The 121,896-nt window shown below is 39.8% G+C and overlaps 8 protein-coding genes across 49 annotated transcripts; 4 read left to right on the top strand and 4 right to left on the bottom strand.

The window, feature by feature from the left end:
- Positions 1–1,542: 1,542 nt before the first annotated feature.
- muc15 (mucin 15, cell surface associated) lies at positions 1,543–9,525 on the bottom strand. Its single transcript, XM_062471815.1, has 4 exons — positions 9,213–9,525; positions 7,251–8,056; positions 4,097–4,267; positions 1,543–3,769 (listed from the first exon to the last, which is right to left on the bottom strand). The coding sequence occupies exons 2-4, from the start codon at positions 8,050–8,052 to the stop codon at positions 3,648–3,650; spliced, it is 1,095 nt and encodes a 364-aa protein (XP_062327799.1). The 5' UTR covers positions 8,053–8,056; positions 9,213–9,525; the 3' UTR covers positions 1,543–3,647.
- A 12,997-nt stretch (positions 9,526–22,522) lies between these two features.
- fibinb (fin bud initiation factor b) lies at positions 22,523–24,812 on the top strand. The gene has a single exon (XM_062471527.1). It carries the CDS (start codon positions 22,873–22,875, stop codon positions 23,491–23,493), a length of 621 nt encoding a protein of 206 aa, XP_062327511.1. The 5' UTR covers positions 22,523–22,872; the 3' UTR covers positions 23,494–24,812.
- Positions 24,813–25,702: 890 nt separating this feature from the next.
- On the top strand, positions 25,703–37,650 carry bbox1 (butyrobetaine (gamma), 2-oxoglutarate dioxygenase (gamma-butyrobetaine hydroxylase) 1). Its single transcript, XM_062471028.1, has 8 exons — positions 25,703–25,817; positions 26,821–27,276; positions 27,894–28,008; positions 35,057–35,255; positions 35,587–35,692; positions 36,092–36,288; positions 36,677–36,843; positions 37,007–37,650. Exons 1-8 carry the CDS (start codon positions 25,728–25,730, stop codon positions 37,165–37,167), a joined length of 1,491 nt encoding a protein of 496 aa, XP_062327012.1. The 5' UTR covers positions 25,703–25,727; the 3' UTR covers positions 37,168–37,650.
- Positions 37,651–40,061: 2,411 nt separating this feature from the next.
- madd (MAP-kinase activating death domain) lies at positions 40,062–75,930 on the bottom strand. Of its 38 annotated transcripts, XM_062470989.1 has the most exons (38): positions 75,636–75,928; positions 70,299–70,519; positions 69,468–70,112; positions 67,504–67,807; positions 65,844–65,975; positions 65,472–65,585; positions 64,957–65,037; positions 62,807–62,863; positions 61,920–62,092; positions 61,486–61,721; positions 61,174–61,333; positions 60,338–60,438; positions 59,884–60,092; positions 59,518–59,771; positions 59,281–59,411; positions 57,887–57,988; positions 57,120–57,158; positions 56,809–56,829; positions 54,242–54,350; positions 53,703–53,889; positions 53,442–53,592; positions 52,920–53,123; positions 51,442–51,489; positions 49,994–50,097; positions 49,716–49,799; positions 49,188–49,340; positions 48,812–48,932; positions 48,196–48,258; positions 47,755–47,875; positions 47,478–47,583; positions 47,262–47,372; positions 47,034–47,141; positions 46,637–46,801; positions 46,325–46,397; positions 45,979–46,085; positions 43,439–43,508; positions 41,216–41,262; positions 40,062–40,780 (listed from the first exon to the last, which is right to left on the bottom strand). In XM_062470989.1, exons 2-38 carry the CDS (start codon positions 70,355–70,357, stop codon positions 40,667–40,669), a joined length of 5,064 nt encoding a protein of 1,687 aa, XP_062326973.1. In that variant the 5' UTR covers positions 70,358–70,519; positions 75,636–75,928; the 3' UTR covers positions 40,062–40,666. The 38 variants fall into 38 exon arrangements, with proteins under 38 accessions (XP_062326973.1, XP_062326974.1, XP_062326972.1 ...); XM_062470990.1 differs by lacking the exons at positions 56,809–56,829; positions 57,120–57,158 and adding an exon at positions 55,781–55,840 and having other exon boundaries at positions 49,719–49,799; XM_062470988.1 differs by lacking the exons at positions 56,809–56,829; positions 57,120–57,158 and adding an exon at positions 55,781–55,840.
- An 857-nt stretch (positions 75,931–76,787) lies between these two features.
- Positions 76,788–89,110, bottom strand: nr1h3 (nuclear receptor subfamily 1, group H, member 3). Of its 5 annotated transcripts, none has more exons than XM_062470793.1 (11): positions 89,011–89,110; positions 85,773–85,980; positions 84,438–84,520; positions 83,299–83,511; positions 82,779–83,045; positions 82,262–82,467; positions 81,795–81,974; positions 81,149–81,248; positions 80,491–80,604; positions 80,199–80,293; positions 76,788–79,924 (listed from the first exon to the last, which is right to left on the bottom strand). In XM_062470793.1, exons 3-11 carry the CDS (start codon positions 84,478–84,480, stop codon positions 79,778–79,780), a joined length of 1,365 nt encoding a protein of 454 aa, XP_062326777.1. In that variant the 5' UTR covers positions 84,481–84,520; positions 85,773–85,980; positions 89,011–89,110; the 3' UTR covers positions 76,788–79,777. The 5 variants fall into 5 exon arrangements, with proteins under 5 accessions (XP_062326777.1, XP_062326775.1, XP_062326776.1 ...); XM_062470791.1 differs by lacking the exon at positions 89,011–89,110 and adding an exon at positions 88,337–88,498; XM_062470792.1 differs by lacking the exon at positions 89,011–89,110 and adding an exon at positions 86,215–86,503.
- Positions 89,111–89,405: 295 nt separating this feature from the next.
- Positions 89,406–92,341, top strand: arl14ep (ADP-ribosylation factor-like 14 effector protein). Its single transcript, XM_062471621.1, has 5 exons — positions 89,406–89,575; positions 89,986–90,181; positions 90,572–90,691; positions 91,395–91,456; positions 91,784–92,341. The coding sequence occupies exons 1-5, from the start codon at positions 89,505–89,507 to the stop codon at positions 92,010–92,012; spliced, it is 678 nt and encodes a 225-aa protein (XP_062327605.1). The 5' UTR covers positions 89,406–89,504; the 3' UTR covers positions 92,013–92,341.
- A 500-nt stretch (positions 92,342–92,841) lies between these two features.
- Positions 92,842–93,676, bottom strand: fshb (follicle stimulating hormone subunit beta). The gene is made up of 2 exons (XM_062471622.1): positions 93,395–93,676; positions 92,842–93,184 (listed from the first exon to the last, which is right to left on the bottom strand). Exons 1-2 carry the CDS (start codon positions 93,566–93,568, stop codon positions 92,966–92,968), a joined length of 393 nt encoding a protein of 130 aa, XP_062327606.1. The 5' UTR covers positions 93,569–93,676; the 3' UTR covers positions 92,842–92,965.
- A 5,475-nt stretch (positions 93,677–99,151) lies between these two features.
- Positions 99,152–121,468, top strand: kcna4 (potassium voltage-gated channel, shaker-related subfamily, member 4). Its single transcript, XM_062471293.1, has 3 exons — positions 99,152–99,638; positions 99,962–103,591; positions 118,212–121,468. The coding sequence occupies exon 2, from the start codon at positions 100,502–100,504 to the stop codon at positions 102,467–102,469; it is 1,968 nt and encodes a 655-aa protein (XP_062327277.1). The 5' UTR covers positions 99,152–99,638; positions 99,962–100,501; the 3' UTR covers positions 102,470–103,591; positions 118,212–121,468.
- The last annotated feature ends 428 nt before the right edge of the window (positions 121,469–121,896 follow it).

The following is a 121,896-nucleotide window of genomic DNA, read 5'->3' on the forward strand; positions in this document are numbered from 1 at the left end:
CCCTCATTTTTCATTGAGCTGTTCCAATAGGTGCTGAGGTGGGCTCCTTGCACACATCACATTTGGTTAGGGCCAAAATAAAATTACAATTATCCTCAAGCTTGTGTTATTCTTCTTTCAACTAAATTCATATTTTATGACAACTATGTTTTGTAGGTCTGTGCGTCTTTACTTCCTTTCATAGTAGAAGTAGTTTTCAACAACTTGATGTGTAACTTTTCCTGTTACTAAAAAGCTAATCACATGCATATCTCAGGTAATCATCTTGGGTCTAGCAATGCTGTTTGTAGAAGTCTGGGTTGCCTCATGGTATGAAACTTACCTCAAGCCACCTGCTGTATTGATGTGAAGAACAAGGGCAATGCCTTATTGTTGGTGCTCTACGTTCCACAAATCTCTGCACTCAGCAAGTCAAAACATCTTTGATTCAAAGAATCACAGTCAATCCATAGGTAAGATGTTTTTGTACGTGCTAAAACTATAAAGATATTTCGTTTCTGTCCATTTGAGAAAAAAAGTCAAGACACTGATAATGGGCTAAATGGTGATGCTGAGAAAAGGGCACAGGAGGTGAGGAACAATGCTGGTGATTTTGCCTGCCTTGCAGATCCGTGCAATGTGGAGAAATGTCGAGTGCAGAATCGGAGAGGCAGAGGACAGGGTATTGCATCATGTGAGTGGGTGAGGGGGGTAGGGAGATGCTTTGGACACTGGGCCCATCTGTTGTTATTTACATGTACTTGCCCTCTGTTGTGTTCGACCAAAATACATGAAATAGCTTTCAGGTAGGGCAAAAGGACTCTCATGTAACAAGGGCAAGAGGATGTGGAGACAATCAAGAAACACAAATAGGTGTGTTATTCTTAAGGAACCTGCAGGGTAGTGTAATTTTGTTTGCCAATGTGCATGACCAAGTCAGCGTTGTCTGGATCATGATGTGTTCCTGATAAGCTGCCAGACAGGCAGTGAATAGAACATAATTTCTTGGCACCTAAATACTTTCTCCAATAAGTGTGTTTCGGTGTGTGTTTTTTACTTGTGTGTATGTGCGTGTAGCCCACTATCAGAAAGAAGTGTAAGGAATTTGCCTGGAGTGTTGACATAAATGGGAATACATTTAGTTAAATACAGATGCCATTTCCGTAATGTATGTTGACAGTTTGTAGTAGTATGGATAATAAAGAAGACAAAATGGTGTAAAAAACTGTTGGTGGTGAAAGCCATAGACCTAAGCCAATATGTATTGGCTTATGTGTTGATAATCAACAAAAAGCAAACATGTACAGTCAGAATGGTGTCAGAATATTATATTAATTAAGGATAATATGTTGCATTGTGTGAATGTGTATATGAATGTTTATGTGCATACTGTGTGCCATCACAGAGGTAATAGAAGACAATAACTGTTGTTGTAGTGGATGTGGTCTAACTGTGTGTTTATACATATGGGAAAAATATTTCTACAAAACTACTAGAACGTTCAAACTGTAAAAACTGTGATGGTCAGTTTTATAACTTCACAGTAATTAAACAACTAAACATGCTGGGTGCCAGTTTACTGCAGCATGTATCTGTACTGGCCATAATAACAGCTAACATTTTTCCACAGGAAAATGATTGTTCTTTTCTGCCCTGCCTGTTTTGTTTTAATTTGTTCATATATTTATTTATTTTATGGCATTTCATTTCTTGACGGCTGGTTGGCTCTTACATGTGGGAATTACCTGACCTCATCAGTAACAACGTGTTTTTGTTTCCTGGGCTGTCTGACCTGCAAGTGTGAACTAGGTAAGCATGCCTATCATCTGTCCAAAGAGCCAGTAGCCCATACTCACTCAAGCGTTACCGATAAAGTGTGTTGCCTATGCTAACAGCACCCCCCTCTGTGAAGGAGGTGTGCTACAGCACCAGGGTGCTTCTTTGAAATCCAGTCAACAGATTGGTGAGAATGTCTGAGGGTGGGGTGAGGGAAGTAGGTTTCCAAACACCCTCTGTGATAGCAGCTGCACTTCACCCACCATATGCCACATTTTGCCACAGTTGTCTCTATCAGGGAGAGAGACAGGGGAATTTGAGTGTCTTGTAGGATTAACCAAAATTGTGTTTTGAATAATGGCGTGTGTTTTCAAAAAATCCTTCTGTCTTTGAAACAAGTATATCAATGTGGATCTGGAACCCAATTTCAGACTCCCCTTTTCTCACCTAGTTTGATAGTTAATGTTAAAATCATAGATTTCCCAACTAATTGAGCATGTTATAAATACTACCAATTAGACACAATCATCCTTGTGAGAAGATGTGAAGGCTCACAGTTCAGACTTCCATTTAGGAAACATAATATGTCTATTGAGAAAAAGTAAAAGTAAGCTTAAATAAGAACATAAAAATAAGAACAATTTAAATAATGAAAGCATTTTTTGTTCAGAGGCTCCAAATGACACTGCTCTCTCACTAATGTTAACTATTCAGCGGCATTTGGATGGGAAAACTGCACTTGAACAAAATTGATCAAGACCCAATCCTAGGACTCACACCCACACCAAGACCTTCAAGATCCAGACGCAGCAGGTCCAGACCATGACATAACTAAAACAAACACATATTTACTCAGTATACTTTGATGCCTTATTATTCAACTAGTTCGAGGCTTGAGTCTCTTGAGTCTCTGAAAATAAAGATAAACATTAATCAAACTGTATTTTATAAAACAACTATGGTCTTGTCTGAGACCAATGCAAAATACCCAGACCAAGTCTTTGACGTCAGCCCAGACTAAGAACATGGTTAAGTGGTCTTCAGTATGTGCTATTTCATATGATACAACACTACAACTGTTATATGTCAATGCAGCCGCATGCATATACAATATGTACTGTATCAAGCGTTTCAGTCAACATTCAGTGTTTAAATTATCCTCCTCTGAACGATAAATGGTGGCTGTTATAGAACCGTTTGTTAAAATCTTTTAATGGCTGGAATTATCCTTGAGGGATGTCTCAATCTTTGTGCTACTTGGTAAAATGTGCCTAAATTGATTCACATACACTATCCAGTTAACTTGGAGTAGAAGAAGTTGTGTTTTTGAAACTACAGTTCAGAAGAGGGCATGGTGTATCATTCATATATACAGTATGTACATGTGGGAAAAACCTGACCTTTACAGATATTACAGAACTATTCAGAACTAATAAGACAGAACTCTTCAGAATTTGATTTAAAGAGAGCAGAAATTGTGTAGCTGAAGAAAGAAACACAAAATAATTTCATTTATATCAATAAGGAGATATTTAGATTATGGACTAATTATCAAGATGTCAAGATATCAAAAGGATAAACTATCTACCTTGAATGGAAGACATCATATTCTAGGATCTTAATTTAGACATGGCAGTTACTTTGGCAAGTCTCCATTACTTTTTGGCTATTACTAGAGAATGGTCTGCTTTGTCAATACACAAATATGCCAACAATACATACAGTATATTAACCACTTAGTAAGTCGTGAATTTAGATGGTTCAGCTCTCTCAGTAGTTTTTAAACTGTGCTGTACTCTAATAACAGCAGACTTGAGTCGATATTACTGGCATACAGCATCAGCAGATTTGAGGGGCAACCTTGGCTGGTCCAAATTGATCTTTAAGTTATTTTAATTTCTAAGTCCCTGTGGAAAGTTGGTCATTTGGATGTTGTCCATTTGGAGTCCAGGATTGTAGTAAGCTGAACCATCATATTTCAGGTCCAAAGGTTCACTGTTGTCAAGCCGAAGTACTGGAAGTAAGAGAAAGACAAACACCTATTGAACAAAGTCTTACTAAAAGTTGTATTATTATGTCAAAATAGGGTGTAAATACAAAACTACTTTTCCACCAATACCCCAAATGTTTTCCAATCATAACACCATAGTACTACCATAGCCACAGTGTATAGAGCTTTTTGGCTTGTTGCTTTGTTTACATTGTTCAATTAATGTACTTGCATTTGTGGTACTATGTTCAGGGTTAATGGTTTTAGGACATGTCCTATCAGATAACTAGCCTCTTTTAGAGACACAGCAAAGAATAGGTAAAGGAAGTACAGGAAGAATAGCAGGTGTACCTGGGTCTGGGGGGAACTCTTCAACCAGCTTTCTGTGTGTGAATTCTCGCTGCCGCCTCTTTTTGAGGATGACATAGACAACCAGTCCTACAAATGCCACAGCTGCTGCTGTACCAAGGATGGCACCCCATGCCTCACTCTTTTTATTTTTCTTTATATCTGCAGCAAATCCTTTGGAAAGAAAACACATTTATTTTCTTGAAAAGATTATAATAACACATGCTGTTTTCAATGTTCATTGTTATGAATTGGGAATACGTGTGCCATTTATCTTAATACCATGTATTACTATTATCCATCTATTCAATATATTCAATTTATATTTTAATACTTTTTCACTTAATTACAATTTAAATAGTGCCAAATTACTTGCATGATGACACAATATATCAAAATTTGGAATCTGCCAAATACATAGAAATGGTCAATAAGCTTACTGCGGTTAAATCACCAGGGGTAACATGCTTTCTACATATAGAAATATATCAATAATTAATTATCATCTATCTTCATTTGGGAAGTTACAAAGCAACTGGGAGGCCTCTGATTGATATGCAAAATGCTTGACCATGATGATTTATTCAGGGATACTCTGTCTGAAAGCTTGATTGGATTATGTTTACCCTGTGAGAGAAAAGAGCATTGCAGCTGTAATGCAGATCAAGGGTATACATATCAATTCTGCCTGTTCTGACAAAGTCATGCTTTGGTTCTTGAGCCAAGCACAAGAAGGTTGCAAACAGCAGGTTGTGTTTATTCAGACGTTCGACATGCACTGATGAAGAAGCAAGTGTAAGAACCAAATGAAGCAAAGCATAGAAGGACAAACATTGTGTGCTTGCAACCAATTTTTTCTTCCTCTTGGAGATTTGTCTTATAAAGTATTCAAAGAATAGATTCATTTTACATATACTGTATGGATACTTAATTGAAAAATCTAGAAACTGATTTTACAATTAAATATGCTATTTAGGATGTAACTTCCCAACAACTTATTGTTTTGCACAATCTACAGGACTGACACAGAAAAACAAGGTCTTAAACACAACTGTTGTGGCCAATTTAGACTTGTATAGCGTGTGTGTTAGGTCTGTGTGGTTGTTGACTTACGTCACTTGCGCACCTGTGGGTATGTGTTAATTAGTGCATGTATGGGGGTTATAAGAGGGGGAATCACAGGTGAGCGTGGTGTTGGAATTCGGTTTGGGAAGCCACATCGTTTTTCAACCGTAGTTGTGTGTTGCCGGATCATATTAATCGTAACCCTTGGAAACAGTCCTTTCTGTAAAGAGTGTTTTTAAAGTGTTTATTAATAAAGTGTCGAACTTGGACGTGATGGCGGACTTCATCATTTGCACCAGCGCGAGTTGGAAATGACTCCCAATTCCTTCCACCATGGCAATCCTTTAGTTGTTGGAGTGCCATTACAACAACATTAACAACATAAAGGTGTGGTGTTGCCATAATGGAAAATGTGAGCAAGATCCCAGACTCTGTATTGTCAGCCTTTGTGTGACAAGGTTGATGACGCATGACACCATATCTATGTCATCTTTTGTGACCTCTAAATATTTTGTGAGAGAGAAGGTGTAACTTTTATATTATAATCTGACAACACTAACATGCTACACTGGGATATCATATATCGGAAAACACCCAAAAGACACTTTATGTTGTCTGTTAGGTAATTCTGAAGTATATAGGAATAGCAACCAGATACACTTATCACTGCAAACTGTATTGGTCAGTTATGAGGTTGGATAGGACGAATGACCCAGTATAGTTAAAATTTGCCTTTGGTTACGAATGATTTCTTGCGAGTTAATTCAACTTTTCCTGACTACTTTAGTGTCACAGCCACAGCCCTGCCCCCCTGTTTTTGGTTTTTCCCTGCCCTAGTATTTTCCTGTGTCTGTCATTGTCTTCACCTCTGTCTCGTTCAGTGGTTTCAGTTCTCGTTAGTATCATTGTGTCCACCTGTATCTTGTTTGGTTCTGTGTATTTAGATTCCTGTTTTGTGTCCAGTCTTACCATGAGTACCCTGTCTGTTGCTGTTTCATGAAGAAACCCTTTTTTGTTACTATGACTGGCTACCTCTCCCACGTTTGGGTCCTACCCCCCACACACCGTGACATTTACTTTCTTTTTGGGACTTTAACCCTAACCCCTAAGCAACTTTCCCCTGAAGGTTATCACACTAATTGTAATCCTAACAATTTTGTAAAATGTCTAAAGTTAACCTGGTTTACATGCTAAAAGATTTTGAAAACATGGTAGTAGTGTTGTGACCAGGTTATTTTGTAAAACAACATTTGCCTATGTTAGAATAAGTTCAAACAAACCACCAAAAACTGAATTTGGCCATGAAACATGGCACCTTAGTTGTCTAAACTGACTAAACGGTGTTCATCATTGCCTAACTGGCTTGTGTTAACCCAGTTACCCTGGGATTATGTTTACAAGGTAAAATACTCTGAAATCCCTATTATAAATTAAGACCAAGAGCAGTATCATAGAATGTCATTGACCACTCTGAACAAAAAACATGGCTTCTTAAGTTAAAAACAGGAGAAACTCTCACGCCCCTGTACGTGGGACTGGTCTGGCTCTGACCTTCGTTGTTGACCCGCTCTTTCCTGTAGCAAGTCTAACACAGGGGTTGATTGTCCTTTTGAGGAGGTGTTTGTAATGGACCCCTCTGCTTACTGTGGGCACACAGGCACTGTCTGAAACTCAAGCCCTGAAAGAAGGGGAGTTTGTGTTGCGCTAATACCAAAAAAGATCTGACAAAATGTGGATAAGGGAGAAACCTCAGAGAACACAATTTGATCAAAAAGAAATTATAATATAACAGTTACCTTGGAGCAATGTGTATAAGATTTCTTTAAAACTAGGTCTTCCAGTTTTGTAATGTGATACTCATTCAGTAAATGGTTTTCCCTTAACTGATACTTCTTTGTTTAGTTCTTTACTACTTCATGAATGACTAAAAAGTCCTAAAAAAATACACCAGGTTTTACACCTCTCAAAAAATCGATGTAATGTTCATGTCTACGACATTTGAAAGGTTAACGGTGTACAAACTATTTTACTCAACGCAAAGAATGTACCGGTACCAGATTTGGTGTCACTTGAAACTGTGTACATACTGTACCTTTCTCTGAATTGCTCCCTGACGCTGAGTAAAACGTTGTGGAGTTAAAAGAATCAATTGTGCTGGGAGCCATAATTGTTGTACTTCCTGTGGTCTTTTTTAATGTTGTTGTCCCAGAGGTGAGCTCTGTGACTGGGGGAGCTGTTGAGGGCTTTTTCTCAGGTTCGTTGGTGGTAGGGGTGCTTGTGGCGGTAGTTATAACTGTATCGTTGTCTCCTTTAACATTATCTTCTGTGCTATTGGTTGTGCCATTGGTGCCTGTTTCTGTAGTGGTTTCTTTTGTGACATTGAAGTCTAATGCTGTAGTGGTCTCGATTAAATCTGTGATGTTGGACGTTGACATGTTTAAAAGCATTGTGATTGGTTGAGTGGTGGTATCAGGAAGAGTTGTTGTTGAATTGTTGTATCCAATCTGTTCTGCTGTGGCATCTGTGCTTTGGTTAGCATTTATAGATACATTGTTCGCAGAAGAGACAGGGTCCTCCATTTCTTCTGATGACACATTAGGTGACATAGTGACAAAAGTCACACCATCTAAAGTCTGGATATCCCCGTCATCCACGTCCCCACTAGAGATCAACAAAGAGCCAGCTAAAATACTATTTTTTTGGCCATTGGTTGACTCCACATCTTCATTTTTCAATTGAGATTTGATAGGTTGACGAAGCCAGCTTTGGTCAATAATGCGACCTGGAGAGTCAGTTGGATCTTGAAGCAAGGCCACATGAAAAACTTGAAGCAGCAATAGCAAACCAGCAGTGATTCTAAGAGACTGGTCCATTTCTGTCCTCTTATTCCACATATTCCTATTTTAAACAACAACCACAAACAAAGGCACAAGACAAACAGTAGTAAACAACACATTCTGTTACATACAAGATTTGACAGGAATTAAAAATTCTTATTTAACTCTATTCACCTAAGTCTTGCTAAAATACAAATGAGCTGTGTAATGTGTATGAATGCCATAATAAGGAAACTATTAAATTCCTATTTTATGATCTGTGACTAATGTTAGGCCTAGGTCATAAAAAAGAGTCTGTGGGGGATGGCCTGATTTGCATCTTTCGTTATCTCTTAATAGAAATAATCTATTTTTTTTTATCAATGCAGAGATAAATTTGGATGTTATCTATTCAGCTTTGACCTCAATTTTGATAAGGCTGACTCAGACTTAGGCGGACAATTAATTTAACTGAATTGTGGGAAAGGATTTGTTTTTTAAACAAGCCCCTTCAAAACATGTCAGGGGCAAATGGAGTGAGCAAACTTTGTAATCAGTTTTAAATATCTTTTTTGTAGCCTGAACAAATGCACTAACTACAGAGTGGGCTCCACTGATATTTTTGAAATAATTTTTTTAAATAAACTGTGATTTTGCTTCTTGGTAGTCAAAATACACATTGCTATTTTGCTACAACTTACTGGAATTAACAGTGCAAAGTATTTTCCAATATATAAATATATTCAAAGCTAAAGCTAAAAGTCAAATTACTTTTCATAGACCTATTAACTATAGCTACAACATGTTGTATGTTATTGGAATCATTCCTATTATGTTTCAGGGCAGTAAATATTATTTGTTTTATTATAAGGCTGGAACGCATTCTCTTATGATCCTTTCACACAGAGAATCTAGGAAATGTAAATACCAGTTAATAACATATTAGAAAGTTGAGAGAAGGGATTTAACTATTCTATTGAACACTAGTACTTCATAGAATAGGCTTGGTCAATAAAAGCTTTGTGTAGTATTATTTTCAATTTGATTGGTTATTTGGACTGTCCAAAGCTTAGATACTGTAGACCTCCGTTACATGCTAGAGACCGAGATTGCACAACATATTCGTAACACGTAAATAACCACAATTATGATATTTTATCATCAACGACACACTAGGAGAATACAGTTCATACCCTACATAATCTGTCAAAACTAAAACTACATTCTCAGACACTTACCTTAATTCTCAAGCTCGGTCAAGTGATAACAAGTTTACAGCTTGTTCAGAAGGCAAGAAGGGCTCTCTCTAAGGAGCTACCAATGTATGAGAGCGAATGAACAATAAGCCCAGAAAGAAGGAGGGCAGTATGCAGTCTTTAGAGGACTACCAGGAACCTGCTCTACCTGCTCATACACCTGTTCGCACTAGCTAAACGCCCTGACATCCAACCAACCATCCCGGAAATGCAACTTTGCACTGGGTAATGATGAAAAAGTTTGACATTATGAGATTACGATATGGTGTTTGAAAAGCTTTGGTATTCCTGAATAGAACATTTGTAGGTTTGAGTTGATATTGAGTTGTCAGGATTCTAGGGTTTCAGGTTGTGCTGGAATTCCCCAGGTGAGAGAATCCTGTGCTACCGGTTCCTCGGAGTGCTCCTTCCCCTGTGATCATCATCATGGCAACAAAGAGGTTGTGTTGAGCCAATCATCTGTCCCTGAAGCTCTGCATCATGGCATGTTGTTACTTTTTTCACTCAAAATCATTTGTACGTGTTCTTGTTTTTTTCCTGACTGACCTAAACCTCCTCACCTGTCAATGTTGAATACAACAGAAAAGCAAAGTGCACGTAGAGTACAATGCAATGGTGTAGGAGGCCATGCCTTGCTCTGACATATTATTCTGCAGACCCTATTGTCAAGGACTGAAAAGACTGTGAGATGGCAATAACCCTAACCCTAACCCTAATTTCTCATCTTAATTTGTAAAAACAGAAAAGTAACATGGCTTAAATAAAGTACTTTGGATACTAGTGTTGGAAATACTGCAATCTGAAAAGTGGCACAGTGGCAGCCATTTTAGAACCACTCTATGGACAGCTCAGATTACTTCAAATGACATAACTACTTTACTTTCTAAGTGAACAGTATAAAATAAAAAATAAACTAGTTTAGGTAATTCCCTATGGAGATTTTTTCCCCATTCTTGTCAGCATTAAATGCTTTTAAATTACTCTTTAAAATTACTTAAAAATTTCCCTTGGTGTCACGTACCCCACTAACTTTTAAGGTGCAACCAAAAAGCCATACTTTCATACTAAATAGCATGCCCGAAAAAAATATTTAGAATGTCCCAATACATTGTTTGTCATATACAGTATGCCGAAAATATCATGTCTTACTGCATCCGGTCGCATTTTGCAAGCCAGCATGCTTTTCTGTCTATTCTTATCCACAATCCTCTGCACAGTGGAAGATACATCACATTGACTGAACTACTTACATTACAAAGTAACAACAGCAGAGCTCTCCTGGATGCCCTCCAACAGTATGCTCATCTCTGGTCAGCTCCACATTTTTCAGTATTTGGTTTCTCCAAGAAAATAAATGTTGCACTAACCATTTTAAAAAATATATAAAAAGCAAATGCACTGTGAACTGTAATGGTTGTATGAGCAAGAGGGTTAACGTTCAAGGTGCAATGTTTTGATGAAGAATTATGTCCTGCCTGTCCATACTGCATACAGTAGTACGTATAAAGGGCAGTGCATACTAAAAGTAAAAAGATAAAGAATGCTATTTGAGATGCAGGGTTAGTTACTTTCATCTTGTGTTTGTTCTCATGCCATGATAATAACTCTCCTGTCATTTCAGATTCTGCCCTTACAGTAGGCCTGACAAAAACTGTTGCCTGAAGTCAAAGAAGGGAGGTAGAAATCTCATAATCCTAAAATATGAAGTTACAATGAGTTCACAACATCCAAATGGGTAAAGTTAAGTCAAATTAATATTTGAAATCACAGTTTGTAAAAATACCTATATTAATCGACATAATTTGTATTACTAGATATTAATACAAGTGAAATATAATTCCAGTACTCAACCCCATCCTGACTTTGAGACTTCTCCTATGAACAATGCACTTGGATGAAAATGAGGGACTTCCAAGACCTCTCTGGTATGTCGGACCATTTATTGTGAGACTCACCCAGAGACTGATCAGAGCAAACGTATAAAGAGAAACAAACTAGTCAACACTGTGTTCCTTATCCTTAGTGCCTTTGTGTAAAGCCAGACCATGACACTTATAAAACTGGACCTAAGAACAAATCATGAATCCTATATTTGATAAATAAATAATTATGAGTTATTTTATCAATGAATATGTATAATTTATCTGTTCTTTGCCCGGTCACTTTGTTATGGAAAGTATTACCTGCCACTAGGTGTCAGCACAAACCAATTTACAAAGTGGCAAACTTAAACAATATGTGACATGAAAAACATGGAAAAATGTTAAATAGTTAACATGTGTAAATCAATTAATATTGTTGTGTGCACGTGATTTATTATTCCTTGTTCACACCAGAATACTTGAATATACTAAAACTGATTAGATACTGTGGTACATCACAAACCCCTACGCCATTACACACACATTAGCTTTAAAAGATTACTGTATTGCTTCACTAAGGATTTTCTAGCGATTTGTCGAAGCTGAATTGATGTGTAATTATTTTGTATTGCATTCATATTGAAATGTTGTAATTTGTCTACTAAAATCTTAAAGGCAAACACAAGTCAAAGTCAAGTCAAACAGTAAATCTGTTGTTAATTACATTATGATGCACAGAATTTATGAGTGCTACTAACAATTACTGATGATAGGGAAAAACCTTTGCTAAAATAATCCATCTTGTCTACATCTAAATGTGATTCATGTAGATACTTCTCTATGCAATGTTTTTCTGACTGACTTCATGCGCTTTTTTTTCTCACAATGAATGCTTGGTGATCCTCCAGAAACTGAGAGTGAGAACTTTTCAGAAGGACTTAAGAAGGCTAACACATTTACATTTTACATTTAGTCATTTAGCAGACGCTCTTATCCAGAGCGACTTACAGTAGATTCAGATTCAGTTCAGACAGTTCAGATTACTAGCCCGACTCCCTCACCGCTCAGCCACCTGACTCTCCCCTACACATGGCAGGGCCTATCAACATTCCTGATGACTACATGTGAGAGCAGTCTGCTGTGGATGATCAACAAGGTGGTAGTGAGGCCTGGAGGGAGGGGGATAGGGGGAGAGAAAGAGAGAGCATGGTAGAAGAGAGACAGAGAAAAGCCTTCTACAGCGATGACATCACCACCACACCATTCTCTGATCCTTCAAACAGGGTTATATAGAGGGAAGGATGAGGGAGTTTTTGCTCCTGGATGTGTGTGATGATATCTTGAACCATGTTGCAGTCATTCTAATGTGGAACCTGGTCACTGGGAACACCGATCAGAAGTTTTCTTTCAGAGATTTTAGGATGGAAGAATGGTTGTGAGCTCAATATGTATTTTGTAGGCAATTTGCCAATGTTCTGGATGTTGTTTCTCAGTTTAGTTGTACATATATTGTGTGTTGGATGCTGTTTGGGCAGTAAGACCTTGCAAAACAATTGGAATCTTAAATAAGATTGTTGCAGATTTGACATGAAACTGTAAAATAAGTAGACATAGCATTATTTAATTAAATGGTTTTTGATGAAACTAACAACATTATGCATTTCAAATTACAGATCTAGTTTAAACTATTCTAGAAAACTATCACATCTAATACTGTGGATGCATGTGTTCGTACGTGTGACTTAACATCAATGTTTTAGCAACTTATGGAAAGAGTTGGGTAGACTCCTCCTCTTATCTACTGTGGGCAAACTGGGCTAGGAAAAGCTTTTGTCGTGATGCTTTCAGAATAGGAGAGCCCAACCAAAACCAATGGAAAGTCATGGCTACTCCTCCCACCAGATTTTTCCCCAATGAGCTATTTTGGGAGTGTGCTATGATCCTTGGGTGTACACGAACATTAAATGTCTCAATAAATATTGTCACATATCATCAAAGTTAATAAGTAGGTATCCTTGAAGGTGCCAGGATTGGGAACAATTGGGGCATTAATTGGACGTTAGACTTTAGTAAGACCGTTCCTGTGTGTTGGTATCTTGGCAGAAGGAAAGGATTTTTGAACTGCACCCGCAATTCACCAAGCAGCCAGATCCAACAATTACCGCACCGGTTATGCTGTCTTGCCAGCTACCACACAAAATGCTTACTGCATATGGAAAGCATGTGTGCTGCACTGTGCTAAAATAACCGGCCACGTGGCTGTGTTTCAAAAAGCTCTCAACAACTTAATTGTGTGTCTGAATTACATTTTAAAGGACAAGGTGTGGGGGACAGCATTACAGCACAATCCATTTGCAGGTTTTGGGAGTAAACTAAACATTATTGGCACAGGGTTTGACGTCCAATTGTCAACACAAAGGGGAAATTGAAATATAAAATGTTTTAGTTTGACCTGACTACACGTTGCTAACTGTAAGCTACCTTTCAGGAAGCATATGTTGCACTAAGAATGAACCACATAATTCCCTGCACTTATCCAGTGGTGTAGTTTGGAAGAAAATATACTTACACTAAATACCTACTTAGTTTCCTCAGGAAATATTGTATCAGAATCCGAATCAGAATCGTGTCTAATTGCTAAGTGGTCACAAACAAGGAATTTACTTTGGTGGGCAGGTGCATACAGTGAACATTTAAACATAATTAACCCTCGTGCTGCCTTCGGGTCACATGACCCAAAGGTTCATAACGAACCATCGTTGTGTTTACCCAATTTTACCCAATACAAAAACAAATTAAAATAATTTTCTTTTAACCTTTGCAATGTGGGGGGTCTGAGACAGCCTAGCTGTTAAAAGAAAATGCTTCACTTTGTCTTTGTATGCGGTAAATCTGTCGCAATACGAAGGTGGGTCACAATGACTGATGGGTCAGAATGACCCGAAGATAACACAAGGGTTAACAAAATAAAAATGTAGAAAATGTAAAAAAAAAAAAAATCCTAGGGCTATACAATATAATATAAAATACAAAATACGATAAATAAAATAATATAGAATAAAAATTATACTGAATGTGTTAAAGTGAAAGAGTAAGAGTGTATGAGGTAAAGTAACAGAGTGTCAGTGTCAGTTTGGGGCCTTGTTAATAGGGCTAGTAGCGGAAGGAAAGAAACTGTTCTTTTGGCATGAGGTTTTGGTCCTGATGGACCGCAGCCTTCTGCCGGAGTGGGTTGGTTGAAACAGAGTGTGTCCAGGGTGGGAGAAATCGGCCACAATCTTCCTTGCTCGCCTCAGGGACCTTGAGGTGTGCAGGTCTTCAAGGGTTAGGCAGATTGCAGCCGATCACCTTCTCAGCAGTGCAGAAGATATGCTGAAGTCTGCTCTTGTCCTTGGCAGTGGCAGCAGCGTACCAGATGGTGATGGAGGAGGTGAGGATGGACTCAATGATGGCTGTGTAAAAGTGCACCCTCATTGTTCTTGGCAGGCTGAATTTCTTCACCTGCCGCAGGAAGTACATCCTCTGTTGTGCTTTCTTGGTGAGGGAGCTGATGTTCAGTTCCCACTTGAGGTCCTGGGATAGGATAGTACCCAGGAAGCAGAAGGACTCCACAGTGTTGACTGGAGTCGCAGAGGGTGATGGGGGTGAGTGGGGCTGTATTCTTTCTAAAGTCCACAACCATCTCCACTGTCTTAAGAGCATTGAGCTCTAGGTTGTTCTGGCTACACCGGGTCACCAGGTTGTCAGCTTCCAACCTGTAGTCCAACTCATCTCCACCAGAGATGAGCCCAATAAGGTGGTGTCGTTCGCAAACTTAAGGAGTTTGACGGACGGATGACTGGAGGTGCAGCTGTTGGTGTACAGGGAGAAGAGCAGAGGGGAAAGGATGCAGCCCTGAGGGGATCCGGTGCTTATGGACCGGGAGTCAGAGACTTGTGTTCCCAGCTTAACACACTGCTTCCTGTCAGACAGGAAGTCTGTGATCCACCTGCAGGTGGAGTCGGGCACGTTCAGCTGGGAGAGCTTGTCCTGAAGCAGGGCGGGGATGATGGTGTTGAAGGCAGAGCTGAAATCCACAAACAGGATCCTGGCGTAGGATGCTGGGGAGTCCAGGTGCTGTAGGGTGAAGTGGAGGGCCATGTTAACTGCGTCGTCCACATACCTGTTGGCTCTGTAGGCAAACTGCAGGCTTCAAAAGACTTCATTACCACAGAGGTCAGGGCGAGAGGTCTGTAGTCATTATGTCCTGTTGGCCTTGGCTTTTTGGGCACAGGGATGATGGTGGAGGACTTGAGAAAGGCTGGCACGTGGCATGTCTCCAGGGAGGTGTTGAAGATGTTGGTGAACACCGGAGACAGCTCGTCAGCGCACTGCTTGAGGGTGGCAGGAGAGACAGAGTCTGGCCCAACTGCTTTACCATATACACATGTATTAATAACCAATGATGTGTACTATACTAAAAAACGTTTGAGACTGTCTCAGTGTCTCACTCCTTTATTAGATATGATAAATTAGATTTAAGTCATGGACTGTGATGGCATTTTCTAAACCAGAGGTTTACCACAGTTTGGTTTGTTTATTAGACTTTGAAATCAGTAAAGGCCTGCACTTATTGTTGCTGTTGTGAATGGCAAGATACCCACTCCTTTTCCTACTGGGAAAAACTATACAATTCATTTTGAGGTGCAGACAGCAGGTTAACTGCAATATTCTAAGGTCAGGTTTCAAGTTCAATCAGTTCAGTTTGGAACACAAGGTAGTGGGAGGAAATAACCAAATCATTTGTACCCCTTTCCCGATTCGGAGGGTACAATAACACTTTCAGGACCTCTGGGGGTCACAGTCAAGTCAAGACCTCTTTCAACACTCTTCAACTCAGACTTTCTTTGCTTCAGTACATGTAAGTCATCTTTGAAATAAGTGGTGTGCTTCTGCCATCCATTAAATCATGCACCACACACTTTCTACTGAGTAATCCCCTATGTGAAATATATAATACTTACACATTTAATATTGTTTATATTTACACACCTGTCTCACTGAGAATGCTTTATTCGCCGCCTTCAACCTCTCCAAGAGTTTAGGATGATAATTACTGGCAACACTTACTGGAAAAACAATCTGCAAAAAAGTTAAAGTGAATCTGTCGTCAAACGTGAAATTTAAAAAGTGACAAATAATTCTCAGCATAAATTGAATATGCACAGATGTTAAGGAGTTCATTTTGTACTTGTTTTTGGCCAGCCACTTCAGTTAGGCTTAGTGCAACAAAAAAAATATGGATGCCCTGTTTTTCAGGTACTTCTTTTTCCATTATCTATTGGTTTGCCTTAACTCTGCTGAGCGCATTGGCGTTATAAACAGCAATCCTCATCTTTCTCTCTCTTTCTCTCTCTCTCTCTCTCTCTCTCTCTCTCTCTCTCTCTCTCTCTCTCTCTCTCTCTCTCTCTCTCTCTCTCTCTCTCTCTCTCTCTCTCTCTCTCTCTCTTTCACACACACACACACACACACATCCTATTAAACTCTAATAATTAAATTCTTTATCAAGCACACTGAGGAGCTGTGTTGATGTCTTCAACTAAAACAAATCTTCAATGTCAAAGGATATACCGATCTTTTCCAAAGTTCAATAACTGAGAGAGAAAGAGAGAGAGAGAGAAATTGAGAAAGAGAGAAGAGATATGCCCACTAAACTTGAATTGGAATAGAAGGTTGAAAGTACATGATGGGTGTGTACTACGTAACCCCCAAGGCTAATAAAACACCAGCAAGCCATTAAAGAGAGCTCTTAAAAGTATGTGGACATTTCTTGGAGGGGTATCAATAGGCAACATTAACTTGTGTGACCTATTCATCCAGATGGCTTATATAATACATATGATCACGTTTTCTCCATTACTGATAGACAAGGATGAGACCTTGCAATCACACCAATTGAAATGTGTATACATGTACTCAATGGGCTTATAACCAGTTTGAGAGTCAAAAAAGCAGAAAAGTAAACAGAAACAAAAAATATATATGTTTACAGATCGAAAATTAAAAGGAGCCTAACCTTAAAAAAAAGAAAATAATGTTAGCGCTGTTGTGCACTCAGGTTAAGTATAAGTCACATAGGCCTAGTGGATATTTTAGCATATACAGAGACCACTAAATGAAAATATGTGTGTCACAATATATTGTTGTCATCTTCAGTAGGCAAAAAGTTTAGGTCTTGGACAGAAAAGCAGCTTCGTAATTTATCCCTTGTCCTTCATAAAGTCACTGTCTGGTATGCATGCTATAATACTGCATTGCAATCACATAGTGGGCAAACTGGATGTACACTAAGCTATACAGTATATTTAAGTCAAGACATAAAAGGTAAAGCATCACAGAAAATATGACATCAGGCAACTAATGAGAAAAGCACATCACAGAATAATGTCATCATGACAACATATGCAAAGCATTATTATTTTATGGGCATGGTTCTCTTGTACCTTGTGGGTTCTATTACAGAGTAAAGAAGAATTCTTACCCCTATGACATCATCCTCTAGGGACAATGGGTAACTGTCTCTCGTTATATCTCAAAATGTCTCTCTCCACTTTACTGTAAAGCTTGCAAAGTTTTTCCATCATTTTCCATCATGCAGTGTAATGGTCACACAATTAGTTCAGGGTTTCTTTGAAAGCCATGGCCTGTGGAAGAACACTTCCTTATGTTTCCTTCTGTTCGTGTTACGACAGTGAGTCATTTGGCCCAAAGATCATTTGTTAGCTTACACATCTTCTACATATCCTACAAAATTGTATTGCTACAGTATGTCTTTATAGAAGGCTTTTGTGGTGATTAAGTGCATTACAAATAATTAAATAAATTCATAATCTATTTCCATTAGCATTATTGATTACTGAACGTACACTATATTACCAAAAGTATTTGCCTGTTTGCCTTCACACGCATATGAACATGAGTGACATCCCATTCTTAAACCATAGGATTGAATATGATGTCGGCCCACCCTTTGCAACTATAACAGCTTCAACTATTCTAGGAAGGCTTTCCACAAGGTTTAGGAGTGTGTTTATGGGAATTTTTTACCATTCTTCCAGAAGTGCATTTGTGAGGTATCATCAACGATGAAAACGTTTTTAACCTAAAAAAGGTTTTAATACGTTGTGGTTCCCCAGTTCAATCAATCACATTCACACACATGCTAAAATGATCAGTATACATACACACACACGCTAACATGATCAGTATACATACACAGGGTTGTATTTATTGTACTGACATGTAATGTACAGCCCAAATAAACGTCACACATTGCATGGATATTGTCAAAACCTATTTTTGAAATCACTGACCTTACTGAAAATTCATAATCTTCCTGAGAGGACCATAAATGCTGTTCATACCTACAGTACAGTGATACCCCATGATTCATATACAAGAGCAGGACTGTCAATCACTGCTGTGATTGTAACAGAGGACAGGTGCTTTTTTCACATCTGTGTATTCCTGGAGGAAAGATAAAGATACCATAAATGGACAAAGGACAAACTCCATACATGTTTTGCTGTAGTAAACACACCTCAAAGTTTAATTATTATCTTGTCCTTTTATCTACATTTTTATAATTAGAATGTAGTCTTTTACCTGTATTTTTGTACCTAAACAACTAAATATGTCTAGAGTGACAGCTGTTGATGGGCAAGTGCTAAACAATATGGTTAACAATGAGTGCTGCATATTTGCCTGTGTTTGCCACAAACTTTTATCAAAAAAATATGTTATGCAGTTATTTCAAAACAATCAATCCAATCAACTCCCAAGGTCAGTCCATCTTCCAACAACGGTGTGACAGTAAAAGTCCAATTGATCACATCATTGTTTTGGTTTAGCCGTGGTTGTATTTTATAATAGAGATTGCTGAGGTAACCTCTGGGCATTGCAAAAGGTTCATTTCGTTGTGATAATTCTGAGCAAGAGAGCAGGGATGACGCACAACTAATGTGACTTCTGCCAGGCTTTTAAAACTTCTCGTAAAGAGACTGAGGGACTCTTGCTTGCAGTCAGAACTGTTTTTCTGTACTGTGGATCAATTTATGTAAGAAATTTGGCCTTTTAAAAAATATGTCTTATTAAATGTATATCTTGGCATGCAGTATTGGACAGTTTTGATAGCCAAATGCTACCAATATAATCACCAAGCTTCCATTTTCCATTCAAGTCCCCAATGAAAGGATATTTTATTACGTTGCAATAAATATGCTCTCTTGTTAGGCATGGGCTAATTCTTTCTCCGCACCTGTCACCATTGTTATGCGCATACGCTTGCATTGTATGAGGCTGGTGGTACAGGTTTGGTAATAAAGTGGTGAAATAACTTGCACATATTGATCTAAAGACATTCTATACTGATAACTGCTTCTCTTTGCTAACTAATGATTACCAAATTTAACAAGTAAACAAACAAAGACTCATATTTTTTGTTCTTCTGCAACTCTTGTTTATGTATCCACCTCCAAATTACTACGCTTTCAAAATCAAAGTAATGATGTGGTTAAAAAAAGAATTGTGTAGTCTGTGTGAGTGTATGGTCACAGATTTGGGTGCATGCTTTGGCATGTTCAGTCTGAGATCATTATCTAGTAAATGCAGAGTAAATAAAACCCACAGACGTCATGCTGTGTTTCATTACCCTTTTATTTGGAGTGGAAGTGCGTCTCTGTCATGTAAAGACTTCACTGCCGTCTAATGCCTGTAGTGCTTAAAATTGAGTTTTAATTATAGAAACTTTCCATGAAAACTCTGCAAGCTCAAAACTACAGCATTTTTATTGCTTTGAATTGTATTGTATTGGAAAAGGAACAAGGTTCATGTGAGGTTCATGGTTTAGTGAATTAATGCCTACTTCTTCTATGATTGTAGTGGACAAAGATCAAGGAGGAAAAAGTGATTACTCAATAGGTTTTCCTGCAGTGAACAGAGGTGGTAAGAACAGTATGTGGATGTGGTGGGGTGGGGTGGGCTGCTCATTAAGCCTAAAGTAGAGCCCCTACTCTTACTGGAGGAAGGGTGGGGGCAGAAACAACTAGGAAACTGAAGCACCACACCCTAGCTAAGACAAAATGTGCCTGTGAAGCTCAAGTTATAGCTGATCTTCCACAGTGCAGCAGTATTGCCTGGTTGCGGTTGTGTAACCCATAGCTAATACACCTTTTGTTTTGCTTGCCGTGTAAACACGAAAGAGTGAGAGCAAAGGTTCAAATAAGCTTTGAATATTAACTAGTGTCAGTGTAATTATAAAGTTGCTGCAAATATCCTGGAATTTCAAATGTCTTAAGAACCTTGACTTCGTACAACTGGATGGACATCCTAGGAGGAGGGACCAAAGGAGAAGCAGGGGGGCAAGAGGTATTTTGTCTCAATAGCCAAAGCACCATGAAAGATCAAAGATACACTTGATGAAGCCACACAGGCAAGCTGTTTGAGCAATTCAGCACAACTGATTCCTCTAGGGCAGGGGTGTCAAATCCTGGTAATTAGGGGCCGCTGTCCTGTATGTTTTAGATGTTTCCCTGCTCCAACACACCTGATTCAAATGAATGGTCGTTATCAGGCTTACACAGAGCTTGATAACCATAGACATAATAAAGAGTAGACGCCGCTGGCTTTGGCTGCTGGGCGCAAGAAATGAGGCCGCCATCTTGGACCGGGCATACTCCTAGTTGCGTAGCAGCAGAATAAACAAGATGCCAGCACTGTGCAGCATATTCCTGCTCAAATCGGCGGACCATCGCAAACAGGGCTCGGGGATTACTTTTCACAAGTAAGATTTAACATTACCGTACTATTGGTTGTATTTTGTGAATAGAATAACCATGTCCTGTATCATAACTACATGTATGACATTTGCAGCAAAAAAACCTGCGTGAAAATCAGTTAGGTATTTAGTGAGGTATGACTAATTAAATGCGCTGACAGCTCATTGCCCCTGCCAAACATATTACACTGAGTGGAGTGGGTGACCGGTCCAAGATGGCGGCCCCACGGCTCGTCAGCGCCAGTAGGCAGTAGTGGCCGATGCGGCGTCTACTCTTTATTATGTCTATGTTGATAACAACCCATTCATTTGAATCAGGTGTATTGGAGCAAGGAAACATCTAAAACATACAGGACAGCGGCCCCTGAGGACCAGGATTTGACACCCCTTCTCTAGGGCCTGTATTGTGCTACGTTTACAGAGTAATGACAGGGAGGTCACCAACCCTGCTCTGTCTTTATAAGAATCTTAATCTACTGTTAAAATGTGTCTGTTGGGAGTGGGTGTTCCATAATGGTATGTAAAATGTTAGCTGTCATTGACAATGTTAGAGTTTTGTGGTATGACTTCATTTTTGTTATTTTCTTGTAACCTTTTTGACACACACCAGACTGAAATTCCTTTGCCAAAGTAAACCAGAAAATAAAGCATTCTAACACAGACTGCTGTGTTGACGATTTAGAGAATAACCATCCATGGTTAGCATTGGTGCACAGCTTTTCATCTCACTACATGCCAAGTTATGTTTGTTTTACAGATAGTCTCGTAAAACTCACCAATACTTCATAACAGCACATACAACAACACAAGGTCATAAGACAAGGTTAATCACATTAAGTTTAAAGATCCTTTGGCCAGTAAGAGTAAGAATTTTTTCCTCTGTAGAGCGACTGTGATTACAAATTCTAGAGTTACTTTTACTTGTGATGATGCAACACAGGCATCATGTAAAGATTAATATGGTGAGGAAAAATTAGTTGTCTGGTTTTAATAGTGTTCTATCAAATTCTACACTTTTCTAAAAAATACTTTTATATCTGAACAATTACAGTGTGACATTTTGCCTTGATTATACTGAGATAGTTTGCCCCATGCACCTTTCAAACTCCACAGGAAATATTGGTCATGAGACAAATTTCACACTAAACAATGTTTGTGCTGGAACATGACTTCACGTTGTTGGCATCCTTCTCATTTCAGCTATTGCGTTATAGGCCCTTTATTCATGTGCACTGATGGAAAATCCAACTCCTATGACAGCTTGACGTAAACACAGTATGAGGTCTGTTCAATATCAATTAATGCAGGTCATGGCCCTCAGTCATCACTCACAAGTTCAACTTAGGATATCATCAGGTATAACACGCTAGCCCCACGCTAGCAAAAGTTTTTTTTAAATTGGCTATAATTGCAAAAGGTATATAGGTCTGTTTGCTTGTCAAGTTTCCTTGCTGCCTACCAGTGCCCAAATTGCGCTGGTGTTACGTTTTTTTGTGTGCCGTTTGGTTTTCAAGGGCACTTTGTTAGCTCTAATGACAAGGTCCTCCTTCAGTCAGCCCTCCCAAAAATGCGCTGTCTTTTAAGTGACGAAGCGTAGCTGTAATTTGAGAGTCGGGAAAGGGTATCATCAGCCAAAACCAAAAGCGGTGCTTGAGAAAAAAAAGTCCAGATGTTGAAATTGAGGCACAAAGTTAAGTTGGGCACATTTCTTCTTGTCGTGAAAGACGTCTACTCTGCTAAGCAAAATTTACTGAATTTAGTGTTTGAAACTGAAATAACGTAACTTCATTTGTGTCACATTTAAGTGAACATTGCATTACAACTACTACAAGCAACGGGATACTCGTTAATTTCCGCAACTATTTTTAGCTGTGAAATGTTCATTTCGAGGACAAGTGAATAATAGGCTACCGCTCATCTAAGGAAGGACAATTTAGTAGCCTTTTTCTCAGCAAAACAAACGAGAATGGCTTTTTTCCATATACTACTTGCTGGGATGTTATCGTTGTCGCTGTGCGGTGCGTTTTTTAATGGACCTCTGTATCCGGAGATGTCAAATGGCACTTTTCATCATTACTTTGTACCAGATGGCGACTATGAGGACAACGACGACCCAGAAAAATGCCAAATGCTATTTAAAATGACAGATGACCGTAAATGCCGTCTTGACGAGGACCAGGATTCAGTCATCCGGGATGATTTCACGATAATCAAGAGGCACATCGAAGACTCGGCCAGAGTGCTTGAGGGAATTGGGAAAAGCATCTCGTATGATTTGGATGGAGAAGACAGCTATGGTAAATATTTGAGACGGGAGACAACTCAGATAAGTGAGGCATTTACAAATTCCGAAAAATCTCTGTTAGAACTGGAAGTGAAATTCAAACAGAGTCAGGAGAATGAGTTGAAGGAGGAGCATCGCATAAATGACGACTTTCTGAACATGATTGTCCACACGAGAGACGTGCTAAAAGGGACAGTGGATATTTCCATGGGATTAAAAGACAAGCACGAGCTGCTGTCCCTTATTGTTCGAAGTCACGGCACCCGACTGAGTCGACTGAAAAATGAATACATGAAAGTGTAAAAAAGTGCTCCTTTGTGTTTTTACAACAACCACAAAAAAGTTTGCCTTCGATTTTGCAAGTGTTGTGACGTCAATGGGGAAAAAAGTATTATTTATGATATGCCTCTCTATATTGCCTATATCTAGCAGGTCTGATCATGCCAATTTGATAAACCTCTCTATAAATCCATTGCTTAATTTTATGGACAATCCTTTGCAAATTGTTCCTTTACACTCTACATATAATTTAGAAATCGAATGTTTTCCCAAGAACAAATGTTTGACGTAAATCGTGATTATGTATGGGAAACATACATAACATACGTGTTGTTTGGCATGCACAAGCGGAATGTTACCACAAAAAACACAACTATGGCAGCATACATTTCTGATTTATATCTGTGTGAGTTTTACAGCCTACAGTATTGAACGTGTCTGGATTTGGAAATATGTTTATGTCTTCTGATCAAGATGTTAACTATAACAATTCGAGCTATACTGTACAAGCTAATGATTTGCAAAACTCATTGATAAGGGTTGTGACTAGGGTTAGGTAAAGGCATTAACACTTTGGTAATTGTACTGTACAGTGCATAATGAGAATACTGTGAGTGTCAATATTTTGTAGAAAACCCTACATAACTATTTACTCAGTATAAAATATTTTGTTTTGATGTATATCTATATTCCTTTTATCCACTCAATGTGTATATAAATGGCAAAAGGTATGAGAAATACTTAAAGACTGCAGGCAGCACTCATGGACTTCAGACACCTGTGTGTGGTGACATTCCTGGGAGATTATGTCTGACATTATATGAATATTTGTTTTGGGATTGAAGTTCTATGCGACACTTTCCTATAAATGTATATTTGTGCTGGCATAGATATTGATGTGCACAGCTTTCTAGGTGAATGGTTATTCATACAGCATGGGGCTTCCAGGGAAGACTTCAGTGTCTTTGTACATTCGCCTAAAGAGTTTTACTGCAAGGCTTTGTAATAAAACTTTTGTGAGTAAACCGCTGTGAGGGTGTGAATGTACTGTGAACATTTTGTACACACACACACACGCACACACACACACACACACACACACACACACACACACACACACACACACACACACAGGCACATGCTGTGTCAACTGTGGTAAATTATTCATGCAAGGGAGAATGCATACAACGTGAACAGAAATGTTAGGATTTAGGGTAGATAAACAGGCATTGAATGTTTATGTAATGGTCCCTCAAGTAATGGTCCTGTGATGTAATGTTAAGCCTTGTGTTTACTTCCCAACCATTAAAGCAGCATAAACTCTAAACTTCTTCTGTGTCACAAAGAAGTATACTCAACTAATGTTAGATAATTTGTCAATGATGATGACAAGGTCTTCATCTTGTACACTGATCATGTTTCATAACTGTACTGTGTCAAGGCAAAGTGCAATCAACAAAGTTATAAACCAGTTCTTAGGAAAAACTGGATACAGCCTATAATAATATAATAAAATACAACCCATGAGGAGATAAATACACAATTATACACACCTAAGTTTATACACCTCAGATGCACGTGACAGGTTCTAAGATGGAACGTTTCAACTTGAACTTTTCAAAAAACTTTTCTATCTTAGTGGTAATTCTATATTGTAGGTGACACATTGAATCTTGGAGATAAACTTGGTAAAAGACAATCCTTCCATCATCTGTAAACTTTGAAGGCTATCGGCCAATTTTGTCCAATTTGCCCTCTGTGATATTGCTTGTAAAAAGGGTTATACAAATAAATTGCCTTATGCATGTAAGGGATAAAATAATCTTACAAAGGCAATTCTTGTTTGCTGTTTGTTTCTTCTGTGATCAATATCAAAATTATACCTAATTGTTCAGTAAGCCTAAATGTAGGCTACACACACTCTTAGGTTTTTGTCTCATGTGTACATACAAATACATGAGACAAAAACCTGATAACGTCATGTGGCTACTGTATTCTGTTCTAGGCCATGTAAAACAAAACAAAGCATTTGGATGAAGTAATCTGCCTTGAACATACGTCTTTGAGTAACTGCATGTTTTTCACACTATTTTACACATTTAAAATATTTTTCTGTGATATCACTCAAACCTACCAGTCAAACAGTAGGCTACACAAGCAACACTTTGGCCCATTGGATCATTTTATTATGATCTGTCACTGAAAAGTGGATCAAAGTTCGCAGACTGAGTCTGTGACAGTAGCCGAGTGATTATGTCATGGTCCTCAAGCTCGCTGTAACCTCTCACCTACTTTCTGACACAGTTGGGTTTGCGTTTCAACACTTTCGTAGTCCCTCAGTATCTCAAGTAAGTATGTTTTTTATATAATTGTATATTTCACGAACTGAGATAAAAGGCATTCATTTGAAACGTGAATCTATTAGCCCAGTATAATACCGGGGAAACTGAACCAAAAATAACAATTCGAGCTATACTGTACAAGCTAGCTCGCAAGTTGCATTAAAGTGAATAGAATTGCTACTTGGCAACTAGAAACCATTATCATAATTGTTTTACTATGCTTTATTCAGTGCGTTAAACTAGTAACAGAACATTGTCATTGTTTACCTTGATATTAGAAATGAGCAAGCATATAGAGGAACATCTGCAGGTGTACACATGTGTAACGTTACTGTAGAGTAGCTAGCTAGTTAGCTTAGCTGGAAAAAAAGAATGCTACTTGCAGTAGACTTACTAAATAAAGGAAATAGATCAGTAAAAGAAAATCTACATTAACGTCATGTTCTGAACAGGTCACATGACACATTTGTTTTGTTGTGCACTACTACTAATCTGGGTTGGCTTGTCCAGTGCGATCGACCTTTCATCTAGTGCTTTTTTACAAAGCAGAAACACATTCGTTTTATGTTTACTGTGTACCTTTGGATTTATTATGAGTCACGCACTGCAAATTTTATTGTGGTTACATAGAAGATGGTTTATTGCCTAAAGACGATAATGTTTGTTGCAAACGAACTTGTACGTGACGAAACCGAAAAGGGGGTTTAAAGTATTTTTTTATTTGATCTTTACTGCATACTACAAAGGTGGGTTTATTATATTAATTGTGAAACAACCACAATGTAAAACATATTTCACTAAATAAAAAGATTAATTCTGCAGTCTTACTAGTTGCAGTTAGACATCGATAGCAGTAAAGTTGAATCATTTTATTTATTAAAATCTGTTTTTACACAGTTTTATGGGTTATGGGAATTCCATAACCCACCTGTGTAGTACGCAGTAAAGATCATATAAACGGTGTTATTTAAACCCTTATGTCAATGTTTCTTTATTATTCTTCCTCCAGATTTGCCTACCTGTCAGTGCCTCAGTGTCTGACACTTGGAAGTACCGCTTCAAGATGTGGACAACCATGCTATCTCGATGCACCTTTCCAGCAGTTTTGAAAAGAAGCAGCTCTGTTTTGGCTTGCCAGGCCATTAGAGCTGCTGGCAGGCCATTGCAGGCAATAGCCACCAAAACATCTCGCTCAACACTGAGGCAAGTTCGTGGACAGCAGACGCAGGCCACCCCTATCCCCACAGCTCAGGTAGTCAGGCAGGTCAAAACTTTGGAAGAAGAGAGGTTAGTAGAAATAGAGTGGGAAGATGGGGGGCAAAGCTTCTACCCATTCACCTGGATGCGGGACAATTGCCAGTGTCCACTTTGCACCCTGCAGTCTGCACAGGCCCGTAGTCTGCTGCTCTCCAAACTGGACATTCACACTGGAGTGGACAGTGTCCAGGTCTCTGATACCAATAAGGTAGGAATCTGGGATTTAAACTGTAATATTGAAAGGTTTCACACTGTATGCAATGTTGAATAGGAATCAGTGTCATGCACACAGAATAAGCCCATGTGTTTTTAGTCTAGGATTAGTCTGCTTCTTAATATGTGTCTAGAAAACCAACACTGTAATGCGCTACAGTACATGATCAGGTTTCTATTATATAATACCACCTTATTGCACTTGTTGAATTGACCTGTACTGTAAATGATATGCTGGTGAAAGTGCTTCCCTCGGCTGAAACACAAATAAACCGTCCTCAAGATTGAAAAATGTCACTGCAGCTCAATCAGTGCTCAGCACGATAATGTGACAAACATGCTTAATCAACATGCTAAGTTAAGACAAACAGACACACAGTGAAGGTCTGGCAATGTAATACTTAGATAAGACTTCACAATAGTGTTTTTGTAGCTTACTAAGCAAGTACTGTATAGTAGACAATTTAACAAATTGAGCAACACATACTTAATATGTAAATGCATTGTGGCTGTTGTGGTGTTACATTTTCTAGTACACAGTACTTTCTGTAATTACACTAATGTTAAGTGTTAGCAATCTTTGTCTAACCTCATCATCATTCTCGTCATCAGGTGTGCATAGTATGGCCCGACCAGCACACCAGCGAGTTTGATCCAGAGTGGCTGAAGAAGAGGTGCTTCTCTCCTGCTATCAGACAAGTAATGCAGGAAGAGCTCTTCCTCAATGGTGAGACCACATATACATATGGGTGGCTGTGGTTCAGGGAGTTGAGAGGGTTGTCTGTTAATCACAAGGTTGGCGGTTCGATCCCCGACTCCTCCCCGGCCATGTGCCCAAGTATCCTTGAGCAAGATTCTGAACCCCAAGTTGCTCCCGATGGGCATGCCGGCGCCTTGCATGGCAGCGCCGCCACCGTCGGTGAGTGTGAGTAAATGTGAAGTGCTTTGAGTGCCGCTAAGGTAGAAAACACGCTATATAAATGCAGTCCATATAAGTAGCTTTGACTTTCTTTGACTTATGCTTTTTGGGTAAACAGTGTTGAAGAAGAACTCAAGCCTCACTATGATTACCTGCATTCTGCTTTTATTACTCAGTAATCCTTAAGATAAATCTTTCCTTGAGGTAGCACAGATCTTTTCAGATTTTCAGGGTTGTGGTCATCTATTGCAATTTCCTCCTCTGTGTGATACGATACGTCTAGGAATGTTTCTGTGCATACTGTATACGGTATTATAAGCGATCACCTTGTGCCTCTGTCCCAGAACTGTGCACACACGGGCACACATCACATCAGGTATTTTGTTTTATTATTCAACTTTAGTTTCTTGAGGGGGGGAAAATACTTGAAAACATCTAAAACATAAGTGTTGTATGAAAGGGACTTCTTCCCTGAAACATTGTGTCAGGGTTAACAAAACAGTCACTCTGGATCTAAACAGATCTCCTTAAGAGTGTTTGTAGGATTACAGGATTTGTGTGCATGCTTGCTCTGAACACAAGCAAATCAAACGTATCTTTTTAAAGTACATTTACAACCCAACTTACATCTCAAGACTCTATCAGAAACATTTGAAGAAGGAGAATTTCAGCTGTGGTTCAGTGAAGGAAAAGCTCCACAGTTTGTGTCCCCACGTGGTCCTGAAGGACCCGCAGGGCTGAGCGGCTCCTGCTTTGTCTCTGTTCCAGAGCGATTAGAGGCTGTGTGTGTGCGGTTTTGTGTGGATAGTGAAATCAGCCCCCTTTAGGGATCACCCCCAGCCACTCTTTGTTAGTGTTTGGGTTTCTGTTCTCCAACTACAGCACTGCCAAGTCAGAACTAGAACTGGTCTGTGCAGACAGACCTGAGCTCATGCTCTGTCTGATCCTGTTCTTTCACACACACAACCCTGTATCTGGGTTTAATTATATCTTCCTGAGGTCTGGTCTGAAATTCCTTCCACTGAAAAATCCTGGAAAGGCTTGCATTTTTTGATGAAAGGTGAATAATGTTCTCTTCTACTGGTTTTGTCTGTATCCTCAGTGTTTCAAGTTAACTTTTTCTATCTCTTTCTTCTCATCTCTATGTCTTTATTTAACTTTTTTGTCTCCTGTGAATGGGCCTGGAAGTTCTCTGTATATTGTAATGGAGAACAATTTTATTAGCCCTGGTTAGCCTGTTAAAGTGTTGCAGATTGTAAAAGTGTAGCCCACAGGGAACACAGCAAGGTCAAAATGATCATATGAGCTGGTTTGTAATTAAAAAGGAATCATCCCTTTTATTTAATCCTCTCACATTAGAATATATACCACTTATCTATTGTTGAGGTCAGTCTCACTTATTTTACTGCAGAAGTAAGAAACATCTTATAAATGTAAATGGACAGATCATCCATTGCTAACCTTATGCTTAGTTGATGGGGGCAGTAGCCAGTTAAAGGCAGGGTAGGTAATGTTTTTGAGAAGCACTTTTTTACATATTTGCAGACATCATGATAGCAACCAATAAATGTAAAGGTTTGACAGTAAAATGAAACCAATCCGATATCTGTGGGCGTTGCAGGACTGTAATAAACACAACCAATCATTAAGGTTGGACTGACACTAATGACTGGAAGACATTCGGACCGAACGCCATTATTGGAGGGGCTACTTGTCCATCTACCTACCTCCTGGCAGTACTCAAGCAGAGCGTTCATGTGTTTTGGGGGACTGTATTTGAAGGAAGAGGTGGGATATTTTGGTTTGAATCCTTTCAAACTTGAGCTAAAATTGCTAGGTTTGAAAACTTACCTATCCTATCCTTAAAATAAATAAATTACCATACTTGTTCATTGGTTGTGAGTTTAGGTAAAATTATAACCATCAATGATTATTTGACCATCAATAAAATTATCATTGGACCGAGGTGAATAAACCTAATGTGTATTCTCACAATCCTTGCGATTTAAATTTTAAAACCAAGCCTTGAGCTCAAGCTTGTCCGTACATTGTTAGATGCACATGTAGTTAGGACATTAGTTAGTTTATGTTTCAACACAAAATGAATATTTCAGAGAATATCAGCAAAACTATTTGCTGATATTCAGGCAGCATGAATATATTGTGTGTGTATTGCCCTAGAACAGACTACACAGCTGAGGTATGCGCCATGGCCCATATGTGAAAGAGCTTAATTTCTGAGACAGGAGACCTTCAACAATGTTTAGTGTGCCTGCATGCACTCACTTTTCAAGCCCCTTCCTCTCACTCTACCATATGGAATACTGATTTGTACTTAGCTTAGGAAGTGCTGACTGACTTTTACTAGGGTTTTCACAAGACTAGGCCTGAAGTTATGCACGTGATTAAATAAAAAATGGAGAGTAATGGAAGAAAATGATTGACAATATTATAATGCCATTTTACCAGCTTAGTAGACATGATCCCACCTCCTCCCTCTGACTGTATTGCTAAAAATAGGCTGCACTACACATGGCTTGGATGTCTGTTTCAATGTGCGGATAACCTTATGCAGCAGTATGGTGCTAGGATGCAAATTAAGCTCTACGCTCACATTCTTTTGACTGAGCAGTTTTTTCCATCTCAATCAAAGTTCAGGTCTCTCCAAAGATTGCCACTAAAACATATTTTCTTGAAGCTACTCCAGCTGTTTTGGTTGTGTGCTTTGGGGGTTGTTATTCTGAAAAGTGAATTGTTGGCCAAGCTAAAAGTGTGTTCTGTAGCAGTTTTTTTAAGGTTATAAGGTATAATTATTTGGCTCAGCATTCTTTCAATCCTGGTCAGTCTATGAATGGTTACCAGTGACGAGCATAACCATACCTAGTTTACACCAGATGTAGTGCTCGCTCTAGGTCAGTGAATTCAATTTGTGTCTTGTCAAACCTACAAATATTTTTCCTTTAAAACGTGCTGGGTTGTATGTCTTTTACTGTACTCAGGAGAGGCTTTTGTTTAGCCTTTTTGCCATAAAGGACTGAATAATGGAGTACTACAGAGACAGTTGTCCTTCAGGCAGATGCTCCCATTTCTGCAGAGGAACTTCTTGGCCACCTCACTTGGAAAAGGCTTTCAGGATTGCTTCGTTTTTGCCAGATGGACAGCTCTAGTCTGTGGACTCTAATCGAGCTCTGGTGACATCTCAATGATGATGAAGAAATAAGGATGATAGGGAAAGGATGTAACAAAATGTGGTGAAAGTAAAGGTCGCTGAATGCAACAGACCTTGGTTGAGCTTCAGACCGATATTTTGTTGGGATCATGCATTTATATATACATTTAGTCATTTAGCAGACGCTCTTATCCAGAGCGACTTACAGTAAGTACAGGGACATTCCCCCCGAAGCAAGTAGGGTGAAGTGCCTTGCCCAAGGACACAATGTAATTTGGCATCGCCGAGAATCGAACCGGCAACCTTCTGATTACTAGCCCGACTCCTTAACCGCTCAGCCATTTGACCATGAAGCCAGAGATTTGTTTTAAATTTGGTACATGGGTCCTTGACTCTCCTAGTAGAAACAATATTCTCTCTGTCTCCTCAAAGCTCCTACAAAGTTGCTAGTTTCTCTGTGGTTGGTGCAACAGGTCTCTAAGTTGTGGTCTGTTTCAAACATAGGTACTTTGTAAACATAAGCACAAAGATACAATACAGAACAGTTTGCGAGAATGTGTGTGTTGTTATCAATTACATGATTGGACTCCAATTCCTCTCAGATTCAGAATTCAGCATAATAAATAATTTGGGGCGTAACTGTGCTTGGCAGGCAACATGCCTGACAACTTTAAATCACATTTACATCCATCAATCATGGTGTTCATTTGGAACAACAGTAATTGCTTTTTGTACACAAAGTTGTATTCGTCTTGTACCATGTGAAAAAGGAAAAAAACAGATAATTGAACACAGTGATGCTCTGAAGTTATAGGAAAAGAAAATGGTGTGGATAATATCATGGAGGATTGCCATTACTTGATCATTCTAAAGAAGCACAGTTGCAATTAGCCCGTTCTGACATGCTGGCATCAGCATTCCCTGTGACCCTTTGCAATGGCAGCTTTGAGAGTTAGTTAATTAGTCTTTAAATTTATTTAGACATATGTACTAACTGCTGAAATGTAACCCCTGCCAAATGCAACTTTGAGGGAACCTCACTCTGCATGTGACCCTGTGAGGAAGTTAATTAGCCTGATTAAAGCTCTGTGAAAGAACTACTCAAATAACTTATCAAGCCAAAGAGTGTTCTGAAAGAGCTCACAGCTCCGTGAGGAAAGCAGTAGCACAGTACCCAGCTTGAACAGAGCTCTTGGAAAGAGAGTGAGAGAGAACCAGACTGCCATCAGCTGCCTGCCAGCCACGGGAGCCAGGGCTTCGAGTTTCCTCGTCTGGAAAAGCCACAGCAGCCAACCAAGAGAGAGGGAAAGGGATTACACATGCATGCTCGCAGACATAAAGATACACAGACTTACACAGGCTCCCATCAGACAAGTAGGAATAATAGTAATAAATAAGGATCCAAGTAAGTGTCAGATAGAAATATATAATGTTCAGGAAATTTGCCCCAGGTATGGAGACAGGTACAGAAAAACACAGACTACACAAACTCAAAGCCTGACATTGTACCTCAGTTCACCCTTCACCAAACTTTGCAAGAGTGAGACACATTTCAGAAGAGGTCTGTGGCAACACAAGTTGTTCCAGAAAATCACAGCAGCATATTTGTGTTCGGTGAGAACGAGTGTTGAGCATTTCACGCCAATAAGAGCGGAAAGTTCTCCCCCCCCCCTCCCCCCTGAATACACCCCGATCGGGCTTAGGAATGCACTGTTTTCATAGAGCATATCTTCATATATTCTCTTGTTTAACTATTCCATTGTCTATCTATCTTATGCAGCTTTCTCACACAAAGCCCCTAAATATCCTACGAATATAACCCTGCTGGTGCTTTACTCACATACTTGGGACACTTATTCACAGACTGATTGGACATAATGATAATGTGTATAAGTGAAGAGAGATCTGTTTCTTGTGTCTCTACTATACTATAATACTTTTTGTAATTATCTGTGAACCTGGCAGCCTTACAGCATTTTAGGCTTGAAAGATGTTTGAAGAATGATTTTTAACTTTGTATATTCTTGGTTAGCCAATGGAATGTTAGCCAATATGACCAAACAAGGAAGATGATCCGTTTACAAGGGGGACCCAGTCCACACTGCTCATATGATCCATCTCTTGCTTCACCTTCTCTGTTATGGCTTTCTCTGCCATGTGTGACATCTGAAACCCAATGGCTCTGTCCTGAGACAGTCCTCCCCCAGACAAACCAGCTAAGTGAAGCACTGCATTTCCCTGTTGTGTCCGGATACATGCCAGCTGGTCTGATTTAATGGGAGCAATTGTAACTTGTAATTTGAAGAAGGCCTTAGTTCTAGAGCCTCATTATTAGAACTTCTTTTGGGTGATCTTTAAGAACAGCTGGTCTTTACAGCATCAGTTTTGTGTTATCCAACCCTCTAAACAAGGTTTCATGGGGGGGGGACATAACCTCTTGACTTGTTATGATGGAGTTAATGTTTGCAATGAAACTTTGGAGGGACATTTGAAGACCTTGCCACGGCTGAAGTCATGGTGTGTCTGACTCATGTTACGGCTCAGACATCTGTGTCTTTATCTCATAGTTTAGCCATAGAATCCTACTATATTCTCACTGACATTCCACTTGAATACTGTTGCAGAGTCATTCAACAGTACGAACTTGTGAAGCATCAAGCATTTACAATAGTGGTAATAAAATTACTTTCACATCTGACTTCAGGTGTCCTACTCCATATTCTGATAATCTCACCGTTAAAGCAGTGTACTCAGTGCTTTTTTCCCTTCTGTTTGGACCGCTTGCTCAAACGGACAAAATTGGTGGGTGTGGAAGTGAGAGGCGATGAAGATCCACAAACATCAGACAGTTCCACAGTGTTCAGAGCCCCCTCCCCCCAGACCCCCCTCACACACACACACATTGAATGTGCTCAGCAGCTGTGTCTGCAGGAGCCACACGATAGTCTAGATGGAAAAAGGACCTGAGCCAGCTCGGTGCGGAGCCACAGGAGGGTTTTTCCACTGCTGTCTGTTGAGAAATGCCGACGCTAAGCTCCCCCCCCCCCCCCCCCTCTTCCTCCTCCCCCACTCCACACCAAGTGTTCCAACCATAGCGTGCTGGCCTTCCTCCCTCAAACGTTCTGGACAGATATAGTACATTATGTGCAGATAGTGGAGGGACTGTATATTTGGGATCATAAAACAAAGTATCCTGTCTTTTCACAAGACCCATTTCCATTGCTGTATATTGTTCATTGACAGGCAGACAGGCAGAGGTGACTACCTGTGTGTGCTTGTACGGATTGTGCCAACTGGAAATATTAGAGACAACAATGCTGGCCATTCTATTCCATTTTGCTACTTTTCAGTGGCAGACAGTTTTTTGATCATGTTGTGCAGGTTCTGCGTCTTAAAGAATTTATGAATGTGATTTGTGAAGCCGATAATTATGTGATTCGACCACGGTCGTTGTCAAAGCTAGCTATGCTAGTTGTCGACCTTTTAGTGTGTTTGCATTGTATCGACATGGTAATCATTGTACTTAGTTGAAATACCAGTTTCCCTTCTAACCTTCCTATGTGCTCTATAACTAACTACTATAGAAGACAAGACACATCTATCCTGAATTAAATCACATACTGCATGTCAGCTTTATAACAATCCAATTGCCCTGACAATTACTGGATTACCGTTTCCTTCTTTTAGAGCGTGTTTACTGGGACTCCAAGCTGCAGATCCCCACAGCCAATTTTGAGGAGGTTCTCCATGATGACAAAGCGGCTCTGGCTTGGCTGATAGCACTACGCAAAGTTGGCATAGTCTACATGAAGGGGGCGCCAGTGAAGCAAGGCCAGGTTGCCAGACTGAGTGAAAGGATTGGCTATCTCAGACTGACTTTCTATGGGTGAGTAACAACTACTCCCCACACCACCAGACAGACAGATAAACCAGTCTAAGACCCTTCAGAGAGCATTAAACCAGAGAAAATACCTGATGCGCTCAATCAGGACTGAGGTTGGAACCCATAGCCAATAGATTAGCTCATTCTAGTGGAAGCTATAGGCTGCAACCCAAAATGTAAGACTTATCATTAAAAAGGCTAGAGTATATACTGTATATAGTCAATATTTGATTCTACAGTATTTAGGTAACTCCCATAGATTAATTTGACTGATCAAATGAGTGCATAATACATTTATATTATTCCCAGTGATTCATCCCTTCACATCCTACAGGCACACGTGGCAGGTCAAGGACAAACCTATGGCCAACAACGTTGCCTACACCTCTGGGAAACTCAGTCTCCACACAGATTACCCAGCACTGCATAACCCACCTGGGGTGCGTACTATACATGCACAAGTTCATATGCATTATACTTTTAGAAAGGAACAAAATGGATATCTTACATCGTTTTTTAAAAATAAATATCATAACTGAGATGTTTGAACAAAATTACCTACTGTTCTCATCTTACAGTACTCCAAATACTTTCAAAGAGGATTGGTGACATTTCTCATAACAATCTAAGAGAGACTGGTACTCATGAACACACTCTTGAAGTAAATGGTGCAGAGCAGCATGACAAGTTTTTTAATTCATTGCATTGTCTGATTTATTTTGAGAAAAAATGACTCCTTTTACTTTATTGTATTTTTCCCTTGGGGAATAATTTCAACAAGTAAACTGAATTGTAATATTGCATGAAACATGGTATTGTACACTATGGTCTTTCTTCAGGTGCAGTTCCTGCACTGCCTGAACCAGGCTTGCAAAGGAGGGGAAAGTGAAGTGGTAGATGGTTTCCACATGGCTGAACTTCTGCGGAGAGAAGACCCAGAAGCCTTTAGTACCCTCACTTCCCACAGAGTGGACTTCACAGACACAGGGGCTGACTACTGTGACTTCAAGGTGCAGTCCAAGAACCGCATCATTGAGTGAGTAAAACGTTGTTTTGTACATTTAGCTCACAAAGTGTTATGGCATTTTATAAAGGAGAGTAATGCATCAAGTACAAGATTTCCCAACATGGTATTCAGGAGAGTGACTGGCATTTGGATGGTGTGATTTAGGAAAAGTGTAAGACATCACCATCTGCTGTTCAGATTGGGGATTGCAAAGTCTGTCATGAACATGCATCTTAATAAATTATGTTAACATATTGTCCATTTCTGTATAGCCAGCATATTAAACAAAGACTATACTTACTGGTTTTCATTATACATTCTTATTGCATACTTTCTAAAATAGTAAATTTAGGTAAAATATATGATACATACATTATTATAAATGGGTTTTCTGTCTACCTCCTTGTTTTCTGAGCAGTGTGGACAATGAGGAACGGGTCGTAAGGATTAACTACAACAATGCCACAAGAGACTCTGTGTTGGATCTCCCCTTGCATCAGGTCCAGCCCTTCTACCGTGCTCTCAAGGCCTATGTGGAACTCATGATCCGACCTGATAACCTAGTTACCTACATGATGGAACCTGGTGAGTACAAGTCATTGCCTAAAAACTAATATTATCTAAATATGAGTAAACTTGATTTTGAGGTTATTTCAAATACATTTTTTTCCATCTCCTACTGTACAAATTTAGTTCCACTTTATTGTGTTTGGTGTAAAGTTGTAGTCTCTGTGTCTTGCTCCGACAGGGGACTTGGTCACCTTTGATAACTGGCGCCTTCTACATGGGCGAAGAAGCTACATAAGCCATACAGACGCATTGAGACACTTGGAGGGAGCCTACCTGGACTGGGATGAGGTCATGTCACGCTTACGGATACTTCGCAAGTCTGTCCACGGAAACTATTAGATCCACAAGACTTTAGAAAGTCAATTGTCTCCTACATTCACACTGTGACCAAAGGTATGCGGACACCTGCTTTCTGAACCACTCATTCCAATATCATGAGCACTTTTTTGGTCCCCGCTTTTTCTATAACTGCATCCACTCCTCTGGCAAGACTTTCCAATAAACGTTGGAACATTAATGTGGGATTTGCTCTTATTGGTAGTTAATGGAAGGGGTGTCCACATACTTTTGGCCATGACAATGAGCAAAGAAAGAATTCTCTTTAGAAAAGGTGATCATTTAAATGAAACCTTTTCTATTGAAGACCTTACAAAGGAAAGTAAACCCCGTAAGAACAAAAATCGATAACGGGTTTTGGACTCTTAGCCAGTTGTTTTACAAAGCTATGGAAGCTGTGGTTGAACTGCTATGTATTTGTATCTGTGTATTGCCTTTAACGTCTGCACATTATTTGTCCCCTCTTTTAATGTTGAAATTCTGTGATATTCTGTTGACCTGTCCTCTTGTTCAGAGTGGAATGGCATTGGGGGTGGGGGGGCTCAGGTAAACTTTGTCCGAAGTGAGGCAGGCAGAGACATTCAACTCATGTCAAGGTTAAGAAATGGGATGATCCACTTCAGGGGAGTCTTAAAAAGATTCAGGCATGAATATTGCAAATATATTGTAATATTTACAATTACAGATAAGGAAATACAAATTATTTGACCTCCCCCCCAGTGTTTGTATCTCTTTTGTTTGCGGGGGGGGGGGGGGTCACAGTCTTAATTAGGGGGTCAGACCCCCCCAATCCACCACCATAATCAAACCCTGCTCTTGTTCACAGTGGAAATTTTGTGAGGCTGGATTTGAACCTTTTGCTTAATGCATACCTTAATGAGTCACAGGAGAATATACCAGTTTGGGTACAGGTGCAGTCCAGCTACCTCTTTTTATTATTGTAGGCTAAATCATGACAAAACCATGGGGGAGTCAGATGGCTGAGCGGTGAGGGGGACTAGTAATCTGAAGGTTGCCAGTTCAATTCCCCGCCGTGCCAAAATGACATTGTGTCCTTGGGCAAGGCACTTCACCCTACTTGCTTCAGGGGGAATGTCCCTGTACTTACTGTAAGTCGCTCTGGATAAGAGCGTCTGCTAAATAATTATAATTATAATAAATTAAATTAATAACTATGAAATATATTGGGGGGGGGGAGGTTTTATGCAAGAAAACTATATAACGCCATGTCTTTCCAGTCTAACTGCATCAATCCTTGCCACTTATGTTTCCTGTTGAGGATCCCTTGTTTCCAGACAACCACTCCAAGAGTTTTAGGAAAGCACTTTTTAAAAGTTATCCATCTGTGGCCCTATACAGATTGTCAAACTTCTGAGAATTACAGTTGCATTTAGTACAATGTCCTTAAGCTTGCCAGTAACATGCACTCCGTGTACAGTAGCTACTTTCTAAAAGTTTCATATTTGTGATTAACTATTCATCCCATGTGACCCATGAACCACTAACCATGAACATTCCCAATACATGATTAAAGAATACAATTTATTAGGCTACATTACAGATTTGAACTCCTTGGTTGCCATTTGCACATGACGGTTAAATAAGTGAATTAGTCAATTTCTGGCTGAGAGCTCATACTGCAATATTTTATCTGGTGAGATAACCAGTTTCCCCACTGTAGTGAATTACTGTACAGGAGTTTATTGATACCAGTGATGATTATACAATAAAATAGAGGGTCTTCAGGTTGGACAACTTTTATTTGACATTGCCAAACCTGTACATGTTCTATAAATACTTTGTTCAACACTGAAATATATACACCCAATGTCTCATTTAAATTATTCACTCCATCTCTGTAAGCAGCAAGCTAGCAATGACAGGGTTTGTCTCAAATCATACTCTCTTGAATTCCAGTCTGATGAACACCAATTATTGGTCCTTATTTCAAAACTGTTTAGGAGACGTTTCATTTAGGCCGGTACTCTCTTATATACACTTGTGTGTGTTTTTACAACAATGGAATGCCTAAAATAATTGTCTCTCACGAAAGTTTAAACAACATATTTCTTACACACATTTCATCTCTAAAAACAAAAGCCACAACATAAAAATGACCTCCCAATTATATAGCTGTGTTACTCATATATTGCTGATCTGGAGAAACAAAACACTGCATGAACAAACTGCACACGCAGATACACACTCACACTGTTGAAATTACACAGAGTTGCAGTCCGGCCAGACTGAATTCTTCACCTCCTATTACAATACAGACACAACATAACGACCGTAAACCCCTTCCCCTGACGGACACCACCACAACATCAGAGACTGCCGGCGGCAGGTTCACACCTGAAGACAACAGAATCTCCAAACACAATCGTTTCGCACTTAAACACGTCATCATATTACTCCAATCAATATGTAGGACAATGAAGTTCTTTATTTCATTCCTTGCTCTGGTAACACCCAAACTGGAACATATTTTCAATTGAAACAATGATATGAATCCAGTACTGGCTAACTACATCAAGTATTGCACATCTAGTGAATCAACCACAGTTTGTAACATGTTCTTATGGGAAGTGTACAGCATTTCTATTATTTTTAAATATTTTTTTTGTCTTCATAGTAACATGCAATTCAATATAGCCTAGCTGACTACAGACAAGAAATGTTACAGTAGAACTAGTACAGTAGTTTAGCCTTACAGGGCAAGCTTAAGAGATAACACGCATCTTGGACCACTCACAGTATTTAGGATTCAAATAATGAAACCTTTAAAAACCGCTTACATGCGATGTTCTGGTGCACTAAACGGTAGCATTTAACAAACGTGACACCCAGCGCTACAAGATGCTTTTGAAATGTTTCACTCGTTTAGACTTGGACAGACACAAGTATCACACAGCACATAGAATTATTTTTGCACAGTCAGAGTGGAGAGGGGGTAGAGGACATTGCTCTCTATTTATTGACTGGCAGGGCTCTGCATGTGACCAGCATGCTAGCTACAGCCTCTTAACCTCCCCACACACACACAAACAAAGTATCCTTCCCAACTAAAAACGAATATATTGGCAGCAGGGACAAGAGTGAATGACTACAGTCACAAATAAGAACATAGAGGGTAAAAGTCTGTCACCCCACCAAAGAGTGAGCAAATATGGCCAGTCTTTAAGATTGCCATAAGGAAGGACTGCGGGTGTGTGTGTGGGGGGTGGGGGACAACAACAGCATTGGGCAAGGTTCATAAATACAGATTTACACACAGGAGAGTGGGATGGTGTTTCCATAGGAAGGATTCACGTGGGCAAGGAGAAGCGATGGATGTGTGCTTAATTGTAGGTTGAGGGATTATCAAGGGTCATTTATCGATGAATATGAATGGACTGAAATACACAGTAATTGCTGGGGACTCAGAGGCACGCAAGAAGGGGGTGTTGAGGAAGTCTAGGGGTGGGGTAGAGTATACCCGGGCATATTTAGAGGATGTCTACTAGCTAGGCAGGGGTCTTGGGGATAGGAGCTTGGCCTTGCCGTCCCCCTCTTTCCCTTTCACTGCAGCCACATAGGAGAAAAGGCAGAGGACAGAGTAACAGATCTGGTGCGCCTGGTGAGAAAAGAGAAAAGAAAGATTTTCAAAATGTGAGCGGAAGAGCCCAAGAGTGATCTCGTTTTTCATTTGAAGGTGCTTATACATCATGTCCCACTGTTTGCTCAACCACATACAGATCTGAAACAAAGCTAATTATATCTATTATATCCATAAAGTGGATTGCCTTGTCATCAATGATTCCTGATGATTACTGATAATACTACTTGAACTTGAACTAATACGAATTCAGATGGAGACAGACTTTTTTATTCAAAGACTTGTAACGTGCAAAACTCAAACCCTCGAAAACATGCATTTCAAACTGCATCGCTGATCTGTTGAAACGATAAAACGGAAAAATGAAGTGCAATACTGGCACACAGACCTGGTAGCCTTTGCATGCCCAGACGTAGCATTTGCCATTAGCATTAAAAGAAACAAACTACTCACCATTGGTGTCTTGTACTTGTGGATCACCACTTCTTTAGTTTCAGGAACTACAATAGCCGATGCAAGAGACAAAACAAAGAATTCAACAGGAGTGGGATACCCCCGTAGATCAAATTTGAGAGGGGTGTGAGGGGGTTGCATGTGATAATTGTTATAAACTATGAGAGGGTGCAAAAAGAGGCTGTGGGCCAAGAGAGTCCACTTGAGCTTCAAGTCTCCTCAGAAGATGCTACAAGGCAGGCATTGGGATAGACTTGAGTGGATAATGTCTTTATAGCTCAGTTAGCAGAGCATGGTGCTTCAAACTCTGGGGTTAAGATATTTGTTTACCACAAGGGATACCCATATTAAAAACACATTTACTGAGGATTGCTTAGGATAATATAAGTATGTATAGGTATGCATGTATTCGTGCAAATCGCCTTTTGTCTATCTACTGTACGTAACCATGTCCCAAAACTAAATTTTTGGTTGGTGAATGGATTCAAGTGTTTGCGTCAGGCAAAACATTTGAATCATGACATCAGGTGATCATGTTAGAAAGGAGGACATTCGTGGCCCACGAAAAACACAAAGCTAGACAGCATGGAGCACAGAGGCCAGAGCCACAGAGGCCAGAGCCACAGGGTGGGAGGACATATGCCCAGGAGCAACCACAACATACATATGGGGAAAAGACGCTGGGTTAAATGGTGTGTTGATCAAGAAACTGAAAGCAAAAAAGTAATCACAGAAAAGCTTTTACAAAGGCCCAAATCCCTACACCAAGGGCAAGGCCACTGTCAAGTGGACAGATAGGCTAGACTTTTCATTAGTAACTGTGAACCTATGAAAGAGGGGCAGATGGTGTATATGATAGCGAAGGGTTCATGACGGATTGAAACCCTCTACTCCCCACACAGTCCACAAGTCCACTTTCCCCTTTACTGGGTCAAACTCTCCAGCATTGATAAACATTCAATCATCACTTGAAGTGACAGGTCAGTTTTTCAGAACTAAATCAGTTGTTACAAAGGGAGAAGAGGATCAGTTTAAAGGTGAAAGAGAGGGATGGTGAGTAGGAAACTCAGCTGGGAGGGGACTACAGTAAAGAAGGAAGAGAGAGGAATGAAGAAAGGGAGGAAGGATCTGCAAAAACAATGGAAGGAATGAAAGGTGTGTCTTTCTATAAAGAGGAAGAATAATAAGAAGAGGGGAAAGGTGACAGCACTTTACCTGCTGGAGAATGAAGGTTTTCATAGCGGCAAAGATGAGGGTTACATATTACAAAGCAGCACAGAGACACGGCAGTAACCCAGTTCAGAGCTCAGATGGGCTAAACTATCACTTGTACTACAGTAACTCTCACCAGATCCAGAAATCTTACTAGCCATCAGAAGCACCTACAACAATCTGACATGGTAAGTGTTTAATCATCAGCTGACCTTCCTGGTGGCCTCCAAGGGAACAACAGTAACTGTCTTCCCTGCGCCTTATCTTGAATGAGAACCTTTCCTAAAAAACCTCATAGCATTACAAAAGAATCCAAATGGACTATGTTCAGTAGGTTTACAATAAATACTTAATGTTTTTGAGACAATCGCACAAATATTTTTTCTACCTTAATACTGTATCTTGCTGTGGCCTTGCTAAAAAGTTATAAACCATCATGGGGGCATAAGATAAGCAAATCTATCAGCTAGGATACATTATTTTGGTTTAAACTTCCTATCCTAGAGACAAAATCCAAAAGATTAATTCAGCCAAAAACTAAAACTCCTTTAGAAACACTTCAAACTTGCTGTCAAGATTACCACTCCTGCCTTGTTTTGTTCAAAGCTTAAAAGTAAGTTTGCTAGCCAAAGGAACTTAAATGGGTTTTGTTGGAGTGCTGATCCCACATTTAGTAGAGATAATCTCACATGGCATTGCAACACAGTATCTGTTGCTCACACAATCTTTTTCAAGCACACTTAATAGATTCTCCTAAGAACAAGTACTAAACTTCCAATCTCACAAGTTGAAGATTCCTACCCAATAACTACATCAAAGCAGTTGACCACATCTCAGAAGTACATCTCGGGAACAGTATCACTATGAAAATGTATTTCTGCCGTGAAAACCCATAATATGAATCCAATGTCAAGTTCCTCAGACCCTGTGATTAGCTATCTTGTCAAAGCATTTGTTCTGAGTTACTGCCGTGTCGAGTACAGGCCTAGAATCAGTAGATGGGGTAATTACCAAATTCCTCCAGGACAAAGACTCCTTTCACAGTATTGCACTTTTTTATGTGACTCAGCTCTATGAAAACCTAAAAACAAAAAAACAAACAAAAACAAGACAGTACATTAGCAACTCAATGACACCAACTGAAATTAATCATGTCAAATATAAATAAACATTGTTAAATATCCTCCATCAAATACAAAGTAAGGGAAAAGGACAGAAGAAATGCAAGCTTTTAAAAACAACAAAAAGAAAAAGGACAGAACCGTACAGAAGTTTCCATGTTTTAACACATACATGGGCAGGGGATAAGTAAAAAATAATTGCATAGGAAAGAAGCTTTTGACAAAACAATACACTGTAAACTGCAATTTGGCAGCAGCAATTTTTTACGTTTGATATTGATGGTTTTGTTTAGCAAACTTGTTATGGCTAAATGTTTATTGTGAGTAAAGTATTTGTGATCTGCCACAATGTTTTCCCCCAGCAAATGCTAATGTGCTGCAGCCCATGTATCGCATACATGAAAATTCCATATTGAAACAGAAGAGGACAGAAAATTAGGTTTGCCACACAGCAGGAAAGAAATTGTGAACATAAAGAAGAAAAATAAACCCAAATTAATGTAACCGCTAACAAGCAAACACAGCAGAGGTTGTGTACCTTCCGCTCCTTGCAGGGGGAGAGAGCATGGGAGAGAAACGGTTTGGATTATTATCGGACAGAAGAGCACAAACACTCGACAGCAATCCAAGAGGGAGCTGCTCTAGTTCACATAACCCCCTAATGGACTGGATTAAACTGCCAACTAAATGTCTAAATTCAAAATGTATGTGAATATATATACATATACCTATAAATCTTATGTACCTACATACTGATTGCAGATAATTCAACAATAAAATGACAACAATTCCTAAATTTCAAAATAAGGAAAATGGATTAGAAATTGGACTACAGTTCAGCTTAACACCTAGATTCAGGGGGGGGGGCCCTCCATGCCTCATCCTCCAGCAACGAGGGCTGGCACCAACAACATTTCCCCACATTACATTATAGCACAAATACCAGAGGGCAACTGCTGATATGACTTCCCCTGCACGACAGTTTGCCACCAACATGGATATGAATATTCTTGAACAAACTTATTTAAGTAAGCAATCTATGGCTGAACATTGAATGGTTCAATGCATCAGTCTCATAATTAAGCTGTTCTGGAGAAGTAGTTAAAATATTAGTGCCCAAATAAAAGTAAAATAATAAAAGGAAGCAGTCTATATCGGAACAAAGTATGTAGTTCAAGCAAAAATAGTAAAGGAGGCTCAGTTTCAAGAAATGTAAATCCAAAGTAGCATAAAAGTCAAGCAAAAAAGAAAGTAAGATGGCAGTAAATAGCAAATATTCCTAATAAGCTTGCAGTGATCTTAAATAGTCAATAAATCAGTTCACACGGTTGTAGTATATTTAATGTTGAGCACAGTGTTTAAAACTTTGAGGATGAAATAACTCTCTCCTTGCAAGACTTACGCTTTTACTGTCTTGTGCTGATATTTTCCCCCCTAAATTGTCTTCAGATGTTGGGTTAAAGTAGGCAACATTGAACAGTTGATATTGATTGATTTAAATGTATTTCTATATTCAAGTTTATGTTCTGCATCCGTCACTATACAGTAATCGGCACCATGTTATTATCACGGATCTAAAGGCAACCTTTCAGCAAGATTATGGATTTTTACAATTTGCTTTCTGATCTGTGCTGTTACCATCGGTATAATGTGTGCTAATTATGTTTTTTGTTTTTTTTGCCTCAAATACATTTCACTTGGCTGATTAACTCAATGGTTTCAAACCTGAATAGTTGTGAAGACATGTCCCTGTACACGTTTATTGTCCAAAGGTGTTCAAATAAAAGGGTCAAACTGCGGATATTATGGTTAAGTGAAAATGCCAATTATTAATGAAAAGTCTTTGCTCAAGGTCATTTCCTGCATCTTACCACGGATGCATAAATATTTTTCACACAGTAAAAATTCTGTTTGCTTCCCCTTCACACAAAAACAAACATCTAGGTTTGGGCACCACAATCAAAACGTTTGTGAAACAAACGTTTTACAGACACATATTAATCTTGTTGATAAACTAAACACAACTGAACATCTAGGCAACCAAAGGCAGCCAAAGCACAACAATGATATCTTCCTCTAAAGTCCCTTTAAAAGATAGAATCGGATTTCAGAGGGCAATATAAAAGTATAATATTCATCGTAAGATTACTTTTAAATAGTTTTGGTCTTGTAATACTTTTACTTTGACTCACAACTTTCAGACGGACGTTAGAGGAAGTTAATGCCACACTTATGATAGAGAAAGAGGAGGAAAAGAAATAGTAGAAAAAAGAGGTGGGGTTGAAGGGAGCAGAGGGAATGACCTGGTGCTTGAAGAACAACCAGTAGTCTGCAAGGTTCTGCACATGCGTATGTGCGTGCAATGCATGTGTGTGCATTTGAATGTACTGCAAGTACTCCTCTGGCTCTATGATAGTGCAAGCCTCCTACCTGGCTGTGCATGAATTTGAGGTTGATGCCCTCCAAAGTGACTTGCAGCAGACCTCCTTCGCCTGTCTTCATGTCCTGCACAGGGAACTCACCGCCCAGTTCTGGACCTGACAAAGCACATTGTTTCCCCAATAGATGAATAACCTTGGACGTTTGCAGTTCACCATAATGGTTGTTAGTGCACACATTCAAGTATATGGCATAGACTTAAGTTTTTGTTATCCAGGTCAAAACTATTTAATAAATGATTGCAAAAAGGTCAAAAGAAAATTTCAGAAGCCCTGCTATAGCATTTTTAGAGGCAACTCAATGTCTTTGTGAGTATTGTTCACATACACCAACACACCTGGTTTAATGCTCTGCTGTCTTGCTGCCGCTCTCTCCATACTGTCTTTGACACAGTAGTATAGTTCACGACACTTGAAAGAAAACACAACAGTTAAGTATGGAATCTGCAGCTCAGGCCAAGAATAGGCAACATTTCAGTATTCAAATAACTTATTTTATACTATTTATCATTTCCACTCGTATTGTCTATTCTGCCCACCCAAACTGAAGGCATTCATAAGGATAAAAAAAATACAAATAGAATCTAGATTTTTTTTAAGTTATAGTTAATAAGATTTTAACAATCTAAAGGTGTGGAAATGCAGCATACCTTCTTGGTATAAAACTTGTTTAGTTGCGTCTCCTGGCCGTTGCGTCTCCACAGACAGAGCACCTTGGTCTTGGGGCAGTAGGTCATGTTGATGAGCTTTTCGTACCACCAGCGCTCGTACACTGTGCCGATATTGCTGCGCAGGACTATGCAATCATCACAAACCTGATAAAGAAAACACCATTGATCCCCTGTTCAATAACTGATTACTGTATAATTTTCACTGTACTGCGATAGTAACCCTGTTGTAAAACATTTGCCTTCAGTTTTAAACCTGTCTGTAGTTTTAAAAACTACAGACAGATGGTCATCAACCACTACAAAAAGAGCAACGTCTACAAGTTTTTTGGAAAGACGATAAATCATAATGATGTTTGCCATGTGCAGTGCAGAATACCTCCATGAAAAAGATGTCCCCGGTGGTATCTGTCCCAGCATGCACCACAAACGTCTGCTTCTTGATATGTCGGCTTCCACTGGGCCTGATAGATAGCTCACGACCATCCTGAAAACAGATGGACACATTTTACAGACACTTACAAACATTGAAGTGCATCCACAATACATATACAAAACCATAATTTGTTTAAAATGTTGTTGCTTGGTAAAGTAGGTAGGGTCTTACTGTTTGAGCCAGTTTATCCAGTGACTCGTTGATCTCCTGGCTGTGGGAGAGGCCAATGTGGGACTTCCCCATCAGACGCCTAACCTTCTTCTTTATGTCATTTTTGGACACCTAGACAGACAGAAAACCTAAATTTTTATGTGGGATATTTGACATGTTTTATGACTTAAAAAAGGTTGGATACTTTGTTTTGTTGAGACACACACGAAAGTTTACCTTCATCATTAGCATGTAGGCAATCATGTTGTGCAGTAGAGTAGCCAATAACCTGTCTTCATCATCCTCAAGACGCTTGCGATCATGCTCCCCTAGTGACAGATACCTGTGTGGAAACATTTTAAGCTCACAATTGTAAAATGGACCAAGCATTAAAGTCTAGGTTGACCAAATCTGACATTTTCACTCCATCACAACATTTGACTATCACAGTGTGAAATGCTTTGAGCACCTACAAAACAATAATAGAGGCCATTTTTGCAGTGGGATAGTCTACCTGTCAATCATCTCCTGAGGTCCTTGATCCATTCCCATTCCTTCCCTCTCCAGCATGACAGCATCCAAGTAAGCGTCTTCCCAGAACTGAACCTGGTCCCACAGAGTGGAGCGTTCCTTACCTATATAGACATAGCAAACACACTGTCAATGTGCTCCAAATACCCATACACTTCAATGGTACAGTACACATCAGGTACTGTCTGCATGTTTTCGTGTGCAAGTCGTGTGCATGTTTTCTAAAATGTCTGGGCTTTTCCAAGTCAGAAACATAACTCCCTGTTTCGGTAAACACTTGCAACATTGTACATTTGATTTGGGGAGTGTCAGGAAAGAGCCAATCAGCATGTCAAAGCCCAAATCCCAACAACACACGGAAGCAATGCATTTATCCCAAAAACACAACCAAACATAAACGTCAAAGCTGAAGACTCAGCCCTACTCAAAGAGAAGGTTTCCATGGCAGCATCTTCAAGTTGGTCCCACATGGAGCTCTTGTCCCGCCCTGAGAGGCATTCCCAGGAGGAGCAGCAGGGAGGAAGAGGAGTGGTAGAGCAAAGAGGGTTAGGAGGATGTGAGTGGGTTGGATGACGAAGTAGAGACAGACACAGAAAGAAAGACCACAAGATGGAAAGGCAATTTTCCCACATACCATTCAGAGCAGTTTTTCAGACCTATCCCAATGTTTTGCTGTGCATGCATTAGGTTAGTCACAGCCATGATTAGATAGTAAGCATTAACGTATGGTGAGGCTGTACATATTTTTGATGACAGCACAATACAACAGAATGCAGAATATACAAAGCCCACACAAGAGTTTAAAGCAGTTATTGCACAAAGCATAACAGAAAGACAACAGTTTAAGTCATGAATCAGCAGAACAGACCGATTGAATTTATTGGCCACCAAGTAGTTTTGGACCCCAAATGTTGGCCGGCCTCACAGATTGCATAGATGGAATGTAGTCAATGGAGACCAGGGAACAAGACCAATGGCACGATGCAGCGGTTGACTTGCATCAGTAACGGTCTTGACAAGAGAAAAGGAGTACAGCATACCCAGAAGGCCTTCACACAAGTAGATCCTCATGCTGATATCCTCCATTGGTTGGGCAGGGGGTCCCTTAGCTACCACAGGTATAGGTTTTTTCATCCCAGGCTTTAATTTCTGGGTTTTACCCTGGTGGGGGGAAAAAACTATTAATTTCGTAATTAGCATTTTACTTGGCACATCTAACATAGGCCAATGATGTAATTAACTGATGTCATTTCTATTTTATATGGAGAGAACTGGAGGATCTATTAATGTCTGGTTAATAAAGATAGGAAAAAGATACATTAACATATTCGGTATCAATAGTGGTACAACATGAGAGTCTGAACTGTCCCGCATGCTCAACACATCTCAAGCAATTTGCTTTGAAGTTATACTCACAAACACAGAGCTTGTAGCCGGGTTGGTCTCAATCTCGCTATCAGAGAGAGTCCCTCTGGAGAGAGCAAGATGGGGAGCAGGCCTTCCCCCTTCCCCTGCAGTACTGCTAAGGTCACTGTCTGCTCCCAGCGTCTCCCCCGAGCTGTTACTTATCTGGAGGGGTGACAAAGAGAATTGTCACAAGGCATAATAGCGACGCATGGACGTCACATTCTAATTATATATCATTATAAGATCACATGTGATTACTAATTGTTCCCATTTGCCACTTTCTATGTCGATAGTACTTTATATTGTACAATGCAGATTCATTAAACACAGCATGAAAACCTGTAGTCATTGAGACAAGAAAACTGTAAAAGGCTCAAAACATCTGATCTAACAAAAGAGAACACCAAACGGTTATTATAACATTCAAAAGAAAGGGTATGAGTCATGGCTAGGAGATTACTGGATCTAAACCAAAACAGATATAAAATCGAGCAGATCTTGGAGCGATTCAGTGTCTCTGTGTTGGCCGTGCCCTACCACTGTGCTGGCTTCTGAATCCTGGCTGGTGCTTCTGGTCAGCACTGCTGGTTCAGAGCTGGTCACTGACTCTGTGTCACTCTTCTGCAAAACAGAACAGAGAAAGATACAGCAGAAGCACACATCACATCTGTACGGATAAAAGGACATTTTCATAACAGTGACCATCCTCAGTATGACACAGCAGCAACACAAAATGAACAACCACAGTAAAGGAAACGGCTAAAGTCTGAATATTGTGAATAAGTAGTCATCAGTAAACAGTAGGAGGAGCCTACCTGAGACCCTGAGTGGACACTGACGCCACTATCTGCACTGATCTGAGACTTCTTTTCCTCAGTGTCTGTCACCTCTGGACGCTGCTGTTTAGCTCCCTCCACTCCTGCAGAACAGAATGGTCAGCATGGTCGCCGTGTGTACATCCCCCACCCGCATACGGTTTTTCACAACACTTAAGAAGGGCAATTCTGCTGTAGTCACAATCTAATTAGTGAATGTAACACATGTTTGGCTAATGTTACATTAGCCAAAAAGCTCAAATAGGTACAATGGCCCAATGAGGAATATTCAAAACACCAAATCTATTCATCTGAAAAAGCATAATGCTAACTGTAACTATTAGAAAACATATAAAAAACTAAAAAACTGAGGTACAGTATAGGTATTTGACTTTAAATTACTGTAGATTGCAGGTTATAAAAATGACAAAGTTGTGACTCAAAGACCAAGTGGCGCAAACAAATCAGAATTTTTAAAGATGGTTCAAGATCACACTGTAAGAGAACAGCAGTAATTCATTAGAGTCAAAGTTACAAGGTTCAAGTACAAATATAGACACACACAGGCAGTTACAGTACATGCAGACAAACTGATGGACAGTCGAGATAGCTGGGAGACTTACTTCTGAATACATTTCATCTGTGTCTCGCAACAGATTGATAAGAATTTGCATATAAAATATTTCAGTTAGAAAACCTTTGCTTCATTTTCTTTGAAAACTGTATGAATAAATTCTGATGCGATTATATTCCTATTCATTCCCTTTGTCTTGAATATCAATTCAGGATAACTCAAATGTCTCTCTAGGTCACCAAAGGATTTGACTGAACAAGGTTTTATGATTGACATGACTTCATAAAGTTTCACCATACTTCCGTTTACATGACTTTTATTAAATCCTTTTTGAACTACATTGAAGATGTTAGATAAGATACCAATTCATGAGACCTTGGTTTCAACCACTCACACAGGCATCCCACACTGTCCCAGACCTGCTGTCTAAAGAGATAAGGGAAGTAGGTAACCAGTCTCATACTTGGAAAGCATGAAACAGAAAATTGTAAATAGTTAAATTCATAGTCACTACAATTTATTAGGGACCAAACTACATTCTATCATTATTCTATCAAAACGCTTGTTTTAGATACTTGTGCCTGACTTGTTGATTTTACAACCTTCTATGCCATCCTCGCTTCAGTTTTGCATAAAATACATTTGCATTTTACCAATGGAGACTTTTGTCTCACAACATACCGTTTTGGTGTTTTTTTTTCTCCATTTAAATCCTTTCTGACAAACTTTGTGGCTGTAGTAAGTGCTTTTATATATCTACTGAAACTACAAAAACAGGTCAAATTTGGAAAAGGAAGGAAGGAGGGCTGCAAAAGTTAACAGGTGGTATTTATGTAACACCCCAATCGTTTTTGGTGTGCAGAAAATGTCTTACTCTGTTTTTCCATAGATTTTTGCTTATCCTGGTGCTTGCTCCACAATTCTACCCAAGATGCATTGCAAGCAAGGAGAGAAAGACAGAGAGAGAGTCAGAGAGCTTGTTTGAGTAGGCAGGTATGGAGGATGAGCATTAAAAGAGAAAAACATAAAACAAAATTAACCATTCAAATCCAGAGTCAAATTTATCAACGGAGGATGTTTTGTAATGTCTGTATGTAGCATCATTTTGGTATGAGAACACAAAAGACTATGATCAATACGACAGTAAAATGGCAAGTAACTGCTATGGAATTAACATTACAACACATCCAATCCTCTGTAGACCATGATCCTGGAGAACCACACAAAAGAGAAGATCATGATTTCCTCCAAAAGTGGGCTTGAGTCAAGGGGGTGGTGTGGGGGTGATCATGCTTCAGAGTGTGCGGCTCTCTAAAACCAGGGTGTGCAAGGGAGGGTTTTTATGAAGGGGGCATGGAATGAAAGTGACAGGCTGGCCAGCAAGCCAGCAGGTGGAATGGAGCTGTTGCAAAAGCAGGGGTGCAAGTCTCAAAAGACATTCCGTAGAATTGAAGGTGCATCTTTCCAGAGAGAAAAAAGGGGAGGAAGGGTATTGTGAAGGTGGTCGGGTAAATCTTTCCCCTGTACACAGACCCAAAGTAACACTTGAGAAATAATAGAACCCAAAAGGAGAACCAAGTATCTCCCTCTACCCTACTTTGGGTAACTTGGGTTTACAAAACAGGCAAGTAGGTGGAATTTGTGTCTTTCTTGGGACTGTTTACTGGGGAGTGATATTGTCACCCTCCATGCTTGGAGCAAAGGGTGCTGCCTTGCCTACAGCAGGCCTTACAGAAACCTGCAGTAAAGATGCCGACGGGCACAGACTCTACCTATGCACAAGCCTTCTACTGTATCTCCCCAGCACAGTACTGCAGATTTGGGTTCCACAACACAAAACAAAGACATGCAATCAAGGTGCTAGAAAGCAAACAATGAGAATCCACACGAGGAGCTGGAAATTGAGGGCTTGTGGTTTCAACATTCAGTAGGAAGGAGGGGGGGCACAAACACATTATCCAGGCTGGGGGTTCTGGGAATATTCCACTCACGCCTACACCTCTCAAGGCAAATTTGATACCACACATGGAATACAAACAATAATTTTCTGGTAATTCAGAATTGCTGGTAGAGATTTGGTCTGAAAATATGCGGTGTGCATTGTGTGGTTTGACAAGCACTTTTTGATGTTTTATACTCTACCGACTCAGCAAATTACGCTGTGTAGGTCCAAGTTAATGGACATTCACGTATGCAATACCCTTTTTTGAGAGGGTAGAGGCTTTCCCCAGGATGCCTAGTTGAACAGAGAGGTGGGCGAGAGGAAAAGGGTTTAGGGTGTTGAGCTGGGGAGGGCAGGGCAGGAGGGGTCCTCTGGAGCGCATGCAAGGGGTGTCAGAGAGTAGTACACACCAATAGAAGCAATAAAATTCTCTTCGTTCAGACTCCGGGTGTCAAAGTGCCGGGCACCTTTGCCCGGGGTGGGATGTGTCAGCTGGAGGCGAGGCACAAGAAGCAGACCCTGAGGCCTGGCACCCTCTATACGAGCCGATGGACTCTCCTTGCTGCCTGGGCTGCCAGCACTGTCTGTGGGGCTCCGCTTGCGCTTCTCTGGGTCTACCAGGCCACCCAAAAGAAGGGGCCAAAATGAAATAATCCACCAATAAGAGGAGAGAGTAATGAGGGGGAAAGGGGAAAATAGAGTAGTGGAAAGAGTACAAAAAATATTGAGTTTTTCCCGCTGACACCACAATTACAGCGGTGTAAGATTTGAAGATTAGAAAAGAGTTTTTGATATGAACCACTCACAGATCAATAATTACAGCACTAATGATACAAGCGCATTTTGTACCAGAACATATTTCTTATACTTTTCTAAAAGTAGTTGACAGTAGTTGAAAGTTTTTTTTATGAGGTGGACTTCTTCAATATTACCTTTGGTTTGGTAGTGTGTGCGTGCTATTTCCAGTACACTAAAGACGCTGGCCATGCCTCCAAGCCCCGCATTGGTGTAAGAGTGTTCCAGGCTGGAAACTGTGCACTTCAGGATGTCCAACATGCCCTTATACACCTTTCTGCTTACCTCCTAATGAGAGGAACACAGCCAATACACACATAGTAAAAAGAACAAACTAAAACCCAATATATCCCAAAATGTAACATGGACTGAATTTTTGCCCGTAGAAATGTTCTCACCACATCACGGATAACCTCATGTCTGGCATCCTCCTCCGACTGCACGGCTCTGTTTAGCTTACTCAGCACAAAAACACGCAGCTGCTCGTTTTCCAGCAGACGACGCACCTTCTTCATGTTGAGCCAGCCTACTCCCTGGCCCTCTAGAACACTCTGGACCACTTCCTTCAAAAACTGCTGGTTCTCACTGGGGTTGGGTAAAGAATATTTTTAATCAATCTTTGCCTCCGTGCATACAGTTGGAGAAAGAACTGAATGCAAACATCCATTATAAAACCTTCATCCGCAACCTCACATACCGCTTTAAAACATCATTATTTCTCTGTAAATGTATTACCACATAATATTAATTACATTGATTGACAGGAATACCCACTGTTATGAGCCTGATTACATTTGTAAATACAAACAGTCCCTTCAGAAAGTATTCAGACCCCTTCACCTTCTCCAGTTTTGAGTTTTTAATAATTCATTGTCAAGAAACAGAGTAGTACGTTGGACATATTCATTTGACAGTTATACATAAATAGGCTCTCTACCTGGTGTTGTTGGCGCGGCCTTGGGGGGAAGGCGACTCTCTCTTGACTGTGGGACTGTGCTTGATGACAGAGGACTTCTGGTCTACAAGGGCCCTGGGAGCCCGAGCGCCTTGGGAAGGGGGTGGAGGAAACATTTTATAAATACATGAGGTCTACATGCAAATGTGATATGTATATTAACTTTGATTGAGTAAAACACCTGCCAAAAGTTCACTGCTCCAAAAGAACTCAAGGGGACACACTACTGCAACTACAGTTCATCAAAACTGGATTTACTGCTCATGGCTCTATAGCCAAGGACGCTACACACAAGTACAACAAAGATAAAGACGAGGAACACTCTGCACACCAAGTAAGGACGCACACGCACACACAGCTCATGGATATCTAAATGTTAAAGCTAACTAACTACAGGTGAAGGACACATCCAACAGGACATCACACACAGGAGTCAAAATGGCGCTGTGTTGGTAAAATCACACATTGGCAGAGAACAGAGAGGACAGGTCAGATAGAGGAAGGGTCTGCGAGGCAACAAGACCAGTTATGTGTCATGCGGAAGAGACAGCCAAGCAACTAAAAACTTGAGGATAGAAAAACACATTACACTGGTGTTTCCAAACACCTTTTTGAACGGCTGGATCACAATCACATGATTTAACCATACTATGGCCAAAAAAACAAGGGCGCCATTTCGGGGTTGGGCCCCAGTTAAGCCTCAGTTCAATGACTAATAATAGTAGAGTTAAAACCGACAACAGTGGATACTGTAGATACCAGGTGTACAAAGTATGTTTTAGTTTCACAAAAATTATGATGACCATTACAAACAACATTTCTTGATTAAGTAACCTGTGATCTAAAGATATGGTGCCCAGCATGCATCCCAGACTCCTTACGTTCAATAACAAAAAAAGGTATGTTTATTGAGCTATAATGTACATTATAATAAACAAATCAACGCATTACTTTCCACTAAACCGGATATGCTGTTATATCATATTCTTTACAGCATTGTATGAATAATGTCATACCTTCCTCCGAAAGTAGTTTCTATCGCACAAAGTTGCAAGGCCTGCTTTCGCTGACATGGTGAGAGAAGACCTACTTATATTTGTGTGTTAAATAACAGTGTCAAACATATTGGCATCCTGGAACACATCAGAGCTATTGATGCAAGGATTCAGCAAATCGTTTGGCTGCAAAGCCGAAAACGCAAAAACGACACAGTATTATCTTGGCACAAATTGCACATATTATCGTACAAAAACATTATCTTAAATCGAAATTGTAAAAAGGGCCCAACCCCAACTGTAAGATGGATGGATGACTTGATGAAGTTAGTGGTTGGGGCAACAGTCACCGTGAATAATGAAAGACAACAGGATGACTGGAATGTGGTGCTGTTATAATTCTTCTATGGTAGGCTACATGACAGGTGACTCAAGAGGGTGGGGGCGTGAGAGAGGAGAGTGCTGGAAGACGTGGTTGACTGGCTTGGAGAAGCATGCAGCTCACGCAGTCAAGGGGGGAACCCACCTTCTCCACTCCCCGGGCCGGCCTCTGTTATTATGTCCATTAGAGAATTTAGCCCAAATACTGGACACAAAACCCAGAATTAGTTGCAGCGGAAAGAGATACAGAGAGGGACACCGGCCGAGACAAAACCAGTCCAAAGATCAACCCACAACAAAAAAAGACACATGCTTACTGACTGGGTGTGATAGAAGGGTTGAGTTTAGAGTGGGACAGGTAGAACAAAGGAAAGACATTAGAAATGAAAGAGTGGAATACGCGCAACATTATTTGGAGACATTAGATCTTCAAGTGTTAGGACCAGTTCTCATATTGCCTTTCAGGTCTTCTTTTCAATTCCTTGGGACTGCTAAGCATGGTTTTAAGTAAAACCATTTAGCTAAAGGGGATTTGTAGTGCATCATATATAAGATGCTTTGTCATCTCTCCAAGACCAAGCTGTGTGGGAAGTAGATTCAGACAGCTTAACTTAAACCTATGACGGTGTGAGAATTCCTTCTTTTCAATGTGTACTCTTGCTTTCAACAAGAGGCCTTTAAAGTTCTGCATCACTACCAAAAAACTTGTCTTAATAAAAGAAGAGGGAATTTTGACAGAGACAAGGGAGCGTCACCAAGAAGACTAGCAAGGGAACAGACGTCATGGGGAAGGAAGGCAGGTTGAACCTGAATTTCCATTCTATCTCAGATATATACGTCCTATAATCCTAAAGTTCAGTGGAATTGAACAGGACCCCAACCGTTCTGAAAAACACCACATTCCAGTAACTGACCTCAGTGCGAAGAGTCATTTGTATGACAATTAAAAGATCTGTAGTCTATAAATGTGTGCATCATAGCGCATCAAAAGGACTCCAATCAGTCACACAGAGAGGAATGATAAGGGGACAGAAGAAAGGGTATAGATATACTGTACAGGAATAAACATACAGGTATATCTACTTCTTCACCCACTGGGATAGGGGGTGCTAATATCAGGGTCAAATTAGGGTCTAGTCAAACAACAAACTACCACACCAGACAATAACATACCCGGGCTTTCAGGGCTTTCATCTGAACAAAGACAAAACACATGACCATCAAAGAAACAAAAAGTTGCTATGGCAGCTATTCCACACAGGATGGAGCTATTGAGTTATGAACACATGCATTCATTTTTTCTCTCAAAACTGAAACGTAAACATTTACAAAAGAGACCATGGAACATTATAAGTCTAAATATTTGAGAGAAAGATCTAACTTTGTCAGGTGCTCAATACACTCCTTGAAAATAGTGCCATATTATTCACTTTGCAATCCAGAGGGGGGACATATTCAAGCTGAAAAGAAACATTGCTACAAACCTTGCTCCGTTTCTCCCTCAACATCAAAATTAAAATATTCTTTTGGAGTATCAAATATAAATATATAAATCAAATTGAAAGTGAACAGAATGAGGAAAAAGACAAAAAAGAAAGAAAGTGAAGATACACGTTGAAGGCTAAGTATGCTAAAAACACTGTCAAAGATCGCTAATGTATTCCATCTAAATCTGAATTGAAACATGAACAAAAGGGAAACAAAGCCATGTCTGAATGCCAGTCTCTCTTTTCAACACCTGGCAGGTTTACTATCGCAGCTGAACATACAAGTAGCCAACTGCATTGCTCTGTAAACTATATATTTGAGATTTAGAGCAAAAGTATATGTTTTTTTCTTATTTTGAAGGATTGTCTGATGATGATAAACAAAATAATTTTGTTACTACCCTTTGAGCCTTGAAAATGTATTGCTTTTAATGGATGTTTTAATCTATTGTTGTGATAAACCTTTAGGATACATCAGCTGGAGGGCATATATACAAAACGTAACTAAAAACTGATAATGGAGATTGTAGCTGGAAAATTCACTCAAATTGGAAATCTGAATACAGCCGGAATACCTGAATTTTAACACCTTCCCTAAAGTGTGCACATACATTAATCCACAAAAGAAGGTGAACAAATGCACACTAAGGGAAGGAAGGATAGACACTAACAGGATATTCCACAATAAATAAATAAAAGAAAAGGAAAAAAGTGAGTGGAGATCACATGAGAGACAGCAGATCCAATTGACTGGGTCACTGTACCTTTGAGACTGGGGAAGGGTGTGGCTTTCTCTCTTGCAGCCTTGTTGGGGATAGCTAGGTTGGAGAGACTGAAACTGGTGCCATGGTTCTTGTACAGATTACCTACAGCAACAGGGAGAGTATCAAGACGAGTTAGAGAATAGAAAATTACGATGGACCATACCAATGAAAACTCATTTTGAGACTTAAAGGTGACATGACATGAAAACTTCACTTTAGGAGGTTATTTAACATTAATATGAGTTCCCCTAGCCTGCCTTTGGTCCCCCAGTGGCTAGAATTTTCGATAGGTGTAAACCAAGCCCTGGGTGTTGTTCTCCGCCTTTGAGAAAATGAAGGCTCAATTGCTCTGTTTGAAAATCTCCTCTTTGTGACGTCACAAGGAGGAAGGCTACCTCCCCTCTCTCTGCTTTGCCAGCCCAGAGAATCTGGCCCGCCCATAAGAAACTGAGCTGCGACCGTGCAAGTGTTTTTATCCTCGAGAGACATCATGGCTTGCAAACGAACGAAGCATTACATTTGCTCAGTTTGGATGTACAAGGAAAACAAAAATATTTTTACAGTTCCTTCATCCGAGCCTCTGAAGACCCAGTGTCTTAATTTTATTTTCTCTGGAAATGCGCCTACACAACTTCTGTTGTAGGCGCATTTGTTTTGTATGTCTGCGCCAGACACTTCAGCCACGACTGTTTCCTCAACTTGAGCTAATACAAAACTGGCCTTGCTGAAATTAAATTCTGGATCAGTACTAACTCTCCTTCGTCCAGCTACTAACCTCGAACAAGTAAGTTAACTAACGCTATATCATTTTGTAGCTTTACTGTATATGGTTACCTAGCTTGCTACCCTTAGAATGTGGCTGTAACATTAGCTCTGCAGCTAACAGCTGAGTTACTGTCGCTAATGGAAAGATAGATAGCATCAAGTATGTGTGTGAATACACATGCTGTAACGTGAGTGTTGTACACTTCTTTGTTATTTGGATAACCGTTCTGCTGTTGGTGTTATGGTGCGCGCGATATCCGCCTTTCCCCTCATTGAAATGACTGAGTGTGTACCTCTGCAAACCAGGGTTATCAGATGAGAATGGGCAAATTCAAGGCATCTTACAGCAACGGGGCTACAGCCATTGCGATACATCCATTGTAAACATTAGCGCATGGTGCCGCCCCTCCGCTCCTCATTAGCATTTAAAGCTACAGACACCAAAACAGCGCGTTCTGAGGAAAGCTCCTTGTGGGACTTCTGGTAGTGGCTGTAATTCTGCACCAAGGCTGAATTTCGGGAAAGAGACTTCTGATACAGTATTAGGGGACCACTAAGGCCTATATAAAAGCATCCAAAAACAGCATGTCATGTCACCTTTAAATTACAACCAGTAAAAGGACACTCACTGGCAAAGGACATGAGACCCCCAAAACCATCACCGCTGTTGTTTGAGATAGGGGAGCTGTTACGAGAGTCACCTTCTCCATCAGACTCTCCTGGAAGCCTTAGACTGCTTGGGCGAAGTGGACGCTGGGCCCTGTAAAACAGACAGGTTTGTCACGGTAGCCTCTAACCTTTTTCTCTCTCTCAAATATGCAGTTTTTTTATGGGCAGAAAGGAAAGTGTAGGTGTGTTGAACGCACTTGTTTCCGTTAAGGTTTTGGTTGAATCGAGGTGTGTATGACTCTTCTTGCTCCTCTGATTCAGGGTCTTCTTCAGCAGGGAAACCGTATTGGGGCTCAAAGTAGGGATTGTCATATTCTCGCTTCTTTGTGACTGAGTCCACAGCTGTAGAGTCGGGGGTAGGTCGGGAGAAGGGTGGACCACCCAATACCGGGACAGGGTTCTGAAGAGCAGCACTTGCAGACGCTTCCATTTCCGCTTGTTCCGTTTGCTCCTGTTAATCAAGACAGATGGTAGTCAATTATTCAGAAACAAAAAAAAGAAAATGTCCTCGTATTTACAATCTATCATCTTTTTTTATGCTTGGTTGGATGATTGTCACTAACATGGTTGACTCCCTGAATGATTGTGCTGGGGCTTGAGCTGGCTGTGGTACTGGAGCTGGAACGGAGAGGTTGTCCATCAGATGGCTCGGATGGTCCATCGCAGACCTCTGAAGGACGATCTGGACCCTCTCCTTCCTTGAATTCCTGGAAGTCCTGAAACTCTACCTCGCTGGCATCACCCAGAGCCGCATGAGTTGGGGGATGTACGCCTAAAATCCCGGAGAAAGAGATTTATTTCCATTCACAGAAAAAAGATGACAAGATTATTAAAAGGTTAGAAATCCAAACAAATGTGCACATTGAACATTTATAATTTACACATCAAATACATGTATTTCATCTTTTCAAATGTTACTTTCTTCATTGATGTAGTCACAAGAGGATCTGTGGTCTATGTGGTGGCTCTTGTGATGGCTCAAAGGTCAAAGACAGCTAATGGCTGAAATATACTCACTTGGTGTGTCTCCCTGGATGTCACACTTGATCATCTCACTCACTAAATCTCCAAGGGAGGAGTAGGAAGAGCTGGAGTCATCGTAAGCTTCACTGTCGCTACTACCAAGACAAAAACCTTGTTAAACCCAATGTGCTTAAAAACAACAAATAATGAAAGACAAACTTTACAATGGACTGCAGATCTGGGTCACTTAATGTTTGCAAACATTGTCAACTACTTGAATGCAATGAGCGAAGTTAGTTCAGGCATGGCACCCGGGCAGCGTGCGTCATCCGCTCATTACCACACCTGTGTTAGCCAGCACAAGCCCATTGGGCCACGTCTGATAAGACGGCATTAAAAGGCAGCGCGGATACACACACACACCCTGGTTGTTGTATGATCAGTGCTGCTGCCACCCTCCACCATCCCCTTCTCCCCCATGCTGTCTGTATGTTCTATCCATCAGGGGGATTATATCTCTATTGCTCCCTGCCTCATATGTCATGTATGTATGTATGTATGTATGTATGTATGTATGTATGTATGTATGTATGTATGTATGTATGTATGTGTCGCATCGAGGAGGCAGGGAGCGCTTCCCTTAGATCATCCACTCCGCCAAAGTCAAACCTATTTCCATGTCATGGTTATCAATAAATGCTCAAATCTAATACGTGAGTGTCTTGACTGAACTTGATTAGTTTGATCGACTGCCAACTCAAACAATCGATCAAGACTTACAGTACAAACTGTTAGGAAAATCATGTATCTCAATTACTTTCAAATACTTCTATTGATCTTTCAATAAGCTTGGATGGGATTCCTGTGACAACAAATTATTTTTTTATTACCTATCATCTGTTGGGTCTGAGTCATTGCCATCGTCTTCCAGGGGCCCAGCCATGGCCTCGGCCAGCTGGGAGCTGCCGTCATACACACGATAGAACACTGGCTGTAGTTGGTGCGCATACCACTTAGGCTTGTCTCCAATCAGGGAGGGATCATACACGTCTGAAACATGGAAGTAAGTAGTTAGTCATAGTAAAATCTTCTTGGAATCCCTCCATTTCCAACTCTTAGACATAGTATTGTTATTTATTCAGTCCAATTAAAATAGCAGATACTGTTAACATGATATCACCAGAATTTTTTTAAAGACTTACTGTTATGAATCCTCTGAAAAGCTAGGTTGGAGGGGTTTAGGGCCCACTCTCCATAAAACTCTACCGCCTGGGTGTGGGACAATTTCTCAGCAAAGCTTGAGCGTCTGGGTCTTGAAGCAAGGAAGGATGTAGCCTGGAATGCCACAACAGGCCGTGGGAACAGACGCAGGGTGCGAGTGTGCATCTGGAATCCCTGGAGCACATTCGGAGAGTTGAAGAACCTCACCATGGCAACCCTGTTCAAGAATAACAAATGATATGTATAAGAAAAAACTTTTGGAAAGGGGTTGTACTCAAAGACTAAACCATATAAGCTCTCTAAAATACGTCTTCACTTACAGTACCAGTCAAAAGTTTGGACACATCTTGCAGTAGGAGGCATTTTACAACCGCTAGAACAAGGATGATTAGGATAACTAAAGGTCCAGTCTTACCTGGTGGCAACATCCACAGAATCTACATCGTTGCCATAGATCAGTGGGTTGAACTCAGTTGATGAGGGTGACACCTTGTCCCGGCCAGGTGGAAGAAGCGGCAACTCCTGGCCCTCCTGGAACTTCTCCAGGTTCAGTATGGGCTGGGTGTTCAAACTCATACTGGCCAAGGCCTGGAGTGGGTAAAAAGAGAAGGGTTGTGGTATACTGCAGTACTGTGAAATAGAAACCACAGCTCGATGAGCAAGCATTCTCACCTCAGGCATCAGCAAGTGCAAAAATGTTTTACATTAAGACCACACAGATAGTTGTTCAAGTATTCTCATCCAAAAAGGCGAATCCTGTTGTAGTGTAATAATATGAGATAATTGAGCATATTAAAGAGGAAGTCAACAAGAACAGTACTTAAATAGTGTGTGCTGATGCCTGAAATGGGAGTGTCTTTTAGAAAAAGGTCAGGAGAAAGAGCGATGGGTTGGGGATTCACCAAACATGTTTGCTTGAAAAGCACTCTGGGATTGCTGCAGACTCATTCAGTGTTTTGCTTAGCATAATGGATTATTGCTGATTAGTCCTGAACTCACCTAACTTCATTGCAGTGACTAGTTTTATCGTTAGTTTAAGAACACTCACTGAAGGCAAGACAGATGCACACAAATTCAGTCATGCTCAAGCCAGAACTAAGCAATGGTGGGTCTGCACAAAAGGCTATCAAAATGTGGTTTATTGAGTCTCTATAACCCAGTACATAAATCTTAAGAGGTTATAAAACTTTAATAAAGAAACATAATATCAATAGTAACAAGCAAGACAAGAAAATCCTGTTTTGTCAGGGAGAGAATTCGTGCATGGGGAAAGCACATTCCACAGGAGGAAAAATTAGGAACCTTATTGTCAGAGGAGAAGATCTGCTTTTGGGTGATCACGGTCAACCTAACCAGACACTAGGAGGGGGGACAAGAGAAATGGCAGGAGGATCACATGAAAGGCTGGGATGACCAATTGCTGAGAGTGACAGGAACCACATGAAGAAAAAATTAGATAGAAGCAATCCCCCAATTTCCATTTGTGTTTTTTAGTAAATTATAATAAAAATGCTCTTAATCATGATTACTACATTTAGTCATTTTGCACTTTACTAAATTAAGCTGAATAAATAAAGAAAAAAGTGGTGTCAATTTTGGTGAGATTTTTTGGGCCACTTATTTATACAGTAAATGTATTGTTTTAGCCAATCATCGGGCTCACCAGGGCTTTTACGACAAAATAAACAGTTTTAGAAAAAACATATGTTAAGGTATGTATCCAGAGTTCAATAGGAACTCTTGACTCAGAGAAGTGACAGAGAGGAAGAACGAGAGTGAGAAAGAGAGAGAACAGACGACATATGTTTACAGACCAAACCATAGAAGACACAGTGAGACAGAGACACATGCATACAAGAATGCAATACAAAAGTAACACATTACACTTCTGCCACTAGGAACACTACAGGCCATCCATGGTGACCAACTGGTAAAGCCAGTGGTTACAATGGAGTGGTCATGCAAATACACAAATAAGGGAGCAGATCTCTTGACAATAACGAAAAAGAAGATGGGGGGGGGACGTTTGGACCCACTGTTTGTCTGTGGCAATGTAACACGTTTTCATCTATAAACTTTGAATTGTACAATAATATTTTTAAGATAGAAGGGAACAGTGGTTTTCCTGCATAATGAGCTGAAACGATGCCTATAATAAAAACACACTGTGAGAACTTACCTTGGAATTCTCTATTCATTCTACTTTGATTCACCAGTGAAATGCTTTAACAGATTACAGTTTGTATCATTGTAAGTTGTAGCATCGGTGCCATACTGCTTGATATCCTATTAACTATTGTATTTTATATTCTGCTTCCTCAAAATATGTTTTTGGAAAAAGCTGTTTAAAATCTTTAAAATTAGATATTCCTAAGTTTTAAATTATTGTAAATGTAATGTGCTTTTACACACACACACACACACACACACACACACACACACACACACACACACACACACCTAAGTTAATGTCACACAAACATTAGGGTAAAAGTTAATCACACACAGCAACTTGACTAGTTCTGATTCAATGCTTATCTATGGTCAAATAAGACATGATATGAATGAATTTCAAGATCACAAGAAAATATGTTGTCTTCTGAAATTGTAATTAATGAGTTGGTGAGCATGAGGAACAGATTCTATTTAAAGATTATACACATCTTTGGTCATCTGCACGATCAACTGTCAACTACTATGATGAAATATGGTATAAGTAATTATATTTATAGACATTTAACAATGTTCTTCTACTTGTGCTAAACAGTGTAGAGTGTGTCACCAGTAGGCCCATTAATAAAAATCAATTCCTGATATCTTGGTCTGATATTCATATCTTGGAGGATAGGATTCAAGTTACAGGTAAAAAAACTCAAAATTACAAAACCATACAAATCGTTTCATGAATCAGAACCAGATCCTAATGTGTGGTTTAGGGGTTAAGGGGGTTTGGTTAGTTCTACTGCTACGGTCATTACTGAGGTCCTGGGGGTAAGACATAGTATATCTACTTTTACCTCCAAGAGCTAGAGCATGCAAGGAAAAGAGGAAAAGAAAAGAAAAACAACCGTCTGTGTTAGAACAACGCTCAATTCAAAATGCTCCCACACACTATGCAAACTACATCCAACAGTAGTTACAGGAGTAAGATACCAGAGCCTGTCCCTACCCAAAAACCTCTTCATAAAGCTGAAAAAAGAGATGGTTACACATCAAGTACAACAATACTTTACTTTAAAGGAGCTGCTGCAACTGGCTTGTACATACATACGCTGTTGCTTTTACTAATACAGCAGCAGTGACAAATCTGAATACCTTGACTAACATTGGTAACATACTAGCACCACTTCTGTAGCCTGGTTAGTTCTGCTCCAGCTCTTAACTGCACACAAACACACACAGAGAGATAAGCAGCACCAGAATTAACTAAGGACTTGGGGCAGATGATTTACCTGTTTCAAATGTTTCTTGAGTTCAGTGGATTCTGGCTCAGGGAGAGGAGGTAAGATCTCAGCATTCGTGGGTGCTATAACCTGTTGAGCAAAGCAGAATGCTCAAATGTTAAAAAAACACACCGATCACACACCACCTCTTCACCTGATGGAAGTATACCCCACCACCCACTAAAGGCAGATGCCTGTTTCCAAAAGGCTAGGAAGTGGGTGAGTGTTAAGCTCTCAAAAGTAGTGACACACTCACACCAAGTGGGAGGACTTGCATGTTAACAATGACCTGCAAGTGATGCAGAAGTCTAAAAAAAGGCACTGACAAATATGTTCACCCCATAATACTCAAGACAAAGTAAGACTGTGATGGCCTCTACATGTATATTGAAAATATAAAAAGATGCTTTGACGAACAGTAGACTGAATTAATATTTGACAATTCAGTCAGTAAATCATCATACATTTGAAGTGAAGTTAAAGAGCTGTGGTGAAAAAGGTATCTAGAATTTTGAGATACTGACCTTGTTACAGTCAAGGTCAACAAGCCACACATCGTCCGGCATTCTAAAATCAGATTTGTAGAGGAAGAAGCTGGCTGGCACACCAATAATATATGGAGTGGGGGCCAGAAGGAGCTGCAGGGGAAATAAAAAGAATAAAAAATCAGTTCACAATTTATATCTTCTAAGATGTAACATAAAAAAATAAAAAAACATTAAATCCTTTATAGTGATATTTTAAAGTACTCAGTACAAGTCATTTGATAAAACTTTGAGGGCATAATCTCAATAATTACAAATTACAGACACTTCAAGTACCGGTCTATAAATAACACTAATTCTAACACCAGAAAATTTAAATATACAAATCCAACATAGATTTCAATTCCTTACTTGTTCAGCAGAGGCCATGCAAGTGGGCAGTAGGGGAATGACAGGGAACATATACTCCAGAGGATAGATCATGGCAACAAATGCCATGACGCTCATAGACAAGGCATTGTAATCTCGCGACTGAAGAACCACCTGGAAAAAAGAGAATGAGTCTTAAAAAATAATAATATTTGTCAATATTCTAGAATACATTTTTCAACTTGAATGGTGTGAAACATCCTCACAGTTCTGTAGTATGGTTGTACATACTGCACACAAACTGTATATGTATTTCCACAAAGCATTTTGTCTAACATTGTTGCCATTGCTTTGTCTAACAGTGTCTAGAGTTGCAAAAAGTTTTATCATTTTCCCGGTCAAGAAAAAGGAAGGTTTTTAAAATAACAATATAGCCTATTAGCAAGATATGCCTGGGCATTCAGCAAATGTTATTATTCAAGTAGAACTAGAAAACAAAGCCATGCTCAAGGCTAACATGACATATTCTCCTTAAGGCACTGATGCATGAACAGGTCTCTGCAGATGTTCAGACTAACAATGGGCTCGACAAAGAGCAGTAATGGTGTCAGGATGTGGAGTTTGATTTGCAGAAAAGAAAAATGGTTCGGGTTGAAACCGATAATAGTGAAAAGGGGGTGAGGCTATTAGGAAATGTGGCAGCAAGGAAGATGTGAGAAAAGAAAAGTGACTAGGACGTGTGGAGTGCAGTATGTGTTTGGAGCCATGATAGCAGGATGATTGTGCTATTAGTCATCACAGCACATCAAAAGCTGTAATAAGATTGGATTGGTTGAATCAGAGATGAGGATTGAAGTTACCAAAAGAGACTCTACATACAGACTGCAATTCAACATATATATTAAGTATAAATGGGGGGGGGGACAAAAAAGATGGTTTCAAAGACCCAGCTTCGCTTGAGGGGAAGCATTATAGTATATTTTTCTGAACACAAGCAGTATTGTTTATTCTATCCCACCTTTAGTTACTCCTCTACCCCCTCTACCCCCTCTACTACTCAACTACCCCCCTCTACTACACCCCCCCCCACCCCCAAACACAACAACAACAATCCTAATACAAAATATGTGGGTGTTGTTGTGGGTCATCTGGGATATTGCTTTGGGAGTCTCATTTAGTAGAAGCAGATAAGGGACACAAACTTGCTGAGGGAAGAAGAACATGGCCGCATTGAGGAGGACAGTCTAATTTAATTTCCTTTCATCACCTCTTCTCACTTTTAAATACTAATTTAAATTCCCAGACTTGGAGGAAAACATTGCAATGGATGTCCTTAGTGACCTTGCTTGCATCCATCCTTGTACATCCAACACTTACATTGTGGTTTGGAAGATGATGAATTGTAATAAGGAGAGGAAAAAATACGATAATTAAGACATACAGCTAAGCACATATCAGGCAAATGGCAAGTCAATTTCACTTAGCTAGTACAGAGAAAGTGTGCATTTTCAGGTGCAGATTAAGAAAAATTGATGTATTCATTTAGATTACCACAATACTGCAGGAATCATGAAATACTTGCTGTCAAAACTAGGGATGGCAAGCAGAGATATGGCAAAAACAACTGATTACTATTAGGTTTGAAGGACAAATGGGTCACTCTTAAATCCTGAGTCCACATTGAGGGCCTTTTGCTCCTCACCTTGTGCTCCAACAGAATGCAGCTGAGCACCATCAGACAGGCGTCCACGCCAAGCAGCTCAAGGGGAAGGTGTAGGGGGAAGTCCACCATGGAGAAGCGTGAAGAGTCGGGCAGTGCGAAGGTGAGCGCTGGCTGCATGTCGTGGGGAAGCACCTCAACGTCTACGCGCCGCATACCCGCCACGGGCACCGGGGAACGGAGCAGACGGTACACCCAGGACTCGATCTCCCGCAAGTCGGACAACAGCTGGTTGCCTTTCTCCTCTACTGACAGAGCTCCCGTGAACACACGCCACATGGTGTCCCTGATAACAATATTTGAACCAAACAAAACAATGTGGGAGGTGTGCATTATGAGTCAGCGCTAACATACTAACAACACTGTTGAACCATAAATCACCATGAATCTAGGATAGCTCTGAAGGGGATAAATGACTGCAGTTCATAATTATGCTTTGTTCTCCCGAGACTACACTTTCAGACAGGTCTTTTATCTTTTGGATTTATTGTTACTAGACTAATGTTGTCCACCCTACATTCCATGATCTTCAGCTATAAGTAAACCAAACACGCTAAAGGCCCTTGAGTGACCTCTGGTACGCTGACAAGCCAGCTCTCTACAGCTCTCTACACGTGTAAACACGTGGCGGTATTAAACCCCATTCGGAACGAGTGTCTGCCATCAATGACGAGGGGAGAAACAAATTATTAACTCTTCAGAGGTCCTCCCGCCCACTGCAGCAGCTCCCTGAAGGCAGGCAAAGACCTCAATCTGTCAGCGCCATCACAGCATTGTCCCTACACAATAATTATACCCCAGTTTCTATCACCGTTCAGTCACTTCTAAGCCAAAATGTCAGGATAGTGAGTGAGTAGTGAAAGACATTTTTACTATCCTCAACTGCTAGGTTTTGTTGTTTACTAGAATGGAATACTCTGCCCAGGGATTGGACAACACATGCTGCTTGGGGTGATGAGAAAAACCTCATGACTGTCTACTCACAATGTATTGATCCAGAGGTTCTGACACTCCCCCGAAGCTACTGTAAGAAAAGGTCACCTTTGTTTTGAAAACCTTTAAAAGGTACAATTGGTCATTTCTTTCTGTAGAAAGAAACGTTTATTCCCTTATAAACATGTTGTGTAAAGCCAACAAGTTGTTTAGTAACACAGAAAGCTCAGTGCTGCAATTTTCCAGACAATTATATTCCAGTAATTATGTTCCAGCCAATTGCCTTTGCGAGGCAGACCTTTCTCCTTGTCTTGTTTTGTGAAACCACTGTCAATCAATCTCAAGCTGGAGGAAAGCATCAATGTTTTGATAATAATTGGGGGCGCTATTTCTTATATGGCTATTTGAATTTGTTGTATTTTGTTACTTATTGCAGCTTTAAGTCATTACGTAACTAAAGATGATAAACACAAGAAATAAAGTTTGAAGATTTTAACTTTTGTATAAATTATCATTTTAAAATGACACTCAATAAACACTGAATGAAAACCACCTGGGTGTCTTTCTAAAGCAAGCATGGAAATCACCCTCTGCTGTATTTGGTGAGGGGACAAAGCACAGCCATGCTGACCCTGGAAAAACTAGGAAGTACTCTGCTTACCTCACACATTGTAGAAATAGACATGCTTGAAAAAAGTGCACATGCACTGTATATTCAAGATCAACCTCATGGAATTCCTGAAATGTGCATCTTAGTCACTCCCTCACTTTTAAACTATCAATGTAGAAATTCTGCAATGTCACCCTGATCCAACCTAGTCTTGGAATCCAGAAGCTCCCCTTTCATATCAGAGTGGATGAACACTTGTGGCTCTTATTTGATAATAGTCACATTATGCAGTTTTAGATAATCTTTTCCCAAATCATACTTTTCAAGAGAGATTCTTAATCCCATCTAGATTTAGGCTATCAATCGTGAAACGGCAAAAACTCTACAAAATGATAATTCTCACCTTTGAGTAGCGCGTGGCAGCCCAGCTCGCAGTGTCAACCTCTGACTGCAGCAGTCCACCAGCCTCTTGAGAATGTATAGGCACTCCCTGAACGTGGAGAAGAAAGGGTAGTGGCTGAGGATGCACAGTGAGGTGAGGGTGCTATTGCGGTTTCGGTTAGCCATCTTGGCAGCACTGCGCTTGTGCCGCGGGGACCGTCCTGCGCTCGGCTCCCCGCCCGGGGGTCTGGGCTCCGTGCTGTTCTCGGCTGGCGCCTTTGTCTCGGCGTTGCAGGGTGGAGCCAGCGAGGACAAGGCCGGGCCTACACTGCTGCCGTCCGATCCGTCACTGGCCGTTTCTGTTGATTGTGTGGCGGCCTCGGTATGCGATACCTTGTCTCCACGGCTGCGGTGGTGTCCCCGCTGGAAGGAGCGGTAGAAGTTAACGCATATGCCATAGCGTGTGATGCCAGAGTCCTTGTCTGTCAGCGTAAAGACGAAGGAGGCATCATCGCGGAGGCTGACGCGGCGCTGGCGGATGCTCAGGCAACCTTCTGGCTGGCAGAAGAACACTACGTCCGGTGGGAGAGGGAAGTCAGGATGGTCCTCGAGAGGGTAGCGACGTAGAAGCTGGGGAGTTTGGGCCACACTGTCACTGCTTGGTTGTCTGTCGGGTAGGAGGTAAAGAGAGGTTATCATTAGGAGAAAAAGGACCAGCAAAAGGAAATGTATTTTGTAGAGGAGCTGAAGTTGTTTCTTTGGCGGCTCACAAGGTCCATCCGATATTCTTTAGGTTTGTTATGCTGGTGCATGTACTGCTTTAAAAAGCTGTGTGTAACAAACACATTCTTACCTGGCTCCGACTACTACCAGGTAGTCCAGTAAACGAGGGCACATTTTCTTTTTCTCCATCTTGGAATGATGAGGTTGTCCTTAAGTCATGGCAACTCAGACTATATTACCCTTTGGATTAATCTGGAACAATCAAATCACGCTGTAGCAGGCCTAGACGTAGGAGAGGAAACCAGTCCCTTCAAATTCATTGCTGTCATTGACAAAATATAATGGAAATACCTGCAACACATGGGGAAAAAAAGATGGCATATTAAATAACAGGGGGTCAGATACCTATTGTCTACTCCTAATTTCAAATGTAAATTTTGCAGCTGTGTGTAATAATAAAATAAAAAAAGGGGTTTAGGTTACGGTGGTACTCTTAATTCTGCCTTAAAGTCACCATCTGATTACATTTTAGTGAGGTAGAGGTTCAATGACAAATAATCCCAAACATAGTTCCGCATTGACAACTAGAAACTATTTGAAAATCCATCATCTTTAATTGTTTCAGTTTCCTTGGGTATAATATGTCTTTGTTGAAGAACTAACAGATTGTTTGTGATGGAGTTTAACTGGACTTATCTGATGAGGTAAGCCACTTTGGGGGACTAGGTCCATGAGTTACAGGTTTTCCGTGAGTATAAGCTTCCTGTGAGCTTGCTGTATTGTCCAGACGGCCCTCTGATTCTTACAGGTAGTAAGAAACAGGAACAAACATCCTCCACGATATAATTAACCACTTAAGAATGTAGTGCAGCATCAACAGCAATGTAATTTTTCCCTATAACACAGAAGGTCACGACCCTTGGGACAAGCTTGTAGGAACTGTTCCATGTACAACATGCAACAATACATTAAATAATGTTGTTGCTAAATGTACTTAGCACTCATATGTGACATAGAAGCGTAATGAAATTTGCCTACATTACTTTGGTAACTGCTGTAGGCAATCTAGCCTAACCAATAAGCAAAAATATTCAGTCTGTTAAATCTAACAAACAAGGTTACACTGCTGTGTGTGTGTGGTCTGTAGTAACAATGCTGTGTGTGTGTGTGTGGTCTGTAGTAACAATACTGTGTGTGTGTGGTCAATCCCACTGCCGTCACAGGTATACCACTAAGGACTAATCAGCTCTGAGGCACGGGGCATCTGGTAGGACCCTACAAAAGGCGATGATGCCGTATTAGCCACTTGGAAAACAAGAGCTCGACAGCAACAAGGAAGCAAGCAGGGATTAGGCCTACAAAGCTGTAGAAATGAGTTTGTCCAAAAGTGTTTGTTTGCAGAACGGAACACAAAACTAGTTGTTTGGTATTGTTGGGTATTATTATCAATGGGTAGCTGCAAAGGATGTCTAAAACAATGCATGAAAATCTCTCCTCTCAGGTTTTTGTATGTCCAATATCACCAGGAAAACCTAAGATGCTTGCTGGCGTTACATCAACACATCTATTGGGACATACTGCATTGGGCAAACAAGAAATTGCTTTTAACAAAGAACTAGATGGGTTTTGTACAAGTACATTCAAATTAAGCAAAGAGCAGTCACTACTCGTAGTGAATATATCCTAGAAACCAACTAGTGGTGTTGAAAGATTTGAGACTGTCAGGCTGATAATGTAAAGTGTCAGTAATCTGTCCGTTTACAGGCTACATACATCCAATATCTTTTTAGAGGAAGGAGAACCGTATAACTGTTCTCAAGCATGTAAAAAAGATATCCGGCAACTGGTGGATCAAAATATGGAATGGATTTGGTGCCTGCATTTCTGTGACAACTAGAGTACCAGTTAACAAACAATTTAGTTATTTGTTAATAATTTCAAATAATAACCCTCGAGGTAACACTCAAGTCTCTGAATCAAGCTCTTTCAAGAGTCTTGTAACATTTTGATTGCAACCTAGGGCTAATACCAGGACCCCAGTTAGCCTGAGTTACATTATGTCAAGCAGACATAGCCTAGCCTACATGACATTATCACATGAGATAATGATGCCGAATCATGAGGTAGAGGCCTAACACTGCCTAAGAAAAATGTATTATTACAACAGATAGGCTAACATGTATGAAGACCGGTGTGCACCTTAAGTCTGTTCCTTTGTGCACTCGTAAAATCACTAGGCTTATCTAAGCTTTCTGGTTTGAATATTAAAACAAATAAACAAGCTAATCAAAGATGAGTTGCATTGCTGGAAAAGGGTCTACTCATTATTTTATCTGTACATCTTTCATGGTTATCTGTGATGGCTTTTCATATAAGATTAAAGAAATAAAAAAATAGGCAACAGGAAATCTACAGTAACATCCATGCTCAGCTATACCCTGCCAGTCAATCTTTCATGCTGAATACAGAACTGGCATCAGCCCCAATGGTAATACAACTCAGCATGGTTGCCATAGCAACCCAAACTGCTTTCTTGTTCAACTGGATTGTCCATTCTTGATCAGAATAATACAGTAGCCAGCACTTATCTGGAACCAAGGTTGATAACATTTGACAAGACCAGGGAAATCAAAAGCACAGTTTGCTCTTTATTGGTGGAGTGTGTACTTTATAAAGTATGTATAAAGCATAATTGGAAATGTGTGAAGCATAACTGAAAAATTAGGCTAGGTAAATGCAATAAAAAATCTATTTCATAAATCTATTTTCTTAAACAAAATACCAAAAAGGAACTGTTCATGCAGCATGATTTAAACATGAATCTCTGGTTCCATTCATATCAAACCACTAAACATTCAGTTGTAGAATTGACATCAAACTGTGGATATCTTGAACTTGGCAGGAGTGAGGACACCCCGTCTCATCCTAAATCTGTGAGTCGCAGGCCTTTCACTCAAAGGACACAGACTGTGTTATAGGGCTACTCACCAGTGTGCTTTATTCAATTTCATGAGAGCAGTGACTAATTTGTTTAACAGTAGCTGGTCTCCTTTCATTACAAAGTGTTAGGGCTACCTGTCTATGAACCTAGACATGACGGCCATGGAAAAGGCTTGATTGTGATTGCCACGTAAGAGTACATTTGTGTCTTCGAAACAAAGTACATTAAGAGATAGTTGGATCCAATGTGTGTGGTATGAAGGCTTATTACAGCCTAACATCACAGAAATTACAGTACATCTCTTGCAATACTGTTACAGTAAAATATAAAATAAAGAAAGTGAAATGTAATCTGGTGTTAAAGAAATCCTTTCAACAATGTTTCTTTTCACTGTAGTTGGGTAATTAAATTGAAGAACCCTCTGTAATACCCCAGCAGTTTCGATCAACACTTCATCAGTGGAAAAATGTATCTGCCATTATATAGTTAGTTGACTGTGTTAAGGCTATACAAAAGAAACTAATATAACTCTATTAAACGTGTGGGGGTAGATCAACAAGGGACCTCACTAAAGTAATTAGCTAATTGTGATAATACATAAAACTAAGAGTCGTGTCTATGCTATCAAGATATAGCCTATCATAAAAGAATAACATCACAGCACTGGAAATCAAATTGGTAGACCTTCCCCAGATCTCATCAGACAGATAAAGTATTTTGCAGGCACCAGAAGCCTTACCTCTGGACTGTAACCAGCAGCTGAATAGAAAGGTAAATATGAATACTGTGCCTTTAAACTCCACCCAGAAAGACAAACACTGCAAAATGAATTTACCGGTTTCAAACAGTGTATGCTATGCCATTTATCATTGATGCATCCTCAAAGACAGAAACTCTTGAAATAAGAATGAAAACTAATTTTTTCAAAGTATATTGGAGGATGAAATTCTTAATCCTAACCCTACAGGATATTTTTTGTAAAAAAGTAGAAAATTAAGAGATCAGCACCTAACAGATGATTGACAGGAGTTCCATTTGCAAGAGGAAGTACGTAGACAGCACAGTCCATAAACACTTCAATCCAATCAGGTATTTACTTGTGTTTCTGGCATCTCATCTTCATCCTTCTGATCTTCTCTTTCACATAAAAAATATGAATCCAATGAAAAAGGTAAGCAACTACCATAGACCACCACTAGTCTACCTTATGCCTTGTCAGTGACACTGTTTTCCTCATTTGGAATTCCTGTGGCGTAATATAACCACTTTCAGCCATTGAACCAGAGGTGAGCATTGGGGCAAAACACTCCAAACCTTCTGTAGACAAACTTACGCACTTATTCTTTAGGAATAATCCGAGCCCACAACAATTTAACTATCTTCACAGGCTAAATGGCAAAGGTTGACAATAGCTGAATCTGTCCAGTGGTCTGCAGGCAGCATTCTGGTTATGTAAGGACAGATGGAAAGAAATATTCATCACAGTTACTTTACTACATACACACCTATTTTTGCCAGTAATATTGAACTTGAGTGGCGAGCAAATAATTTTATATGGGCTACAACTCAGGCCTGAAACAGAGAAAGGCCCAAGACACGGACATGGTTTCCCACTCTACTGATCTTAGTAGAGTAAGTCAAAGACTACTAGGCTAAGCATTGTACAATTATTGTGTATAGGTCAAACTTAAAATTATTAAGCAAAATCATGTAATCAATTTATAGGCTGTAGTAAATCAGTGATACTATACAAATGAAGGTAGGTCAATGACAGGCCATATCTGTCGCTCAGTGTTCAAACTTATCATTGTCCCATCATTCCTATATTGTCTTATAAATACAAAAGCTGTGTGGGCTTTCACTGGTTTCGAATGTAAAATAAACGCCCCTGACCTCAAGTACCATCAACAACAAAAACGTGCATCATCATCATCATATGATATGGGCACTGAATGGAGGCGTTCTTGTAGGCGCTAGCTAGTTGTCATCGTCGACTTAAGCAAGCTAGAGTAGTGAGGGTGTTTACGTCCTCACTGTTGCGGTGAAGGTGACGGGCCAATAGCTTATAGGCGACTAGCTAACTAGCCACCTCAAATTGAGCACCCGCTTGTCAGTTCATAAGCATGCATTATGCTAGCTTGAATTAAGTAGTGCAAGTAAGTAGTAGTGCAAGGGCAAGTGTACAAGCGAATGCAATATACATACACTAAACAAGCATACAGTCGCTAATGCATTTTACGTCCATAAACTCCAAACTGGCTGGCACCATCCATAAATAATAAACATCCTCCCCAGGCTAGTAATAGTAGCTAGCTAGCTCCATCATTTCTGACGTCACGAGGGGATTAACTATATTGTGGGCTAATTAGGTGGCTAACATTATTAGTGTAGGCTAGTATTAATACCAACAGCCCACCCTGACGATATTAAGTGAAAATGTGAGTGTCAAAACGTTGGCAAACGAGATGACTACCTTGTTCGTAAAAGCCAGTGCATTCATTGAAGCATGATAGGGTAACACCTTACCTAGCTCGCGAGCTAGCCAATGCTAGAAAGCCAGCTGCTGCTAGTGCTGATGTCGTCGGCCTCTTGCCTTGGGTTAGAAGCCTGTGTAGTATCTTGCTTTCGAATCGATGTAGCTAGCTATATCCAATATATATCATGAATGCATGATCCGTGTGAAACGATTCCTTTAGCTGTTCAAAGTGCAATTTTTGTCAAACCTTCGTTGCCGATGTACGGTGGTTGGATGATGGTTTACGGTTAGCTGGTGGTAGACCTGTCTTCCTCAGATCATACTGCAAGGAGGAGTTCCGCATACTGAATGACTGGGAGGAGACTGTACCATACTAGTGTTTGGATGGGTCTACGAACGAAAAACAGTGGAACAGCTACAGACATGGACAGACTTGTATGCATAGAATACCTCTCTACATTACACAGCTCAAACCACTGTCAGTGGCATTGACATTAAAGGCAACTGCATAATACCCAAACATGCATTTAAAATTATCAATCATTATTTAACATTTTATTCAGATTGTTAACGCTAAACTCAAATTATTGAAAATATGATGCGAGAATATTGGAAAAATATGATTTCTCCATCTTTCAAACAAATCAAAGTAGGCTTTAGTATTTTGTCAAGATTTTAATTTATACATAAAGCAGAATATACAGTCTTAAGGAATTACAATATTAAAATAGGTCTGGATTTCTATATCAACATTGTTTACATTTTTACTCTAGAATAATTAAGTTTTGCACTCCAGTCTATACTTATTTACATTCAACTAACTTTGTTAGCCATCTACTACAGTAACATGTTCCAAACAATCAATTTTGACTGAAGAACCACACCATTTCATCACATACCTTGTGGTTAATGCTGAAATAACGTAATTTCAGTGTAGCCAACAATCATTCTAAAATGTTCATGAAGATATTCGTTCATGAAGATATTCTTTCACCAATAAACCACATCCATTCTGGTCTTTTTCTGGGGGCCAGGTGGTTTTGAGGCTGATGTTTGACCTGCCTCTGAGCCTTCTTGAAGTCACATCCCTGATACAATGGCTACATTGGAATTCGCCGGAAATGCAACGACAGATGTAATTTGATGGTGAAACTGTCTTCTTTCAAAACTTACCAAAATGCTCATGTAAGATCTGTGATTTCTCACAGAATTATTAACATTACCAATGGCCTTCTTTCACATTTACACTGGCAGTAGAACCGTAGGCAAGACAAGTGGACACTATGCTCTCCAAAGAATAAAACACTGTACAAAGCACAGTATGTGTGCATATACCATGTACACACATATTTTAGTCTGTGGGAAAGAAAGGAGCTTTGAGGTTCAAACAATAACATTATCATCATTCATGGAGTCAGGTCTGCAGACATTTGAAATATTGTACTGTAACTAAAATACAGTAAGCAAACAGGATACTGTGAAATATATTATGTAAATACTTTGTCACATTTGCATGGATCTTTCTTGATTCACTGAGCCCCTTTCCCCCACCTAATTGTTTTATATTAAGAGTCCCCTTGTTACTTATACTTGATATCTGTGCAGTTTATTCCATAGTAATCTTATTTGGTTAACAAAAATCTCTGACACACTATTTCAAATTATTACAGTCAAGTATAGTAAAGAATGGAGCCACGATCAAAAACAACTGTACTTCATTCCTAATAAGGATAGTTAATATTGTCTTTGATAAATTACAATAACATAAAAACTATTAAGAGTTGATTTGAAAGAAATATTCATAAAATGTAAGCCACAAAGTTGATCAACAAAAATAAGTACAACAAGTTTGAGTAGTACTATGTCAGTGAACACTTATTTGTCATTCAGCTGGAGTTTGCCATTTTTTGGTTGATAATGAGACTATACCAACCTTAGTTGAACCGACTAGTTCAATGTATTTGTTGTTGTAGTGGTTATTGGTAAGTGTTAAAATAATTTCAACTGTTTATACATATACCAACACCTATGACAGGTAGTTAAACATAAAAAATAAATTAAAAAAATACCATGCAAAACAGAATTATCTGGATTTAGTAGACTAAGCATCAATGAGAAGCAATATGTTTGAAGCCAAAGTGACTAGAACGACCTTGGAGAAAACAGATTCAGATTACTAAACCATTAGGCCTAACTGCTAAAGTAAAACATGTAGGAATGCACATCTCCCTGGGAATGCTTTTTAGACATTGAGTTAAAAAAGCAGCAATATCAAAACTTTAAATTGAGGTTACATTAACTACCACATAAATGCATAGCAAAAGCAAAAACATTGTAGGTACATTGGAAATGCTATATGGTAAAATAGTATTAAGTGTTAGCCGTACAAGTTATTACAAAATGTAAGGTGGCACAGTATGGGGAAGGGGTGTAAGTGGTTGTTCTAAAGGGGCAGTTGACAAAGGTTGTGTCACCAAAACAAGATCAATGTTAACATCCACTTACTCCTGGAAACCCCATCATCCCCCCATCCTCATGTTCCTCTTGTGTAACATGTACCTCTAAATCAATAATAAAGTGTTCTTACTATCGTTTTTTTTATGTAGTTATTGTAACCTTAATGTAAAGTGTTGCCTAAAATATGAATGTGATACACCACTGAACAAACAACTCAACATACCTTCTTGAGTTGTGCTCAATGTTAAATCTTTGTAATGAAACTGTTTTGCCCAATCGCTGCAACCACATACACGGATGCAGTTTTTGTAGACCAACCGACTGACAGTGAGCTATTGATCTGCTAGTCACAGCTAATAACTACTCTCTAATGGGTCTAATGAAACCTCACGCAAGGCTGTATAACAAATGGTTTATGAGTTATGAAAAGGGGAGTTGCTAAAATGTGTGGGAAGGGTGAGAATAACACACCAGTGAAAATGGAACTCCACTGACTCCAAGGATACCTCCCACAGTGTGTGGCTAAAGTGTAGGACTGACAATTTTTGCAAGGCTTTACGACAAACAGTTTTTAAGTTACAAAGGGATGTGGCAAAATAGTGTGTGTGTCGATGTGTGTCTTTCTACCAAGATTGGCCATATTATGTGAATACATTGCCTTTTTGTCATAGGCCACTCCCACTGCCATACCCCAACTTAGCCAATTGGCATGAACACTAACACACCTTCACACAGACTTGACGTCCACTCCAAAGTTTTTGCCTCCTAAAAACTGTGGCCACCAAAGGGTTGAGAAATGTTTGAGAACCGACTGACCAATCGACCAACCAGAGCTGTTGATCACAGCTAAAAAGCTTTAAAGTACAAAACGAAACCAGTCAAGTGTGTGAGGACTCATCTTGTTAGTCATATATTCGGTGATGACAGCGAAGTATTGCTTTGTTGTGCATTAAAAGTGTGTTGATTGTACAATTAATTGTAGGTTTCAATATTGGCTTGCTAAATATGTCCTTCAAGATTGTTTGTACATGAACAAAACATTTTTGGACATTTATGACCTTTGAAATTTTTGGAGGAGACAACTTAAGTAGTAGAGCGTGGAGCAATATCTATCAAAACATAATTATACCTGTAATCAATCAGAATTATTGTCCTGCTCTGAAAAGCAAACCACTAACTGTTCTATAACAAAGCACAACACAATCCAGAAGACCTACCCATTAACTAATCATCACAAGAACAAGACATCTCTTTCCAACAGGTCTCATACCACTGTTTCCTATCCTTTGGAACACAGGGGCAATAATATTACTTTTTTGTAGTTTGTGGCCCTCATCCACACATTGGATTGTAAGCAAGCTATAGAAAATATCTGCACAAAATGTTAATGGTTGACATTCACAGATAACACGGGCCAGTCATAGCACATAGAAGGCCCATCGGCAGCAGTCTCACATATAGGCCCCTCTCAACAAAGGATGAGTTAGGGCAGGATGACCAAGTGAACTACCATCAAATCACTCCCCATCAAGCAATTTACAGTCACCCTGTCGGTATGAGAGTGGGGCATTGCCATCTTGCCAAACCTCAAAGAAGCAGAAATAGAAAACATAAAAAGGACTAAATCCATCAATCGAGTAAAAACGAGAGCTGAGGAGCCTGGGAGATGCACTGTTATTTTCAGGTCCACTTAAGATGTCCAAAATGTTTCAAATTGTCCCACGGTATTGGAGGGTCACTCATGGACATCCCAGATTTCAGAAAGCAGTGGGGGGAGTTTCTTGTCTTGAAGGCGTAGTGCGAAGACTTGCTCTGAGTGGACACTGCTGAGAGTGCGGAGACTCACCAGCTTCATGAGCATGCGAGGAAACATCAAGTGGTCCTATAGGATGAGGAGATTCAAATGAAGGTGTTGCATCAATTCATTCATTCATGTATAATAAATATTTCTCTAGGTAACATTGATACACATTGAGAAGGTACCAAGTGTCAAACCCTGTTTTGGTCTTTGTAACTTCATTGTACAATAGTACGCACCTCATACTGCCAAGAAACAGAACCAGCCATGATCTAATGCACTCACAACAACTTGTGGACAGTTGTACTTCTATGCAAGAGGGTATTTCTAATCATGTCTCTACTAGGAGGTAACTTACGTTTGGTCTCTTTATCATGATGTAAGAGCGCAGTGCATCCACATACGGTTGCTGAAGACGTTCCACTAGGTCATGATCCTGAACATTGGGCCGATCTGGAGAAGACACCAACAATTATATTCATAAATACACTCACATTTTGAGTGATCCTGTCTTTTCTTTTTCCCTCCATCATCAATATATCCTCCTTGACACCACCTTTCTTTTGTGTACCAGGGATAATAGGATGTTCTGCAATAGCATCTAGTATGAGCACAATCAAAAGTCCCTTCGCTAGCCCTTGATGTCTGACCTGCAGAGAAGATGTTGATTGCGATAAGCAGAGCATACTCCGCCTCATCCAGGTGCAGGTCGTTCATTCCCTTGGAGAACTCAAAGATTGGGTTAATGAACTCAAACTGAAGCCCTAATGAAATGAAGCAAAACAAGACAAAAAAGGTTGTCAAAACAAAATAATTAAATGCTTGCTTTCAGGAACAACATGTGTGCCAGTAATGATGCTTTATGAGGGTGCAGGATAGAATTCAGCAGGAAGGATATTCTCAGCAGGCAACTAGAAACTGAAAAACAAGATTTTATATTTTGGGAGCTGCTTAAGTAAATTCAGTTACCCATGTAACATTCTCAAAAGGTCTTGTGAATTGTTGTTTTTGTTTGTAGCCCATAATTTCACATTTTCCCTTCTGGTGGGGGAAGTTAATCAAATTTACATTAAAAACCTTGGTAGTGATCTCTGGCATAGCTTTATATTGTTTTCAAATAAGCTAATGGGTCGAAATGAAGGAAACCAAACCTTCAGTGATGATTGAAGACAACAAAACATGCAATGCATGCAAAACAATGCAAAACAATGCATTATGGCATTACAAATAGAAAATTACAATACTTCAGGGCCTGCTATCTGAAAGTGACAACAATGTACAACTGACAATGGTAGTAAGACACTGCACCTGCTTTGGCAAAATCCTCTTTGTTATAACTGAAATCCTTTAGAAACGTGATGCTCTCAATTGCAGGGTTGTATCGCCGTGATGTCTCAAGCAGCATGATCTGCAGAAGAATCACAACATTTTACTGAGTGGAACATCCTGCAGGTTGTAATTTGCATGCATGTCAATAGACAATTCCAAACATTCCCTGCAGAATGAAGGGGGGGGGGGGTCAGCCATGTTGATCAGTGTCGGATCTTCATGTCAATATTTCTCCTTTCTGGTCAATAAACCTCAGATAAATACATGGAAAACTGCAGTAGACTTGATGTTCCCAATTGCTGATTTATATAAATCTAATGCTTAGCCAAACTTCTCAATTACTTATGTTGAAATAAATATAAGTAGATAACATGGTGACCATTTTACATTGTCTCATGTTTTGATATGCATAGTCTAGTATCTTATCACCCTTCAGCAAAGCATTTTCAAATTTAAAATTCTGAATATAAGAAATATCAAGACAATCAAGGCTTCATTATGTCATATTTCATCAACCCTAGAGGGTGCTCTTGGGTCAATGATAACACATTTATATAGATAGTTATTCTATCTGTCTTTTTGACAATACAATGTAGTGCACCACTACAAAATTCACTCAACTCACCTCAATGGTTGAGGTTTTGAGCAGGGCAATCTGGTCCTCTCGAGTTAGCTCCAGGAAACCTGGAAGCTGCTTAGCAAAATCAACTATCTCCTGGACCGACATGATGGCTAGCTCTGTGAAGTGGGCAAAGCGCTGCTGCCGCACCTCTCTGTTCTGTGGGTCCTGACTCTGCGGCCAGGGCTTGAGAGGAAACAACACATAGTGTGATTGAAGAAGATCAAAGAGGCTCAGAAGCTCATCGGTAATCAAAGAGATTGAACTATGAGCCCCTGAACCGGCAAACATTCATGAACAGGCTGCTGTGAAGCATATTTAGCCAATATCAATACTGAACCAGGGCAGGTTGTCAGGTTTGTGCAACTAACACAACATCTCAGCCACTCAAGTCTATATGAGAAAGTTCAGATATATATATTTTCATCAGGTCGTTGTTTGAGCAGTGGACATCATGGTCGGCAAACACTCACTGTGACTTTGGGTCGGTCAATGAAGGACCTCTTGTTGCATTGCTTCTGCATGGCCACCAGCTTCTCAATCATCTCCAGCTGTTCGGGAGCTAGCGTGGGCACCTCCAGCGGCAGGGTGGGTGTCACCACCGCCGACGGGCGCGCGGTCTCGTCCTCGTGCTGCTTCTTCATTTTCTTTAGCCGGATCTGCTCCTCAGACAGTACGCCTACAACGCAACATGACTTAGTCTAGTCACTGCGGAACACTGTGAAAGTCTTACTCCAACTTGTTTACTGCACACAGCCATGATGGACGTCACGTCATAATGGCAGGCTGTCATGCTTCCACAAAACAACCAAAAAACACTGTTACAATCAAAGTATACAAATCTACAGAATTGGGCGGGGGGGGGGGGGGGGGATTTATTTTCGAAATAGCTTTATGTTTCTCCTAACTTCTATGCATGTACTGTACATATTTACTGACCAAACAGTAAATGTGGAATTTTAAGTGGCACAAATGGTGGTTATCACTCACACTGCTCTCGCATGCCTGCTTCACGGCACTTGCGCAGGCGGCACTGCTGGCACTTGCGTCGCATGTACATGTCCATCTCACAGCGGCCGTTGTTTTTGCACGAGTACTGGGCGCTCTTGATGACACTGCGGCGGAAGAAACCCTTGCAGCCCTCACAGCTCAGCACATTGTAGTGGAAACCTGAAGCCTTGTCCCCACAGACACTGCACACTTCGTTCCCCAGCATCTTAGGAGCTGGCCCTTTCTTCCTCTTCACTGGCTGGCCATCTGAGGGCAACAAGGTTGAGTTTTAAGATATTACTGAACATAATTCCATGATGAATCTATGATTAAAATACAAAACCGTTCAATACAGAACTATAAATGATCCTCAAGTGCACGTTTGCATTGTTTTGACCAAGAAATAATGCTATGGCACCGACAGTATATGGCAAGTCATAATTCCTTAGTTATCCTATGCATTGAAGACAGTACAACCTGTTTGATGACACCAGCAATACATCAAGGACACCATACATACCAGTGTTTGCAGGTATGTCTCCTGCTGCTGGATCTGACTTCATGTCACTGGGCTCCATGTGCAGAGGGTTGCTCATCTCAGCCAGCAAGGGCCCATTCTGTGAGGGACTGGAAAACTTGGAAGGGGGGGGCAGATCCAGTGGAAGGACAATTTCATTTTTCACTTCGATAGTGCCGCTCTTGTCACCCGTGCATTCCAACACCTTACTCTCACCTGCGAAATGGAGAGAATAAGGTTAGTATATAATGGCTTATAGTACCTTTGGCAAGTTTCAGAACCATAAGCTTTTTCCACATTTTGTTGCATTTCAAACTTAATCTAACAAAAACTGAAGTGTCTTTTTTTGTTTACACAAGTACAGAACCTTTGCTATGGCACCAATTGTCCTAAGGCTCTAAATTAATCTCAAATATTTTGATCCTCCTTAAGATGTCTCTAGAACTTTATTGGACTCCACAGGTGGAAAAATGTAGTGACTGGACATTTAGAAAGCCAGCCACCTTTCCAAACACAGTCCCACAGTGCATGTAAGAGCAAAAACCAAGCCACATATTCTAATAAATTCTCCATAGACCTTTGGAGAAGGTTATTAAATGTTCACAGTGGGATCATAAGGAGAGGTAAGAAGTTTGGAACAACCAAGATTCATCCTAGATCTGGTTGTTGCTGTACAGATGGGAAAACTTGCACTCCATCAATCAGGCCTTGGTCAAGTGGCAAAAAGACACTCAAGTAAATGGCATGTGACAGCTGCCTGGAGTTTTCCAAATGACACTTAAAGGACTGAGAGGATAAAGAAACAGACTTTTCTGGTCTGTTGAGAAACTTGAACTCATTGGTTGGTATACTAGCACTATGAGTGGTACCGCTCATCACCTGGCTAGTGCCCGTCAGGTGAAACATGGAGGGGAAGTACGGTAGGAAATGCTTTTCAGGCGCAATGATTGGGAGACCTGTGAAATGAAAATCATTTCTCAACCTGCTTCTACAAAGCTTCTACAAAGTACTGAATAAACTTCCAGAATGCTCATGTAAAAGTTCTTGTTGAACTGGCCTACATCAATAAGGCTCTGTACTTCACATCTTAAAACAACAAATAGGCAAACGTAATCCAAACTCAACTAGTGGGGGAATCTTACCATGACCAACATCTGTGAAGTCAGTCGCAGAGAGTGTTGACATCTTCTGCACAGCAGCTTGTCATTACGAACTTAATCTGCACCTTTAAGGAGAAATACAAGAGTAAATGAGAGATGCTGTAGAAATCTTTTTATGAAGCAAAGGTTTTTCTTAAGCATTGTTGGTTACTGGGTGGATGCCTATTCATTAGAACAACCTAATATAAAAAAAAAATGTTACAGATGTATGTTCTCATGTGAAAAAAGTTATTATTGTGTGTGAGTCAGTATTTAATGTGTGCTCTTCTTCGCTTCGTAGATTCTTGAACTGTCAAGCAGTAAATTGCCATCAGACAGTATACATTCCCATCATCATCCCAACAGACAAAGTTCAGGTTATCTTATCTAATCTCAAACTATTTAATTGTAGGTTACAATGTGGGTCAGGAATTGTGTAGGTTTTTCTACAAAAAACAGTAACTTTGCCTGGCGTGTGCATGTCCAGTGTAAGTGATTAAAAAGAAAACGTGGAAGATGTGAATAGGAAGCAGAAGAGGCGAAAAGGGAGAAACTAAAATGTATTAAATATGGAATATGCCTATGAGAACAGAGTTCAAGGCCTGAAATAAATCTACTGTGCCATCATAAGTATACAGTCAATGCTCAGAAACGGGAAATACATGTCTTGTTAACAAGAACTGGAAAATAATAGGCTTGTTAGACATAATTACTAACAAGCTTATTAATAATAAATAAATAATGGGTAGTAAGACAGGTATATAGTCATGTTTACAGTTAATTTGGAGTGGTTAAAATGAGAAAAGTGGTCGAACAGGTAGAAGTGGTTGATGAAGAAAGTTATCTGGTCACAACTCAGGGCAATAAAGTATTGAAAAAATATATAGGCTATAACCTGACCTTTGTGAGTACAATGGCCTCATATTACCGCTTCCTAAACTTGAGTCATGACATTTCTGTAAAGGCATACCAGAATCTGGTATGCTACTCTAAATGTGCCAAAATGAGAAGAAATGTCACAGATCATGAAATCAAACATTGTGATTGTTTGCCAGATATTGACTGTCAGAAAACTGTACAAAATGTTAACAGTTTAAGCTATGCTGTTCTTTCAAGTATCTGTGCATAATACTATATAAAATATTAGAATATTAAATTAATCTAGACTTGGCCTAAATCAAGAGCTGTACCAACACTGGGAATGTCAGGTCTTAAATCCAAGGCAATCGTTTTTTTGTCTAATATAGCACCAGTTTAGTGTGTCCCATAACCTTTTTGGACAGCAAATTGAATGACTGTTATTCAGTGAGAAAAAGAAACACATGGGGTTCAACTTACCACTCTAGAAATGTGTTATGATCTTTCCATCTTGCCCACGTGAGACCAAAACTCAAGTCAGACCCTTCAGTTGGTTTGTCTTGACACGTTACTGATTAGGATACCTGGCTTTTTTGTGAGTGTTTTTCGTCACGAAAACACAAACCAATATCTTGAGGAGATAAAAGCTAAAAGGGAGGGAGAGAGGAGCAATCACTATCACTGCATCCTGTGGGGAGCAGAGAAGAAACAGAGAAAGAGGGAAGGGAGGGGAGGGGAAGGAGGGGTGAAAACAGGAACAGAAGAGGTTACTATCGGTCGTTTGCATTGCTCTGAAATCCCCACTGGGCCCTATTCACAAGTTTTTTTCCAATGTAAGTGTCTGAGCAGTCAATTTTCACAAACACCCGGACAGCTACCTGCATGAAAAATGTATACAAGTTTTAACATGAAAGGGGCTTACCTAAATAAGTATTCCTTTAAAAAAAAAAACACATGTAGGGTAGGCCTCAAGAAAACCCTAACCAAATGACTCCAACACACACTTATAACATAGACTACACAGATACTACAAGATTGGATCCTCACTCATACCTCATCCTCCCTGAATGAATCACAGTCCAAACAGCTGTGTACAGTGCATTACATCAGCCACAGGGGCTCTTACTCTCAAAGACCATGCACACTTGCCGGGGGGGAGAAGGGGGGGGAGTCCATGTCAGAGAGAAGTGATCAGATTATTGTTGTGAACAAAAATCATGCATTCGTAAATACAAGGGTGCAAAACAGTGGGTTACAGAGTAGGAATTTTGTGAAAAAATGTGTTGGGGCAAATAAATAAATAAGAATCATCAACCATGTAAAATGAAAAATGGAGTGGCATTCAAGGAAAAAATATGACTGGATTATGGTCCTATAAGGATGCTTGAAAGATAGATAGCGCACTTGAGTTAACTGGGCCAATGGCGAGTTCTTAAAAGTTCAGTCATTTAGATCAGGTTAACACAGGCTTTGACCTCAAGTAACACCCCTTGCTCGTTTTCTCTCCAAGTCCAATGTTCTGTACAGCTTATCTGTCACAGGTACCTTTGCCCCAATGGTAGCTTTCAAAGACTGATGGAAAATAAATCAAAAGTGCCATCACGATAGTCTAGTCCTAGTGTGAATCTCAATATTTGAATATTCAGGTCTAAAAAGATAATTTCATCAGGCCATCTTAAACTTGTTTGTAAATAGAGATTTTTAGGGTAGATACAAATAGGATGTATGGTTTATTTTGATGATAAATCATGACATCTACTTTGGATGACCACTTTATCCTAAAAACAATCAAGTGGTAAAGATACCAAAGCTCCAAAAACAGAATTGTCTCATGGCAAGTTTCAGTACCTCCTTGCATTATAAGCACGGGTGTGTGCGTGTCATCTGGAAAGTTTTTCACTTTGTAGAACAAAAGGTTCCACAGCAAACTCGCATCAGTTCAGTGTTTTTGGTGGGAAATCTAGGTTTCTCTCATTCTCACGTCATCGGAGGTAGAAACTTTCCTTGTAAAGAACATTTTTTTACAGACTAAGCACCATGTACTAAAGTAAAATAGTTCACGACCTCTACATTTCTTCATTAAGTCAAGTTGTTATAGGAGGGTCCTAGTATTGCCAATGAAGGTTACTTCAAAAACAACCACGTAAAGAACACACACAAAAAGAAGTAGGCTAGGTCACAATCATTGACAGTCCCATGGCAATATAAATAACACATAGAAGCCGCGGTGACCTGACTCTTATTGATAACAGCTACCAACTCGTTAGAGCTAGCTAGCTAACGTTATCCAGCAATATTGTAAATTAATCCATGTCATGTCTAGAAGAGACCAGTCACCAGCTACATGGCTATAGACGCTATTCTTGTTTCGCAATCATGTCATGACAGCATTGGTCGATGTCGTTCTTCTACCATGTTCAAGTTAGCTATAACGTTATAAGGACAGAGCTATAGCTCTGCTCTGTCCTTATAACGTTATAACCAACTAACCAGCAACATAGGTCTGTTTATCTAGCAGGCTAAACATCAACATTGTAGTTGTTAAGGCATATTGCTAGCTTTCTACCTTTCAGGTACTCACTTACTGCAACTTTTCCAGGCAAAGTCTGTGCATAATAGCCGCGAAGCTAGTAACAAGTGTTCATAATAATAATATACAGTAGAGGCTGGATAGTTCGTCAAATGTTCTAAACATTCGTGTTTTGCCAGCCAGCACGACGATACATGTTCTCTTTAGCTAAAAATGTCAGGCCCCTCACCAAAAAACACATAACTAGCTTGCTATTTAATAAGTTATGTCAGTCAAGTTAAAATCTAGATACTGTACTAGTGGCTACTACTAAGCTAGCTAGTACTACAACAGAGACCACTAGTCTAGCTACAAGGTTTGGCTACATAGTACGTTGGCTTATCATTACTACCAGGGTGTTCCCTGACTATGAGGGTAAATACATGTTGTCTAAATCTCATTGAGACAAAGATAACTTTTCATTCCCCAAAAATTAGTTTGAAGGCTTATCTGACAGTTTGTAACCGATAGTTACCCCGTGCTGTGGTTCCAGGCGATGCTAACAATTAGCAAGCAGTGAACGCAGCTCTTTGGATCATGTGACACTCAAGCAGGAAATGGTCAAGTAGTCGCAAGCTGGGCTGGGTGACTGCGGCCATAGATATCTATGACTGCGGCTATGGGTCGGTCGCGAAAGCAGAATTTCCTTACAAGCTAATTTAAATCACGTCAACTTGCTTCCTGGCGGTTTTAAAGTAAAATGACACCGCTATCAAACCATTGCTACACCATAGATTCGTAATCATTGTGATAAATAAAGGTTAAACATAATTATTTCCTACATTAGTGAACGTGTCTGTTTTTGACGTCACTGAGACATGTTTTGCTAGCTTGAATGAGCCTGGCTATCATTAATGGCAATAAGGATCGGGGGGAAATACAGCAATGGGGTTCGCGAACGGTTATGGCTTGGAAGAAAGTGTTGCTTATGCTAATTATGTATATCTGCTTCAACAGGACATTTTAAGCCTACTTTTATGTAGTGAACGATTGTATCCTGTAGGTGGTGTAGTATTTGTCTCGAGCGTTGTTGATGATGTGTACAACTTTTTTTTATAACACATACAAACGTGAAAAAACAGAAACACCATTACCCTGGAGATACCGTTATAACAGTTAAATAAATAAATAAAAAATGAAAACGTTCACCTTCAGCAATCTTCCCTGCCCTGTAGAGTAAAACTAGCGTCAAACACATTTCCTGTGTTGCGTCCAACTTGCGATTTGTCTTCAAAATAAGAGCATGTTCTAAAACCTGTGATTGGTGACAGAATCGACGCCTATGATTTTATTTAAATTAAAAATATACCTCTGATGGGGAAGGCACAAAAGATGAATTCCTGAATTAATTTCACAATTCAAATTCTACTCATTTACTTTAATCCGTATTTGTCCCAAATTGTTTATTTTCGTATGTATTTTATTCGTGTTTTGAAAGGTGTACAGTTTACCCAAATAACAAGTACCGGTATACATCTTTTTCTGGACCTTTTTTATTCTTTTAAAGAAATGAACCGGAAACGTTTCATACCAGTTCCTGCGTAATAAAAACGATTAAAAAAATACGAGTCTCAATCTGTACGCTTCCAATTCAGAAAGTTACAAAATAATTGCTGGGTCAGACACGCAAGGAGTTCGTCATCATGCCTGTAATTTGTGCAGCAACTGGTTGCACCAACAAATTTATTAAAGGATCTGAAATACGATTTTATAGGTAAGTGCACAAGCTTGTTTGCTAGCCTAGTAATATGCTGGGCGGTATTATAAGCAAGAGATCAAGTCCACGTTGTTAGGGATATTTATATAAGTGGATGCCATCACCAGCCTCTCAGATTACTTTATGATGGAGAAAGAGGCTATAGTCATATTCTGACACAAGACTGCTCCGTTCTTAGACACTGGAACAAGGGTGTAGGAACAGCAGCCTGGGACAAGGACAGGTTGATTAAACATAACAGCAAACGCATGAGCCATGCTTGTTTGTTTGTAGAAGCAGTCACTCGTGAAGCTAATTCCCCAACTAGATGGGTTTTTGTGACAATATACAGTATATAATTAACCTAAGGTCTGTTTCATTGATATTTACGAAATACTTTAATAACAAAACCTTCTTTTCCATTTTAGATTCCCTATTAGCAAACCCCAGCTTGCCACACAATGGGTACATAGCCTGGGTATGAAAAACTTCATCCCTACTCAAAACACCTGCCTCTGCTCAGAGCATTTCAGACCTGACTGTTTTCGAGACTATAACGGCAAACAGTTTCTGAGGGAGGATGCTGTGCCTACCATTTTTGGGGAAGTACAAGATGCATCAAAGGTATGTGGTACTTTATATGAAATACAATTTTGTGAATGGCATGTCATATGAACTTGGTCATACATAGATTTTGTATGCATAATAATTAAACAATAAAGGGTAGGTTGTGCTAGCTAGCCAATAATTCTGTTTGAGTTACTGTGGGTCAGATGGCTGAGCGGTTAGGGAGTTGGGCTATTAATCAGAAGGTTGTTGGTTCGATTCCTTCAAACGACGTAATGTCCTTGGGAAAGGCACTTAACAATACTTGCCTCGGGGGGAATGTCCCTGTACTTACTGTAAGTCGCTCTGGATAAGAGCGTCTGCTAAATGAATGTAATGTACTTACACATTGCATTTGTGTTAGAAGAAATGTAATGATACCAATGTTTATCACAAATATCAATGCAGATTGAGCTTAGGAAAAGGGTACCAATCATGAAGGATACCAGAATTGGAACACAGTCTGACAGAGAGAGGGCAAAGGATACTGCCAATCAAAGAAAGGACAGACGGCAGGCTGGCTTGAAGGTGAGTTGTAAAATGGGTGTATTTACATTGATAACATTTTAATTATATATTCAAAAAAGGGGATTGCATGGTAATGCTTCACAAGTTGTCTCCACAATGGTGTTCACTCAGAATAATTAAATATACAGTAGACTGCTTTCTTTTGTGTTTCTAGAAAAATAAGTTGTTATTGCAGGGACAAACCATTTCCAATACAATGGCTGAACTGTATAGTTCAGTTTTTGCACCAATTCCAAGTATAGTAGCAGTCAACCACATCTGTCTTCCTTTGTCTTCTTCATTTAGAAGGAAAACATAGGTAAAAGCCTTACTTGCGAATTAATTGTGGGAGTACTTTGTGTGAGCTACTCTCATACCAGCAGGTTTTTCATTTTTCGAATCAATGATGTGCACTCTCACACTTTTTCAAATAGAGTAGACATGGAGGCAGGCACCATGTAGGCTGAGGCATAACGGCGGCCTGGGTTCCAGCCCAGGCCCTTTACGGCATGTCATCCCCTCTCTCTCTCCCTGCATTTCCTGTCCTCTCCAAACACTATTTCTATCATAAAAATAATAAAGGCAATGCCATCAAAAAAACAGGGTAGACATTGCAATAATATTTAAAGGTTCATGATTGGTCTATTCATATTTGTTATCTGTTGCTCCTAACCCTTCACAAAGTTTTCTCACCAAAATGATTCTCTTTATTATGTTCTGTCAGGCACGAGGTGGCAGTGAGGTAACTCGAAAGAGAGGGGGAAAAGTTTCCAGCACCAGTGACAGGTAAGGATGGTTAACAAATTCCAATGCTGGAATAAATACTTTGATACTATTGTGTTTCGATTCCACCACTTTGTCACATGGGACATGTGACAAAGTGACCGTTGAGTCAATGTGTTCCAATAATGGGTACTTTTCGGTACCCATTCGGATTTGTTTTTACTTCAACTTATATGTAAATGGTATTTCTATGGCTGGCTAATAGATTGCTTTAAAGGATAGCCTCTGTAAAACTTAAGGACAGGAAATGGTACAGCAACAGAAACCAGACACGGCTGGATTCTATGGAAACTGATGCCAACTGTATGTTTTCATCTCTTCACCTAACAGGCAGAATATGGGTGCCAGGAGCAAAGTGTATGACAGCAGAGGACGGCTACTCTCATGCAACAAAGATATGTGTGACTGCTTAGATGTGGACTGCATGGGCTGCTTCTACCAATGCCCCGACTGTGGCTCACGCAAGTGCGGCGTAGAGTGCCGCTGTGACCGGAAGTGGATGTACGAGCAGGTGGAGGTGGAGGGTGGGGAAATCATTCGCAACAAATACACCCTTTAATAACTTGACTCAGGAGTGCCTATATGAAGATGGAGTTTAGTGAAAATGTTTGAATTTACAACAAAGAATATAAAGGTCTATGATTATCTTCTGGAAAATGAAAGAATGTGGTGGAGGGGTGTTCCTAGAACCAAGATCCATGATATTAAAAAAATATTGCAATATTTTTTTTTTATACTTGCGGTATGTTAATCTATTGATGTGTACACAAGTTAAACCTCCAAGGTTTAGGTTTTATCTGAAAATAAGGTGGCTTTTTTGTTTTCTCGTCACAGTTACTTTCTTATAATGTATCTATGCTTGTGTTTTATAAATAAGTTGCTACCCCCCTTTGCCACTCCCTCCTTGGACACTGCAATATGTAATGCACCCATTGAGACCTTTGCTAGCCTCATATTTTCCTCTACAGTATTTCCTGTTCCATCCAGTCATGTCTTCATGATCAATGTACACCCCTACGGCATTGTGGGCAGCATGACACAGCAGTTCATCACACTAGCACAAACAAAGGCATTGCCAAGACCCACCTACAGTATATCTGAGCTTTCTTTACTTGCCTTATTGAGTATGAGCTAGGTTTTTAAAGCATGCGACTGGTGGAATCAATTTGGCATCTGAAATACTATGGGAAAACAAAAACACTAAAGTAATGAGAATGCTGCAGTGTATAGAATAATTGGAACTGGGAAAGGGGTGAGGTCACAAAATGTTATACTATTTCATAATGGATATGTCACTTTGTCATTTTTAGCAAGCTATCTGATCAGCAGATTTGGCTCATATTTTTGCAGACTGAGTACATTGAGGTAAAGGTGATACATGCAACTCATGGCTGATAATCTTTTTTATTTTCAAGTTTCAAGCATTAGAGGACACAATAATGTATTTTTCTGGCATTGCAAATAATGGCTGTACTGTATATTTATGTTAATGCTCATCAAGCAATTTTCTCTTCAGAAGGACAGGCAACTTGCCATGTCCCTGTGCATGGGATCACACGCCGTGCTGGCAATGGAACACGTTGTACATGCACAGCTCTTGGCCACAGGGTACGTTAAAACTGGGTCCACCCCAAAGGGGCAGTCTTGGATGTAGTAAGTCGCATAGGACCACTCTTTGAAGTTGCAGGTGGCCTGAGGTACCTGTACCAAAGGGCTAAAATAGTTCCAGTCCTAAGAGCAACAACAGAAATTAGATTTGTGAGAATACAGTATCTTCATATGCAAACCACCACAAGTGACTGACTGTTTTTGTGGCTTAAATCACCTGGATTCTGTATAAATAATAAATGTGACATACTATTTATTGTGAAAACATACTGGGGTATATAATGGGGTTTAAGAGTGATTTGAAGTTACATCCACCACACCCTATTTCATTACCTTGGTTTCACACATGCCGGCACAGGAGGTGGTTTCGATTGTAACAGGGTGGCTCCCACATTCTGTCTTCTCCAAGGTGATGGAGATGTTAGTTAGTTGGCAGCCAGACCCACAGTTGGATTCGGCCTTCACCAGAACAAGCAGCACTGCCATGACAACCAGCTGCATACTCATATGTGTGAAGTACAAAAATATTCCACAAGGGGACAGATTTGCCTTCAGATACCTGTCAGAGGAAGAGAATGATGAAGGATGGACTGTTCTGTGGGTGACTGATCAACCTTTTCAGTGAGAGCCAGCTGACTTACACTAGATCAATATTTTTTACAGTTAGGTCCATAAATATTTGGACATTGACACAATTTTCATCATTTTGGCTCTGTATACCACCACAATGGATTTGAAATGAAACAATCAAGATGTGCTTTAAGTGCAGACTTTCAGCTTTAATTTCAGGGTATTTACATCCAAATCAGGTGAACGGTGTAGGAATTACAACACATTTTATATGTGGCCCCCCCCTTTTTAAGGGACCAAAAATAATTGGACAAACTAACATAATCATAAATCTAATTGTCACTTTTAATACTTGGTTGCAAATCCTTTGCAGTCAATGACAGCCTGAAGTCTGGAACCCATAGACATCACCAGACGCTGGGTTTCGTCCCTGGTGATGCTCTGCCAGGCCTCTACTGCAACTGTCTTCAGTTCCTGCTTGTTCTTGGGGCATTTTCCCTTCAGTTTTGTCTTTAGCAAGTGAAATGCATGCTCAATTGGATTTAGGTCAGGTGATTGACTTGGCCATTGCAGAACATTCCACTTCTTTGCCTTAAAAAACTCTTTGGTTGCTTTCGCAGTATGCTTCGGGTCATTGTCCATCTGCACTGTGAAGCGCCGTCCTATGAGTTCTGAAGCATTTGGCTGAATCTGAGCAGATAATATTGCCAGAAACACTTCAGAATTCATCCTACTGCTTTTGTCAGCAGTCACATCATCGAAAAATACAAGGGAACCAGTTCCATTGGCAGCCACACATGCCCACACCATAACACTACCTCCACCATGCTTCACTGATGAGGTGGTATGCTTTGGATCATGAGCAGTTCCTTCCCTTCTCCATACTCTTCTCTTCCCATCATTCTGGTACAAGTTGATCTTGGTCTCATCTGTCCATAGGATGTTGTTCCAGAACTGTACAGGGTCTTTTAGATGTTTTTTGGCAAACTCTAATCTGGTCTTCCTGTTTTTGAGACTCACCAATGGTTTACATCTTGTGGTGAACCCTCTGTATTTACTCTGGTGAAGTCTTCTCTTAATTTTTAACTTTGACACAGATACGCCTACCTCCTGGAGAGTGTTCTTGATCTGGCCAACTGTTGTGAAGGGGTTTTTCTTCACCAGGGAAAGAATTCTTCTGTCATCCACCACAGTTGTTTTCTGTGGTCTTCCGGGTCTTTTGGTGTTGCTGAGCTCACCAGTGCGTTCTTTCTTTTTAAGAATGTACCAAACAGTTGATTTGGCCACACCTAATGTTTTTGCTATCTCTCTGATAGGTTTGTTTTGATTTTTCAGACTAACGATGGCTTGCTTCACTGATGGTGACAGCTATTTGGACTTCATATTGAGAGTTGACAGCAACAGATTCCAAACACAAATACCATACTTGAAATGAACTCTAGACCTTTTATCTGCTCCTTGTCAATGAAATAACAAACTCCCATGAGGGAATAACATACACCTGGCCATGGAACAGCTGAGCAGCCAATTGTCCAATTACTTTTGGTCCCTTAAAAAGGGGGGGGCCACATATAAAATGTATTGTAATTCCTACACCGTTCACCTGATTTGGATGTAAATACCCTGAAATTAAAGCTGAAAGTCTGCACTTAAAGCACATCTTGATTGTTTCATTTCAAATTCCATGTGGTGGTATACAGAGCCAAAATGATGAAAATTGTGTCAATGTCCAAATATTTATGGACCTAACTGTATATCTCATGATTATTACCTATCACCCATTCACATTCCTGCATGTCATCTAATGCTTTGGAATATATGTTCAATTGTACCCCATTTCCTTAATCTCAATGTTTTGCTTTATTGTGTCCAATGCTTCAATATATGCTGTAAACATGTAAATATGCTGTTCACTTATCAAAACACTTTAGAGAAATTCACAAAATAGAAATAGTTCCTTATTCAAATATACTGTATGTCAAGCCAATGTATTCAATCATCCGAAGTGTTTAATTACAGTGTTTTAGTTTACATAAATCGATTGCTGTGAATTGCATGGATATACTGTGTGTATTCTTCATATTATGTTCAAGGGAACAGATGGCAGGCAGGGCTGGGACAAACTGTATCAATGCAAATCCTTATTGATATATATTTGTTTAATATCCCTATTAGTCATGTTTCACTATTTCAATTGTTAAAGCTAAGAGTGGGTTTTACATGTGAGAAATATGCATGACAACTATTTTACCAATCAGATAGATAACCTAGATTACCCTCCCTTTGAAAAACATTCATCCATTTCACTTGACATGTCTACATAATGAAACATTTTTTAAACTATCATAAGACCAGTGCTCTTACTTGACCATAACCTCACTAACCATGACTCATTTTAGAGCACTGCAAATAATATATAGAACAATGAAATAAAAGAAATATGTGCAGCTACTCAGCGATTTAGGAAAATAGATAAGCATAAGTGATGAAAAATAATAAAAGCATGCTCACCTTTTAGAATCAATGGCTTCATGTGCAAAGAGAGACAGGTCTTTTATCCTACCAGCCATATTTGACCATGACCATATTTGGTTTTAGGATTTTTATGATGCAAAGTTTCCTTTGTATCTTCAATAGGGGTAGATCCAGATCTCTTAATCTCTCTTGCCTTGGCCTTTCAAGATGGATTTCCCTACCAGACTGTTTCAGTGCAAATGTAAGGGATTTACTTTTAACCCAACAGTTAAGCTCAGGTTGCCAGCTCAAGGACTGTAGTCCCACACATGAGGTGGATGCGCTTGACTTGACTTGGGATAATGTCTGAAAACATGCGGCTGAAGGGCTTAAAGTATCAGACGATGTGTCTGCTCCCACAAAAACATATCAACCAACTCATGGAAAATGCATGCAAACCCTGCTCGAATGGTCCCTTGAGCACAACACCAATACTACAGAGAAATATCTACAGAGAAATCATTATATATGCATGTAAAGCACAAGGCAGACATTGACACTTTTGGTCTTGTTATTATGTTATAATAATGTGATATTACTCTCTTCTATTTAAATGAAATATAATATTCTGTATCATACAGTATGGACTTGCATATACAGTACATGTATGCACCTTCAAGAGTACATACTGTATACTCATCTGACAAGTACAACTTGCAAGTACATCTTACAAATTGTGCATATTTTAAATGACAGGTACGGTAATATTTAAGTCCTATTATTTGGCCTTTTTAGAGGGCAAGTATTTGCCCAAACCCTTCTTGAGTTTGATGTTAATCCTTACGAATCAAAGAAGCTTAGTGGCAAAGTGTATCAGATTCATGTCATATTCTGTTGAGCCAGTCATGTCCTCACCAGGGAACGAACCAAAGGTAGGAATGGGAAGATGGGTTAGATCAATGTGGGAAAATGGAACTCTGAGTACAGTTATTGTGTGTGCAAAAGATTCACATCTGGAGAAGCCTTGGCAGAACTACGTTTGTAGTAGGCCTGGTTTGCTTTCATGAAAGCTTGCTTTTTTCACTCTGAGGGAATGAAAAATACTTTATGATAATGTCTGTGTTCACACTGAACCATTTATTTTTTTGGTTTTCTAAACCTAATTCCTTACTCTTTACATTAATCTCAATGCCAGCTATTCTTAGTCAATACTTTCCCTTTCTACATGAACCAACGTGGATTATTTAAACCAGATTGTGACTCAAAGGAGGGTGCTCATGGAGGATTCATGAAAATATAATACATAACATAATACACATACTACAAAAACTGTAAATTGTATATTATGAATGGAAAATAGTGTCAGTGGAGGATGTATTCGTTGAAGCTATTTTGCCTTTGCAAACCTATTGGTGTAAAAGTCATTCTATTTCATATAATATCGTTGTAACATGACTTTACAGTGTTACCATAATCCTTCACAAATATTCAATGTATGTGTGTTCTTGGGCAATACATTAATTCTTTAAAAATTACGTAAAAGCTGTTTTGGGGCATTTACTTTAGCAACAATGACAAGACATACAAAAGAAACTGCAACAAAATAGTATCTCAATTACAACTTCCACCTTTATAAAAAGAATAAGTTTTATTCTGGTGGAACAAACACATCAGAGCTATACCATTCCTGATATCTATGAAATGTATACCTGGATGTTCTTGTAAATATTCAACTTTTAAGGTAACTGCCCTTTTCCCTAAATGTATCCCACAAGTTGACATAGCAAAGCAAGTACAAGTCAGCTGCCTGTTTGTAAAAGAGACAAAACTGGGTTTGCTGCATTCAATAAAGTTTATGTTGTACCGCAGCCTAGTTAGGTTGCATTGACAGTACTCACTTGATTGGAAGTCACAATTTATCTTCCTGACATGCATGCCCTTCCAAACATCAGGATTCCAATTCTATTGTTTATGTACATGGCATGTAACTTCTCTCCATGTATTTTGTGAATTGTAACAATATGTTTTAAAGGAAAATTATAAGGATCTATACTTTTATTTTGTTGTATTTGTGCTGCAGCAATCTTGTAAGCAAACACATTTAAGCTATAAAAGCTATAAGATGTATGATTGTATGACGTATGAAGATATTATGTGCAACCTTAAGCAGTGTACAGTTGGTACAGTGTACTCAATCACCAATGTTTACGCGACACCACCCCTTATCATTTTTGACCTCACATCTCCCCCTTGTGCTGACAGTTTGTTGCTACATAAGGTGCAGATTTGATGCCAACTGACTGTTTTTTATGTGTGGATATCCTCATTGAAAATTGTTTTTGCTGCATACTGTAGTTGTGCAGTGTGTATCAATGCAGCACACAGGCTCCTTTTTAGAGGGAGGGAGAGGGTGAGTTGGGAGAATATGTGTTAGATTGGTTTCCTTTATTTTATTTGCAGTCTGACACTTAAGATTTGCAGTGATACAGCTTAGAGGTGTTGTGGATTAACCTACAAGATCAAAGCTTGTTTGACAAAGCCTAATATGTCACAAAGCAATGTGCATTAATGACTTTACATTATTGTACTGTTTTAATGTGATGCCCTCGTAGCTTATATTATAGGAAGATATAATTTATGATTGATGCCCTTCTCTTGATATATTACCAAGTAAAACAAACAACAATCGATCGTAAATGATAATCAAGGAAAGGTGAAATACCAGCAATATGCAATTAACTGTTATTTGGCCAGTATAGTTTCCAATGATTGAATCACAACTTTGTAGTCTGATCAACATCGTAATTACAAGTGCTCCTCTTCAGGCTGTCTGAAAGAATATGTGCATCGTGCGATTTCTGCAAGACAGCTGCGTTGAATGGTCAAATGACATTAGTCATTTTGGAGGACAACATTGCAATCGACAAGAGTACCTTATTAGTATCACCTTCACAGTTTGTGAGACTGCAGCACAGTCCGTAGTGACCCAAAGTATCCACTGGGGGACGATCAAGTCCTGCCTTCCCTGCTGTACACCCTCTACATGGTCGAGGCAAAGCACTTCAATAACACGCACAATGGGAAATAGGGAAGGTAGGGGCAGCAGGCAGATGTGTAATGCTCTGACTTACCGTGGGCTATTTTACATATCAACATAAACTTTTATTGATTCTCACCACGATGCTGCATATGTGTATGGGTTAAGCTTTTCAAAGGCTACCTATTTTCGTTTCCTGCACACCTGCTTTTTGTTGCTGCCAGACAGCATATGCAGCGGTGCATCGTTTTTCGGAAAGGGGGGCGACACTCAAGGGGTGATAGATCCTGTTGAATTGAAACAAGACAACGCCGAGACGAGTCCAAAAGTGTCATTCCTCGAGTGCAAAGAGCACGGATGTATAGGTGATATTTTCGCCGGCTGGTTGCGTCGAGGAATTTTAATACTCCCAAAACAAGACTGGAATTTGGGTATCCCAACGATTTTTATCTGTGCCTACCTCGCGTACATTTTTGTTGGAGGCTGGGACGATTTTGTTTAGCGATTATTGAATATGTAAGTTGAAAAGCAATGAATGACAAGGTATACATTCTTTGATAAAAACGTGCGTAATGTTTACAGACATGCTGTTGCATGAGTGGTTCATGAGTGGTTCATGCTTGTCTCCTGTTGCCGTTGTGGTCAATACTAATACGCATGTATAGCCTATATATGTTAATATAGTTATTAATGTTATTAATATATGTTATTTACTACTATCCAAACGATTTTTATGTTTTTTTTTTACCGTAATGCAAGATGTGCGTAGGGATTCAATTGCCTAACAGTTGGTATTAATTTCAATATTATTTAACCAAGCTTTCGTCTCTTCCTTTCAGATAATAAAGACGTCTGACGAATAAAGTCGTTTCACACCATAGAGAAAATGCAAGATAAAAGGGCCAGATCTTTCATCACTTAAGATGGCATCCAGGAGTGACCACGAAGAGGCAAAAATGATGTATTTCTGCAAGTTAGCCACAAGAGAGGCACAAAATAAGTCAATCTGATGAGATATTGACCAGGATATCAGCCAGTGGTATACAACGTAAAAGGAACAGTAAACTCATTGGAAAGAGTAAAGCTTTAAATAATATGGTTCCCGCATGCTTGGATCTCATAATGATGTCATAAATATTTCAGACGCGTATACGGAAAATACATAGTGTATCATATAATGGGCATGGATTGTAATCTAAAATAGAATTATACTCATGAAACCGAACTAATTTACCCCTCACCCTCACAGGTGCATCACCTGTCAATGCACCTCAGCCACCCTGTGCGTCCGAGGCTGCAACTTGTTAGGTTGACTTGCATGCGCGTGTCTCCAAAGGGATTATAGTGTTCACTAAAGACTAAATTACTCACCAATCAAAATGGAGTTTGCAATGGTAGGTGCGGATGGAGGGTGCAATAGTCACCTGCCTTATGGCTATACCCAGGCTCGCGCACGGGAGAGGGAGCGCGAGAAGGAGCGACAGTCACGAGCAGCGGTGGCTGCTGAAGGTGGACCAAATGGAGAAGGAGGGGGGTCCTCCAGCCATCTCCTTAACAACCACCAGCAGCATCAGTCTTGCACCGCCTCCTCATCAAATGCCAACAACAGTAGCGGCGGTACCGCCTCGCGCCCCTCCTCCTCACCACCACCACAGCAACACCAACACGAGCCTGAACAGCAAGCTTTCAGAGAACGGAAAAAGCAACGAGGTGTAGGACGCTGGAGAAGGAGTCGCCCGACTCTCGGTGGGGACTTGCGCCACTCAGAGTTGGCGCTGCTCGGATCCGAGGAGGATATTATGATAGAAGAGGAGGAGGCGGAAGGGGCAGAAGAGGAGGACGTGGTAATCAAAAGATCAAGTTTTCCCTGTAATATGGATGATGAAGAGGAGACTGTCTCACTCACAGACAGGCGTCCCCAATCAGGATACGAAAATGTTTACAGTGAGTATGGGTGCTGCGAGAGAGTGGTTATCAATGTGTCAGGTCTGAAGTTTGAAACGCAAATGAAGACCCTCACACAATTTCCTGACACTCTCTTGGGAGACCCCGACAAACGAATCAGGTACTTTGACCCACTAAGGAACGAATATTTTTTTGATAGGAACAGACCAAGCTTCGACGCCATTCTTTATTTTTACCAGTCAGGAGGACGATTGAAGAGACCCGTCAATGTACCTTTTGACATCTTCTCAGAGGAAGTCAAGTTCTACGAACTCGGAGAGGAGGCGATGCTGAAGTTTCGGGAGGATGAGGGATTTGTTAAAGAGGAGGAAAAACCATTGCCAGTGGACGAGTTCAAACGTCAAATCTGGCTTCTTTTCGAGTACCCAGAAAGCTCTAGCCCTGCGAGAGGAATTGCAGTCGTGTCAGTTTTGGTTATAGTTATATCCATTGTAATTTTCTGTTTGGAAACTTTGCCAGAGTTCAGGGACGAAAAAGAATATCTTCAACCGCGAAACAACTCCACACAACCTGACAATGGATTTACTCCCTTCAACGACCCATTTTTTTTAGTGGAGACGGTATGCATTATTTGGTTTTCCTTTGAGATTACAGTCCGGTTCTTTGCATGTCCAAGCAAAGCTGATTTCTTTAAAAACATTATGAATTCTATAGACATTGTATCCATTTTGCCTTATTTCATAACTCTCGGCACAGACCTTGCTCAACATCAAGGCAATGGGCAGCAGGCAATGAGTTTTGCAATCTTGAGAATAATCCGTCTTGTCAGGGTCTTTCGCATCTTCAAGCTCTCGAGACACTCCAAAGGACTGCAAATCCTCGGACATACTCTCCGTGCCAGTATGAGGGAGCTGGCGCTTCTGATATTCTTCCTCGTAATTGGTGTCATTTTATTTTCAAGTGCAGTTTACTTCGCGGAAGCAGACGAACCCTCGTCCCAGTTCACAAGTATTCCTGACGCATTTTGGTGGGCTGTTGTCACCATGACCACGGTCGGATATGGAGACATGAAACCCATAACAGTTGGGGGCAAGATAGTGGGCTCGCTATGTGCCATAGCGGGTGTGTTAACCATTGCACTTCCAGTGCCCGTAATTGTGTCCAATTTCAATTACTTCTACCACAGGGAAACCGACAACGAAGACCAGGCACCGGTTGTTGAAAGCATACCCCCTGGCTGCCCGTATTTCCCAGACTTTCTGAAGAAATTCAAAGGCTCACCCTCTGGCTCTTCTTTGGGCGACAAAGCAGAGTATATGGAAATGGAAGAAGGGGTAACAGAGTCGCTCTGCGGCGTAGACAAGCAAAGTCCAAGCAAAGGGAATGGTACAGATATTGGCAGAAAAAATAGTAACTCAAAGTCTCTTCAGACTGATGTGTGACAACTAAAGAATGGAATATTTTTCGTGAACGTGTTTTTCAAACAAAAACTGGTGGTCAGACTCTCTCAGACATACACGCACGCATGCATTCTCTTGGTCTGTTTCTAACGCCCCTGTTTCTCACACACACGCTCTCTCAATAACACAAGCAATTTTGCTGTAGGCCTATATCTTTGAAAGGTATAAGATGTGTTTTATTTTGCCATGTGGCTGCTTGGATGTATAGGCCCATGGAAAATAGACGTCCAAATCTGCTTTAAGCAAGGACATTATGACCTAAGGTAGAGGGCCCAAACCTAGCGGGAAAAATAGTTTGCGAGATTGAGACAAAATACAGGCTTAAGCATTCGCACTTTATCCGTTTTTTTGTCAATAATGGAAAGTGAGAAATATATATATATCGTTTTGCAGTTTTTTTGCACTATTGTAAAAGCATAATTCGACTGTTTAGGGAGTTGGACAGACACTGACATTTTTTATGAGACAGAAACTGTAGGCCATGTGGCAGACCTTCAGACCGTATAGCGGATAATTGTTCGTTTATTTTCACCACGCATCGACAAATTCAATTTGTATTGTGTTAGAATGCCGATGGCTCAGATCCCCCCTTCCCTGTTGAATACAATTTCAAAATTAGTAGCCTATAATGAAATTGTAAAAGAAAGAGCAAAGATCTTAAGGCGCATGAGCATGACAGGCATTTTTCTTTCCAACGCTCCACAGCCTTGGCAACACAATCCTCAAGGCAAGTGATGCAAGAAAAAGTAATCACAAATAAACGTTAGTAGGTCGGCTGAAATTAAGACGTCTACACACATCGAGGGGAAGCACATACGCCATTCTAGTTACTTCACAGACTTATTTGGGAAATTACTCTTTCTCAAGTTTTTGTGGGTATGCCTTTGGCGACAACAAACCCCGTCCCTTTAAAACCAACTCAAAATGACAATATCCCTTTACGTGTCATGGACGCTGACGAAAACCTATAGCAAAGGACTGTAGTGGAAATGTGTTAACTATCTCGTCCAGTGGACTTGTTGCACACACTCAATTCAAATTTGAGGACTCGGTCATCCCAGGACGTACAGAAGACCGTAAGGAGTAGGCTATGTGTCATCCAAGGTATGTTCAATTTATTGTTATAATGACTCAATGTTTTCAATGTTTCTGGTTGCTTAATGAAGGATAGGTATACATAGTACGTTTTGCAAACAGCAATTTTTGCTCGAGTTTGAAAGGATTCAATCCAAAATATCCCACCTCCTCTTAAAAGTCACTCCTCCAAAACACATGAACGTGCTACGCTACCTGGCTAGGCTACAGCGTCCAGTGTCCTGACATTTCATTCTACCAGTCAGATTGTCCTAGCCTGGTCCTAACCAGACCCTCGTATATTTCATTTTGTACAGAAGGTCTGGGATCGCTCCATTGACAAGCGGTAACTTCCTTGAAGCGGGTACTCTGTTGAAGTTTAAAACTATTGGATCTGCCCAGAGCCACTCTGATCTGCCATAACCAATCGCTAGAGTTCGCCTTAGCCAACTCCTGGACCTGGAGCTAGCTGCTGTACACTAGCTGGAAAATCAAACTTTTCCCGAACCCCGTGGGGAGGAGGGCCACAACCTCATGGCCACCAACAAAACAGCAAAGATTGTTCTTGCTCCGGCTTTAACTTCTTGTTAATCGGCAGCGTTGCCACAACGGGCCGAATGGCTTCGCAAGTTCGCTCGCATCTTTCTCCGCCGCCATTACTGAACTACAACTCAAAATAATGCACGACATCAACGTCATCGTTCTCAGCCACTCCCTCTGTTCGCTGATTGGACCTACAAAACATTTGTTTCTAAAATCCAACTAACACACCGAAATCCTAGCCTGGCTCTTCCCTCCTACGTACTTCCGCTCAATTAAATTTTTGCTTCTGTACATAGGTCTGGCCATGAGGTACGTAAGTCAGATTTTTCAAGTTGATTTTCTACCGGCGAATCAGTGAACAGATCGAGTGGCTGACAACGATGACGTTGATGTCGTGCGCTAGTTTGTGTTGTAGTTCCGTAATGGCGGCGGAGAAAGATGCGAGAAAAGCCATTCGGTCCGTTGTGGCAACGCTGCCGAATATCCAACAGCTAAAGCCGGAGCAAGAACAAGTTTTGCTGAGTTTTGTTAGTGGCCATGATGTTGTGGCCCTCCTCCCCACGGGGTTCGGGAACAGTTTGATTTTCCAGTTATGGCAGCTAGCTCTGTTACAGTAGTGGTGAAGGAATTGGCTAAGGCGAACGCTAGCGATTGGTTATGGCAGATCAGAGTGGCTCTGGGCAGACCCAATAGTTTTAAACTTCAACAGAGAACCCGCCTACAAGGAAGTCAACGCTTGTCAATGGAGCGAGGCCAGACTCTCTGTACAAATGCAATGTACGAGAGTCTGGTTAGGACCAGGCTACCGAAATCCCAGACCTAGTACAGAAGCAAAATCAAAATTGAGCGGAAGTATGTAGGAGGGCAGAGCCAGGCTACCGAAATCCCAGACCTACAGAAGCAAAATAAAAATTGAGCGGAATTACGTAGGAGGGCAGATCCAGGCTAAGATTGTCCTACAAGGGCTTGTAAAATAATCCTACTCGTTTATTTTAGTTTATTTTAGACTGGAAGGACAATCTAAGGACATATTTTGCACTGTACAATCATCCTACATGTATTTTTCGATGTGGTAGGATGGATCTATAGATATATGAAAGATAATGAATCTGACAAGGTAGGACAAATAAGAACTTGGGAGGTGCTTCTGGGAGGTGCTTCTCAACATCATTACCTACCCTTCCTTTAATATAATCAATTCACACGAACAAGGATGTGTCACATGCACGTGCATAGCCACGAACGAGCGTGCAATGTTCACATGCACTGTGGAAATGTTTGGTGACATGGTGATCGATGAGATATGATAATAGATGATGAGATGAGGTAATTTGTCTGGTCAGGAAGTTATATATTCCTGTTTTTCAGCTACGAGCACAATTGTACACATTAGTTGCATAAACAAGAATCAAAATTGAGACGTAGTAACAACGGAGGATTTCATGGGTAATGAATGTGCCCCCTTACACCATAGAGCAGTTCAAAATACAATTTTAAACTGTATTAAATGTGTTCACACAGCCTTTTGATGTATAGCCTAAATAATGCATATTATATATTTTTTAAGAATGTACATTTTTTATTACCTGCTTGTAAGGAATGTAGCCTATAGTAAACTGTAGCTTACTTAAACTTAGCACATAAATCAAGCTTTTTGGCTTGCTTTAGCACAAAACGAGGGTATTAACTTTAATTACCTGGTAGCTACATTAGAAGTTAAACATATGAAACTATCGTAACTGTTTGTGGCAACCATAATGCCTTGTTATATGAAGTTTATTTCATGTATCTTGACTCCTACATTGTATATATTTCCAAAAGTTTCCAGGGTTGACAACTTGGTTAAGGCTACAAACTTTTTTGGGTCTCACAAAACCCAGAAAAACATACCTTTTAGAAGAACAAACCTTCACAGGCCCATGCAATGGGGTCATTCAGGGGGGCCCTTTTCATACAGCCAGGTTACATTGTTGAGTAATTACTGAGTTGTGTAGGTTCACAGATGTAACATTCTCTTATTTATTATACTGCTCCTTATGGTCGAGTTCATCAGTAAATCTGTTAACACAGAAATATATTCACTTGCATTCATTGGTCGTCTGCAAGTTTATGCCGCCTTAGTTTACAGAGCAAGCCAATGTGTTTGTACTGCATCAGCAGATTGTAATTAGCAAGGTGAAAGTTATTTGTGCTTGTACTTTTGGGGTAGTACATATTCCTTATAAATGACAGTGCAGCACCTGCATGCTATTTCTCTGATTTGGCACTAACCCAACATGATGAGTCATACCATAATGGCTAGGTAAGGAATATGTGGTATTTTAAGCGTGGCTTCTAATGAAAATATTGTCTTAAAATATTATTCAACCTTCAAAGAAAGGCCGAAGTGGGTATAGAGTTACAAGCTTTTGTGAATACCTATGATACAACTTATGCAGGACAGCTGTATCTGTACGCAATATCGATCTGGTAAACGAACAGTCAGCAAGGTCCTGGCTGTATAAGTTCAGGTTGTCTCTCCAACTGTGGCATCAGCTTCAAAGTCTGTAGTAGTCACCATGACAGCTAGATCTTTGACCACTACTGAAAAAGAGCCATAGGCCTGTGCTTATGTGATTATGGTTTCATCCTGTCAATAGTCATTATCATAAAAAATGTATACTTTAAATGAAGCCTGTGTACCGTTAAAACTATTAATATCTTGTCCCCTTGAATATTAATGAAAGTAAATGTTTTTGCAGTAATGTAAATACTTACCATAGCTATACGGGCCCTGTCCCATGTACAGCTAAAGAACATACTTCCATTGTACATCTAAAGACTTGAAAAGTTATAAACACACACACACTCACATGGATAAGTTTAATTCTGGAAACCATTTAGGTTCTCAATTGCTTGCAAGATTTATTAACGCATACATGGAATCCTCAGAATCCTTACCTCAGTGTAAGCTTAAACCACTTGTGGTTTTGATTGAGCTGTTACGTAATGTACTTATATTGAAACATAGCAACCCAAGTCTTTTTTCACAACACTCTATTGTGTTGTGAAAGATCTATCGATCTTACAACAGATCTTTCCACAGAGTCTAATTAATCTGACAGTGGCTTGAGGGTTGCTTATGTTACCTCTCGGTAGACGTGTAGATTAGGTTGCTAATTACACATACGCTTTTGTGTATGTGTAGTTTCCTCAATCCAAAGTGTGGCGGTCACCTGCAATTATGTGATGTTACCAGGTAATGACTAGCCACTACACTCTAATTAGTAAGTAATTGCAGTTATTATCTGATTTTGCAGTCCTTTTGTACTGTAGTTGATATGTTGTACCCCCACATGACTCCACTCCTTCACCTACAGGCAAACTTGAAGTTTTATATGCGTGTATACATGTTTTTTTTACCTTAAGAAGAAGGCCTTGTCAGCCTTGGTCAGTATTTGGTCAGTTCTTTGGTGTAAATTTTACAGTAAAGTTAAAATGTTCTCTCTTCCTTTTCATATTTGGTTGTTGTTGTCAGCCTGCTCGGAGTAGGGAGTTGGGGGTGAAGAAAGAGTAAACACTGAAATAAGTGTAATGTAAATCATTCCAGTTTTGCAGACTGATAAACTGCTTGATTAGAAGGGTGTGGTGTCGCTCTCTTCATACACCACATTCTCCAGCAAACATTTAGGTACTTTAGATAAACAATCTGGGGCAGAATGGGATTACAGATGTCTGGAACGCCACAGAACAGGTAAGCGTTTCAAAGATTTGTCACATAGACCCGAGCACATTTCATCACCGTCCTGCTCAGTGCTTCCTGAAGCCCTGTGGTGATGCAGCAGTTTGTGAAAAAGCAGTGGATTTAATTCAATGCAGCAGCTGCTAGACCATGAAAGTTTTCTCTCCGAAGACAGGCTGGGGGCTGGAGGGCGAGCACCATGCTGGCCAAACTTGAGCCCCAGATGTAGCATGAGCTGTGGGGGGTGGATAAGCAAGGAGAAGATAAAGCAGGGAGGGTTGGTTGTTGTTGTTGTTGTTGTTGTAATCTAAGCAATTTGGGTTGCTGTGTTTAAACTGGTCTCTTGCATTGATACCGATAGTATCTTTTAGTGAATGTTTAAGTTATATACTGGGGTGGCAAGTAAGAAGGTTACTAGAATCTTAACAGTTACATTCTGTTGTTGTTAGGGATTTTATATCACTCCATTTTGTAGTCCATTGAATCTGTGTAAATAAACAATATCAAGCTTCACAGGAGATTCAAACTAGGGTTGTTGTTAGCATTAATTGATCAAAATTTGACTTTGAGTAGGTGCACTTCTCAACTGTCTAGAATGAATGCCTGGCCTGCCTAAAGTATACTGGATTAGTCTCACCATACTCCTTCTTCTGATCTTATACAGAATGAATGCAGATACAGAATCATTTGTAATTGAACATGTCCACAATGTACACTAATACTGATGCTTTTCTTCATGTTAATAATTATGAATTCCTACATGTTTTCCAACCTGGAGGACAGTAACCCATTCATTTTTAATCATAAGCACCTAATGCGAGCACAGCCCTCCCATGGATCAGAATACCATAGAAGCAGGATCAGCAGCAATCACAGAGTGCCTCATTCTGTATTGATCAGGTTATGTAAACTTCAGGCCAACTCCCAAACATAAAAAGCAGTGGCATCTTTTTTGTTCTTTTTTTCTGCGGCATCTGCTTGCTTCGGAAAATGGCTGCCCTAATCTCACACTCTTTTCCTGTGCTTTACTGCTTTGGAGTGACTTGATGCTTTTATGTGGAGTGACTAACGCTAGCTGTCCAGGACCTGGGGTGTATCGGTGTATGTGTGTGTTTGTGTCTGCCATATACAACGAGTCAACCTACTATAGCTTCACTGACTGACATGATGACTCAGACGCTGGCCTGGCAGACTACAAAGACCATGAGCCCCCACACACTTCATCTGGAAGCAGAGAGAGGGTTTTATTTTCTACACCTGGGAGTTTTATGTGCACACGGTTGAAAGTTTCTTTCTTGTCATTCGAATCGTAATGTAAGGATATCCATGTCAATGACACACTTTAATTAATTAAAATGTTGTTAATGTGCGACACTATTTGGTTAGTACAAGTTTTTGGCACAACAAAGATCTGTTAAGATAAAAAAAGGAAAATGTTTTACAATTGGGCTATTATATAACTTACAATACAGAAATATTGCTGTGGTAGGGGACAGTGACAGTCTATAGTAATTTACCTTTTGGTTCTCTGATGGCTCCACTGGTCAAAGACAACAAAATGTCGTACAAAAATAGGTTTATAATTGATTGGTTTATACTGAAAAACTCAAATAAAGATATAAATCTTTGCAGTTTTGGACCTCAGTGGTGGTGTTGTAAGGATATAGATTGTTAGCTCTGAGCAAGAAACTTGCTACTTAAGTAGCAGTCTGTGCTCAAGGGATTTGTATATATATATTTTTTCACATGGACTATACCCACATAATTAATTAATCATAAATAATTCATTATTATTGTACTTGAACATTCTGTGGATTGTGCAAAAACAACATTCACATTAAATTATTTTAGTTTTTCTTCTCCTACCCTTAACATTAAGTCCTTTTTAACCCTCAAGCCAGGTCTTGGGTTTATACAGCCATGGTTTCTGCTATTTTGGAAGAGGTTCTCTACAGCTGGCACATTAAATAAAGGCAATAACAATGATGGAAAATTCTGGGCTACTGTATCGCCTTTTATGAGTCACAAAATTGGGGGAAAATAACACAGGAGCTTAGAGCTGTACTGTTGGTCTCTTGGAGATGGACACCCTTGGACACTCAACCAAAATGAGTTGTTAGAGGCTAGCTGCTTATTAACAATGACTGGGACAGAAGGTCATCATAAGCTGCTATCGTCTACTGGACTATTGTGCATAGTCTACTGCACAAGGATAATTTGTTTACCGTTTTCTTTGAAACAATAATTTCATTTATTTTTGTCTTGTGGTCGTGTAATGATAATATAGTAATATCAAACTTTATAGAGGTACAGCCTTTCAACAACAATAAGAAATTGTGTGCCTCATACTAAATGTAAAAAAATCCTGTGTGTTTCAGCATCCAGGGAGAGGCCTATTATTAGTTATCTCAATGTTTGGCTCTGCAAGTTTCCGGTGAGTTAATTGGGACTTTGTGCCTCCCACGAGTACCAGCAGAAACTTGTATGTTTATCGCTGAAAATAGATATAGTGGACAGATTGTTTTTTATTCCACTCCCTGGATCAATCTTTTTGTCAGCAGCTATCTTTACACTAGAGGAACACACACATCTACCAACTCATATGGCACACATTTATGATCTTCATTTTGTTGGATGTTGGATGGAATTTTTAAGGTTGAGATTGAAATGCCACTGTGTTCAGTGTTTCCCCTAGGTTTACAGCTTTAGTTTTTTTGTGGGGGGGGGCGACAGCGACCATATAGAGACAGAAATGACATGCCGTTGTGTAAATAAGATAAATAGCATAAGGCCATTTAGTTTGTTTTAGAAAAGAGCAAGCTATAAACCTGTTTTATAGGAAAGGTAACCTTAAATGAGGTAACCTTAAATTGACCTTCCAGGGGGGGCGGGGGGTGCCGTTGGGGGGGTGGGGCGCCCCCCTAATATAATGGTAGGGGAAACACTGGTGTTGATGTTATTCAAATACAATTTTGGATGAACTAACCTGATCATAAAGTGCATATAGTTTTAACAGGGGGAGTCAGGTGGCTGAGCGGTTAGGGAACCGGGCTAGTAATCTGAAGGTTGCCAGTTCGATTCCTAGTTCGATTCCCGTCCGTGCCAAATGACATTGTGTCCTTGGGCAAGGCACTTCACCCTACTTGCCTCGGGGGAATGTCCCTGTACTGTTACTGTAAGTTACTGTAAGTCGCACTGGATAAGAGCGTCTGCTAAATGACTAAATGTAAATGTAACATAATACTTTTGAATCTCAAATGAGTGAGATCAGAATACACGTGTTGACATCATTTGTATTTATTTAACTCACTGTGTATAGCCAATTTTCTTTACAGGCTGTTTAGGTTACTCATTAAATGGAGTACTGCTGCTGCATGGAAAAATGTTTGAATTGTAGCTACTATTTCTTTTTCCTATTAGTTGTGTTTTTCTTCCAAAAAACACAACTTACCCTCTGTATACCTGACTCTGTTGTAGCTTTCAAAACAAAATTAGGTGTCATTCTTAATCAATCAGTACAGTGTTAAGCTGTTCCAGTGTTACATTCTCAGCCATAATGGTTAGAAAACATGTCTCCCAAGGGCCAGAGTGGGTAGGAGGGGAGGGCTATCTATGATAACTTGTAGAGGAGAACTCTAATGTTTGTGGTAAATGCAAGCGTTGTCATAGCAACCAGGACTGGAATTTCTGATATGGGATGTTTGTGTTCATGTGTGTGTGTGACAAAGAGAAAGAGAGCATGAATGAAAGAGAGAGAGAGAAGTGAGAGAGAGATAGGAAGAAAGGAAGGAGTGTGTGTCAGTGTTTGCGTGCGAATATGTCTTTTTAAGTGTGTGTGAGAGAGGCGGTGCTTTTCCATGTCTCACACTCTGTTTGGAAAATATGTGTCAGTGTTGTACAGAGCACAGTTTTTCCTAAACAAAACACTGGCAAACTGGAGGGCGTGCAAAAATATCAGCAATTTATTTTTCTTCCCTCCCGCAAACACCTGTGGGCTTTAGCAGCTAGTGAAATCCAACTGCACATCAGTAATGGACAAGCAATGGTATTGTTATAATTTTCTGTTCTTTTTTTAATTGCTACATGTGTCCTTTAAATGGTTTCAATCACTTGAACTGGGAAAGTTTTAACTTTGGGTGGATGAATTATACATTCTCTAGAGCTCCTTAGAAACTAGAACAGTGGATAGTACATACTTTGCGTGTTTCAGAGATGGTGGCATTGCAATCAGTCACCATTTCCTGTGTGCTCAAAGGTAATTCACAACCAGCTTCTGAAAGAGCAGGAACAATCCTCATTAAATCAGTTTCCTAATCATACCCAGTTGTTTCCACCCTAGCCACCTTAGCAATTCATCCCAAAACTTTAAATCTAAATTATGTTCCTGTACAGAAATAAAGAAGTATTTAATGGCTCATTAATGAAGTCCAAATGTTAAAGTTATCTGCCTTGACAAGGTGCCAATGAAATGTTTCTTTACAGGAATCATGGCCCTAAAAAATCATATGCAAATCTTTCACTATTGATGCCATAAAAGTTGCAGTAGGACAGTTCTTTTAAATTCTACTAATGGTTCTATATGCCTGGTGTTTTAACATTTTACAGTAACATTCCTTCTTCTTTGGATGCATAAGACATTCATGACATCCCCTTATCAGGCTTAATGTATTATATGCTACCATATTGTAACCATAGTTAATGAGAGTGGATTACAATGGTTATGTTGCCATTGTGGTTATTATGAAAAGAGACTAGCTATGTTTGAGGTTAAGAAGTATGGTTTCAGCCCTATCAGGAAAACAGTTCAGGGAGAGTGGTAGGATATACAAAGAGAGTGTCTTGAGTAACACAGAGAAAGATAACAGCCAATGATAACTGAGTAATGCAGAGGAATGGAAAAGCTATAACTGTCAGCTCTGTTTGAGTCAAGTGTCCTGGCTAATACATTGTTTGGAGTGTTATGGTTAGTAAGAGCAGGGTTTGACTGAGAACAATCTCCGTTACATCATTTAGATGATCTTCCTTGAGGACACTATTCTGACTAAAATCTTTCAGATTCATACAAAGTACATTTGAATGTACAGTAGCATATTATGTGCATTGCCATGCAGCCATTACAGTACATTTAATATTTTCAGCTCATAAACTGAGGTCTTGCTTTGGATTCGATATAATGTTACTTGGTGCATGCAAACATGTATTCGCAACCAATAAAATCCATTCAAAATTCATAACCTATAACAGCGCCGGAACATTGAAATACATGTTTCAACAAGCAACATCATTGTTAAATTTAATTCAGTGTAGTTCTTCTCAGGTGGCCCTACCTTCTACCCCCACCCTGCCCCAGAAGGCGACATGGGTTCATTTGCTTGAGCTGCAAACCCATCGGAAACGTTATGCCTTTAATCGTCTACATAAGGATGAAGGTCATTGGCAGCATAAATTCCAAGTGGCGAAGAAGGATGGAAGTCTGGCAGGAGACGACTGCTGATATCATTTCTTGTTTCAGACGCATCTGTGTAATTTATTAGGCCACAATGTGTGGCCATAAATCACATACGCTGGCATTTGTCCTCTTATACCGAGTCCCACACATCTGATTCACACAGACAGGCCAGGGAAGGCAAATCCATGCTGGCATTTCCCCATGTGTTTCCCTCAGGTACAATCCTTTTCTCTGCTTTTGTTTTTAGGAGTGAACACTATTTGTTCACTCTATTGAGGAAAATGAGCTTCTAAGGTTGTTAGAAAAGAATACAAAGATTGTGAATAACTTCTTAGACCAATTGCTGCAACCACGATTATAACTTTGTTGTGAAGGTCTGTGGCACTCAATTGAGACACAAGAGGGATATATTTTTATTTTTTATTGAGTGAGTCAAGAGAATGGTCCCGATTCTGGTTAATAATGTTTCAGCTAATTGAGCTATATTTACTAGTGTTACCCATATTGAACTCATTGTAACTCATGTTGCACACATCACATTTTGACATTTGAACAATATTCTTACAGGACTGCACACCACTTTGTATTTAGATATCAGATTGACACCTGGCTGAGAAAATAATTAGGATTGTTATTACCTTACAATTGTTCTTTATCAATTGTTTGATTGAAGTAATAATATTAAGAAGGCAGATAAAAAGCCTCTCACTGAGATGAGAGTGGCCTCTCTTGCACTCATCATGCTTTGGGTAGTGTGTGTGTGTGTGTGAGAGTGTGTGTGTGTGTGTGTGTCTGTCTGTCTGTCTGTATGTATGTCCTCTCCTGCCCATCCTTCCATCCACATGCAGCTTGTTTAGAGGGGACGAAAGCGTGTCTGCGTTAATGATGTTTTCTGACCGCCGCCCCCGCCAGCGTTGAGCCTTTAATTCGCCGTGACGGCCTGTCATGGCATAATATGACTCACAGTGCATTGCACATGTGCTTTCAGAGTGTCGCCCCCCTTTGTCGCTTTGCATCAATGTGAGGACCCGCAACACTCTCTCTCTCTCTCTCTCTCTCTCTCTGTGTGTGTCTGTGTGTCTCTCTGTGTGTGTCTGTCTGTCTTTCTCTCGCAGACACATATGGACACACATGTCCAGGCTGCCAACACCACCGCAGCTGACCAGGGCAGCACATCTAGTTAATAATGAGGATTGTGTGGCTGTGGCACTAAAGAGTGCATGTGCTCACAAGCTTGCATAGATGAGCAGAATAAGATAGGCAGACACATGAATACTCTCAGCAGACAATCAGAGACTGTGTGCTCAACCGAGATCTCCAGAGACCTGGGAAACTGAAGAAGTGCAGTCTGTACTGAGAGTCATGTCTCTGTTGTATGTGTGTGTGCATGTTTGCATTGCATGTGTGTGTTTGTGTTGACGTACCAAATCCTGCCCTGAATATTTATAGTGTAGTGTGTGTGTGTGCTGAGGATGGGGTGTTTGTGTGTGTGTATGGGGGGGGGGGGGGGGGGGCGATCTGAGAGCAGTGTCGCTGCAGGGGAGTGAGGCAAGAAGCAGCAAGAGGCATAAAATCCCCCCCTGCCATTGGATTAGTGTCAGTGTGCAGGAAGCAGAACTCTGCAGCTCCCCTCAGCTCGTCATATACGTTGCTCTCTTACTAGTGTCTGTGTCTGAATCCTCTCTCAAGTGAGAGCACTGTCACCATGACTAACGTTATCCTGACTGCTAGGCTCAGAGTCCTCAATCCAGCAGCTCTGAACGTTGAATGACGATCCTCTTCAGGGAAGTATTGATGTTTTCCTCATTGGCTGACAGGCAAGCCAAGCCTTAGCATATTTTATCTCTGTGTACGTCTGACGAACAGCCTGCAAGACATTTGATTGGTTAGGGATCTGTATTGTTCCCGTATTGCGCTTGATGATTGATGATAGCGCTTTGATGATGGTAGCTTATAACATCCATGACACACAGTTGTATGTATGTTTAGCTGAGAATCTGATGGCAGTGGCGGATTCATTTTGAGACTGTAGAGATATTTGGCAACAAGAGCTGCCACATTGTGACATCCTCTTTGTGGAACATGACATTGCAACAACAGTATAATCGTAAAACAACATATTCTATCACATCACATTCTTGAAAAGACCCAAGAAGATAGTAAGAAAGGTATTATAAAAAAATTGTACCTATGACCTGATCTCGTGCCACTCTCCTAAACGTAACCCTAACTCTGACCCTAAACCAAATTCTCTGACCCCAAACCCCAAATAATATTCCAAAGCACTTAAGCAAATATAAAATATGGACCTATATACAATATATGTTTATCTTTGAGCTAAAGGACCAGTGCATACCTCCTTCCAACATGTGTTTGTGAGACCTCTGCTACTGCGTAGCACTGAAAATTAGTTGATTTTACAGATGCCTGAAAAGGAGAGAAACTCTGTAAATAAATGTCACAGACAATAATTGGCAGCAATTATTGAAGAAAAGAATTTTATGTTGTGTTTTGATTTCCCTTTGGCCAGATGAGGGAAATTTCCTGGAATGTTTTTTTTCCATGAGACTGCTGCCTAACAGAAGACCATAAATCATCTCCTTTACCATGTCTGACTTATTTTCATAATGCATCTTACACATGTTACAATTAAATGTCTTGTCAGTATGAACGGGGAGGTTGTGATTATTCAGTTTAGACTAAACAGTTTCAAGACAGGTTTAAGTAATCACAAACATCTTACAAGCACCACATTTCACCCTTCATGCACTACGTTTCAGGGTTGTACACTGGTGTTTACTTGTCTTTCACATTTAATAGTGTACAGTCTTTGGTTAGTGATTGAGTGTGAGTTCACACAGAAACTCTCCAGATCTTCAAATTTTTTTGTGTGTATTTGGAGGTTTGTTTTGGATTGCTGTTCAGCTGACATCGTCCTGGCTGTTCACATGCTTCTTTTTCCAGACTGGTCTAGTTGTTATACATTTTTTATTCAATTTTGGCAAATAGTGGAGATGGGCATTTCAGGCATGTAGCTATCTTTTAAAACCATTGCCTGATTTGTTATGGCCAAAAACCTTTTTGTCTAATTGTATTTGTGTGTTCTTTGGCTTATACCATGTTGATGGATGACTATGGAGGTTTAGACAGCATATCACCTAATTTATAGTAAAGCAGGATGTCAGGGATAATCATTTAGGAGTATTCAAAGAGACTTCAGATGAACTTTGAAAAGAGTTTTGTTAATGAAAATCTGATGTTGAAATGCTCACTGTAGTTGATAACATACTCAAAATGGTGTTCCTTCCAGACACAACTGATCTCACTTAACAGTAGGTTTGGGGTTTAAAAATCATGTAATGTATACTGAATGACAGTTGTATTATAATGTCAAAGCAAAACATGAAATTCACAAACACTATACCTATAAAGACCCCATCAATGGCCGTTCAAAGGGTGATGAGTTTCAGTTCTAGACTGAGGCAGGATACTATGGCAAGAGGGTCTTAAAAAAGTTACCTAGAGTATGTGACAGTAGAATATGTATTTTGGAATTCTTTTTTAAGTATCCATCTTATCCTGTACATGTGAAATTTGAGAGTTAATCCAGTGAATGTCCATTTCAGTCTTTCTAAATACTGTGAAATCTGGGAGAAGCTTCCGTAGCCTTTGGCTAATCTCATCCCTGCGTACGGACAGCCACAAGCTTTGTTCACTGGTGTGAAAAGCCAATTAAAGTCCTCATTATTCTCTTGTTATCTTTATTCACGTGCTTTACTTCATATTGAGTTGAATGTAACCCAAATATCATAGTGTTAACCCTTGTGCTGCCTTCGGGTCACGTGACCCAAAGGTTCATAACGAATCATCGTTGTGTTTACCCAATTTTACCCCATACAAAAACAAATAAAAATAATTTTCTTTTAACCTTTGCAATGTGGGGGGTCTGAGACAGCCCAACGGTTAAAAGAAAATGCTTCACTTTGTTTTTGTATGCTGTAAAGTTGTCGCAATACGACAGTGGGTCACAATGACTGATGGGTCAGAATGACCCGAAGATAACACAAGGGTTAAGATGTAGGCTCAGTGTAATTTGAGTATTGATAGGTATTGTTGTGTCACTTTTGGTTTAGTTATACACTAAACTATTTATCATAGTTGTTTGTTCAAATCATGTGAAGAAATGTGTGCATATTTACTGCTACCCTTATCTAGGCAAGGTAAGCCCTGATATAAGAATGTGCCGTGTGAAAGGCCCAGGTGTTGTCACTTAATTTACCATTGAATGTCTGATAACTGACATTTCTCCACTGTAACTTTTTACACACTCTCTAAGTGTTTGTACTGTGTGGGAATCCAAATTATTGAGTTGGAGAATTATATGCCAGCTGGTTAGCTTTAAGATGAAGGGCTGTGTTGAACACTTCATGTCTACTTAACTGCTAATAGGTATGAAATAAGAATATATATTGTTATATGTAAAATGTTTGACTTATCTACATACTGTACCTTTGTCTGTCAGCAGAAACAGCTGAAGTTACACTTTATATAAAATCACCCATTAAGATTCAAATCCAGATGCACAACACGAAAAATAAAGCACAATGTCACAAAGCAGCTCCCTACTCTGCCCCTGGCAGCATAGGTTAATGTAGGACATTATTAATTGTTTTGGCAAAGGATTTAACTGCAGATAAAAGAGTGTCAGAGACCCAATAATTGTTACTTAATGACCCGATGAGGGCAGTCCTTTTCTTCAATAGAATGCTGCAGATGTTAACCCAATACCAAAAAAAAACATACAAAAAACATAAAGGAGACTACAGTATATGTTTGTTGCACATGATATGTTATGTGAGCACCTGTTTATAAACACTACCACTTCCTCTGGGGAGATGACGGACTAGTATTTATTTCCTGTTTCCCTTGTGTTGCAGGTCTGCCAACGCAGGGCTTAGGAGAGTGTCCTGAGACTCTTGGAATTGGAAGAGTGATAAAAATTGGTGTGACCCCTCATCTGGACCCAAGGAAGAACATCAAACTGTAAACAACTGATGCAAGAGTGGACCTAGCATTCAGACATCAGAGGTTAAAGGGGAATTTTGACATTAAAATGGCAGAGTTTGAAGTCCCTCACAGTTTACCCTGGAATAGACTAATTAGTAAGTCATGGCCCAAATCGATTGCCTTAACTATTACACCTATACCTACATATGACGTGATGAAACTAGAGACTTAACAGTTTATCAAGTTCAAAGATGTTTTTTCTTTACATGTGAAAAACAGTCTCTTGTAAGGAACAGATATTTTACTATGATAGAGAACATTGTTTGGATGTAACGTTGACATAATGTTTTAGTTGGGTCTGCTTTGTAGGTGTCACTAATAACTAAATGACGGAGTTGCTCTCTGCTTATATGCAGCCAGCAGTATGCGTTGATCTATTTTCTATCTTATTTCGTATTGTCAACCAAACATGGCTGGCCTGAGCTGCTTGCCCAGATGCTGGCTACAAAGTTTCATAATTCACAACATGACATGAAAAGAGCAGGGACACCAATATTATGAGGCATATACAGTATAGTATAAAGATAATACAACAAGATACACATTCAACCACATTCTGTATGTTATCTGGACTAAATCCTCTTTTTCTCACAAACTCACACACAAAGATGTCAGTCATACACACACTTGTGCGTATCATCATGCTCTTTCAATTATAAAGAAGGCGTGAAATGTACAAGAGAGATACAAAGAGCTTTTCTTCAAGATGCAACCAGTACTTTGGCTGCAAATGCATTATTTGACAGTAGACCAGCTTCTTTGATGATGAGTCTCCATCTTAAAGTTAACTGTATGCAAAATAACATGGAAGTATGTTCTATATTTTTTTAAACCTAGCCTTGAATATTACGTAACCAAAGGTGAAACCCTGGATTTATTGTACTTTGTGGACACTTCTTTTGAAGATGTTGTAAAAAATAGATGCATATTGAATAGAACTGTAAATAGGCTGACATTTATATTTATGCGTCCTGCGATGTGTCACAAGAAGTCTTTTGAGTATTTTACTTTCTTTGACTGTTATTCACCCTCAGAAGTCTGTCAGTTAAGTTTACCATCACTGATACACTTGATTTAAATTTGTATATTGTGAATGCTGCTCCAACGTTATACATGGTTCCTAAGTTTGCAGTATTATTGTCATAGTTTTTTGTATGGCTTCCATCTCATTGCTCATCAAAAATCCACCCACTTTCTTTTGGCCTTCTTTGAAAAACAGGGTTGTGTAGATTGCTCATTGCAGCCTTGTCCAACCAGCATTTAGCTTTTTATAGCCGATATGCCATGTTCATGTCCATCTGCATACTTTCAGTCAACAGCCAAGTAATGCCCATTCTTGGGCGTACTGTATGATATTGTGATGTCGGCCGTGGATGCAATTGTACATCGACACTATGTTTTTTTCTTTGTTGTTTTTTGAACCTCTATTATTTGTGTGGAAAATGTTTGTCTTCCTGTTTTCTTCCACACAAATAACAAAATCATCTTTCTGTGTTCCTTTCAAAAGGAACTTAACACTTGAATTTAGAATCCTTCATCTCAGTATTTTTTGTCTTGTTATAAAGACAATCCAAAGGATACCCTTCTTCCCTTGACTCTGTTGAAATATGTCTGTTCACATTGCCTATGCATTGCATTTCAAGTCAAGTTTTCAAAACCCTATCAGACCACAACTAGCCTTCACATTTTCATATTCATTTTGTCAGTTAAGTTGGGAAATTAATGCTTTATTACCCTATAATGAGAAACAAGGAAATGCTGTTTTAAGCGTTTCATTTTTCTCTTACAATTACAATAGAATATTGCAGTTGGAATAATTATTTTCTGTCAGTCAAGTGTACTAGTCAAATGTTCAAACCTTAAGCTAGCAAAACATTGTTAGTGTTAATATGCTGTAGTTGAGTTGAAACTCTTTAACCTGCAACTTTTAAGCTTTAATAAACGTAAATCAAAAATTAATGGAAAAACTGTTAACAATTTATAGTTTGGTGTCACCCGTATAATATTATTCAACATTACAATAGGAAATCAGTCCTTTTGTCATTGACAACAAGGCAACAATTCAAAATGTTCCTGATCAGTTGTCAATTTAATAGTTCTGACTTGATCAATTCTAAAAAACATACCACTAAAAGCTTCACATAATGACATAATTATATTGTTTCTGAGTGTCTTTACATAGTTATTCAAGATCTTCATATTATGATGGTACTACAGTACTGCACACTGGGGCTGCCCTCTGATTGACATGAACTGCCAAACATTTACAATGTTTAATCAATGTACTTTCTCCTTGGGTCTGTCCTGATGACTGTCAGAAGTTAATGTAAAATATAAAGGATGTATCATATACACCATGCAGACTTGTACTGAACACAGATATACAGGTACTTTCAAATTGATTTGAGGCAGTGGAGTTGGGCTGGCTTTGATGAATGATGAGGGAATGAAATAGTGATCCTTGAGTATTTTCTTTCATTCAAGATTTTGATGAAGATGGATACATCTCTGTTTGCGTGAAGTCATTATAGATCATGGTATTAAACATGGTATTATATTGTATGTACAATCATGACCATAATTTCTCTCTAAACTGTCATACTCTCATCTGAAGAGCTATATTTTCATTTTGGAAGTTTAGAAGTTATCACTGTGTATATGTTTGATGTTTGAACCATTAAATTCCATTAACTAAAGACATTGAGAAGGGGTTAAGAATCAGTCCCTTAAAAGGCAGTCAAGGCCATTTATGTGTAAAATATTTCAGTCAAGATGTTCAGAATATCTGTGTGAGTTTTGGCAAGCCTTGCATTTATTCTGCATGAAGCTTTGTTTTTAAAAGTGCATCCTAACTTGAGATATGTTTGTGTTCTTTGGATGCTTTCTCTTAAACTCTCTCTCTCTCTCTCTCTCTCTCTCTCTCTCTCTCTCTCTCTCTCTCTCTCTCTCTCTATCTCTCTATCTCTCTCTATCATTTTCCACTCGTCTTCTTTTTCCTTTTCTAAAACCTTAAAAGTTTTGGGTTTTCTACATTCATATCATTTTGTAGGCAGCAATATGAGATGTGATTGAAAACGGAGTATGTGCAATGTTGAATAAAGAAAAATATATAATATATTAAATAAAAAGTCAGAAAATATACGTGTTTGGGTCCTGTCCTCCCTGTGGTCAGTGTATTTTAAAGTATTCTAACGACAATTAGATGCATGAGGGGTATACAGGGCTTGTGTGTCACCGTCAATTTCAAGTGACTACAAAAAGTCACTTTCTTATGTAACATGCAACTCTTTAACCCCATAAACAGTGCAGGCCTTATTTTGATAAGACAAACCATTGTTTATGTAACATGCTGCAGTTTTAATCCCACCAGTAGCACAGATATGATACAGTAATACATTAAAACAGCAGGAATGTTTTTAGTTGATTACTTGATTGATGCAAAATAGAAGGCAAATAGAATAACTTTACAGTAAAATAAGTATTTTATCAAACTAGAGAGACAACTGTCATCCACTGTACTTTTTATCCACTGTCATCACAGTTCAACAGTAGAAC

Source organism: Osmerus eperlanus, chromosome 10 (genome assembly GCF_963692335.1).
Source record: "Osmerus eperlanus chromosome 10, fOsmEpe2.1, whole genome shotgun sequence".
Taxonomy (NCBI): domain Eukaryota; kingdom Metazoa; phylum Chordata; class Actinopteri; order Osmeriformes; family Osmeridae; genus Osmerus; species Osmerus eperlanus.

Coding starts and splice junctions, on each gene's coding strand:
- kcna4 (XM_062471293.1), top strand. CDS start 100,502: ATGGAGTTTGCAATGGTAGGTGCGGATGGAGGGTGCAATAGTCACCTG.
- muc15 (XM_062471815.1), bottom strand. CDS start 8,052: ATGTGGAATAAGAGGACAGAAATGGACCAGTCTCTTAGAATCACTGCT. Junction 4,268..7,250: donor AGGGAGCAATTCAGAGAAAG/GTACAGTATGTA, acceptor TTCTTTCCAAAG/GATTTGCTGCAGATATAAAG. Junction 3,770..4,096: donor AGAGTTCCCCCCAGACCCAG/GTACACCTGCTA, acceptor TCTTACTTCCAG/TACTTCGGCTTGACAACAGT.
- bbox1 (XM_062471028.1), top strand. CDS start 25,728: ATGGTCCTCAAGCTCGCTGTAACCTCTCACCTACTTTCTGACACAGTT. Junction 28,009..35,056: donor GGAAGAGCTCTTCCTCAATG/GTGAGACCACAT, acceptor TCCTTCTTTTAG/AGCGTGTTTACTGGGACTCC. Junction 35,256..35,586: donor CTCAGACTGACTTTCTATGG/GTGAGTAACAAC, acceptor CACATCCTACAG/GCACACGTGGCAGGTCAAGG.
- fshb (XM_062471622.1), bottom strand. CDS start 93,568: ATGAGTATGCAGCTGGTTGTCATGGCAGTGCTGCTTGTTCTGGTGAAG. Junction 93,185..93,394: donor CCGGCATGTGTGAAACCAAG/GTAATGAAATAG, acceptor TGTTGCTCTTAG/GACTGGAACTATTTTAGCCC.
- fibinb (XM_062471527.1), top strand. CDS start 22,873: ATGGCTTTTTTCCATATACTACTTGCTGGGATGTTATCGTTGTCGCTG.
- nr1h3 (XM_062470793.1), bottom strand. CDS start 84,480: ATGTCAACACTCTCTGCGACTGACTTCACAGATGTTGGTCATG. Junction 80,605..81,148: donor AGAGGATTTTGCCAAAGCAG/GTGCAGTGTCTT, acceptor TCATTTCATTAG/GGCTTCAGTTTGAGTTCATT. Junction 79,925..80,198: donor TCATGATAAAGAGACCAAAC/GTAAGTTACCTC, acceptor CTCATCCTATAG/GACCACTTGATGTTTCCTCG.
- arl14ep (XM_062471621.1), top strand. CDS start 89,505: ATGCCTGTAATTTGTGCAGCAACTGGTTGCACCAACAAATTTATTAAA. Junction 90,692..91,394: donor GACGGCAGGCTGGCTTGAAG/GTGAGTTGTAAA, acceptor ATGTTCTGTCAG/GCACGAGGTGGCAGTGAGGT. Junction 91,457..91,783: donor GTTTCCAGCACCAGTGACAG/GTAAGGATGGTT, acceptor TTCACCTAACAG/GCAGAATATGGGTGCCAGGA.
- madd (XM_062470988.1), bottom strand. CDS start 70,357: ATGGAGAAAAAGAAAATGTGCCCTCGTTTACTGGACTACCTGGTAGTA. Junction 61,334..61,485: donor TTTTCAGAGGATTCATAACA/GTAAGTCTTTAA, acceptor TCCATGTTTCAG/ACGTGTATGATCCCTCCCTG. Junction 47,876..48,195: donor CATGGAAACCTTCTCTTTGA/GTAGGGCTGAGT, acceptor ATGTCTATATAG/GTAAGGAACGCTCCACTCTG.